The sequence below is a fragment of the Malaya genurostris genome, chromosome 3 (genome assembly GCF_030247185.1).
Source record: "Malaya genurostris strain Urasoe2022 chromosome 3, Malgen_1.1, whole genome shotgun sequence".
NCBI lineage: Eukaryota > Metazoa > Arthropoda > Insecta > Diptera > Culicidae > Malaya > Malaya genurostris.
The window spans coordinates 88586085-88730263 of record NC_080572.1 but is presented as its reverse complement, the minus strand read 5'-3'; the positions used below and the strand labels follow the sequence as shown (position 1 = coordinate 88730263).

Sequence of the window (144179 nt, the reverse complement as noted above, 5' to 3'; positions counted from 1 at the left end):
CAGTAGTGATAGCAGATCAAAAAAATTTGTGCTTCAAATATAATAGCGAAATTATAATTATTTTTCTCTTACTGATAGGAAAAGTAAATAAACTGTAATATACAGTACACAATTTCAAACCAATTAATATTTAACAATATTATTTCACATAAAAATTATCTTAGATATAATCAGATACAGTAAATACAAATGTTTGATATAAAATCTTGATATTTAACCAACTATCCATAGTGAATTCATATCAAATTCGGATGGATTTTGTGTCATTTATAAAATCAAAATTTGATACAATTTTGATAAACTCATCTGATCGAGTACCGTTTCGTTTTCGAGTCATTAGCAGTTCATATTGAGCTGCTAGTGTTGTTTAGTAGTTCAACGGGACTGCGACAAAATTTTCAAATGGTACTAAATGTCTTCAAACGAAAGTAAATTACAGCTACCGTACTGATGAGTTGAAGACAAAATGTGAACATGATAAATAAAATCTGTTTTAAACCACCTAGTGATGTGATGATGTCTTTCTTGTTGCGTAAATCAAGCAAGGCAATATATTTAAATTCATTGTATATGAATGTAATTTACATTTTGGCAGGACATTACCGCCGAATACCGAACCAATATGTATTTTTTAGTTCCTGAATGCATGCTTCATGCTTCTAACCGACTTTTCATACCATATGTACGGAGAGCTTGCCCTTGGTGAATCACAGTAATGATTTTTACGTGAGAAACGAAGAACGTGGCAGTGGCACCGAAAAAATTTGAAAACGCTGATTTGCAAGCATTGTTGGAGGAAGATGATGGCCTAACGCAACAATAGCTTGGAGGAAAATTAAATATAACCCAGCCAACTATATCCTTGCGTTAAAAAGTCATGGGAATGATTTTGTAGGTCGAAAGATGGGTGCCGCATGAATTGACTGATAGGCCGAAAGAAAACCGAAAACCCATGAGTGAAATCAGGCCCAACAGGAAGTCTTTTCGCATCGAATTGGTACTGTCGATGAAAAGAATGTCTATTTCGTGAATCTCAAGCGAAGTATTGTTTAGCAAGTGTATGTTATGGAATCCACGTGATGTCATCTGGTATGGCCTTCCAGAAATCTAAATATTGCAAAACAATTAACGAGTAACACTTTTCGCGTTTTCGATCATCTATTCGAAAAATAGACCGATTTTCGAAAAACTAAAAACACTCAAGTTTTCGGAATTAAATTTATCACAACTAAGTATTCTTAGAATTTTGAAATTTTGCTTTGCCGAGCCGTAATTGGTTTTTGAAATGTATAAACGGTTACTGTTCCGTTCCACGGTGATGGTTTTAGAACTGAAAAGTTGTGTTTGTAGCAGAATTTCACAAAGATTCTGAAAATGCAACTCAAAATTATATAACTTTAGCCAAAACAACCGAAATTTGAAAAAGTTAACATAAACTTTTCCGCATTTGTTTTATTGCTTGCGCGCTGCTGTTTCGTATTGACATGATGTGAGAAAAGCAAAGTGGGCACGGTGGCTTTTTATCGTAAGCGAAAATTATTACGATTACATAACTAGTGACACGACGAAGAATAACAATATAAACACTTTCTACTTATTCGAAGACAGAGATGCCAGGTAAAAATTTCAAATATCTGCAGACAGGGTCTGTAAATCTGAAAAAAAAATCTGCAGTCAGCAAGTATGTCTTGTTGGCAGTAATTTCTCTATAAAGTATGACACGTAAAACTGACTTGGCGATCAAAAAAAAAAAAGGTCGCGGAAATTTCAAAAGTCTGTAAATATAGACGAAAGTCTGCGAGAATTTCAAGTCTGTAAAAGTTTGCGAGAATTTCAAAAGTCTGCACAACAAAAAATGTCTGCAGCACTATACCCCAAATCTGCAGATTTACAGACAAATCTGCAGACCTGGCATCTCTGTTCGAAGATGACAATGAAAGTCAATTAGAATTGAATATATTGGCAGTAACTCCAGTCCAGTAATTTATTTTAACAGTGTTTTATTCGATAAAGAAATTCGACCGCGCTCTATCATGCGTGTCAAGTGAATACTTTTACACAACTTTCCTCTCAACGGCGTGAAGGGTTAGGTGTACTACTGTCAAAGATACCGAAAATACTTGAATATTTTCTTGTCTTCAATCGTTCTTTTGAAGGGAGAACCCATACTTGCTACTAAACTCAGACATATACATGGAAAGCAAGTTAGTTAATACATATGCATATAACCTCATGTTAGTCAATCATAATTACTCATGATTCATAGTTCTAATGTAATAGTAATGACTAACAATAACGATTGAATTAGGATATATTCAAAGTGTGAAAGATTCAAAAATTCATTACCAATCAATGAGTCATTTTCACAAGCCAACAAAACGAGTGATAAGCCCACTGCGCTCAATGACTGAAAATATTGCTGGTTCCTATGTGTAGGTTTTTCTTGTTATGCTTTGTGCGACGATTCGGTCAACTCAAGCGGTTAAAATTTTGCGCGCCTTTTTACAGACTACATTTCACCTTAATGATATGACACTAGGTGCCATATCCTATCTGACGTCTCGGACGAAAACGAGTGACGACCAACTACTGGCGTTTGCTTAGCGGTTCAAATTGAACTGTTGAGCGAAGATGGCGGTTCAATTTGAACCGCTTTAAGCACTGATGAGCCGAAAGCGAAACGCGAAGATATCGAAACTAAATATGTACTTTACGTACAAACCAAAAACCCCTAAATGTTCAAATTCTGCGGCGGCCAGTAGTCGGTTGTCACTCGTTTTCGTCCGAGACGTCAGATAGGATATGGCACCTAGTGTCACATAAATAGTGTGGACTTTGCGTCTGCTTAGCGGTTCAAATTGAAATTGTTGTATTTGTTTGTATACACTTTAGCGTTAAACTTAATCGAATTTCCCGACTCTAATTTCTTATCGGGTACGAATTGGGTTCAGATTTGGAGGAAAAATTATTTTCGGGTCCGGGTCGCGTAAAAGTTTTTGCCTTTCTCATATAGAAAGGATATACAATCACTGTGAAAACCGACTTTTGAACTGAGGCTTGTTTGAATGTAACATATACCATTCAACTCAGCTCGACGAACTAAGCAAATGGCTGTGTGTGCATGTGTGTTTATGTATGTATGTGTATATGTGACAAATAATGTCACTCGATTTTCTCCAAGATGGCTGAACCGATTTTCACAAACTCAGATTCAAACGAAAGATCTTATGATCCCATAGATCGCTATTAAATTTTATCTTTATCCGACATCCGGTTCCGGAATTACAAGGCAATATGTGTAAATCTTTAAGAAAATTAGCACTCACTTTTTTTTCGGAAAATTCTCTACCAATTTTTACAAACTAAGGTGCAAATGAAAGCTCTTGAAATTCTTTGAAAAGTCCCCGAAGTTGGTTTCGGTATTACAGCGCAATTTAATAAAATTTACTGGCAAATTCTAGTTGCCAGGCATTGTTAGTTAGGGGATATATAGGTCTACTTTAGGACTACTAGTCCCCGGTTTCCGCTTCCGAGCGCAACGATAATAGTGAAGAAAATCTTTAAAAACGGAACTCACTTCGATTTTTCAGCAACGGTTAAACCGATTTTCCTAAATAATGATTCAAATTAAAGCTCTCAGTGTCCTAAAAAATGCTGTGCAATTTGAACCAGATGCAAAATCGGTACGTGCTGGTACGGAAGAAAAAAAACGCCACCGCCTAGCACACAGCGTGCTTTGGTCAAATTTGTATAGTGTGCAGGGTTGCCACATTTAAATCTATATTACTGTGACATAACTGTTTACAAATTGAAAAGGTGATGGTAGTTTACACCAAAGAAAGTTTTTGATTTTATTAATGTAAAAAAAATCTGGCAGAATCTTTTAGTGATGTTTTTGAAAATATAAGTAATAAAAGTAATGTACCGTTATACCACTAGGTGGATGAAAGCCGGTTTTATTTTCGATCGGTTATGGGTTAAGTTCGAGTTGAAGAAATTGCCTACCCAACCATCTCTAGTGACTACGTACCTGCATACATACAAACTACTCAAATCAACCCAAATTAATTTTTTTTTTTGTGATTGAGCAATTCCAGGAATGAGTAAACGAAAAAGTGACAAAATTAGAATCTACCTTCTCTGATTTGGATGGAACTTTCCACATGGCTTCAGTATGGCAAACCATAAGTTTTGAACCGATTGAGAGGTCAATCCGACTCAAGACTGATTTTTAAAAAGGGCGTATGTATTTTTGCATTTCACAAAAATTGCCGTTTTCAAATCGTTGTAATTCGGAAACCATTAATTGTACAAAAATGGCGTTCATGTTCAAAGTTATGAGAAGAAGGGATGAGCTCAGATGAAATAGGGAGTCGTTACCCTATTTACAGATAAAATATATTTTGCTACTTTTAGTTGCCTTATTGTTGTCGTCTCATGAATAGAATTAAAACTGACGCTCACACCTCTAGACCACTTCTATAACTGCAAACTCGAAATGCGACAACTCTCCCAGATCGGCATCTTTACCCTATAACCAAAGACATCATATTAACAAGATATCCAGCTCTCACATTTCCCGAACAAATGATTGGCAACAGCCTTTTCGGTGAGCATGGCGCCCTCAGGCGAGTCGGCATCGAGTCTCGTACATAGAAGTAAGGGAGAGAAATGTCAAATTCGTGCGCGCCAAAATAGCAGCACTACGCTCCCATACAATTGACATGATATGTTAAAAGTGATACCGTGCGATGGCGTTGCTGAACTAAAGATTAATATCGCTTCAAACTGACAGTGTCTGCTATATCTTATTTCAACACATAGCTTCAAGAACTTATCTCGTACTGGAAATTCGTATTTCTGTAGCAATTCGGAATCGGCCATCAAGAGCGTTTTAAATAACACGATTTTGTTCTGAAAAGCTTAATTCATGCATCAGAATAATCGAAGTCATCATCCGGTAGATAAAAAATGAATCATTTACAGTTACTATAGAGTGTGAGAATGGCTCTGCGAATAACGAAATTACAAGACACCGGAACTAAAAATTAATAATATCCAAATATAAACACAATTTCTAGCTTATTCCTAATACAAAGTTACTACTCATCAATATGTGATTCATCTAATGGCCTCGTTTCACGGTAGGTCATCTGATAGTGCAGAAACTATCGATATTCCACAGGAACTGAAACGCTCACCCTACCAAAAGCCGACCACCGGACCGACCCAAGGAGAACTCCAACAAGAAAGTGCAAGTTTACTGATAGCTCGTTAGAGCTCGATTCATTGAGCGTCCATCTTTTTTGTTTACGCTCCGTGTTAAGGATAAACTTTGAAGGAAAATAAGGACCTTCATCGTATGACTTGCGGGATAATGGGTGTGTGACAAAGATTTATGAGTCAGGCAGGAAGTGAAAGAAGAACAAGAAGAAGATTAAGGAGCGGTTTGGGGTTAAGTTAGTTTTATTTTCCTATATCCGTCTTATCGGTGCCTCGATTGATACTTATTGAGGTCAGTTGTACGGTCGTTAAAGTCAAGTAAACTTTTATTATAGAAAACTTTATTCGTGCACTTCTCGGAAAGTTGCAAGTCTGGTTTAAGCTGTCTTTGTGTGCTTTATGTATTGCAAGAAACATTTCAATAGAACGATAGACTTCGAGGTGAAATCTAATGATTTCAAATTCACCGTATAGAAGCATGTCAATTTTATAGTAAATTAATTCCTTCAGTTGATAGTGCTTTTCGTTGAAAGCAAAGTGATTTAGACTTTACCCGAATCAACTTTGAACCTAATTAGGTTTTTTACCGTCACTGCTAACTTCAATCAAATGAACACATTTTGACAGTTCAGCTGTTAGGTTTTTTTCCGTCATTGCTAGCCTCAATCGGATGAACCGGCCCCTTGTCACGACGCCATCTTGAAGAGATCAAAATCGAAACTTCAAAATCAGCTGATTGCAACGTAAACAAACAAACAGTAATACATTTGTTATACGCGTTTACCTTGTTTAGTACACGAAAATTAGTGAATTTTTTGTCGACTCTCTCCCAATAACTTGTCGGTTTACCTAAAATACAGCAGACAGTGTTTGATGATAATGATGATGGTCCCACCTCATACCCCTACAAAGGTGTGAGCAGAACGAGTTATCTAAATGATAATTAATATTTTGCACATATCTTAACCAGTAAACAAAAGAAAACGATCTGATTAACCTAGCAGGTATTGATTCTTCTTCAAAAGAACGACTGACCACAAAATAACATTCAAATAATTCGGACTTACTATCCAGGGTTAATCAAGAAAATTTCCAACCCGGGAAGATCCTTGATCACATCAGGAATCGAACCCGATATCTTTACCAGTATCAGACAGTAATTCACCTGGCCCCTCCCGCCGGACCAGTTCATCGCTACACACATCAGCTACGATGGAGTAACGAGACTGCGGATGAGCAGAGCCAAGCCCAATTCCATCAACAACTGTCGATCCCAATTAATTGGGACATCAAGTGGAGATAATTTTTACAATTTGAGAGTCGCGATGAGTATCAAAACATCGCAGTGTTTGGGGCTCGAAACGCGAGGGGCTCAACGTAATCGGTATACTTTCAAATGCCGGTGTCAGATGGGTGGGATGAACACTTTTTGACAGTCCAGCAGTACTGTTTGTAAACAGAAATTTTTCAGTTTTTGCAATGACTGAGCGGAAATATATATTGGAGAAGCCAAGTGAAAGAAAAAGATGTAGACCATGTTCGATGTACGTTGCTACTATGTCTGGTTCGAGTTTTGGAGTGGCTAAAACAAGATCAGAGTGGCGAAATGGTAGCGCGTATGCACGGAATGCATAAGAACGCAGGTTCGAATCCTGTCTCTGAGCGTATCTTTTTCCAAAAATTCATCTTTTCTGTTAGTTTTTCTTTCACTTGGCTTCTCCAATATATATTTCCGCTCAGTCATTGCAAATACTGAACTTAGTCATGGCGGCTTTACGTCAAACTAAAAATTAATACATCGTCAGAAATTTTTGTTTGTTTGTTTATTGTTAAATTGGATCAGACCATTTACGGTCCGTATCGCCTAAATAAAGTTTTAAAACTTTTGTTCATGATTGAATACGGTTCGTTTTTGATATTTATTAAATAAAAGTGACTAGTTGATAAGTGTAAAGATGATTGTTTTAGATGTGCTCTTCGATTTTTGTGTAAGCTTGTTTGTAAACAGTACCGCTGAACTGTCAAGGATGAATACTTGTTCATTTGTGTCGTCACGATAAAAAACCTAGTACTGTTTGTAAATATAGATTTTTTTGTTTGTCTGTTGACAAATTGAATGAGACCATTTACGGTCCATATCGCCTAAATAGAGTTTTAATACATTTGTTCGCGATTGGATACGGTTTGTTTTTGAGATTTATTAAATGAAAGTCACAATAGTTGCAAAGTGTAAAGATGATTGATGATTGAGATGTGTTCTTCGATTTTTGTTCAAGCTTGCATGTAAACAGTACCGCTGAACTGTCAAGGATGAATTCTTCTTCATTTGTGACGTCACGATAAAAAATCTAATGATGTCTTTTTCACATTAAGTATTCCTACAATTCGGGCCAGACGCCTTTTCAATTAGATTTTCTATCGTGACGTCACAAATGAACAAGAATTCATCCTTGACAGTTCAGCGGTACTGTTTACAAACAAGTTTAAACATAATTGAGGAACACATCTCAAACAATCATCTTTACACTTCACAACTAGCCACCTTTTTATTAAATAAATCTCTGAAGCGAATCGTTACCAAATGTTTTCAACTCTATTTAGGTGATATGGACCGTGAACGTTCTCATCCATTTGTCAACAGACAAACAAACTAAAAAGCCTGTTTATTAGAGATGCCAGGTAAAAATTTCAAATATTTACAGACAGGGTCTGTAAATCTGAAAAAAAATCTGCAGTCAGCAAGTATGTCATGCTGGCAGCAATTTCTCTATAAAGTATGACACGCACAACTGACTTGGCGAGCAAAAAAAAAAGGTCGCGGAAATTTCTTCAAAAGTCTGTAAATATAGACGAAAGTCTGCAAAAGTCTGCGAGAATTTCAAAAGTCTGCAAAAGTCTGCACAACAAAAAATGTCTGCAGCACTATTCCCCAAATCTGCAGATTTACAGACAAATCTGCAGATCTGGCACCTCTGCTGTTTATGAACAGTCAGAGATGCCAGATATTTTCATAGAAAATCTGTATTCCTTTGTATAAAAAATCTGTATTTATCTGTATTCACTAATAAAATGAAATTCTTACAACAAAATGACGCTAAAAGAGGTTCCTCTAATAGATTGTGGTTGTACTATGGTGAATTCAATCAGTCATTCCCGCGCTCACAAGAATATTAAACGACGAAATTTCATAGTTTTTTTTTATTTTTTTATCCACAACAATTGAATTGTAATTCCATATATTTGTCTAGTTTGAAAATGTTGACTTCATTATTTGACATGAAATTTCACCGCCCAAAATGCAACGTCAAGTCACTTTATCTCGTCACTGGAATCAAATACTAAAAGATAGCTTAGACAGAAAAGTTTAATTTTTTCTTTCTTACTTTTTGTAAGATCTGTATAAATCTGTATTAAATTTAGGAAAACTGTATAAAATCTGTACTCTGTATTAAATCTGTATGAGCATGTAAAAATCTGTATAATACAGATAAATCTGTATAAATGGCATCTCAGCGAACAGTACCGCTGAATTAGGTTTTTTACCGTCACTACTAACCTCAATCGGATGAACACATTTGACAGTTCAGCAGTACTGTTTGTAAACAGACATTTTTTGTTCGTCTGTTGACAAATTGGATGAGAGCATTTACGGTCCATATCGCCTAAATAGAGTTCAAAAACATTTGTTCACGATTGGAAACGGTTTGTTTCTGAGATTTATTAAATAAAAGTGATTAGTTGCAAAGTATAAAGATGATTGTTCGAAATGTGTTCTTCGATTTTTGTTTAAGTTTGTTTGTAAACAGTACCGCTGAACTGTCATGGATGAATGCTTGTTCATTTGTGACGTCACGATAAAAAATCTAATTGTCAAAATGTGTTCATCCGATTGAGGTTAACAGTGACGGTAAAAAACCTAATAAAAAGCGCCAGGCCCGTACCCAGGATTTCGTTTCGGGAGAGGCCCAAAAATAAAAAAATAATGTTACTGAAGATTGTTTATGTAGCTAATTCTCGGTGTGCCTTTTACGAGTGTTTTAGCATACACTTTAAACTTTTCCACTGGAACTGTTATTGTATTCCTTTATTGTCTGAGACCTTCTGAATAATTATATATCTATTTTTGATTTCGGGAGGGGCCCGGGCCCCTTGGGCCCCCCCTCTGGATACGTGACTGAGAAGCGCGTAACATAAAATGCGTCTAATACTCAAAAATATGCTCGAAAAAGTGTTGTTTCTTATTTACAGCGTGCAGAATGCTTACCTAATATTAAAGGAAGGTGATTGTTTGATGGCTCTGTACACTCAAAAACGTGAAAACGTGTGTGATTTTTATCCATAGAACTTTTCTTGTAATAATTGTGTGAAGTATAGATAATAAACTTATGAACTCTTAGTACACATTTGTATCACGTAATATCTACGTGACCTGTTTCGTAGATTCTATAGAATAATTTCGTGAAATTTATACGAAGTTCATTTAAATTGTACTGAAAAATTAATTTCATCTGAACTTACTTTTGACCATAATTTTACTTAATAGTCACATTATTTTCATGTGATTGTTTTTAAGTTCTATATTAAATCTTGATAATGTATATTGGTACTAAAAACTAATAAATTACATAGTCTATTGGACATAACATTGCGATAAATTTTGTTCGCACGCAGATATTCTGAAAATTTTAATTTTAAATGATATAAAATTTCTTTCTGTTTCTGTTGAATCACTGGTGAAAAATAACCGAAAAACAGAATGCATTGCTCTAAATGTATGATCTGATCCTTTCACCGGAGCAGCTAAACTGAAGCAAGCATTGTTCCCTTTAAGGAATGCAATCAGCTGGAACTAGTAGTTCAAAATGTGATTTCGTTAATCCACTTTTAGAAGACTGATGTGCTGGAACATAATCTAGTGGTTTTGTCTTTTGAACTCCACTGTAAAAAAAACAAAATTGTGTTTAAGTTTCGTATTATTGGTGCACAGAATTGGAACCGAGATTTTCAAACTCATCGACATGTTTTGCCTATTCGAACGATTCACTCTCTTGCTCGTAAACTTTCAAACTGATTTTGGTTGTATTTTGCTTGGGTTATCACCAACAGTAACATGAAGGATGATATTTCTCACTGTGCGAGAAAAATACTATTCTACTTCACTCATCCAGAACAATCATGAGGGTCGTTCGATTATTCTGACTTTAGAGTATTCGAAATAATTTCCATCTAAAGATAATACTTGAGCTGTGAGAAGTTCATCGGGACAGCTATAGGTACAGAAATAAGAGGAACAAGTACATAAGGTAAGTTCAGGAAAAAATAAAGAAGATACAGGAATAAGTTCAGAAAGTACAAAACCAAGTACAGAAATGAGAGTAGCAAGTACAAGAAGTACTGGCACAAGTGCAGAGAGTGCAGAAAAGGGTACAGATTGTGCAGATGGTATAGATATAAGTACAGAAGTTACAGGACCAAATACAGAAAATACTGGAGCAGGTACAAAAAGTACAGGAACTAATTTTGAAACAAGCACAGAAATGACAGGAACAAACACACAAGTTACAGAAACAAGCGCACAAAGTACAAAATAAAGTACAGAAAATCGAGGAACAAGTATAGAAAACAGTTTAAAGTTCAAAAGGTAATCGCAAATGTTGTCGAGGCAGCAATTTTGAATGGAAATTAGAAGAAGAAAAAGTATTAATTTCCGTTTAACTTTTCCATTTCCGTCAGTAATCATTATGAGTATGAAGCGTGAATTTAAAGTTTTTTCATATGGAAAATTGTATGTTGCCTGTACACGTATGTTCGAGCCCCGACCTGGAAGGATTCTTAGTGTCAGTAGGATCCATAGTACTAGCCATGCAATGATTCTGTACGCTAAGAATCGGCTGCGAAATCTGTTGAAACAGAAAGGACAAATTCCACGAAAGGAATGTAATGCCAAGACTTTGTTGTACACGTTTCGGCAAACCATCGATTTTAAATATTTTGTCCTGTTGTTCGCGATATAAAAAGGTTGGAGCCAATATCATAGAGCTTTATAATGATTTTTTTTCAACAGTCATTGAAATTGAAAAGTAGTTTTGATTTTCTACATCTAATCTAATATTATTGCGCTACGAAGTGTGCAGGGGTCCGCTAGTTTGCTTATAAACTATACTTCTGTTTGGTACTGATATTAGATCTGAAAGTATAATAAAAATAAGCTGTCGATAAAATCAATGAGCAACTATTTACACTAAAATCTCTGTGATAAATACCGTAGAAGGGTCAAAAAGGATTTGGCCTATGTTGTTTGATCGAGGTTTTTCAATAGACGTCATATTGCGAGCACAACATGAACATGACAAAATGAATTCAAATAAGTATGTGACACATGAAATATATGTTACAACAGCAATATTTCTGACATATGGTTCATTTCATATTCAATCATGATCCGATGGTTTGTTAAGAAGATCACGTAAACTCCGATGACAAAACCATTTTTGGAATCTACGTGTTTTTTCATATAAGGTGACGTGTGGATTTTGTCGTGAATACGACTTACTTTACTATGGGGTGCCTTTTCAAAATTTACCCTCTGAGTGAGTGATAAGTTTTTGATCGTGAATATCGCATGTGGTATCTAACGAATCAACATAATTTTTGCTACAAGCCATCGGAAATATGATCACCATTTTATGATAAAATTTTCAGTTTTGTGACATAATCTCAAATAATTCAAAATTAAACTTTTCTGAAATGTTTGGTATAAACGAGTGTCAAAGAGGATAATTCACAAGGCGCGTTTGCCTTTCTCGTATTTTGAAAGCTCATAGCTCAGTGATCTGTGAAAGGATTTATATAATCTAACTACCAATAGAATCGAAATTTTTCAACTTAAACGTGTATAGCAAAAGCATTGAAGTATTTCAATAGTACACTATTGAAAAACCTGTTTCATTTGACCCATGTCAACATCAGCAAATCAGAACGCGTTCTGTGAAAAAGAACAAAATATCTGCTGCTGTACAACAAATCGTTTGAGGAAAATGTTCCGAACAGTGTTTAATATCGTAGTGAGTTCCACAATTTGGTCCTTCTGAAAGTCAGGAATGAATCCCGTACAGCACCCTGATAGTTTCTTTCAATGAAATGCAAATCCGAAATTAAATAATCGAATTTAAAATTCTATATGCGGCTATTTTTATAGCCGTTAGGACCGCCCAAACGCTACAAACGAAATCACATAAAAAGAAACCTCTTAACAAAAATTGAATCAGTTTGGATTCTATCGCCACTGCGAGCAGATGTGTTTTGTGTCGTTTGCACAGCTAGTTTCGCTTTCGACAAGAGCGATTACGTCACAGCTGCCAGTCATTAGCATTGGTGAAAAAACAACGGTGGAGAGCATTACACAAAATCAGCCGTTCTAATGGCTCTAAAAGTTTTCTAAAGAACTATTAGAATTCGTTGTTCGCCAATCGAAGGTAAATATCCTCAGTTTAGTGCGAATCTAGAACAGTTTGGTTAGATTTGTGCACTTTTCGCTGTGTGAAATTCACAGTAATCGAGATCAAGTGAAGCCTTCTTTGTTGCTTGCATAATTTACACAATTGTTCAACTAATTGATATTCGGAAATGTTAAGGACCATGTCAGTTGTTTTCGTATTCACGACATCCAGTTATGTCTCTGACATTACCCACCCGCCTTTTTGGAGTGTACGCTATGAATCGGCTGCGAAGTCAGTTGAAACAGAAGGCAGTCCCTGTCAGCTTGAAGCGAAATCAATCTTCAGTTCAGCAACACCATCGCACGGCATCAAATTCAACATATCATGTCAATTGTATGGGTGTGTAGTGTTGCTGTTTTGGCGCGCACGAATTTGACATTTCTCTCCCCTACACTCTTACCAGCCGCTACCTGATTTTGGGTCAAAACCTACCCAAAATCAACTAAAATGCATCTCCCCAATTTTGGGTAACCATCACTCGTTACCACAAAATTTAGGTAAATGTAAGTTTAGTACAAGTGTTATGCCATAAAAAAGCACGCTACCCATTTTTACCGATCAACTCAAAGTTTGAGTAGATAACGACCTAATTTTGGGTAGCTTATAGAAGAGCTCGACAATGAGTGATTTCTCCTCAAAAAATAGGTAGAAAGGATTTTCAGTGCATGAGGGCGCCATGCTCGCAAAAAAGGATGTTACCAATGATTCGTTCGAGAAATGTGAGAGCTGGATATCTTGTTACTATGATGTCGTCGACAGTATGAAAGAGTGCTAAATCAAAAGAGTGATCATAACTGCAACTGCTCTTTACTGGACAGAATTCTGACGTCTATAAACAACAACACAATTATACACTGAAAATCATTTCTTCCTAATTTTTGAGGAGAAATCAAGGACAAGACCTGACAACTGGCTTCTTATTCTTCCTTCCGAATCATCCTTCTCGTCATTTTCGCCCTGTGGAATAAATATAAACGTATCGGCTACAGTGTAGCCATATATACAGATTTTTTAATAACTTTATGCTAAGAAAAAACTATTTATAAAATTTGAATTTTTAGACTCGGTTTTTGATTTGAAATTAACATGAAAAATGTGTTGGTGAATACATTTTATTATTATATATTAATGCTTAAAAACAATTAATTGAGCTTTGATGACAAAACAAGAAATATCTCATGTTGAACGCAAAATCGAATCCATTGTTGACGTATAACCGGATCTTTTGGAAATCGGAAAAAGTCAAGTTTGGATAGAAATGCTTAGTGCGACCACAGTGTGGAACACAACAGTTCATTCTTCTCGTAAAACTAAACACACTTTCGAGTTTACACTAATTTTACAAATCTTTTTTGGTTATACTTTAATTCACTAAAAAGAAGAACGGCTTGATGCTGATTTTAATTACACAGTGCTGCCACTATAAACATTTATTACAAATGATATTGGAAAAAAGTGAAACATTCTCTGAAAATTTTCATTTTCATAAAGTTATACATTTTAATAAACTTGTTTTCTGATTTTTTTATACTTAGCATCACTGCTCGCGTACCCTGCGAAAGTTTTTTTCTTTTCACAATGTGCGGGTAGCAACATCAAAATCAGCCAATCAGAAACTGGTCCATTTTGGAACAAAAGCAGCCCCCCCAGATGTCAGGTCTTGTCTTAGGGAGAAATCACTGATTGTCGAGCGGCTGGTAAGAGTGCAAGTGCAAATGAGAGTATCGCTTTGTTTATTTTCTCTTTCGAGTATTACGGTTTTATCGGTAATCCCTCTCTCTAACTCTTTACCTAGAATAACGACTGAACTGTCATTTGCACTTGGGACCTTTTCTAATGTTCATCGAGAGTTGTCAAATTTGTAAGCAGGGCTACCAGTTATGTAGATATTCAAGAAAACTCCATAAGTAAATTTTTTTTTCTTTGATTTTCTCAACTTTTTTTTGCAACCATGTTTGTACAATAAAAAGGGCGGTTAAGAAACTGTGTCAAAAGTACAGCTTTGGAAGCAGTCTTCAATAATTTCTCATAGATATTTTAGTTGCCTTCGTCATTACATATATTTTCCTTGAAATAGTTTATGTCCTACAATCCACTATGTGATACAGTCTGTTGTTCGTTAAATTAGTTAACAGAATCCGTGTCATGGCAATAAACAACGAAGCCCGATTTGTTTCCGCACCATCCTCAAATGGTCTATTGTGTGACGTATGCACCTAAAGAATCGTACTCAATCAGGTTCTAAATTTAAAACCAAGAAAATGCATCATCCTACTGGGTACTATTTGGGCTAGCGAATCAATGCATCATTATTTATAATACTGCCATGCGCCGGCATCCGAAAGAGGAAAAGTTACGAAATTTTACACAACCACCTTCCTTTCCATCACCGCAGTCGAATTACTTGGTTGTGACTGGTGAAATTGTAAACCGCTACGGGAAAATCAAAATACTTTCCCGCTTGCCCGTGTGTCGATTTTTCGTGAGACGGCCAATGCCAACCATGTGTTTGAACTAATTTATTCATGTTGACTTTCTAAGGGTGGTACCCAAATTCGAATTATATTTCCTGGGATTTTAAACTACTTCAAAAAATATGTAGAAATTCAATTAGAAAAGTGTAAAATCCGTTATTTCGTGAACGGTATCGGGTAAGCTAAGACACTGCTGTGATTGGTCAATTCGAACGATTGTTCAATTTTCGTGACTGTCACCACCCTGACCGCGCACGGCGTGAATTCGCTTAAGCAGTCAAAAGTCGTGTACGGTTTCACCAGAAATCAAGCAAATCCATTTCGAATTCGGTTTTGGTTCGGGTTGATTTGCGTAATAACGTGCATCGCACATGTGTCATGTGTTTGCGTTTCGATTCCGCGGCATTGCTGGCGTCATGACGAAATTTTCTCACGTCGATTCGGAAGTTCATCCTCCATCGCCTCGCATCACGCATCACGCCCGCCAATGGAACGCGGCTAAGTGCGAAACAGTCTGAGAAACTTTTCCGACAGCAAAACTGCGGTGGGAGCGGGAGCGAAAAGGGAAAGATACGATAAAATATGATTTAATGTACTTTCTAGGTTTTCGGTGAAATGGTGAAATATTAAACATATACCACTTCCACTGGATAGTTTTCCACGGGCACGTGTGAAGACGAAACATCAGTAGTCTTCTGATTGGTTTGTATTCGATAACGTGTCCGGAAAATCCGTAGACAAATCATGTTCGTGTCAAGAAATAGCAATAACGTTAAGAGCGAGAAATCGCTGAGTGAATCATCGTCTTTCGAGCGAATATTCCATAAATAGTAAAAGAATGGTGGAGCTTTTGAACGTTTGTTAGCTAATGTTTCAGCGGACACGATCGGTTTTAATCTAAATTGAAGGTTGGTTTTGTCTTGTTTTGTTAGAAACAGATATATGTGAAAGAAAGGTAAATTATAAGTAATGCGTGTTTCGCGAAGGTTTGAAATCACACCAATAGCTTATATTCATAACAAGCTAAGAAATAGAAATAGGTTGAGAACGGATTAGGTTGTGTCTCCAATGTCGAAACAAGTTTTGCACTCTGCCTATGGCTTTTGATTGGATTATCTAATTTTTCTGTTCAAGATTTCTTGGGTGAGTTAACTTTGTCGCTAATCGATATTAGTATTCGTTTGAATCTAAAATATTCTACTAATTTTTCGAAGGTATCTTGTTTGTCAAGTTAGAAATAGATCGCTACTTTTAAAACACTATTATTAATCTACTGACAATTTCAAAACAACAACATTTATATAATATTTCTTCAATTGGTGTACAATTTAATCCTTTTCAATATTTACAGGAAATTTTAATTCCGAGAAGTCTTCAGATTACTCCCAAGACTTCATGGTTTTAATATTCTTGATTTGAATAATCTCTAATTATTCTATTCATTGTCCACACTGTAACTCTTCCACTCTAAGATTGTCTAAATCGGTTGAGCCATCATTGTGTCAGGTGCTTTGTCGGTAACACCACATATAGTCATTTAGGGGTTAGCCAAATTTTGTGCTAGGGCACATAACCGTTTTTTATTATTTTTACGTTTCGTCTTTGACTCATCAGTGCAGAGCAGTTCAAATTGAACTGCTTAGTGCTAAACTCGGCAGTTCAATTTGAACCGCTAAGCAGACGTAAAGTTTCTGCTACTTACAGAACACTTTTTGTTTTGCAACGGAGTGCAATGTCTATTCTGACGTGCCGAACGAAAACGTGTTTTCGACTATTTCTGGCCGATGCAGGTATGGTCATTTAGGGGTTAGCCAAATTTTGTGCTAGGGCACATAACCGTTTTGCCTTTCTCTATAGAAAGGTATTAGAATTGCTGGAAAAACCGACTTTCGAACGGAGCCTCGGAGACCCATAGTGTTATATACCATTCGACTCAGTTCGACGAGATCGGAAAATGTCTGTGTGTATGTGTGTGTGTGCACTTTTCGAAGATATTTGAACGCGCTCAATTTTCTCAGAGATGGCTGAACCGATTTGAACAAACTTGGGCTCGTTTGAAAGCTACTGTCGGGCCATTGATCAAGTTCGAAGATCAAATGGCTGTGACTTTTGGTTCCGGAGATATGATTGTATAAGTGACGTAACCGACAAAAGGCGTTGAATTTGAACGCGCTCAATTTTCTCAGAGATGGCTGAACCGATTTTAACAAACCTAGGCTCGTTTGAAAGGTACTATCGGGCCATTGATCAAGTTCGAAGATCAAATGGCTGTGACTTTTGGTTCCGGAGATATGATTGTATAAGTGACGTAACCGACAAAAAGCGTTGTATTTGAACACGCTCAATTTTCTCAGAGATAACTGAACCGATTTTAACAAACTTGAGCTCGTTTGAAAGCTACTGTCGTACCATTGATCAAGTTCGAAGATCAAATGGTTGTGACTTTTGGTTCCAGATATATGATGGTATAAGTAACGTAACCGACAAAACACATTGATTTTTACCGCTCTTATATATATATGGGTGCCAAAATTTTAGGATCACCTCTATTTTCGTTAAGTTCTAGTGCTCAAAAGTTTAAGCACCTCGAAAAAAGCCTTCATGCAAAATTTGACCTAAATCGGACATGCGTAAGGGGTGCTGCCCGGTGGTAAAGGTTTGACAATTTTCGACCTGGAAAAAGCACCATAGGGGGGAGTACATGAAATTTCCAAAATCGAAATTTTTTTTGATGCCGAAACTCTTAAAACTGCATGAAACATCGAAATTTAGTGTCATCTCAAAAAAAAATTTTTTTGAAAAAATCAACTTTCTGGGACTTAGAAAAATTTTCATATTTTTTCTAAGTCCCAAAAAGTCGACTTTTTCAAAAAAATTTTTTTTCGAGATGACACTAAATCTCGACGTTTCATGCAATTCTAAGCCTTTTGGCATCAAAAATTTTTTTTCGATTTCGAAAATTTCATGTACTCCCCCCCTATGGTGATTTTTCAAGATATATGAAAATTCCACTAAGTGGACTAAGAAGGGTTTTTTTAGATTAGCATAACTGATTACAAATAGGCAACGCAAATGTCAAGCACTAGTTTGGAAAAATGATGCTGACTGTGTGACATAAACACTGAAGCATGCTTTTATGAACTACTCGAATCAATCTGAATCAATAGGTGTCAAAATTAGCATCCGAAATTATTTAATAAAAGTATGAAATATATTTTCATGAGAATATTATGAAAGAAGAGAAAGGCATTATCACACCACTAGGTGGATTAAGAAGGGTTTTTTTATTATTTTTACGTTTCGTCTTTGACTCATCAGTGCAGAGCAATTCAAATTGAACTGCTTAGTGCTAAACTCGGCAGTTCAATTTGAACCGCTAAGCAGACGTAAAGTTTCTGCTACTTACAGAACACTTTTTGTTTTGCAACGGAGTGCAATGTCTATTCTGACGTGCCGAACGAAAACGTGTTTTCGACTATTTCTGGCCGATGCAGGTATGGTCATTTAGGGGTTAGCCAAATTTTGTGCTAGGGCACATAACCGTTTTTTATTATTTTTACGTTTCGTCATATTATATAGGATTATTTCTCCGGGAGAAACCATTTCAATGTGATGTGGGACCATATCATAGCTTTCAAACGAATCTAAGTTTGCCCAAATCGGTTCAGTCATGCCAGAAAAAGTAGTGCGATTGTAAGCTAACGGCTCCCTATTTCATCTCATTTGTAAGGACGTTACCTCAAAAACCTGATTTATACACTCCTTTTGCCTTTTTCTATTGAAAGGTATTAGAATTGCTGGAAAACCCGACTTCGGATCGGAAAATGTCTGTGTGTGTGAAGATATTTTTACCGCTCAATTTTCTCATACATGGCTGAACTCATTTTAACAAACTTAAGTTCGAAGATCAAATGGCTGTGACTTTTGGTTTCGGAGATATGATTATATAAGTGACGTAACCAACTCGAAAAAGTTCCCATGCAAAATTTAAGCTAAATCGGGCATGGTTAAAGGGTGCAAGTCTTAAAATTGCATGAAAGGTCAAGATTTAGTGTTATCTCGAAAAAAAAATGTTTTTTTGAATATCGACTTTCTGGGACTTAAGTCCCAGAAAGTCGATTTTTTCAAAAAATCAAAATTTTTTCGAGATGACACTTAATCTCGACGTTTTATGCAATTCTAAAACTTTTTGCATTAAAAGGTCAATTTTCGATTTCGAAAATCTCATGTACCACACCACCCCACCCCTCCTCCTATGGTACTTTTTCAAGATCTATGAAAATTCTACTAAGTGGGTTCAGAAGGTCTTACGGTGTCATAGATCGCTAATGAATTTTATTCCGATCCGACTTCCATTTCCGGATTTACAAGACAATATGTGAGAAAATGCGCAGTCAATCTCGGCAATTTCTAACCTGATTTTTACAACTTACTCTTACTCTATCAGTCGTAGACCACGCGGGTCTCTGCTGTATACAGGAGGCGTCTCCATTCAATTCGGTTCATGGCTGTTCGCCGCCAGCCTCGGTAGCTGCGAAGGATCCGCAGGTCGTCCTCAATTTGATCGATCCATCTTGCCCGCTGCGCGCCTCTTCTTCTTATACCGGTCGGATCATTATCGAGAATCATTTTAACCGGGTTGTTCTCCGACATTCTAACAACATGCCCGGCCCACCGTAACCGCCCGACCTTGGCCGTTTGGATGAGGGTTGGTCCTCCCAGCAACTGGTGCAGTTCATGGTTCATTCGCCTTCTCCACGTACCGTCTTCTATCCGCACTCCACCGAAGATGGTTCGCAACACCTTCCGTTCAAAAACAGCTAGTGCGCGGTGGTCCTCCGCAAGCATTGTCCAGGACTCATGCCCGTAGAGGATAACCGGTCTAATCAGCGTTTTGTAGATAGTTAACTTCGTACGACGGCGAATTTTGCTCGATCGAAGCGTCTTGCGCAGTCCAAAGTAAGCACGATTTCCTGACAATATGCGTCTCTGAATTTCTCTGCTGGTGTCATTATCGGCAGTCACCAGTGAGCCCAAGTACACGAACTCGTCGACCATTTCGATTTCATCACCGCCAATCAGAACTCGCAATGGGTGGCTGACGTTATCTTCTCTCGAGCCCCTGCATTTCATGTACTTTGTCTTTGACACATTGATGTCTAGTCCGATCCGCTTGGCCTCAGCTTTTAGTCCGATGTACGTATCTTCCATCTTCTCAAAGTTGCATGCTATAATATCAATATCATCAGCGAAACCAAGTAGCTGGACGGACTTTCTGAAAATCGTGCCACTCGTGTCTATCCTCGCTCTTCTTATCACACCCTCCAAAGCAATGTTGAATAGCTGACACGAAAGGCCATCACCTTGCCGTACCCCTTTGCGAGTTTAGAAGGGACTCGAGTTTATCCCCGATACTCGAACAACGCACATCACTCAATCCATCGTAGCCTTGACCAATCGTATCAGTTTGTCCGGGAATCCGTAGTCGTGCATGATTTTCCATAGCTGTTCTCGATCGATTGTGTCGTAGGCTGATTTGAAATCGATGAATAAGTGATGTGTGGGCACATTGTATTCGCGGCACTTTTGCAACACCTGGCGGATGGCGAACACTTGGTCCGTGGTAGCGCGTTCACCCATAAATCCTGCCTGATATTGTCCCACGAATTCGTTTGCAATCGGTGAAAGTCGACGGCATAAGATTTGGGAGAGTACCTTGTAGGCGGCGTTCAGCAGAGTTATCGCGCGGTAATTGCAGCAATCCAGCTTATCGCCCTTTTTGAAGATGGGACACACGATTCCTTCCATCCATTCCTCCGGTAAAATCTCGTCCTCCCAGATCTTGGTAACGACCCAGTGCAATGCTTTCACTAGTGCATTACCACCGTGTTTTAGTAGCTCACTTGGTAGTTGGTCAACGCCAGCGGCCTTATTATTTTTCAACCGGCTTACCATCTCCTGCACTTCTTGGAGGTCTGGGACCGGCAGTCTATCGTCCTCCGCACGCGTTCCCAAGTTCGTTACTGCGCCGCCACTTTCGTATTCCGCCACATCGCCATTGAGGTGCTCGTCGAAATACTGCCGCCACCTCTCGATCACCTCACAGTGGTTCGTGAGAAGATCCCCGTTGGTGTCCTTGCACATATCGGCCTGTGGCACATGGCTTCTGCGCGAACGGTTCACCTTCTCGTAGAACTTCCTTGTGTCATTAGCACGGAACAGCTGTTCCATCGCTTCGCGATCTCGTTCTTCCTGTTGGCGCTTTTTCTACGGGATACCGAGTTTAGTCTGTTCCGCGCCTGTCTGTATCTCTCCTCGTTTGCTCTCGTCCGGTGTTGCAGCTTACTCGCCCAAGCTGCATTCTTCTCAGTCACTAACTTTTCACATTCGTCGTCGAACCAGTCGTTCCTTACGTTCGGAGCCGCCGTACCTAGCGTTGCTGATGCAGTGCTACCTATGGCAGAACGGATGTCTCTCCAGCCATCTTCAAGAGTAGCTGCACCTAGCTGCTCTTCCGTTGGTAATGCCACTGCCAACTGCTGTGCGTAATCTTGGGCTACTCCAGCATCCCGGAGCCGCGCGATGTTAAACCGCGACGTTCGGTTTCGACGTTTGGTAGCCACCGTCGAAAGTTTTGAGCGCATGCATACAGCAACCAAGTAGTCGTCCGAATCTATATTCGCACTGCGGTAGGTGCGAACATTGTTGGTGTCCGAGAAAAATTTTCCGTCGATCAAAACGTGGTCGATTTGGTTTTCGGTCTGTTGGTCAGGTGATCTCCACGTAGCTTTGTGGATATCCTTGCGGGGAAAGAAGGTGCTTCTGACTACCATTCCTCGGGAGGCCGCAAAGTTGACACACCGTTGGCCGTTGTTATTCGATGCGGCATGCAGGCTGTTCGGCCCGATTACCGGTCGGTACATTGCCTCCCTTCCTACCTGGGCATTCATGTCACCGATGACCATTTTTACGTCTCTGCGTGGGCAGCCGTCATAGACTTGTTCCAGCTGCACGTAGAACGCTTCTTTCTCGTCATCGGGTCTCCCTTCATGTGGACAGTGCACGTTGATGATGCTGTAATTGAAAAAACGGCCTTTAATTCTCAACTTACACATCCTAGCGTTGATCGGCTGCCACCCAATCACTCGCTGACGCATCTTGCCCAGCACTATAAAGCCAGTTCCCAGCTCGTTCGTTGTGCCACAGCTTTGGTAGAAGGTAGCCGCTCGATGTCCGCTTTTCCACACCTTCTGTCCCATCCAACAAAGCTCCTGCAGCGCTACGACGTCGAAGCTGCGAGGATTTAGTTCGTCGTATATTATCCTGTCGCAGCCTGCGAAACCTAGCGACTTGCAGTTCCATGTTCCAAGTTTCCAATCGTAGTCCTTATTTCGTCGCGTGGGTCTATGCCGATTGTTCCGGGTCATATTCTCTCCTGTATTGTTTGTAATTAAAGTTTTATGGGCGGCTTATTAGGCCTACGCCAACCCCCTGTCTCACCGAAGGATCATCGTGCTTGCTCTGTTTAACGTCCCAACTAGCACTAGGACGATCCCGTTGGTGGGGTTGCCACCTTGGATTTAGCTGGACGGGATGCAGCATTTCATACTCAGCCGCTGGATACCAGAACAGACGCTGTTTGAAGCCGCTCCTAACATGGAGTACAGACGCTCCGACATCCTCTAAAGAGGACCCCCTTCCCTGTCAGCATACGACCAAGGTCCCACCGGGGTTGGTTACCCGATCTTTCCTATGGTTGCTCGTACCCCAGCCGGCACCACGGGGAGGTAGGGATAGGAGTTACTGGACAAGAGGCTAAGAACCACAATGGGGCCTGAATTGCGCATTGTCCAGTCGTTTACCAGCCAATTTTATGATTTTTACAAACTATGATTCAAGTGAAAGGACTGGTCCTCGATTAGTGAAAATTTTCAATTTTGTGTGTATTTTTTCTCAAGCGATGGCGAAACGAGGTGCACATTTTTATAAAATTTACTGGTAAATTAATCTAGTTGGCAGACCTTGTTAGTTGGTGGATATATAAAGCTAGCTTCATTTAGAATTAGAACAAACTTTTGCTCATATTGCGGCGCTCATGTTGTACGGATTTGGAAGTTCTTGGCGCCCACGTGTCGGGAATTTTGTCAGCTTCACGTATGATTTTTGACATTCCTCAAATCGACTGTACTTTGTAAACAATCAACATGGAAGCCTAAAGAAGGGAAAAAATTGTGCACAGTTATTTGGGAAATCCATTGTGGTCTGCATCTAGGCTAGCTAAACAGCTGAAGTTGCCCAGAAATACCGTATGACGCGTTATCAAACGGTATAAGGAAACATTGACGACGATTCGGAAGCCTCAAGCCAATCGTCGTAGTGGAACTGTCGACCGGAAACTGCGTGGTAAGATTTTGAAGACGACTAAGAGAAATCATAATCTGTCAGACCGTGATTTGGCCCAGAATTTCGGTGCTGCCCATAGTATCGTGAGGAGAACTCGACTCCTGGAAGGATTCAAGTCGTATCGAGCTAGCAAACAGCCAAATCGAACCATAAAACAGAATAGTGTGGTCAAAATTCGTGCTCGGAAACTATATGACCAGGTGTTGACCTAAGACAAGACCTGACAACTGGCTTCTTATTCTTCCTTCCAAATCATCCTTCTCGTCATTTTCGCCCTGTGAAATAAATACCAACGTATTGGCTACAGTTACCATATTTACAGATTTTTTAATATCTATATGCTGAGAAAAAATATTTATTAAATTTAAATTTTTATTTTTGATTTGAAATAAACATGAAAAATGTTTTGGTGAACGCATTTTTTTTATTATATATGAATGCTTAAAAACAATTAATTAAGCTTTGATGACAAAACAAGCAATATCTCATGTTGGACGCAAAATCGAATCCATTGTTGACGTATTACCGGATCTTTTGGAAACCGGAAAAAATCAAGTTTGGATAGAAATGCTTAGTGCAACACAACAGTTCATTCTTCTCGTAAAACTAAACACACTAATTTAAAAAATCTTTTTTGGTTACATTTTAATTCACTAAAAAGAAAAACGTCTTGATGCTGATTTTAATTACAAATTGGTGCCACTATAACCATTATTACAAAAGAGATTGAAAAAAGTGAAACATTCTTTGAAAATTTTCATTTTCATTGGTGAGTTAAATAATACCCTGTAAAAGTTGTTTCTTTTCACAATGTGCGGGTAGCAACATCAAAATCAGCCAATCGGAAACAGGACCATTTCGGAACAAAAGCAACCCCCCCAGTTGTCAGGTCTTGTCTTAGGTGCTGACCAAGTTCGATGGGTGTCTTCTGATGGACGATTAAACCTATGTCAAGGCTGACTTCTGGCAAATCCCAGGTCAAAAATTTTACTTGGCAACGGCTCGGGGGGATGTTCCAGCCAAATTAAAATTTGGTTTTGGCGACAAATTTTCAAGAAAATTTATGATTTGGCAGGGCATTTGCAGCTGTGGCAAAAAAACGAAAGTTTTCGTTACAAATAAGACAATGACATCGGAACTATACCAAAAAGAGTGTCTCCAAAAACGAATTTTGCCGTTCATTCGATCCCACGACCATCCCAGATTTGGCAGATTTGGCAAGCTGTCATTACAGCAAAGTCGTTCAAGAATGGTATGCAGTGAAAGGGGTCCAGTTTGTTCCGAAAACCCTTAACCCACCCAACTACCCCCAGTTCCGCATTTTAAGATACCGAAGCAGATCGACAACACGACATTTCACAGATTATTCAGTAATCCACATGCTCTTTTCCGAAATTCGTTCAAGTGCACCAACCTTTCTCGGAGATGGTTTAACCAATTTTCACAAATTTAGATTCAAATGAAAGCTCTTTAAGTTCCATACTAAATTCCGGACAGACCCTCCGGATCCGGAAATATAGGGTAAAGTGTGTTAAAAATTTTTTACCATCACTGAAAAGGCCAAAAAACGTAAAAGTTTTCTAAATCGACCTAAAATCTTCTCCAAATGATAGTTCTTGTCAGAAGACGGCCAAACAAACCGATTTCGGTTATTCTTTTAAGAATCGAAGAAAATTATTTTGAAGAATATCACAGTATTATATATGACAGTATGATTGATATGAGAAAGGCATCATTACACCACTAGGTGGATTAAAACAGGTTGTTTCTGTGTATCTGCTTGAAATGCTTACCTGGTAGCTTGAAAGAATGGTCAGTTTACTAAGTGTTGTAATGTCACTCACCTCGAGCTGAAAAGAAAAATAAGAAAATTTCGTATTAGGATTTTATGAAACAAAATAATAAAAAGTCAAATTTCAATAAAGACAACCAAGAAGGAAGAAATTGTGGTAGGGATACCACCTCGAGTACATTCCTCGTTCAGCAGCAATTTATTTTGGATGAAAAATGTTTTTACAATTTAAGAGAGATTTGTTTTTTTTTTCTCAACTTTCCTTGTTATGTCGCCAATGCGTTGCGATTTAATACTTGATTCTGGACACATACTTGGATATTGATTAGACTATATTATTCGTCCTTTGTTAGGGGAGTATATATTTATATATATCGAATTACCGCAAGATTATATATATCGAATTACCGCAAGATCAAAGATGCGCATGGTTTTGTCTAAGTAGTTTAGTTCGGGTCGTAGCTTTTTGGCCACGTAATTTTTACCGTTGATTTTTACCGCCCGGGATCACCTCTACTTTCGTAAAGTGCTAGTGCTCAAAAGTTTTAGCACCTCGAAATGCAAAATTTGAGCTAAATTGGACATGGATAAGGAGTGGCCCAGGGTAAAAGTTTTAAAATTTTCGATCTTGAAAAAGCACCGTCGAGATTTAGTGTTATCTAAAAAAATGAGCCCAAATTTGTGACACTAACATTTAAATATTCAACAAGAAGATGAAAAATGTTTTTATGAGACTGTTTTGAAGAAAAATAAAGGCATTATCACACCACTAGGTGGATTAGGAAGGGATTTTTCAATTCGATTGGTAATCTGTTAGTTGGAGAATGCATTGAAACTTTCCAATTGTCAGTTGTGTAATAGTAAAGCAACTTGAAGAACAGTTTTGGGTAATGTTAACAGGAACTCTGTTCATAGTAAATGATGTTATGTTGGATTCATCGGCCATGGAAAGTGTAAATATCTGCTCAATTAAATTGTCTGTTGAAAAGTGTAAAATTGGTGTAAGTCCTGTATAGAATTTGTGTAAGTCCTGCAGCCCGGCAGCTTCTTCTAGGCCTGACACTGCCTACTTCCCGGCCGCATGACCAGTAGGTTTTCAATTGCTGATGCCAATAATATTGTAATGTTGTTAGCACACATTAGTTCGGTCTGTTTTCAAAAGATGGCTCTGTATGTTATGAATATTGAACAGTAGCAGCTGATGTTGATAGCTTCAGACTGTCATTAAAATTCAGTTCATATTGATTCGAGTTGTTGAAAAAAGCCTTGTTTTTCACAGTGTTAATTATGAGAAATTCTGTGTCGACTAAGCAGCCTTCGCGGGAAGTTTTGTTTTCTATTTTAAATGGAGGAAAAGTGCAGCCTAAGCGCATCAGATTCTTGTAGATGTTTCTGGTGTTTATTCAGTGTTGAAGACAGATCTCGCTCTGGACAACCAAAAAAAATCGAAGATAAACAGTTGAAGACATTACTCGATGAAGATCTGAGTCAAACGCAAGAGGAGCTTGCAGAATCATTGGAAATGACACAACAAACAGTTTCTGTATGATTAAAATCCATGGAAATGATTCAAAACCAAGGCAGTTGGGCCCTCATGAACTGGAACTGAGAGACATTGAAAGGCAAATTTTCACTTGCGAGCAGCTGGTTCAAAGGCAATAAAAAAGGGTTTTTACATCGAATTGTTACTGGATATGCAAAATGGATATTCTTTGATTAGCCCCAGAAGAAAAAAATACTACGCTATGCCCGGTCAATTATTGCAATCAACATCAGCACTGAAGCCGAATATTCATGGTTCGAAGAAAACTTGGAGAATCCAAGTGAAAGAAAAACTAACAGAAAAGATGAATTTTTCGGAAAAAGATACGCTCAGAGACAGGACTCGAACCTGCGTTCTTATGCATTCGCAAGATCAGAGTGGCGAAATGGTAGCGCGTATGCACGGAATTCTGTAGTATTTGTTCTGTAACTTGAAAAGAAATCGAGTGCGGTCTACTGAAATAGTTTGATTTTATGTAGAAATTTCTGGAGAATCTGGCCGTACGAAACGTTTTGGTGGCTATTTTACTCCATTTCCTTCGTGATATCTTATTGTAAATCGTCCTTAAATCTCGGTAAAACTTATTGGAAGTTATCTAAATCTAGCTTATCTTATGTAAAAGAGTCTGTAAAATCGAATGCTAGAACTTATACTGGCCGCACGAAACGTTTTGGTGACTATTTTACCCCAATTCCTCCAATATGCGAACTTTTCATCTAAATCACCCTTAATTCTTAAGCGAACCACATTAAAAGTATACGAAAACTATCTTATATTATGTGAAAAGGTCTGGAGAATCGAATGGAAGAACCTACACTGGCCGCACGCGTTTTCATGACTATTTTACCCCATTTCCTTAATTTTATGGTATTTTATGGTAAATCGGTCTTAAACCATGGTAAAACTTATTGGAAGATTATTGAATCTAGCTTATCTAATAAAAAAAAGTCTGTACAACCGAATGGAAGAACCTACACTGGCCGTATGAAACGTTCTGGTGACTATTTTACCCCATTTCTCCATTTCATGGTATCTTATTGTAAATTGTCCTTAAATCTCGGTAAAATAGTCATCAAAACGTTTCGTGCGGCCAGTGTAGGTTTTTCTATTCGATTCTACAGATTTTTTTACATAATATAAGATAGTTTTCGTATGCTTTCAACGTGGTTCGCTTTAGACTTAAGGGTGATTTAGATGAAAATTTCACATATTGGAGGAGTTGGGGTAAAATAGCCACCAAAACGTTTCGTGCGGCCAGTATAAGTTCTGGCATTCGATTCTACAGACTTTTTTACATAAGATAAGCTAGATTTAGTGAACTTCCAATAAGTTTTACCATGATTTAAGACCGATTTACAATAAAATACCATAAAATGGAGGAAATGGGGTAAAATAGTCATCAAAACGTTTCGTACGGCCAGTGTAGGTTCTTCCATTCGATTCTCCAGACTTTTTTACATAAGATAAGCTAGATTTAGCAAAGTTGCAAGAAGTTTTACCAAGATTTAAGGACGATTTACAGTTAGGATCTCATGAAATGAAGGAATTGAGGTAAAATATCCACCAAAACGTTTCGTGCGGCCAGTGTGGGTTCTTCTAATCGATTCTCCAGACTTATTCACATGAAAGTAGGCTATTCTAGAATACCGCACTCGACCTCTTTTCAAGTTACAGAGCGAATGTTATAGGAAATTCCAAAACTGCTGCACATTTGCGGTAAAACGAGCAGGATTGCAATTCGTGCGGCCATTGTAAACCATTCCATTGAATTCCTTGGACATTTTTACATCAGAAACGCTTTAGTTTGTTGACCTATCTTTTCATGCGTTACAGAATTCTTTGCGGGTTTTCATAGATTTTTCCCCACTGTGCACCGGTACATGAATATGTAGATTTTTAAATTTCATTTTTGGTGATTGTTTTGAACCAATTTCTCCCTTAAACATGTTACGTATCGTTTTGTATCACACTACTGGTGGCTGTTTTTCAGCACCGAACCACCAGTTCAGGGTCGTTTACCTTGTTGGTCTCCTGGAGAATCTTCACTTCACTATATTTGGGCGGACTTTCTTCCCAACCTGTGGTCACTGAGTAAATCGTGTATTCGGCGGAAACAGAATTACACAAAAAAACTAAACAAAATGGACGACACAGCTTGTATAGAAAAAGACCGTACAATTTAAATTTTTAAATTCTATATATTTTTAGCGCACGACAAAAAAACATAAAGGCAAAATAGTTCACTTTTTACTTGCGCTTTTATTGTGTAGAAAAACTTAGCTTCGACGCTCCGTTGCGGCCGTGATGCTCGTTGGTCGACTTGGTGGTTATCTTGACGGTTGGCGGGACAGGCGTTGGCTTCGGGGGCGATGGAACTGCGACGATTGTCCAGATGAAGCAGCAACTCGGCCTGTGTGTAGCGTAGGCCTGCGTTTCACTACGAAGGACCCGGGGAGTGGTACCGTGCACGAATCACTATACGCGAGTGTCTAACTTTCTATCGAGTAGGGCTTATAACGTTTTCGGTCACTTCGGCAAATATCTTCCACCGGTTCAACACTGTGGCGTCCTTAACGCCCACAAAATGTCACACTATGCCGTTTACAGACCGAGATCGCACTCGCGTCGTGCTAGCACTGTTTAGTTCGTTATACCGGGGAATTTAGCATTTAACCGCACTGACCCTACTCGATTTCCGTTTATCGAATCAAACTTTCGTGCGGACCTTCGATACGGATTATCACAGAGATCCCTTTGGATCTTTTGAAAAACTTAAAAAAAACGATTGAAACGCAATCACTTTGGGCGGGTGATACGCTGCTGCTGTCTTCACTCCTCCGGATCAGAAAACTATTAGTTCCCCGCAAAGGTTTTCCCGCGGATTTTATCTGCTTGGGGTCCGTTTTCCATCTCATACCCACCGCCACCCCCAAAGCATGCCACCCCGCATATTATGTTGCGATGATGACGATGATGACGACGATGACAGTGTGCAGACAGATGACGGTTACAATATTTTATCGTTTTATTATGGTTGGTGTCATGAACTGTGTATTTGAATTTTAGTACTTTTATAAGTGTATTTGCTATTTTGTTTCCTTTTGCCGAAATAATCATAATTTATTAAATAAATTTGTATATGAACTTACGAATGTAAATAAATGAATAATATAAATAAATAAATAAATAAATAGTGTAAATAAATGATTGTAAATATATAAATAAACAATAAATAAATGTAAATAAATAAATAATAAATAGAATAAATAAATAATAAATAGGATACATAACTAATAAATAAATAAATGGAAATAAATAAATAAATCAACAAAACCCTACTTTTAACACCAACCTAGGCTATTAAGCAGAACTTAAACGTGACTCAAACGTGTAAACACGGAGTAGAAACACGATTGACATTTAAATTCTACTTAGACATTTACTGATAATTGATATAAACAAAAATATTACAAAATTTGACATATATATACAAGCTGGACTCAGTGACCAAAGGAACAACATTGTGACCAAAGAATAACAGGTCACAAACATCAACAGAGTTCTCTGTTTGATTTGAATCAAAATTTTGGTCTAGTCAAATGAATAAAATATTTGTTCCGGCTGGTTCTATTGTTCAAATAAGTTGTTGTAGTTTCAAGCAGCAATATTTGCAATATCAAAGCGTATTTTCTTTGTCACTATTTAAAAAAAACTTGTTGTGAGAGACCCAAATTATGTTATTTTAACAATATTTTTCTCTGTGTGAATTAAATTCGTGTTTAACATGTACTGGTGGTTTGTTTACATTTCCAAGAACACGTATCATTGGAATGGAACATGTAAACAAACCACCGTTGGTTATCAAATGATGTTTGTTCCGCAAAATTTGTGAGGTTATGGCATGTTCGTGTAAAATCGGATTGTCGACAAATGTCGGATGAGTGAAGTTTAGAAAAACTTGGCCTGATTTTTTTATTTGGAATACAAAAACCGAATAAAAATATTGCGTGCGAGAACCGCACTTGGATGCAATGCACAAGTCGTTTAAAAACATTTTTTGTCTAAAATTAACAAAAATACTATGAACGCATAAACCGAATGAAAACTTCGCTTCGCTTCCTTATCCAGTTTTTGCGAATTTATGTTTTGTTACGAGCATGCTGTTCCATGCTTAATGCAGTCACGTACCCAGAGGGGGGGCCCAAGGGGCCCTGGCCCCTCCCGAAATCAAAAACATATAATTATTTAGAATGTCTCAGACATGTGTTACAAAAATAACAGGACAGTAAACGTAATGAAATGTAATACAATATCAGTTCCAGTGGAAAAATTAAAAGTGTATGTTAAAACAGCCGTAAAAGGCACACCGAGAATTAGATACATGAGCAATCTTCAGTAATGGGCCCCTCCCGAAATGAAATCCTGGGTACGGGCCTGGCTTAATGCGTTAGCGTTAGTCAACCCAAAAACTTTAAATGTGAAACACCAAATAAAAACATTTGTCCCCGATGATCCGGCTAAGGTTTTCGAAGGGTTTTTGAATTCGAAGTGTTTTTATTCAGTTTTTGCAATAAAAATTGTTCTAAACGACCTGAAATCTTCGGCCGGTTTTAGTATTCAATTTTTTTATCCGCTTTGTGCATTCAAATCTACTTATCCTACTTATACTAAATTGCTCCTATCGGACTTTTGCATCCAGCCGTTCAAATATTCGAAGAGTAAAATTTATCAAGGTTCAAAGTCGAATCGCTAAAGAACCCACCTTCAAAGCGATGACATTAACCGACCTTGAACATATATTTTCAAAGCGAGTTTCAATAAATTTTGTGTTCAAACCCATAAATTATTCCAGTGTCAAAATAAACCCGCGTTTGTTTGTGCATTCGAAGTTAATTACATGAGCTCCCTTTGAACTTGGATTGCCGGATAAACAAATGGTGTCGGCTTGGAACGTTTACGTGTTTCTTGTTAAGCCTCCGCCTTTCCCACTTAGAAAAAAACGTTCAACGGTGGTCCTTCATTGGTCCAATACGTTGGATCATTGGTCCAATGAGAGTCCAATCAATCGTTCAACGGGAGTCCAACACGGGACCTTCGTTTGCCGATTTTGAAACAGACCGTTGAACCGAATGCCATTTTTTTTGGTTCAACAAACCCGGCAGACAGAGGTCCATTGTTGAGCCATTTTTAACATGAGGAGTTGGAGCCCCGTTGGACTAGTTTTACTTCAGAATTTCTGAAGTTTTTTCCACTTATTTGTTTAAACTAACAATACATACCTGCACAATACTTCTACTTCACGTAGAATAACAACAAATTTTCTTTCTATGGAACGGTAACACTTAATTTTCACACTATTTTTGCAAGAGAAAAAACAACAACAAACCGTTCCAGCAAATTGAACGAATATTTCGTGCAATATATCGTTCAACAAGCGCTCAAAAATCAACAAAATTGAACGGCCTGCTGATAGGGTTGCTTCTGCAAAAGACTGATGCGTAACGCTCCCCATAGAGCAAATATTGAGTCGAAATGTTTGGCTACTTGATATGTTCGAAACGTTCATCGAAGATTTGACAAGCATAACGTCCATTGACCGCCATTTCAAGCTACGTTACCTCATTTGTGAGTCACATGGGACAAGGCGTTTATTGACAAACTGCCAATGCGTTGTGTGATTTTCACAATTCATTACCATTTCACTACAATCCTAGTATGGTAACAATAATCCCACTGTAAATGACTAATCGAAGCACTGAATGTCGAATGTTTGCACACTGACCGCAATTTATGCGGTCATGACCGCAAGGGAAAATCACCCATCCAGACCAGACGGCAGACTTACTCCGGTTACCGCCATTATAAAAATGATTTATTCTGAGCTGTTTTTGTTTTCAGTCACTCTAGATTCAAAACCTCGTTCGTGGGTGCGTGTAGACGATCACGAGTACGAACGACGGAGAACCGACCATCCTGAATCTGCCAAACCCTGCCAGCGTATCGACCAACGTCGAACGAACCATCAGGGCTTAGTCATGACATGTTGCCTGTTGGAATTCAAACACGTTACATTGTAAAAATGATGAATGTCAAACGAAACAAAAAACAGCCCTTTAGGAATGTTCCGCTCAACAATAATAAAAAAAAATTAACCATAAAACATAATTTATACCGACACACGAATCGGCGGTTTTGCCCTGCGGACAAATCAGACCTTTGAAACAAAAGAATTCCAAATTTTGTATGCAAAACATGTGTTTTGAGTTGTTTCAGTTTTTCTTTCAATTTTGCGACGTCTAATGTGTGGTAGGCGTTCATCCGCTGTGTTTTCACGAGAAACAAAAAATAAAAAGTTGCTGACAAGAAATACCAACATGGCTGAAATGTCAAATATCGCAGCTTTGGTGTGCGGCAGGAGACATTGTTTGCTCGAATAAAAAACGTATGTTCATCGACCGGGCATGTTTTTGTTTTTCGCCACTTATTTGACACTTGCCAAAAACGACCGAAATGTCCAACGTCTGACATAGAAAATCAACATAAACCAACAAACTTATCCAAAATTTTAAGTGTTTGATCTGGCCCTGTGCAGAGATTTGGCTCAGAAACAAACCATATCCCATCAATCATGTTTACCTGAATCGATCAAAGAAGGCTATTCAAACAGTGAACACAATAATTGTTTTAACAAGCTGCCAGCCTAAAGAAAGATAGATAATACAGGGTGTGCCTAATTCGATACCAAATTTTCATGTTCAATAGGCGATTATTCTATTAACAGTTATGAATTGGTCGGAACCAAATTTGACTTCAACTAACGGTTGCCAACGCAGGCAATTACCAGTGCGTGTTAGACACTGGCGTAGGTTAGGTCACTTCGCAATTTGGGCGCCCGGATGACGTCAACATCCTCTATTTGTTTTCGGACGCACAAACGGCACCTTGTCTCAGTGTGTGTGTGTGTTCCAATGTTGTGCAATTTTGGTATGCCGCAGCAGTCGTTTTTTATGAGCGAAAGTGTCAAAATTCAGCGCCGGTTTCCTTATTTATAGAAAATTCGATAATAATAATTTTAACGACCGCTCAGCATGACCGGGGCGGCCTGTAGGCGCTTCTGGTCGATAGTATCTATGTCATGTGGTCATGTGTAGACACCGAAAAAAAACGATTAACATTCGATGTTCGATTCGGACCAGAAATAAAATTTCATTTTACCGTTGTTTGATGTGTTTTGGGTTGATGGAAAACGAGTATTCACTGGAAATGTGTTGTCTGTCTGATAGTTATCAGATTCTCAGAGAGCGCCACGTTTCGATAACTATCGGTTGATATTATAAATGGCCGTATTAGCAAGTGTCGGCTCTTGTTTATTTACTTTCTGTTTCGATTATTGCGACACGATTATAAAGATTTTGATGAATTCTGTAGTACTGATCGGAAGTCGAACTGAAACATTTGTATAAATCAGGCGTCCATTGTTATATATCGACGAAAAAAATCGGTTTTATTTCGATATAACAGCTCCAAACACTGCTCAGAATCATCAATTCGTTGTTGTTTTTGATCGATTGTGAGCTCACGCGGCACCCATTTTGCACAAAGCTTTCTCATATCCAAATATTCGTGAATAATATGTCCAACACGTTCCTTTGATATCTTTAGGGTGTGAGCTATCTCGATCAACTTCACTTTACGGTCATTGAAAATCATTTTGTGGATTTTTCTCACGTTTTCATCGGTAACAGCCCCTTTTGAACGTCCACTGCGTTCATCGTCTTCGGTGCTCATATGACCAGTACGAAATTTTGCAAACCACTTACGAATTGTTGCTTCGCCCGGTGCAGAGTCTGGATAACACTCATCAAGCCATTTTTTGGTATCGGCGGCACTTTTTTTCATTAAAAAGTAGTGTTTCATCAATACACGAAATTCCTTTTTTTCCATTTTTTCACAATAACAAAAGTAGCTACACTCAAAATGCAATATCTCACAAACTAATAATCAAACAGCTGTCAAATTTATACACGTATCTTTTGAAGGTTGGTACTAACTGAAAATGGTATGGATTTAATTCTAGTGGCGCCCTCTCATAGAACCGATACGAACTTTTCAGCCGATCTGTTATATGTGGGTACTTTATTTTAACTGTGTATACTCTTTTGAATGTGATCAAACCAATTTCTAAAGCACTCACTCCGATGCGTTTTGCATGGATTAATCGCTTCTCCGAGGGTCGAAAAACGTTGACCGTGCAATTTGTTTTCGATGTGTAGGGGTGAAAACAAGTCTCGGTTAATTTTTCAAAAGAGCGTGTTCTCATTGTTTACTTTCTCTTCTATTAATTAACAAGCGGTTTCCACGTTTATCACTCAACTCTTTGCATGAAATGATACCCGAAACTTTAGACTTTCAAACAGAATAGTGATATCAAAGAAAATCTTTTTAATCACATCACATAATCGAAAGAGAGAGAGAGAGTGATTAAAGAGAAACTGTCACTTGCTTATACGCCCTAATGAAAAATCAACCGAGAAGTTACCAAAATATTAAGAATCGATTCGATGTTTTGAATTTTCTAAAGATTCAACATGAGGTGTAAGAGCTTGCATTGTTTTGATCTGTATTTTGCAATTTGTTTGTCTCATTCTAACGAAAACGTCAATCAATCAAATAGTTATACACTATTTTCTTTTGAAGCAAAGCGATTAAATTTTCCTAACGTACTCGTTGACTGAAAGACCCCGCAGCTCACAAAATTACTATATTGCAATTGTTATTTCACGTCCTGGTTGCTAAAAGGTTGTTGATTTAATATATCTGTTGGTTTTGTCATAACCATTCAGGTAAACAAAATTTCTGCATTAAAATGCTGTCACTTGGCGGAGAATGAGACAGCAAAACTCAGAAATGTTTCATATTGAAAATTTTTAATAGCAAATGAATGTCATTTATGTCAGTTACGTAGTGGCCGCTTCATGAAAGTGAAAGTATGCAGAAGAATATAAGTGTTAATTGTAAAACAAACTTCCACATCTGCGACTAACTTATTCTCGGATAGTTCATGTCAATGTAACTAAAACGCTTAACGCCTAAGTATTAGCTGCTAAAGTGAAATGGTACTATTTGTATTATCTTGAAAGTGCATCTTTAGCATGAGGCCATTTTTATTTAAAAGATATTTTTTATTCAGGCCTATTTGCGTACAAGCTTTATGTGGCCGATTCAGCCGATTTTTTAAATAAATTTTATTTTGAGTTGGATCTCGTTGTCACCCTTTTTCTAGGGGGAGAGGAGCTTCCATTTCCCTCCTGCGAGGATTGAGGGGCAGTTTGTTCGTGGTTCCTCTCGTCATCCATTGCCGCATCGATGGTATTGTTGTCGATTTACGTCTTCTTTTCGTTGCTAGTTGCTGTAGATGCACCTTGTTGTATATTGGTTACAATTGCTGGTTGGTTGGAGGGTAAGTTGTTAACTGCAGCCGGTGTACTTTGTTCTATAGAGGATACTGATGGTTTCGTTGAAGGGGATGCTTCATTGTTGTTGGCGGCTGTCACAGGTGTACTGGGGTTGCTTGGGGTTGATGTGAAGGAAGCACCGTTGTCCTTTGGTATAGTTGTCTCCTTGTTCGGTTTATCACATGGCTTACCGTAGTGAACAGCTTTTTGGCAATATTGACATGTGGCCATCTGATTGTCATAGGTAACAAGTGATTTGCACGGTATTCTTGCATTCTCACCGAATGTCACATAAGAAGGTATAGGCCTCCTCAAGCGCATGCGTTACAAACGTACGCCATTTAGAATACCGGGGAAAAAATTCTTCCACTTTAATTTTTCGATAAAGAGAATCTCTCCGTATTGGGACATAGTTTTGCGAATATAAGAATCGGTGACGCTTGAAGGAAGATCATGCACACGCACTTCTATAGCACTATCTTCCATATATACTGGAATGTTGTACTTAATACTCTCGTGCTCCACATAGTGCACATCGTCATTGTCTTTTGCGAATTAAATAGCATCCAACTCTTTATAAAACTGGATGTAAACAACATTATTCATCTTATTGCATTGAAGTAAATGCACACGTTTAATGTCAAGATGCATTTGCTCCTTAAGCAAACCTTCAAGTTCTCGTATCGAAGGTCGAATTTTGCACTGCCTGAGATCAACAATAATTGTATTGTTCGTTTGGTTCACTCATTTCAAGGTCGTTCTATTGTTCACTACACAATACTGTACTTGGTTTCTTCTGTCTCGAACGTAAGCGGTTTTGTTTTATAGACTGACTTGGATGAGATGTAAAACCGAACTGATGGATGAGGCCATTTCGTATTCAGTATGAGCATTGAAATACACAATTAGACTGTAATGTCAAAAGATTCCCAGACGCTCGTTTAATTTTCCTCTCAAGTGAGCAATTCACCATCCCGATGGCAATTAATTAGATCTCTGTCGTTTTCAGACATTTTGTTCCCACATCCCCTTTTTACCCCGTTTCCACAATATTTATATTTTTTCATTCTCTTTTGTAACATCATCATCATCGCTTACGGAAGACCGCTCCAGTCGAAAACCAGCATACGGGCCACCCACCGGGCCTTCGTAGCCTGGGGGTGTTTCCCGCGAACCCACACGGACCGAAGGATGCGGCCAGCATAGATATTTACGAACGCCATCTGGAAGACTCATGCGATTCAATTCATCGATCACCGCCGATTGCCAGCTGAAAGCTGGATTCTCGAGAACCCGAGATGACATAGTCTAATGATACTATTCTAGTTTTAAGTTAGTCGTTAATTCGGATTAGAAAAAACCCTTGGCATCTTAGAGCTTAAGCAGTGTGCCTTAAATTATATTACATTATTGAAAGTGAGCAATTTGTACTCACTTTTGCTTATTTAGTTCTAATGTCAAAAAGTGAGTAATATTGATCTAGGAAAATGAGTAAATTCCAATCTGTTTATAAATTGACAACATATTTTACTTACATTGTGTGAGAGAATTTTGGAAAAATTAATTGTAGAAGCAACTACAGGTTTTCGACGACTATTTGAATTGGGCAAAAAGTATCGAACGGATTTCTTGCCAATGTTGGACTGGTTCCCGATATTCTCACCGTAGTGGTGAGGGCAAAATTCTGTTCCATCTAATGTAAGCTAAAAGTTTTTTATCGCTATTTCCGAAGACTGGGGTAAATATAGCCGAGGTGAGTTTGCATGGCTAACTAAATCATTTTGTAAAACGGATTGTAATTTTGTAAGACGCATTGAAATTTTAACACTCATCACCATATACATCCGGAACCGGTTGTCGGATTCACACAAAATCAACGGTATATATATTTAGATGACGGTTCAAAATTTTAGATACTCATCCTGTAATTCCGAAACCGGATATTGTAGCTGCACAATATACTATGAGACCATAACACCTTTAATTGTGTAAAAATCGCTGAGAAGTCGAAGTGAGTTCTAGTTCCCCGGTATATTCTCATTTTTAAAACGTCACTTGTGCATCACGCTCGCTCATGGAATAGAAATCGGCATAATGAAATGCCGGGATTTCCGTAGATCTTACATCGTTGGTTGGGCAATAATTGATAGTTACCAAATTCAAGATTGCCGAAATTCTCAACAATTATACACTGTGCGAAATTTTATTTTCCACATTATATGATATTCTTATGATTTTGCACTATTCGCAATTCCATTGATACCTACAAGGTGTATTCAACATCATGTCAAATATATAAGATAATCTTATAAAATATAAAACTCTTCTTAACGTTATTTTTACTGGATTTTCATATAACGAATGAAATTTTCAGCCTAAGTCAAATTTATTGGCGCGCTTTGTAACCATTACTAGATATCCACACAACATACATAGGGACACTTCATGAAGCGCATATTATATTAACTTTAAATTTATATAGATAGGTTCATTTAAACCATATGACTATTTTTTTTAAATTAATATTGACTTTTGATGGAGATTATCCCAGTTCTATGTAGCAGTTATAAATAGAACATATAATTTGAATGAACATGTGATACGTATAAGATTCAAATTAAAAATACTGGGATTATGATATTTGCGAAATCAAAAAATCACAATAAAAATAATTATTAAAAACTCATTGTCATATTATTCGAATATAAAACGTTTCTTAATAAAATTTCATTTTAATATTTAAACTAAATTTCATCAGATATTGATCGTTACCAGACGAATCAGATGCACTACGAATAGCAGATAATCGCAAACTACTACTTTTTCGAGGATTCACGCTATGCTATAGTCAGTTCCGTAAGGGAGCACCTCCTGATGTTAGTGGAGGAGAAATGGGATCCAGAAACTAAAAATAAAAAATTCAAACTAGACGGACAGAGTAATGAAACGTACCGGATATTTATTTCATGGTCCGTTAAAGCATATCCTTGAACGAAGTTGAATGAGCTGTCTTGTCATCAGTTTTAAATAACATTGACAACTTCCTAAAAAAAACTGTCTGATGAAGTTATATGATGTGATGAATATCGAGGACACAACTCTTTCTTCAGCTTCAAGCAGTACGATTCACGACTATTCTTTCGTGAAAACAAACTCGATTGTATGTTTAAGTTTAAATATTATCCCAATAAAACTTGCTATTTTCTTCAGCTAAAGAAAACAGTGTCTCTTTTTCTTCCTTGTTGCAGATTTTATATACGCTTCCAATAAAGGTTATAAGTTTTCGTATGACTTTTATTAAATATAATCAGCATGCAATCCATATAAAAATGTAATGAATATTAAAATTATATTGGCTTAAGTTTTGTCGACTTTTCGCATAACTGGAATACACTATAATTTAGTGAACATCATTTAGATTTTATGTAGAGTTCCATAAGTTGTGATATGTCTTTTAGAATATCATCTGCGTACAATTTATATTACACATCTAATGAATATAAATAATGTAACGTGTGAGGTTTCATCGGATTTTCATATAAATTATAATAGATATTCTTATAATTTTCATTGTTACCACATTAGATTAGATTTAACGTAAACTTTAAATAACGATAATTGCCATATAACTTCTATTAATTATATTCTGCACTCTTCACTGAAAATAATTTGCACGATAGCATCATGTGCCTAGCATTTGAACTATCACTACTTTTAGGACACATGAAATTCATGAAACCATACACTTAACTCATAAAATGAGTGTAAAACCTGTTGATATTTAGTGGAAATCATGCTACGTTTATTTGAAATGCACATAAAAACGATAAGATATATCGTTACCTCTAGATTCTATATGCATTTCATGTGAATGTCACATTGTTTTCCACATAGATGTCAATTGAAACAGATTTGACCGATTCAAGTGTTTTGCACATACATTTGTGCTGTACTCATTCCCACTAGAAAATGAAGTGTTTAACACATGTAGTTCGATTCAATAGCAAAGCACATCACATCCAAAGGAAAAACACATGAAAGTTAAGTTAAAAATAATCCAATCTCGCATCTTAGTGAATTTGCAAATAAAATCTTGGAACAAATCGCTTTGATTATGTATTGAAATGAAAATGCACATTAAATTGAAGTGGTGTTTACATATGAATCGATCGTGCAAATTTTTATCAGTGTAATTACGACTATTAGCTACAGTGATGCTAGTTGTATTGGCGAATGATCCATTGTTTGGATCCCTACTCGGATTTCGTTTGATATCGTCTTCTACGAACGTCGGATTGTTGTGTGATATTCGAATTTTGCGATATAGCCCATGGGCTGGTTTTTAGAGCATATAGGGTGATCATTAGACGATTTTTGTTGTAAAATGCCCCATATTAAATCCCATACAAATTTCGAATCGCGGGTAGTAGAATACAGTTTCAACGTCACCCGTCGGACGACCATAATTAAGTAAAATTCGGGTCTAAATAAACGATATAAACAAAACAGTTTCAAACGAAAAGTTCACCCTAGTGTACATGCACATGACTTTTTTAACTTTTGTATAAATTGAAAAATAAAATTAAAATAAATTATCCGTTGGATTAATTTTCCGTTCGCCCTCAGTAATAAACGTTTGTTTAGTGGAGTTAAAAACCGCAATTCTTCATTTCAAATTCAAATTTGTTTAGACGTGAAACGATAACTCATAATCCAGGAATTCACTGCGACCGCTAGGCAACTAAAAGACAACATCCATATAGTTGAGATTTCATCCAAAGTAAATGACTTTATGACCGTTTCCTTCAAGTTGTTGCTCTAAACGCAAAAAAAATCGTGTAAATCCAATACGTTTCCGCCACAGCAACATCCGTTTGATCAATGATTCCGACTTGGGGTGGTCGAGCTCTATGAGCTCATTTTGACAGTAATAATTGATTTGTATTTACCAAACAACGGCCATCCTCCAGCATTACCGGCACTCTCGCCAACTGCCAAATTTCGCACAGTTTTGGTGTAATTTCCATATTTCACCTCCAATAACCGACGCGACATTAGCTCATCATTCGTGTGCTCGCTTATGATTCACGTTTCCCCGTGTGACTCGTGACATCATGTTGATCCTGCAAATTATGTTGAATCATAGGACGAAGAGACGGTGCAACCTTCACCGCGTGATGAATTCATAGCAGCAATCTCATTAATCAATCGCTGTCGGTGGACTCCCCGTTGGTTTGCAGTAGAATCCGATGACTTTCACTGTCGGTCACACACATATTTTATATTTTTCCGGTGAAACATAGTTGCTAGCGATAGCGATACAGAAATGCAATCGAGTTACCCGTAGCCAGAACTCTCAAGTGCGATCGTTTGTTGGCTACCGTTGCTACTGAGGGCAACTGGCCACCGAATGCCCTCCTGGTGGGATGGGAAAGGGTGTGTCACCCGGTAGTTTTTCCCCTTTCAACCATCGAGGACCGGTTAACCATAACCGTACAAAGAGCGAGCGCCAGTTACGCATGACCGCATCTTGCGATCAATGACCACGTGACCCATTGAAGTATGTGTAATTTTGTTTTGTTTTTGAATGGTATGGAATCAGGGATGCCATTTTAATCAATGTGATTTTTAAAACTATAAATTATAGGTCACTTTAGACCGATCCAATAAATTACCGGCATCTGAGCTGAATGTAAATTTCTTGATACTCTGGCCATGAATTCAAAATGTTAATATAATTGATAATCAAAATCAGGACAAAATTTACGAAAATTCATGGTTTTATTCGGATTTTCTAATATTGCTTTCAGAGTGAAAGCGTCACGCGATGCGTCTAGGCGCGCGTGCGAGCTAGTTGCATTTGATCAAAGCAAACCTGTCAGAATGAATGCGATGCAATAACAGTACATTGGATTGAATCGCTGCGCTTCGCATCGCGTTCCGCGCTCACTCTGACATCATCCTAAGACTTGCTTTGATCAAGTTTCTTTCGCATTGATCGCACTCACATAGATCTAATTATGGCGTTTTGTTTTTGCCAATTGCACTACACTAGTGTTACACCTTTTCTGCACCAATACCAATGGTGCAACACTCATCCAACGATTGTTGTAGTCCTGTGCAGTGGAATCGTTTATTGTTGTCAAGGATTACTGTTCATGGTTTTATCAATTCAATTCGTGGCGCAGCGAATTTTAAAAATCAAGCCGCCATTAAATTAAAAAATATTATAATGATTTAGTCATGGGCTGCTAACCTACAGAACACCGATTCGGTTTGGCTCTTAGTTTATGTAGTTATGGCACAAATGATCAAACATTTCCAATTTGCCGAACACACTTCGAAAACAAACTTCGCGAATCAAAATTGCTAGGAGTAATTGGAAAAAATTTGTCCCCTTCAATCAAATTCTTCTTCGATTTTGCATTCGAAACACCTACACTCGATTCTGTACTTGCTAGGTTCAATAAATAATAAATGGATGAGTTAAATGAATATTAAATGAGTGCTCGAAAAAATGAATGAATAATTGCAAGTTGAAAAAAATATTAGTCTATAAATACAAAACCTGTTACGCATTCTTTTTTCAGTCTGCACTGCTACAATCTTCATCACTTTAGGTTATTTTAGGTACTCCTTTACAATGCCCTAGTATTTGTCTATTGGATTCAGTTCCGGAGAGTTTTGGGGATTCAGATCATTCGGTCCGAAATCGACAAAGTGGTATGATACCAAATCCAGCAATAATCTTCGTCGTACCATCGTGAGCCTTCAGGAAAATAACGAAAGGTGTACTTTGCTTTCCGCAAGTACAAAACACTTGTCGAATTAAGAACTTCTTGGCAAACTTCTCGGGAACATAACACTTATCCTTGGTAGTCACATATAGATTTCCTGAAATCCGGTTGAACTAAAAAGTCTAAGACCTTTAAAGTTCTGGAGCCAAAAAGTTCAACAATACAAAAGAAAAGAGTTTAGAAAGTTTAGGAGTTCGAAACTTTTAGATCGCAAATGCACAAAGCATTCAAGAGATCACGATTTTAAAAACTCACATTTTCAATAGTTCAGGAGTTTTCGAGCTCAAAAACTCGTAAGTTCGAGGGTTAGAAATTTTGAAAATTCAAGTGTAACTGAGCTAGAATGATCACAAGTTCAATAGTTCAATAGTTCAAGAGCTCAAGAGTTCAAAAGTTCAAAAATCCACAGTTCCAGAGTTCCCGAGTTCCAAAAGCTCCAAGAGTTCCAAGAATTCCAAGAGTTCCAAGAGTACCAAGAGTTCCAAGAGTTCCAAGAGTTCCAAGAGTTCCAAGAGTTCCAAGAGTTCCAAGAGTTCCAAGAGTTCCAAGAGTTCCAAGAGTTCCAAGAGTTCCAAGAGTTCCAAGAGTTCCAAGAGTTCCAAGAGTTCCAAGAGTTCCAAGAGTTCCAAGAGTTCCAAGAGTTCCAAGAGTTCCAAGAGTTCCAAGAGTTCCAAGAGTTCCAAGAGTTCCAAGAGTTCCAAGAGTTCCAAGAGTTCCAAGAGTTCCAAGAGTTCCAAGAGTTCCAAGAGTTCCAAGAGTTCCAAGAGTTCCAAGAGTTCCAAGAGTTCCAAGAGTTCCAAGAGTTCCAAGAGTTCCAAGAGTTCCAAGAGTTCCAAGAGTTCCAAGAGTTCCAAGAGTTCCAAGAGTTCCAAGAGTTCCAAGAGTTCCAAGAGTTCCAAGAGTTCCAAGAGTTCCAAGAGTTCCAAGAGTTCCAAGAGTTCCAAGAGTTCCAAGAGTTCCAAGAGTTCCAAGAGTTCCAAGAGTTCCAAGAGTTCCAAGAGTTCCAAGAGTTCCAAGAGTTCCAAGAGTTCCAAGAGTTCCAAGAGTTCCAAGAGTTCCAAGAGTTCCAAGAGTTCCAAGAGTTCCAAGAGTTCCAAGAGTTCCAAGAGTTCCAAGAGTTCCAAGAGTTCCAAGAGTTCCAAGAGTTCCAAGAGTTCCAAGAGTTCCAAGAGTTCCAAGAGTTCCAAGAGTTCCAAGAGTTCCAAGAGTTCCAAGAGTTCCAAGAGTTCCAAGAGTTCCAAGAGTTCCAAGAGTTCCAAGAGTTCCAAGAGTTCCAAGAGTTCCAAGAGTTCCAAGAGTTCCAATAGTTCCAATAGTTCCAAGAGTTCCAATAGTCAATAGAAATTTTTCTTGGTGAATTTCATAAAAGTATGCACTCGCAAGTGACAAGTGACAGTAAACAAAGACGAACTGTTACCGTATTATACGTTTTCTTTAAATTCCGAACAATGCATTTGAATATACTTACTGTCAACAAACTCTAAAATATGTGGTACTAAATCTGTTCCAATCTGCTCCACGAAGATTCATGCCACCATTTTGTTCAAAACTTTTTATATATTTAACACTGACACTTTATATAGAGACTGTCCCAGAAAGTATGGACGCACTTTGATTTCGCTGTAAATAATTCAAAAGTGTTAGATATTCAAATTGTATTCGATATACTGATAATATTAGACTACAACAACAGAATATTATTCTCAACATTTGCTACTTAGCCATTGCAGACTAGCTAGCGCACCTTCTTGCGAACGTTCCTCATTAAATTCCGTACAGACTTCTTGGCGGCAAGTTTTGACACTTTTTCCAATCTATTTTCGAACTGTTAAATGGTTTCGGCTGCAGAGACATGTTTCCTAAGATGTGTCTCCGTCAATGCCCAAAATTCCTCAATTGGTCGTGGTTGGTTGTGGCAATTTTGTGGATTTATGTCTTTTGGGACGAAAGTGACATTTTTGGTAGTATACCATTCTACCGTTGATTTCGAGTAGTGGCAAGAAGCAAGATTTGGCCAGAACACAACAGGATCTTTGTGGCTTCGAATCATGGGTAGAAGTCGTTTTTGTAAACATTCTTTGATGTATATTTCGCTGTTCATTGAAGCAGTGGTGATGAAGGGTTTCGAAATCTTACCGCAGCTACAAATTGCTTGCCAGACCATTGCTTTCTTACCAAATTTTTCGACTTCAATCGATGTCTCGGACTGGTTTAACACTTGCCCTTCTCGCACCGTATAATATTGTGGTCCCGGCAAGGATTTGTAATCGAGTTTCACGTAGGTTTCGTCGTCCATGATTATGCAGTTCAAATTTCCAGCAAGAATCGTTTGTACAGCTTTCGAACCCTCGGCCTGATCGATGGTTGTTGTTTCGGACTACATTTTGGTTGTTTCTGCTTCTTATCGGTTCGAAGATTAAAACGTTCTTTAGCACGAAGAACATTTGACTTCGAAGTTCCCACTTTTTGTGTCACATCCCGAACTGAAACCTTCTTCTTTTTTTTCTCGAACGCCTTCAGCATACGTTTATCCAACTGAGGGTTAGCAGGACCTTTTTTCGACCCGTTTTCGGTTTATCCTCAAAGATGTTATTCTCGTCGAACTTCCTGATTGCATTTCGCACGGCTTTTTCACTTACTCCTTCCGTTTTTGCTATCTTCCTCAGTGACAGCCCGCGTTCTACCATTTGTACACAATTTTTCGATGTTGTTCTGCTGAAAGTCCACACATTTCGAAACAAACTAATGAAAACGAATAAACAACTGCACAAGTGGTGTAAACAACAGAACACAGATATAAAAATTGACAGATTCTGAACCATTGCGAAATGGCAGCGGTTTTTGGTTGCGTCCATACTTTCTGGGACAGTCTTTAACATAACATTTTTTATCTGAAAATCGCTTGCGATAAATTTCAGTCGCGGATCTCGAAATTTTGCTTTTTTCCCAACACTGATAATTAATTATCAAGGTAACAATAATTTCATGAAAGCCGTTTATAAATTCGGTCAAAACAATGATTCAAATAGGGTTGCCACTGACCAAAAGCATATAAATAAATTTCAAAATATCCTTACCTATTTAGTGACAGAGAAAAATGATCGACAATCGTGTACATAGTTAAGAATGTGACTATATCTTCACCGAAAGTACAAAACGCACACGTGCAGTGTTCTGTAGCACCTGGAATGTGATATTTTCACATTTCCATCAGAATTGACAACACAGTTCCACGGGTGGTTGAAGAGGATTTACACACCCGAGTTATGTTCCTGAGTGATTTATAATCATCACGAAACAAGTGCAATAGGTCACAATTTCTAACTGTAAATTGAATAACTTACTTGAAAGTAAGCAAAGTTTGGACATTTCATTCCTTTTGTATAATTTTGCCTTTCTGTTTTAATAGACTTCGTAGCCGAGTCATATAGCGTGCAGAATCATTGCATGACTGGTGATACGATCCTACTGACACTACGAATCCTTCCAGGTCGGGGCTCGAACATACGACAACTGGCTTGTGAGTCCAGCGCCATATGCGTTGAACCGCTAACCCGAACTAAAATTTACTCTAAAATCAGTTTGAAAATATGGTTGAAGTTTGACAGACAGCATTAAGGTAAGGTATACATTTTCCGGATCTCGAAATGATCACACATCCCATTTAATGAATAAGTAAACAAATCAACAGCCTGATTCAACACACTCATAAGAATCATAAGCAATTAAAATCAGAAAACTAAAGTTTTCTATTTTCGTTCTACAATGAAACAGAACTGACGAATACTAGTTGTAACAGTCATAAAACAGTTATGATCAACCAATTCAGCAACATTGTTTCTGGCAACATTTACCCTAAACACCGCCGCACATATCTCAATCGGTACTCTTCTCATCGTCAATTATCGATCATTCTTCTTTCGTGAGCTTTCATCAGTAACACAGCACACGGCACAGCTCATATTCGAAGAGGCAGCATAAAACTAATTGAATATCAACTCATTCATGTCTTTTGAATTGATGGTCCTACAATTCAAGGCTGTGCGCAGCTCACTTCCCCGTTCCAAATGAAAGCATCGGCCGAGCTTCAACATACATCGTACACTGTCTACATGCTTACAATCGTACACAGGCGCATATGTCTGATGACGGATGGATTTTTGAAGGTTGGATCGCGTTGCGTGTATCTTTTCCGGCATTGCTTCATCTCCCATCATGAGAACAACGAGCGCGATGTTTTGATTAAAGTATAAATATTTAAAAACCGACTGTTGAATGTGCCACGAAATTCAGGGAAGGAAGCTGTGATTGTTATCTCGGATTCGGAATCCATGCCCGGATAAATAGCAGACTGCCAAGCATCCCAGAACTCAATGTAAGAGTGCAGCTTCAGCAAAGACAGATGCAACGATGCGGATGTGAAACTGCACTGAGGAAAGAAACAACGCTCCAGCAGTGCGATCGTTCCCAGTTCGGAATGAATGAGGGCGTTTGTTTGGGTATGGCTTAGTGCCAAAGGTTCGTTGTTGGTGGAACCTCGTAACCGGAAGTCGGTTGGTTTTAAACCCAATGCGACCTCCAGGGCAGGTTGCTTGAAATACAGCTCCAAAGAAGTTTTAAGTTTACATGAATGAGCGCTCCAAACAGGCTTCGACACGAAGGTTGATTCGAACCGCGAGAGCAAGTAACGTCATTAACGTTTTAATAGCTCCAACCTTCAGATATGAGAGCACTTATGATCAGCATGCAAAAATCTTGAATGAATTTAAATTGTTATTTGAATACTGGTCGCTTCTGACCACCACGAAGATCAAAGACGCGAGGAACGAATGAAACTGTGTTGGCACAGATGTGAACTGTAACGAACTTTTAGATTAGGTTTGACTAAGACAATAATCTAACTTAGCTATTTTATACACCAACCAGAAAAAGAAAACAGTAATAGAAAAATTTCGTGTTATCAAATAAACTGTCGATTGGCTCTGCACGACTCTTCCCTCGTAGTATGTTTCTTTCGCACCTGCTTCTTTTTTCCCCTTGTCGCAAAACTGGCAACTCGCACCTACCTTCCAACGGAAGGTGGGACGAAAAAATTAAAAACAACTGCCGGACAACATAAACAAACTCACCGTGTCACTTCTACGAGAAGTGGGCTCCGGTAGGGCTTTCACCTCGCGACTGAAATTTACCTCCCTTCAACCGAATCAGCCGAAGTGTAATTAAGGCGAACCGCCAGCAAACGCTAGTAAATTGTAAAACCGCGGCGAAACAATTTGAGTGTCCCGAGCAGCTCAGGATGTCAGAATGTAATTCAATTTCATCTTTATGCGACTTCCTACTCCGGAATTACAAGGTAATATGTGCAAATCTATGAGAAAATGTGCACTCGATTTTATCGAAAATTTTTCAACCGATTTTCAAAAACTAAGATGCAAATAAAAGATCTTGAAATTCTTTAAAAAGTTCCCACAATAATGATCCGACTTCCGGTTTCGGTGATACAGCGCGATAAGTGAAAAAATTTCACTTTCATGAGTATTTTTGCACAAGTGATTGCGAAACGAGGTGCAAATTTTAATTAAACTTACTGGTAAATCAATCATCTAGTAGACAGATCTTGCTAGTTAATGGATATATAAACATACTTTGCGACTACTAGTGCCCGTTTTGCGCTTTTGGAAGCACCGATATCAGCTAAGAAAAGCTCCAAAAATGGAATTCACATCGATTTATCAGCAACGTTTAAACCGATTTTCACTATTCATGATTCAAATTAAAGCTCTTATTTTCACCGTCCTATAAAATAGCTCTTCCACACCGTCATACAAAATGACGATGCAAAACCGGTACGCATCGGTTCGTGCTGGTACAGAAGAATAAAATACCACCGCCTTTCGAACGAAGCACACAGCGTGATTTGTTTCATTGAGCTGAGCAATATCTGTGTGTATGTATGTATGTATATATGTATGTTTGTAAGTATGTGTTAAATAATGTCACTCATTTTTCTCGGAGATGGCTGGACCGATTTTCACAAACTTAGGCTCAAATAAAAAAATCTCATAGTTCCATAGGTTGCTACTGAATTGCATCATACTTTTTTTGGGTAAAGTGTGTTTAGTAATCAAGTTTCTAATTTTATTTTAGTTTGAATAAAACATTTCTTGACAGAATCTTTTTTTGAAAATATACATAATATGAGAAAGGCATCATTGCATCACTAAAACAAGGTTTTTTATTATAAAGTTAGGGTTATTGTACTAATAATCATCTCATTAGTAGAGTCACTTCGTTTTTTCCGGATTACTCATATTCCAAAGAAACGAACCTTCATTAAATTGGATAGCTGATCTCACTCTGACTAATGGTTTCAGTATAAGAGATGAACGACACCCTACTTGTGTGAACTTTAAATTTTGCATTGGAAGACGAAATCTAAATTTGCTTTCGAGTCGATGCCATTCTGTCATTAGAATTAGTTTTTCGAGAGCGCAGAATGTATGTGTGTATGTATTAAATATCTGCGCGTTATATTCTTGGAGATGGCAGGACCGATATTCACATAGGTCGTCATATAGAAGGTACTACCGGTTTCGGAATTGCAGGGTGACATGTGCAAAAAAAAATGTAAAAATGTGCACTTGAGATTCTCAGAGATGGCTGATTCCAATTTCACTAAGATTCAAATGAACACACTTAAAACCATTTCTTGACCTCGGCATAATGAAATGCCGAAACTGATCGGCAACACCTAACTTTGCTGATTACTCAGTAATCAATACGCATGTTTCTGAACTTCGTTAAATGCATTCACTGATACTTCAGTAAAATGCTTCATTTTTCCGAAATTTGGCATAATTGCTTGCTGAATTTATCAGTAAACAACAGATATGTCGACATCAGCAGTTACGTTTGCCGAGATTTCGGAATATGCGCTAGCTTTTGCCGAAATTCAGCACGCCAGCTGTCATTTCTTTCCGCGTTACATTTTCGCTTCGCATTGCGCGGTTATTTTCTGGTGAAATTTTCTAGTGAAAAAATGGATATTTTAGAAACTATTAGTAAGGAAGACATAAGAATCTACGATCTATTCAGTAAGTACGATTGCAACGCATTCTTTTTTATATAGAAAGCAAATTCTATAGCTTATTTCTATTGTCGTGAAGTTATCATGGAATTTTTGAAAGTTAACTCAATATATAAAAACCATATAAAAAAATTTTCATATTTCCAGCTCGACTCAAAGTGACCGCATCTGGAAGCGTCGCTATTAGTAGTGATGTTTGAGTAATTTGGCGAAGGAGACTGCTCTCTAATTTGGAAAGATGTAATTCCCGCGGGACCGGGAATACTGTCAACATTTAATGATCTTTGCATGGCTTATACAGTATTCGGTATTGAATGCGAGCCTTCCGACAATTTTTTTAAATATTTTATGCCACTTGTTTTCAGGTAGAGGCCTTTTAGCACTACCGGCAACAAATTTGTAAGTCTCCTTTAAGTGTAAATAAACTGAATTTTTGATCCCAAACGGCTTGTTTATAATGTTGACAAATCACGAACTAAATTAATCGGTTAACTTTTTAGTTACTGATGATTCAGTAATTTATTTTTTCGTTTTTCTTTTTTTTTTCATTGCGTTACTGAATACTCAGTGAAAGTTTAACTGAACAAACAATAAATCTTCTGCTGACGATTTCGGCAATATTTGGCGTTTGTCCAATTTGAGGGTGCCGAAAAGTTCAGTAATTTTAATTTTTGCCGAGATTACTGATTCCTCAGCTGTGCGAATCTCGCCATTTTTTTGCCGAGACTCAGCTAAAAAATTTAAGTGTGAAAGATCTTGCAAATCTCAAGAACGCTATCCAAATACGCTTATGGTTCCGGAATCACATGGCGATCAGCGAAAAATTTTAAATTTCGTGAGCAAACTCTTCGGAATAGCCATCTAATTCTATTGTTGTGCATATCTTGTTAGTTGCCGGCCACAGGAACAGATTTCGGCTAAACCGATACCCTGTTCCGGTTCCGCATGTGCCGAAGATAGCGATCAAAAATCTGAAACGGAACTAACTTAATTTTCTCGAAAATGGCAAATCTGATTTTCACAAACTTAGTCTGAAATGAAGGGTCTACTAGTTCCGTAGAAGACGTAAACTGTCATTTAGAGCAACGTTGCAAAGAAAGGTAAAAAATGATTTAAATTTTGCTCGAAACTGTTTCATTTATGAATAACACTAGTCTTGTTTTTATTTAAGATTCAATGAAAAGTGTTTTGAAGAATACTACAGTAAAATATATGACAGTAAAATGAGAAAGGAATCATAGCACCATTAGGTGGTTGAAAACAGGTTTCTATGAAATCACTGTGAAAACCGATTTTTGAACCGAGGCCCGGAGTGCCGATTGTCGCATACCATTCGACTCTGTTCGTCGAGTACGCAAAATGACTGTAAAGCTTACTTCAAATAGAATTGGAACAAAGACAATTACCTGTATTTCAGTTATTTATTATTGAATTCAAGATCATTTTTTATACAAATGTAGCATTTTCTTCATACTTTTAAGAAAAAATACGGATAAAATTATTCGTCACGGTTTCAAGGAATTCTCGATTTTTTCCTGTAACACGGTTCATTTGGCGGCGCACACGTTCTTCGTCCACCAATTTAGCTATCTTATTCCACCAGGTCGTCATCTGATTGATGTCTTTGACAACCTTTCCCTTTACCTTGAGTCTCCTCTTCATGATTGCTCAGTATTCAATAGGGCAGAACCAGGGGCAGTTGGGTGGGTTAAGGTTTTTCGGACAAACTGGACCCCTTACTCTGCATACCATTCTTGAACGACATGCCAAATCGGGCCAAAACATTACGGGATGATCGTGGGATCGAATGAACGGCAAAAATCGTTTTTAGAGATACTCTTTTTGGTATAGTTCCGATGTCATTGTCTTATTTGTAACGAAAACTTTCGTTTTTTTGCCACAACTGCAAATGTCCTACCAAATCATAAATTTTCTTGCGAATTTGTCGGCAAAAACAAATTTAACTTTGGCTGGAACATCCCCCCGAGCCGTTGCCTAGTAAAATTTTTGACCTGGGATTTGCCCGAAGTCAACCTTGACATAGGTTTCATCGTCCATCAGAAGACCCGTCGAACTTGATCAGCACCTGGTCATATAGTATCCGAGCACGATTTTTGCCCACACTATTCTGTTTTATGGTCCGATTTGGCTGTTTGCTAGCTCGATACGACTTGATTCCTTCCCGGAGTCGAGTTCTCCTCGCGGTACTATGGGCAGCACCGAATTTTCTGCCCAAATCACGGGCCGACAGATTAGGATTGCTCTTAATCGTCTTCAAAATCTTACCATGCAGTTTCCGATCGACAGTTCCACAAAATATTCTTCCAATTCTAAATGAAGCAAGCTTGGTGTATATGTAACAAAAATGTCCACTCGATTTTCTCGAAGATCGATTTTCACAAAATTAGATTCGAATGAAAAGTTTCTTGATCCCATCCAGGTCCTATTGAATTTGACCTGGATCGGGATTAACGGGGTAAAATGTGCAAAAAAATTAAGAAAAAGTGCATTCGATTTTCTCAGTGGCCGCCTCACCGATTTTAATCAACTTAGAATCAAATAAATGGCCTTATAATCTCATATGTTGGTATTGAGTTTCATCAGAATCCGTGCAAAAAGAACCAAAAAAGTGCAATCTTTTTTCTCAGAGACCGCTCATCTAATTTTCACAAACACAAAATTCAAATGAAAGATCGTACAACCCCATTGTATAACCCTACCGAATTTCATCTGGATATGACTTTTGGTTCTGGAATTACAGACTGGTATATATAAAAAATTCATTTTCAGGAGCGTATGCATGACATGTTGCAATTAAGTTAAGAATAACACACCTGATTATTTCTACGTCTTCTTCAGTCACATTTTAAGTGATGCCCAGCAAGGATGGAATTTATCGTATCGAAGAACGCTCATTTGCAACTCTTCACACGATTCAATTAGTGCCATCAAAGAGAAACGGATATCATCGCAACAACAACAAAAAACCCGCATGGCCCATTTAACATAGAATAGACACCAGTGCGAGAGCGAATTTCTCTCGATGACATTTCTGAGAATCAAAGGTTAGCACGCTGCTGTGGGGATCTTCTCTGAAGCAACAAACGGTCGCTTATTCTCGTTTCGCGATCCGATTCTATACAGGCAGTTGATAATTGCGATAGAATCATTTTACTATTGCCGCTTATTCTAACTATGTGCGTATAACCTTTGTAGAAGTTGTGTCTATGAAAACGTCTGTGAATGCTCCACACAAGGGTTTTGAAATATTGCAACCTAGTATGAGAATCATCAAGTTGAATCATCGATTCGATTTTCTGCCATAATTGTCAACTTGCGATTCTCTCTTGGGAAATTCCGCACAGCACCGATCATTATCAGACTGTCAATTTTTTTAAGGGCCGTGAACTACTCAGAGTATGAAGTGGAGCGAAGAAATGTAGAAGAAATCTCGCGGTTCATGCATTGAGAGACGAGTTCTTGAAGCATCTTTTACCGGATTGAAAATGTTGTATACAATATAGATAAAAATCGAGCAGCTTCTGTTAAATTTTCGGCAATCACCAACACTGATGCCCAGGACTGTTCGGTCTCTAGTAGCAAAAAGTGTTGAACTAAAATTCCTTCTCTTCCTACAGTGACCTGCATGTGCGGGGCCGTCTACATTATTGAACATTTCAAAATCGAAGTTTAAGCATGCATACCAAAAAATTGAATTTCACTGGTTACCTCATCCCACATATGATGCAGCTCGTTAAGATCTAATTTGTCAAATGACGGAAAATTCCATTTGTAATGGCTAAATGTTGGATGAGACTAAATTTTACTGGTTCCGAACATAATTCAACTGAGCAAGTGTGTGGACGTACTTCGTGATCAAATGGTTCTCGGTTCAAGTCGCCGCTCTCACTATCGTTTGTTATATTTTTTATTTCAATGAATTGCATGTACATGTTCTTGAACATAAATTTACGTGAACTGCTTGAACATAAATTTACGTGACGCTTCATTTATGTGCATCTTATGGGACAAATGACAAGATTTGAAGCGTGTGATGTACTATTTCCAAATATCATGCACAGAATTAATAACGTCAATCTCACGTGCGGTCAACTAAGGTAAGCTAAGTTTGCACCTTCAAACAACAAGACACAATGACTAGCCCAATCGCGTACAGTTTGATGTTGAGTTGTTTGAAAGGATTATCAGAGTCAGTCGCTGTTCTAGTTACTACACTCATTAATGATCTCGAGTTGGCACTGAGAATCTTTTTTTGTAGAGAATTGACTGTCATTGACCTCATTTAGAATTCCAATCTTGTTCTTGCAAAGACACTCTTTCCAATACGGGTCACAATGAGCTAGCCAAACGGTGATAAGCACTGTGTAAGAAAAAAAATGTCATTAACCAAACCACCACCGTCAGCAGTAGCAGCAACCGGTTCGGTGAGGTATATGGAATCAAAGGGGGCGACGTATAGCATGTAAAATCCATTCCAGTAACCAACGAACTGACCGTAACTCATACAAGAACACTATCCAAAATGAACTCTTCACCCTTGTTGTGTTTCATTGGTTCATTCATAGCAGCACATACTCCACGTGCACCAACAATTAAACAACATAACCCAGCACCAGTCTAACTTCTTTTCCGGAGTGTGCGGGACAGGGGCAGTGGATAAGTTTCTGTAATGGGAACAATTTCGTTCCAGCGAAGAAAAAAAAATCTCGTTTCAGCACTCCTACCATTAGCATTCATAAACGAAAAGCGAAAACACAACAAGACCGCCTATAATGAGCATAAGTTCATTCGTTTTGCTCTGTTTATAAAGTTACGATTTTTATGGTGTGTTTTTGTTTTCTTTTTCGCGTTTATTTCCTTCGTATAGATTATGATTCCGCTACCGATGCTCTCGGCTCGACGAAGCATTAACAATAAGTCAACTGTGCATGGCATTATGCTGCCGATGTTTGGTGTTGGCTGGCGTTGTTGATATTGATGATTCCAATTTCATCCACTAATGGACTGTTGACTTTTCCCAAATGCGTCAAAGTCGTGACTTTTCCGCGTCATATTTTGAGAGGCTTGGGTGATATATGTGCGACTGCCGCCACACCAAAAACTTGTCGTATTGGCTCGTGCGACATGTCGAGATGAAAGTGACCTCTCGACATATCTACAAAATGTGGTTTTTAAAGTCATCTAACTGTAAGTAATCTCAATGAACAAAATCTATTTAAATTGAATCCAGTTCATATTGGGCCGCACGCAGTCAGATTTATCTCGATTTATTATTTTTTGGTTGGTTTGACGTGAAGTCGCCATAACTAAGTTCAGTGTTGTTCGCCCAATTAGTTTACTTTCTTCTATCAGTAAACTTTTTGAAAAAATTATCTTGTTAAGAATGATGACTCATATAAATGAGAATTCAATTTTTTTACCAGAGCAGTTTGGATTTCGTCATGAACATTCAACTACTCATCAACTTGTCAGAGTAACGAACATGATAAAATCAAATAAATCTTCTGGGTTATCCACTGGAGTTGCTTTTCTAGACATAGAAAAAGCATTCGACAGTGTTTGGCACAAAGGTTTAATAGCAAAAATGTCTGATTTCCAGTTTCCTATTTATTTGATCAAAATGATTCAAAATTATTTAACTGATCGTACTCTTCAGGTTAGCTATCAGAATTGTAAATCTGAATTGCTACCCGTACGAGCCGGTGTTCCGCAGGGTTCGAGTGTAGCTCCAATCTTGTATAATATTTTCACTTCTGATCTTCCAAATCTACCCGTTGGTTGTCAGAAATCGCTATTCTGTGACGACACAAGTCTGTTAGCCACAGGTAGAAATCTAAGAGTGATCTGCAGTCGCCTACAAAGAAGTTTAAATATTTTCAGTGATTATCTGTCAAAATGTAAAATTAAACCAAATGCAGCAAAAACGCAATTAATTATCTTTCCTCACAAGCCAAGAGCTTCTTTTCTAAAACCAAACAATAATCACATTCTCAAATTGAATGGCTTGGAATTGACATGGTCTGATCAAGCTAAATACTTAGGTTTAACGTATGACAAAAAACTCACTTTCAAGGATCACATTGAAGGAATCCAGGCAAAGTGTAATAAATATATTAAATGTTTATATCCTCTTATAAACAGAAATTCTAAGCTCTGTCTAAAAAACAAATTGTTAATTTATAAACAAATTTTCAGACCAGCCATGCTTTATGCGGTACCAATTTGGTCAAGCTGTTGTTCCACCAGGAAGAAAACGCTTCAAAGGATTCAGAATAAAATTCTGAAAATGATTCTGAAGCGTCCTCCCTGGTTTAGTACAAATGAGTTACACAGACTCACAAATATAGAACCATTAGATGTAATGTCACATAATATTATAAGCAAATTCCGACAAAAATCGATGCAATCTTCAATTGAATCGATTCGCTCTCTGTATTAGTTAGTAAGTTAGTATATAAGTTCCTTTTCCCCATTACACAATACAAGTAGGTTTAGAATTTTCCCTACACAAAAATCTCAGAATTGCGGAAGCAAATAATGTCTTCATGGTAATAACCAAATCATATATATATAACAGGGCTGAAAAGTCACCACTTGTGGCTGAACACCCAATTTAAATCTTAATAATTCAATTTTAACTCATATTCCAATAAATAGTTATTAAAAAAAAAAAAAAAAAAAAAAAAAAAAAAAGTTCAGTGTTGTTGTTGACTGAGTGGAAACATATATTGGAGAATCCAAATGAATGAAAAACTTACAGAAAATATGATTTTTGAAAAAAGATACGCTCAACCACCGGACTCGAACCTGCGTTCTTATGCATTCCGTGCATACGCGCAACCATTTCGCCACCCTAAGCCTTGTGATAAACACAGCTCTAAAACACGACCAGAATGCAGACAGTTCCATCATGTGTAATTGGTTTTAGGTATAGAATTCCCTCAAACATTAGAAAAATTTTCCGAGGTGTCATATACCAATCGATTCAGCTCGACGAACTGACCTGATGTCCGTGTGTGTGGGTCTGTATGTGTGTTGTCAACAAAGAGGTCGAGATCTCAGAGATGACTGGACCGGTTTTGATCAAACTAGTCGCAAATAAAAGATCTCCTCGTCACCCTGAACGCTATTGAAAGGTTTTGAGATCGGATGTTTACTTTTTGAGTTATACGAAGTTTTATGTAAAAATTTTCAGTTTTTTGACAGTATCTGTTACACTTGACCTTGAAAACAGAATATGTTTTTAGACTTAGATTTCGCACGGTAATACCTGTCCAACCAGCCATATATTTTGAAATCCGTTCATTTTTAACGGACATGTCGTTATTTTTGCGTAAGCAACTTTTCCCTCTATTCTAGCAGTAGGAGTTTTGAGCATTGTATGACAAAACAATGCTTGGGATCAACGTGAAACACGTTTTTGTATACTTTATACGATTGTTTACAAGTACCAAAATGACTGTGTACAGCATCCTTTTTCATGACATTTTGCTCGGACCGATTTTAGCATGGTTCCTTTTTGGCAACATAATCGTTTGAATATGACATATCTAAACCAGATGGTGACAAAGATGGCAGAATTATATTGATGATTATATTGATTCAAGTTACTTAAAGCAATAAATGTTGGAAAAACATAGCACCCATATACCATTCGAATCAGTTCGTCGAAATCAGCAAATGCATGTGTGACAAATAATTTCACTCAATTTTCTCGGAGATGACTTAACCGTTTTCTAAAAACTCACATTCATATGAAAAGTCGGATGCTCCCGAACAAGGTTCCTGAATTATATTTAGATCCGACTTCTGGTTTCAGAACTACAGGAAGATATGTAAAACGAAATTAGAATTGTGTAACTCATTTTTCTCGTAGATGGCTGAACCGATTTAAGATTCAAATGAAATCTAAGTTTGAGATCTTATAAAACATCTTGATTTTTAGTCAGATCCAGCTTTCGGTTTAGGAGATGCAGGGAAATTAGTATAAAAATGTCTATTTCAATAAATTAATCAGGTTTATCGGCTTTGCGGATTTCGATAGTCTATTACCAAATAAACTTATCTACTTATCTACACTGACTTTCAAACATTTTGAAACAAATGTGTACTATACATCTACTCAGGTGAATTTATCTGACTTCGGATTTTCGAACTCCGGTTCCAGTATCGAATCGTTTCTTAAAGCTCAATCGTTTTCTCAAAAAAAAGCCAAATCGAATTTCGAAAACAAAACTTCAAATTAAAATAAATTTATGGTCCCATACAAATGAATATTATCCAATTCTGACTTCCGATTCTAGAATTACAGGATGATGAATTTTTAAAATTCAAACCGATATAGAAGATGACAATCCCAAACAACTTTAAAGTTGGACTCAAAACTATTGCAATTTATTCGTCATATTAATTTATGGTCATACGAATCGGTTTTGGTTATGCTGGTTCCTGAATACCGCCTCTGGAAGTACCGTCAGTAATGACGAAAAACTCTAAAGTGGAATGTACTTCGACATCTCATGGAATGTTCATTCGATTGTCACATGTTTAGATTCAAATTCGATCCGATTTACAAGTTTCGACACTACAGGGTAATGAGTGATTAAAATATCAAATTGCCGCCTAAAACGACGGTCATTAAAATAATATCGTGAGAACTAAAACACCGAAGAATATTCATGCAAAAAACACATGCTGATTGAAAAAAAAGAATGATCATCTCACTGCTAGGTGGATTAGGCACGTTTTTGGAATATATAAACGGTTTCCCTTCCATTCCACGGTGAAGATTTTAGAACTGAAAATAATATTTGAAGCAAACTTTCACGAAGAATCTTCGAAATTATTGAATTTTAGTCAAAATAATCATAATTTGGAAAAGTTTCAAGTGAATTTCATAAACATTTCGTCATTTTCTATATTGCTTGCGTACTGCTGTTTCGTATGGAGGTGATGTGAGACATGCACAGTGGGTCCGATGGCATTATATCGTGAGCAAATATTTCATATAAAAAAATGACATGAAATGCATAGGGTTATGTGTTGAATTTACAACGAATACAATACAATAAAATGGGTATTAGAAAAAATCGTTCATTTTCTATGGTAACTAAGGTAACGTTCACAATGCTAGTAATGTTCAATGTTGTAGTTGTTAGCTCAATACATTGATGTTGCTTTGTTGTGTGATATCATATAATAGCTATTATTATTATTAATTATTGTAGCAACACTAACAATTCTACCTAGACAGGCTACCGAATGAAATGAATACAAGGCAAGTATCATCGTTCATTTAGAACATTGAAACATACACCATTCCTATAACCTGGTGCCAGAATCACAATTCAAAAATATATACGTTTACGCAAAATATATTTCTTTGATACATTTTCGCTGTCTAATGAATGCCCAGTAATTTCTTATTTGAACAGTTTTTTAATCGATAATGAAAATCGTCCTCGCACTCTCATTCGGCGAATTACTGCTTGGTAATGGTATAGATACTGAAAACATTTGACTGTTTTCTTGTTTTCAATCGTTCTTTAGAAGGAAAATCTATGCTTATTAGAAAATTCAGACATATACAATGTTAGCAAGTTAGTCAATACAAATACATATAACCTCATGTTAGTCAATTATAAATACTAGTGGTTCATAGTTCTAGTGTAATACAACTCAAAACAATAACGATTGAATTATGACATAATCAAATTGTGAAATATTCACAAATCCATTACGAATCAATAAGAGCCCACTGCGCTCAAACACTGAAAATATTCCTGGTTTCTATGTGCCAGGTTTGCCTGTTATGCTTTGTGCGATGATTCGTTCAACTTATTAAAAAGAAATGGTAAAAATTTTTTGCTCATTTTTGGGATTACACACTAAACTCCTTCGGTATTTTTTTCATTTTTTGACGAGCTTAGAACAGTCGAACTACCGAACATTTTCATTCTACTGATATATCAGCACAAATAAACATTTGTTGTTGGCAGTACCTTAAGGTACCGCTGTGATGAAATGTTATTTTTACTGAAAAATTCAGCTACCGAGGCTGGAACAGCTGAGATCGGTAATCCAATGCACATTTCACCTTAAATTTGTGACCTACTTTGCACTCCGTGTTTTTATAAAGTTTTAACGTTCAAGAATACTTACACGGCTTTCCCGAACTAAGTTTCATTTATCCGAATTTTTCATTCAACAACTCAATTCAACATGCTTATCATATTCATATTCCTCTGAATTCTTCTACACGCCTTGAAATTCAATGCGTGAATGTGTTAGTAATGAAAAAGAACGCAATCCGATTCGATGAGAACAGTGTCCGATTTGATTGGCCTGTTATCAGTTAAGCGTCCAATTATTCACGCGTGCTTAATATAGAAATGAGCAAACCTGCCCCGACACATAAGTAAATAATTGAAGATGCGTTTACTTCTTTGTTTTTTGCCTTTCTCATATAGAAAGGCTATGCAATCACTGTGAAAACCAATTTTTAACCGTGGCCCAGAAAGCTAAATGTCATATACCATTCCACTCAGTTCGACGAACTGAGTATCAGGAATCAGAACAAATTGGCTCAAATGGCACGTTCCCCTTGATATTTGGAGATTTGTGCCTTGCCATCAATTTGTTTTTAGCATCATTTTCCCGATATATAAGAGGGAAGGATTGAAAGGAAATGGTAAGGGTTGGACTAGGAGGATGGGAAAAATTGACGACACAAAAACACATAAAAGTAGAAGTAAATTCTGCACCCCTAAGGGATGCTGAACAATCTGCTGAGGATCACATTTAGTGGAAGCAGAAGGAAATTCTGAACCTCTACGAGGTCCCGAACAGTCTGCTGTTAATAAAACCTCCAACCCCCGAGAGGATTTAGAGATCTTACAAAAGCGACACCATTCTGCACTCTCGGAAGAATGCAGAACGACTCGCAGTATGTACGAGCAGAAGTAAATTCGGTACCCCCCAAAGGATGCCAAACAATCTGCTAAACCCTATTTAAGGTGAATACAGAAGGGATTCATTCACTCCAGGAAGAACGATGAACCCTTCTGACTATAGCTCCTTACCACATTGGGTGAGAAACGAGAGAATATCCTTCAATTTTAGCTCCGCATACACAGACTCAACCATGTATGGAGTTACATATCAGATGATATGAAGTACCATAATCGCATTTACACAAATCACACGAATAATACTCAGCACGTTGAATAGTAGCCATGTGATAATTTAGTTTGCAATGTCCAGTCAGAGCTCCGACCAGAATACTTCAATGATACTTGGAGAAATGCAGTAGACACTTTGACATTTTCAGATTTAAATCTGGTAGAAATGCTTTTGTCTGAGCGCAAGTTTGCAAGCTGCGCCAGTAGCTGGCATGTTTGGATGCAGCCCAAGAACGTATCTTGTGCTTTATCCAACTAGTTGAAAGTGGTAAAGCTGGTTCAGGACCAACGAAATCATTCGTTGCACCAGCTCTAGCCAACTCATCAGCCCATTCATTTCCAGTAATACCAGAATGGCCGGGTACCCATAAGAAGTAAACAGCATTTGAAATGCTGAGGTCTTCAATTTGAGTTCGACATGCGATCACTAGATTCGACCGTGAGTCATTCGAACTGAGTGCTTTTAAGGCTGCCTGACTGTCGGAACAAAAATAAATACGTTTACCACAGATCCTCTGCTGAAGTGCCGATTGTACTTCACACAGAATTGCGTAGATTTCTGCTTGGAACACAGTACAGTATCTACCAAGTGAATGAGACTGCTCCAGCCTCATTTCACGACAGTAGACACCAGCACCAGCACGACCATTCAACAGAGAACCGTCCGTAAAACAAACTATGTGTTCATCAAGTTGTCGTTCCAGACAACCAGACAACCATTCCTAACGAAGAGGATAGCTCACATTGAATGTTTTAAAAGGAAAACTGCATGTGAGAGTTAGGTCACTAGGAGCGAGTAAATACTCATCCCACGTAACCATTTGAGACCACAAGCGAGTGTGCTGGTAGCATAATCAAATGGGTTACTGTTCCAAAGCCCTGTTACCCTAAGACGGTATGCACAAGATAATGCTTCTTGTTTTAGGAACACATGTAGTGGTTTAATACACAGTAGCGCCTCTAGAGCAGCATTAGGAGTTGTCGTGAATGCTCCTGTCATCGCCATTAGGACCATCCTTTGGAGATGATTTAGCTTTGACTGAACTGTCGCGACTTCTCCTTTCTGCCACCATACAAGACATCCATATGCTAAAATTGGTCTAACAATAGTTGTGTAGATCCAATGAATATATCTGGGTTTGAGTCCCCATGATTTTCCAAAAGCTCGTCTGCATTGGCCGAAAGCCATGCAAGCTCTTTCAATCCTGAAGTCAATGTGAGCAGACCAATTCAGTTTTGAGTCAAGAATAACCCCGACGTATTTAACTTGATCGACCACAGTGACCTCTGAACCAAAGAACTGCAACGGACGAGCTCCTGTAATTATCCTACGATGAGTGAAAAGCACCATTTGATGTTTTGCCCGGATTTACAGATAATCCAACCTGACAACACCATTGTTCAACAGATCGCAGGGCTTGCTGCATTAAATCAAAGAGAGTGTTAATGCTTATACCGGTCATCAATATATGATAATCGTCGGCAAAACCATAAGTCGGAAATCCAAGGTTATTAAGTTTCCTTAACAAACCATCAGCGACTAGGTTCCATAAAAGTGGGGATAGTACACCACCTTGAGGAAAAACCCAAGATATTCCGTCCACGACTGCAATGTTTAACCTCCTGCAGCCATTCAGCCATCGGCACGGAAATACACCTTGACTTAGGAGTTCCTATTTTTGTGGCCTTTTACGACATGGAACAGGAAACCAGTGGATCAATTCTTGGTAAAAAATAATTCCGCCGGATACCACACGGCTTACCTGTTTGGTGGACTTATACCACCGGTACAGGTGGACCGTAGCGTTATTCTTAGCCAGTTGGGAAACCGCTACCGACACTACACGGCTATCTAGGCTGCTCAGAGAGGGAAGTTAACATTGATGGTCAACTTCCATGGATGGCCGAGCAGCCGGACCACCATATACCATTCCACTCAGTTCGACGAACTGAGTAAAAGTCTGTGTGTGTGTATGTGTGTATATATGTAACAAAAATATGCACTCACTTTTCTCAGAGACGACTGAACCGATTTTCACAAACTCAGATTCAAATGAAAGGTCTCATGGTCCTATAGCCTTCCATTGAATTTCAACCCGAACCGACTTCCGGTTCCAGAGATATAGGAAGATATGCACCAAAACAAAATGGAAAAAATATGCACTCACTTTTTTTAGCGATGGCTTAACCGATTTTCACAAACTAAGATTCAAATAAAAGGTCTCATGGTCTCATAGCCTGCTATTGAATTTTATTTGGATCTGAATTCCGGTTCCGGAGTTGCATGGTAATATGTGAAAATTAGGGAAAAAGAGTGCACTCAATTTTCTTTGAACTGCTCAACCGATTTTCACAACCTAAGATTTAAATGAAAGGTCTTATAGTTTTCTAATTGTTAGAATCGTTTATCCGGATCCGACTTCCGGTTCTAATGAATTCTTCCAGTTTGCAGATATTGTTGGTTTGTGGGCATGAAAACTGAATTCGGCACTACTGATCCCCCTTTTCCTTTTCCGGAAGCACCGAAAGTGGTGAAGAAAAACATGGTATTGAAAAATTGGAAAAACGTTGGAACCATTGTATCACCCTAAAAGGTGATTATGTTGATGAATAAAAAAAAATTTTGCAAAAAAAAATGTTGTTTCCATTGTTAGTCTCGGGACTTATTGATCCATGTGTTATACAATATCGGTACTTGGTGGTACGGTGGAAGAAGAAGACACAAAACGAACGATACGTGCTTTGTTCTATTTCGAACACGATATAAAGAAAACGAAACGGTTACGGATGTCTGCTACTAGTATGTAATATTGGTTAAATTGTTGTGGATACTACTTCCGGTTCCAAAACTGCAGGGTAAACAGGATTTGTAGAGTTCGTTAGATTAAGTCCGACCAAACTTTCCTATTTCTATTCAATGAACAGTTGTTTTTTTTTTGCGAATTCCACAGTCATATTTATGATGTTATAAGTTATATGAGAAAGACATCATTACACAACTAGGTGGATTAAAACAGGTTTTGTTTTGCTTCGATTGATTGCAGCGATAATCGTAGAATGCTTCTAGTTAAAATGATTACCAGGCGCTAGAATTCTGCGGGTTCCAACAGATTTAATTAAAATACGAACAATAACCAACCGGCATCATCAGCTCGCAGGAATTTAAATTCGTCCCGCAACTAATAACAACTCCAACGATCGCCTGGTCGTGCTGCCATTGATAGCAATGTTCAATTCAATTTAAATTGTTGACGGATGTAATAAATTGTTTGAACGCTTGGCAATTTTTCTGCCCCTCAGTCTCAGTTCAGATTCACTAACGCAGCGGCACCGCATAGCGATGCACTGAGATGCATCACTGAGCTATTAGTTATAAAATATAATTTGATGAACAATCATTATGTGTGGAGGCTGTTGCTGAAACCGACCGGGTCGCACGTGCAAACGTGAGTAAATTTCGATTCTTTCAATCGAAACCGGCAGTAAGTTTCACAACGCTGGAGACGTGCTCCAACGGTTACGACATTCCATTGCGTAAACATGAGTCAACTTTTTGCTATTGATTACCGAAGATTTCCTGCATCCCTCAAGAACATTTTCACAGATGATAACACCGTTTTGAGGGAACTTGATATCCCAAAATAGAGCGAACTATTTCTTGAGAAAAGGGTATCCGACATCCAGCATCTCAGTCGCGCATGGATGAGTCAGTGAACTCAGCCGTGAGCAACATGTGAAACAGATATGTAATCACGATAAAAATTAGCATCAGAACTCACAAACGGTAATGAACCGTGAACCGACTAAGCACAACTTTTCGGCTCGTGGAAGCGTGTTCACGTTCCCCACCACTCGGCAAGGGAAACTATTAAATCATCTCATAATCGTTATTAGCCTGCTAGTTATCTCTACCGGTCATCATATTACTTGGATGGATGCGAACAGATCTCCCGTCAGTCAACGCCCCCTCCCGATCCTCGGCAGATGTGCCCATCATCATCAGCCCCATGTCATCCGGCACATTTTCACACTAGGATGTAAATTAACTGTGCAAACAACGGTCATTGGAGGGCGGAATAGAACTGCTCGTAGCATCTCTGTGTTATACGAAGAAAAAAATAACAGCAGCAGAATTGTTTGTAGATCGTTAGCGTCATCCTCGCAATGAATTTGCTGAATGAGGACAGTCGTTCGACGGCACTACAGCAGTTCATATGTTGATGAGAATCAGATTTGAAACTGATAGTAAACTTTATCAGGAAGCGCCACAAGACTACGCGTCCTGTACTAAGAAAGCCCAGGGTTATGGATGATCGATGAAACTGAACAAAGCTCAAATCAATCTCAAACGTGTGTGTGTATGTAAACAGCCAAGTCATTGCTGTAAAATATGGGATTAACTACAATGTAGCTTTGCGTGAACTAGTCAATCAATTTATTCTTGTCGATTTTTGTACGCTGGCAAACATTCTTGGACACTCCAGAAAAATAATCGAATCCGGAATTTTCAATCCATTCTTTCTCGAATTCTTAAAATTCCATCGTTCTACTTAACCTGTTATAACCCGGAGGTTTTAAAATTTGAATCAAATGAATTGATATCCATCCCTATTCTGTACGTCGATCGATTCGAAATATTCCGATCGAATGTGCAATTTCCATTCGGCATTCCGTTCGAGTTGGGTATGAACTCGAATATCATTCGTTCGAGTTGTTAAATTTTCGAACATTGCTCGACCGACTTGCGTGCGTATTACTTATGGTCGGCTTAGAATCGTTCTAATTTGTTTATACAAGTGTTGGGGTTTCGTTTACTAAGAAATTAATAATATAAATAATATGGAACGTGTAAGTAGTGTTGACAGCGTTGATGGTTAGTGTTCGAAATTTCAAGTGTTCCCGAACGAGAGTTGATCGAATCATTCAAGTCGAACGGAATAAAAAATGCAAAATTCGAACTCGAACGAAAGTGTAGATTCGTTCATATAACAAATCCGCCGGATTGCGGAATCGGGGTGATCATCAGTACCATCATATTATGTGTTGAAGATTAGAGGAAACCCAAAACTACTGTTAGAAATCTTTTCTATACGAAATTATTCCACCGTATGATATATCATACACACAAATGTTGACATCAAATTTTACATTATTTTACACATTATTTGGGATTTTTTCAAAGATGTAACCTTTTTAGAGCCTCTGTTAATGCTTTCTCACAAGATATAAGTATTAGCGCATAATTTGCCTAAAAAATAGAAAGCAATATATTACTTACTTTTGCACTGCCATTTCTAGTCGTTAGTAGGTCAAAAGTCAAGGATCAAAATACAATTAAATTTTGAAAAACAAACAGCAGATTTAACACAGAAAGAAACTGTGTAATATAGTTTATCTGTTTTTGTTATCGTGATGCTGTTGGGTAGTGCAGTTCCACAGTAAACATTTTTTGAAAAATAGATATTTCTGCGTATGAAATATCATACGCTAGGACATAATGGGAAACAGGCTTCACGTTCAGTAATTGCTTCTTCATTTGAGTTAAATTTCTTACCAACAAGGTTGTTGTGAGGTCAGCGAATAACACGTAGTCACTGGGAGCCAGATCTGGACTATACGGAGGATGAGAAAGCAATTCGAAGTTTAATTCGTTCATTTTAACCATCGCTACCATCGACTTATGAATTGGTGCATTGTCTTGGTGAAACAGTGGTTTCGGTATTAGAAATGCCCTACTCTTGACATGCGTTTGATTCCTCTAACACGGTCGATGATTTTGACCGTTGCTTCACACCTCCCATTTCATTTAGTAGCAATTCTTTGATGGGTATAGGGATTTTTTTGCGTTACATATGAAAAAATACCACTAAAAATCGGCACATTTTTAAAATGTGTTTTCCAAAATACATTTCAAGTTTTTAGTTTTTTCATTTTTCTTCAAAAATTTACCGCGTAAATGTAAAGTGTGTCGTCAAATGCTCAATCATATGTCATCAAATTTTTATTCTAAGAGTGGGCATGTTGATATCGAATGCTATGAACATAAGACTAAAGTGTGTAATTCTAAGTCATAGATCAATGTCATGACATGTCAGATTGAAATGCCGCTGTATTGATGTATATGTTTTCTAAAAATATTTATATTTCCTGACAATTGCGGCAATACTAAAGACTATCCCAGAAAGTATGGACGCAACCAAAAACCGCTGCCATTTCGCAATGGTTCAGAATCTGTCAATTTTTATGGCTGCGTCCTGTTGTTTACACTTTTCTCTAACCACTTGTGCAGTTGTTTATTCGTTTTCATTAGGTCGTTTCGAAATGCGTGGACTTTCAGCAGAACAACGTCGAAAAATTGTGTACAAATGGTGCACAAAACGCGGTCTGTCACTGAGAAATATAGCAGAAAGGGAAGGAGTGAGTGAAAGAGCCGTGCGAAATGCAATCAGGAAGTGCGGTGAGGATAAACCGAAAACGGGTCGAAAAAAAGGTTCTGCTAACCCTTAGTTGGATAAACGTATACTGAAGGCGTTCGAGCAATAGAAGGACGTTTCAGTTCGGGATGTGGCCAAAAAAGTGGACACTTCGAAGTCAAATGTTCTTCGTACTAAAGAACGTTTGAATCTTCGAACCTATAAGAAGCAGAAACAACCAAAACGTAGTCCGAAACAAGATGCATCGATCAGGCCGAGGGTTCAAAAGCTGTTCAATACCATTCTTGCTGGAAATTTGAACTACATAATCATGAACGATAAAACCTATGTGAAACTCGATTACAAATCCTTGCCGGGACCACAATATTATACGGTGCGAGAAGGGCAAGTGTTAAGCCAGTCCGAGACATCGAAAAATTTAGTAAGAAAGCTATGGTCTGGCAAGCAATTTGTAGCTGCGGTAAGATTTTGTTATTCCTATTGCGTAGTTAAGTTATAAGTGTCAAATTTGACCACCACAGTGGGATTTCAGTATTGGAATCGGATGAAAAACACGATTAAACGGCGACTTTATTTTACTACTTATTTACTGTTCCCAACAGCCACTCGCCTTGAAAAAAGAATCGATTATTTACAAGGCATATGCATGAAAATTTCAGAATTTAATAAAGATCTTTGTCCAATACATGTAAAAAACAAAAGTTATTGCATTTGAATCATATTATAGAAAGAAAAAAAAATACAAACTTAGTTGATAATAATAACTATATCACAACAATTTTATGATATTTGCGGAATTGCAAAGAAAGTTGAGAAAGCTCTTCGGTCTGCAGTCGCAGAATCTTTTTCCTCTACAACTCTATAGCTCTACATTTCAAAGGGTTCTAGGTTTACTATCATACACTAAACCTAATTAAAACTGCATAACAAATCGAAATCGATTTGTTTACTTGCTGCTCGTCAGTTCAATCATAAATATTCAAATTCTATAAAAATATTAATTTGATCAGAAAACCTGAACGAACATAAACTTTACAAGCTACGTATTTGTAAACCGTGTTGTAGCTTCCGATGCAAACAACTCCATAGCGGTCAAAAACAGAACGCATCATACTGCTGATTGCTTAACACATCACGTCAGTCACATCCGATACTGTAGCATATATTAGCAGCACAAGCATAAATCTATACTCTATGCGCTCACTCGATTCTAAATGTCCAATCCATCTCGCCCCGTACAGATCGGACCACGGTGCAGTGTTTCAAACTCAGATGCATGAATAAGCCCTATTTTTAGATTAACGTGCTATTGAAATTTCAAACTAGTCAAAGCCGTTGCTAATGTCCAACATAACACACAGACTTGGTCCAAGCCACCCGCTCTAGACAGCACGTACATGTTGAAGACCCCCCGCTCCCCTTCATTTGCCGTCACCCTTCCTCCTTGAACAACGAAAACCCTATCCGCCAGATAAAAGCTTAGAAACTGACAGCAGCAGCAGCAGCAGTGATCAACACTTGAAACAAATTGCAATCACCATTCCATCGCTTACTTCTTGAAACGGGTTAAGACCTCTGCTTCAGAACGTTGAAGTGATAAATTAAATGACGTAGCGCATGCAGCACCTCGCGGTACCCCGCTCCCGTTGTTGCAAACCATCGCATTAACGAAGGTGTCGAACTGCTTAGCCTGGGGAACAAAGTCGATCCAATCGAGCGGCTTACAGGTATTTCTGGGTCTGGGGGAATGCTGCTTACACCTAGCAATAAGTATAACTCGCACCAGCTCTTGACCACCTGCGTCAGCCATTCTGGTGGATTAAAACGAGCATATGTTTAGTGTATGCACGGCACGAACCGGTATTTCAGCGAAAGAATTCCATCACATATTCAAATTTGGCTAAAAGAATTGACAGAATTCTCAGACTAATTGAACAATGAGTGTGCATCGGAATTGAAAATTGGAAAGGGCTAAGATTTCAGCTACAGACAGTTGTGTACTGGAAATTAAGTACCATAAACAAGAGCATTTATTGGTAAACATGATCCTTATCTCGAATATGCTTGAGAATTTATTTCGATAATTCGATAAGTGAGCACAAATTGATTCGAAAGTTTTAAAGTGCTGTATTGTTGGTATTGATTGCTGAATCCCAATTCTCGATTGATTTTTCATTAGGGCGTATAAGCAAGTGACAGTTTCTCTTTAATCACTCTCTCTTTCGATTATTGTGATGTGATTAAAAAGATTTTCTTTGATATCACTATTCTGTTTGAAAGTCGAAAGTTTCGGGTATCATTTCATGCAAAGAGTTGAGTGATAAACGTGGAAACCGCTTGGTAATTAACAGAAGAGAAAGTAAACAAAGAGAGACTGTCACTTGCTTATACGCCCTTTTGAAAAATTAACCTAGAATTATCATTCATCCGACAGTGGATATACCCAAGCACTAACTATATGAGCTATGGTAACGGCTCGCTATTTCATCTGAGATCCTATTTCCATCTCATTATCTCATATCATAACTTTGAACATGAATCATATCTTTCAACGTACTTGAACCAAACTGTGAAATGTTTTTTTCTATTTTCACACTTTCCCACTAAAAAAATGGTTTTCAATACTACAGTGATCATTTTCATTAAAAAATAAATTCACTTTCCAATTTAGGAAACTTTTCTATCTCAAGTTCTACCGTTCGTCATGTTTCTGAATATTTACTTAATGATTCGTCTCCAAACATGATCACTATTTCGCATAATTACACCACTATTTAATATTGGATGACTTCATGATTAGATAAACAATTGAAAACTTTAGAACTATCCACTAAGCAATAAAAATCTTCAAAAATATGAGATAAAAATTTACAATTAATTCCCTTGATTGCGCTTTGTTATAATCTCATTTCGTATCACAAGGTTACTAAGTTTTCTCATAATGTAAAATTTGTTTCTCTTCTTTAAATTACCATCAATAAGTATATTTTTAGTATCTGTGACATTAGTTTAATCATATTATTGATATTTATATTTCAATAAAACTGTTGCGGTTTCGAATATTACCAAAAAAGTACTGGATCCATTCCAATATATGTCACCGCTGTTAACTGTGCGTGTGTGTTTCATCGGCTGTGCACAGATATTTTCTTATTTTTAAAATAGCCAATCCAGATTAAAATTTTAAATGTCAGTTCGCTTTCACATTTCATCTAAGTCAGTCGATAAAACAAAATCGCTTATGTTCGGGACGAAGAAACCAAGTACAGTATTGTGTAGTGAACAATAGAACGACCTCGAAAATGAGTGAACCAAACGAACAAAAGCTACCGCCGACACGAAAGAATACAATTGTTGTTGACTTCAGGCAGTGCAAAATTCGACCTTCGATACGAGAACTTGAAGGTTTGCTTAAGGAGCAAATGCATCTTGACATTAAACGTGTGCATTTACTTCAATGCAATAAGACAAATAATGTTGTTTACATCCAGTTAAAAAAAAAAAAAAAAAAAAAAAGTTTTACAGTAGAATGCAATTCAATTCGCTAAAGACAATAATAATGTGCACTATGTGGAGCACGAAAACATTAAGTACAACATTCCAGTATATATAGAAGATAATGCTATAGAAGTGCGTGTGCATGATCTTCCCACAAGCGTCATCGATCCTTATATTCGTAAAACTATGTCCCAATACGGAGAGATTCTCTCTATCGAAAAAGAAAAGTGGAAGAACTTTTTCCCCGGCATTCTAAATGGCGTACGTTTATTACGCATGCGCTTGAATAGGCCTATACATTCTTTTGTAACGGTCAGGATACAAGAATCCCGTGCAAATCACTTGTTAACTATGACAATCAGATGGCCACATGTCAATATTGCCAAAAAGCTGTTCACTACGGTAAGCCATGTGATAAACTGGACAAGGAGACAACCACACCAAAGGACAACGGTGCTTCCTTCACACCAACCCCAAGCGCCCCCAGTACACCTGTGACAGTCACCAACAACAGTGAAGTAACCATCCAACGTATTCTTTAAAGAACAAAGTACACCAGCTGCAGTTAACAACTTACCATCCAACCAACCAGCAACTGCAAACAATGTACAACAAGGCGCATCTACAGCAACTAGCAACGAAATCAACAACAATACCGCGGCAATTGATGACGAGACGAACCACGAACAAACTGCCCCTCAATCCTCGCAGTAGGGAAATGGAAGCTCCTCTCCCCCTAGAAAAAGGGTGACAACGAGATCCAATACAAAAAAATTTAACTAAAAACTCAGCTCAATCGGCCACGTAAAGCTTGTACGCAAATAGGCCTGAATAAAAAATATCTTTTATAAAAAAAAAATTTTAAATGTAAATCGAAAGGAAACGAAAACGACCCAAACATTTTTAAAAGTCGAATTGATTCCAAACTGGTTCTAAAAATATTGTGTATTTCTCATAGTTGGCATTAGGCCCTTTTTATTCTGACATTTCGAACCTGATAGTGTAATAGCCAAATATTTGATTGCAATTACAATCGCTTAATAAAAGAATGAATACAGGACCAACGATAGGATGAATAAAAATCCATTGAGATGAAAATAGGAACATATCAGAAATGTTTTTAGCAGTTTTTTGAATATTAATTTAATTTCCATGTGAATCAGGTCCCAACGTGAAGCAAGGCCAATTAGGCAGAAATATAAAAAAGTATAGTTATTTTAATGCCTAAACCAGGTTTTTCATTGTGGAACTTATCACTGTTAAATTTCACAATAGTTCCAAACACTCATTGTAAAGCAATTTTGAAAACATCTAAAATAATTGTTCAGCAAATGACCAGCTTCAGCATGTTGCACTAGCAGTTAGAGAAGTTAAGCAAAAATAACCAGAACAATTGTACAACTTGTAAAAAACCTTCTTATGTTTCAGTTGCAGTGTAACAAGTCCCAATTGTAACAGACACAATTTAAAATGAAATGGATTCAGATCTTTTGTGTAACAAAATAAGTGGAATGATGCTCTTCATAAGAGAAAAAAACCCTTCTTAATCCACCTAGTGGTGTGATAATACCTCACTGTCTCATGATTTTTTTAATCTTTTTATAAAACAATTTCTGATACTAATTTGGGCTCTTTTTTGACACCAATTAATTCAGATTGATTCGAGTTGTTCACAAAAGCATGTTACATGCTCGGCATCATTTCTCAAATCAAGCGCATAATATTTGCGTTGCCCATTTGTATGAGAAAAGTGATGCTAATCTAAAATCGATTGGTATATAACATTATGGGTATCCGAGGCTCCGTTCGAGGGGGTTACATGAAATTTTTTTTGGTGCCAAAAGTCTTAAAATTGCATGAAACATCGAGATTTAGTGTCATCTCGAAAAAAGAATTTCGAATGGTATATGGATACTATGGGTCTCCGAGGCTCCGTTCGAAAGTCGGTTTTTTCAACAATGCTAATACCTTTCTATAGAGAAAGGCAAAAAGTGAAAATCCTGACTGGGAATCTTGTTTTGTGCTCAGTCAGCATAATTTTGGCTGCTTTATCAGTTTTTGTAACAGTGTGTAATTTTTTTTTCATTTTTAGGAAAAAAGAAACCTTCCTAATTCACCTAGTGGTGTGCTAATGCCTTTCAAATGTCTTTCAAAGAGTATCATTAAAGCATTTGTAAGATTCTAGTTTTGGCTATTAGTGTTGTGAGCATATCAAATAACTTAATAGTAGATTTCAAACGAGTCTAGGTCATTTGGAATCGATTCCTTCATCTCCGGAAAATTGTGTTCCATTGAAAAAAAAACACTGGAATTTGTCGCTTAAGGGACGGGTAGAGTCTAACACTTTTGAAAAAAAATGTTCATCATTCTCTTTGTATTTTTTTATAGTAAAACATTTCAAGAACATTCTGTGAGATTTTCAAGCCTATCGGAACAAAGTTCAGCAAATGATGGGTCTTTATCTTTGCTTATCTCATACTGCGAAGAAGTAAGAGCTTGGCGAACAGGCCCAAGATTTCTGCTTGGAATAACTTAAAAACTTGACAAAACATTCTTAAAATGTATCATTATAAAAAAATTATAAAAGAAACGATATGATTTTTTGACCCTACGGACTCCCTAGAGTATTAAAATGTTTCCATTGATTTTATAGACAAGTAAAACTTCATCATTGCCGTTTCAACCTTCCGAGTGAACGGACGTGCTTTGTGTTTACTGCGAAAGCGTTGAAAACCAGTGCCGTGTGTGATAAAGTGACCGGACGATCAAAACTAGATCGCTATTGTGTAATAGACAATAGTGCTTTTTCCTGTGAGAGGTTTTATGCACATTATATACTGAAGCAGTGTATTGTTGTGAGCGGACGATCGAAACAGTACCGTTAGCCGGTGATTGTTCGATCGATCAAAACAGGCCCAGCGGTGTACGTTATATCACTGTGCGGATTACAAAAGAGTGTGCTTTTTCCTCTCGGAGGTTTTTTGCACACCATCGCAGCGGCGATACGCCGATCGACGAGGGCTAGGCCTTGGTGGCCCCCGTTGGATTTAAGTTAAGTAATATTATTTAGTTTTTTTCCTTCCTGCATTCGATTGTTCTATTTCTCCCCGATTCATTTATTTCTGCGCGGAAGTAGTTCCGCTATGCCTAATTTAAATGCTGACCCCCCCGTTCCCGATGATCAAATGGAGACTTCCCTTGATTGTAAAAAGTCTCGCATAAAGAGCTATCCGGATGGGCTCGCACTACCGGCCGGTCCTTATGCGGTCTATTTCCGGACCAAATCGAAAGAAAAAAAATTAAATATTTTAAAAATATCGCGGGACCTGTCCTCGCGATACAATACTATAAAAAGTTTTGATAAGATACGTCCAGACAAGCTCAGGGTCCTGTTTACCAGTTCAAAACAGGCTAATGAGCTCGTTCAAAATGATCCTTTTACGCGGGAGTACCGCGTCTACGTGCCAGCTCGCGAAGTAGAAATCGACGGTGTGGTCACCGATTCGAGTTTGACTTGCGAGGACGTTCTTAAGTACGGGGCGGGTTGTTTTAAAGACCCCTCACTTAAGAATGTCAAGATACTGGATTGCAAGCGATTGCATTCAGTATCGATCGCCGGAGTCCTATCCCCAATCAGACTCTTATCGTGTGACCTTCGCCGGTTCTGCTTTGCCCAACTACATCCTCTTGGACCGGGTTCGTTTGCCTGTTCGCCTATTCGTACCCCGAGTAATGAACTGTACTAATTGCAAACAACTGGGGCATACAGCTACCCATTGCAGCAATAAGCCACGTTGTGCTAACTGTGGGGAAGCTCATGCGGACGGCTCTTGCGGTAAGGATGCTGAAAAGTGTCTCTACTGTAAGGAGGGTCCGCATGACCTCTCTGATTGTCCCGCTTACAAACTGCGAGGTGATCGAATGAAGCGTTCCCTAAAGGAGCACTCCAAGCGTTCTTTCGCAGAGATGCTTAAAAGTGCCACCCCTCCTAAACAGACAACGAACCCATATGCCTGCTTGTCAACTGACGAGAGCGATTCTGACGACCCTTTGGAAGGTCCATCTTCGGCGGTCCCTCATAGCAATAGGAAAAGAATAAATAAATCCTCTCATAAGCTACCTAGTAAGGGTTCGAAAGTGTCTTCCGAAGGGCTTCGAAAAGTTACAGCTAACGGGAATCGGGACACAACACCGAAGCAAAAAGCTCCTGGTCTCGGAAAACTCAATTCCGAGATGGAATTCCCACGACTTCCCGGGACTACAAAATCCCCAAGCGTCCCAGAAAATCTACCAGAGAACCAACTAGGTGCTGGACTTATCAAGTTCTCTGATGTTGTGGACTGGATTTTTACAACTTTCAATATTTCAGACCCTCTTAGAAGCATTTTAATTGCTTTCATGCCAACAGTAAAAACATATTTGAAGCAGTTGACTGCAAATTGGCCCCTTCTCTCAGCGATTGTATCCTTCGATGGCTAAATCATCCACCGAGGTCACGGATCTAATCACTGTTTTACAGTGGAATTGCAGAAGTATCATCCCAAAAATAGATTCTTTTAAATTTCTAGTGAATAATCTGAAATGTGACGCATTTGCATTGTGCGAAACTTGGCTAACTTCTGAAATATCCTTAAACTTCCACGATTTTAACATTATTCGCCTGGATCGAGATGATCCCTATGGAGGAGTACTTTTAGGGATCAAAAAGTGCTATTCTTTTTATCGAATTAACCTCCCCTCGATACCAGGTATTGAAGTTGTCGCATGTCATGTTACAATCAAAGGTAAGGACCTTTGTATTGCTTCCATCTACATTCCCCCTAGAGCCTTGGTTGGGCATCGGCGGCTCAGTAATATCATAGAGCTCCTTCCCGCACCGACGTTGGTTTTAGGAGACTTTAACTCACACGGTACGGGATGGGGCTGTCTTCACGACGATAACAGATCAGCTATGATCCATGATATTTGCGACAACTTCAATATGACAATCTTGAATACGGGAGAAATGACACGGATTCCTGCACCACCAGCAAGACCAAGTGCGCTGGATTTATCCCTTTGCTCGACATCGCTACGGTTGGATTGCACGTGGGAGGTAATTCCTGATCCCCACGGTAGTGATCATCTACCGATCGTAATATCAATCACCAGCGGCTTAAAACCATCGAAGACAATCAATGTTTCGTATGACCTCACACGAAATATTGATTGGAATAGCTATGCGACCTCGATATCTGAGAAACTTGAAAGAACTCAACAACTTCCTCCGGAGGAAGAGTACACGTTTTTGGCTGGCTTGATTCTCGATACTGCGATTCAAGCTCAGACGAAACGTGTACCCGGCGCAAAAACTAACATCCGTCCTCCCAACCCGTGGTGGGACAAAGAGTGCACAAATTTAAACGCGGAGAGAGCCTCCGCGTATAAAAAATTCAGAAAAAATGGAACACCTGATAATTACCGGAATTACGCGGCGTTAGACGTTAAAACTAAGAACTTGATTAGAGCCAAGAAACGCGGTTACTGGCGTCGGTTTATAGACGGCTTAACGAAAGAAACATCTATGAGCACTCTTTGGAACACAGCCCGACGAATGCGCAATCATAACACCACGAATGAAAGCGAGGAATACTCCAACCGCTGGATATTCGATTTCGCTAAAAAAGTATGCCCAGACTCTGTTCCGGAACAGAAGATCACCCGCGCCGCGACACCAAATACAAACGAATCACCGTTTTCGATGGTAGAGCTCTCACTTGCACTTTTGTCATGTAACAATAAAGCCCCGGGATTAGACAGAATAAAATTCAACTTGTTGAAAAATCTGCCTGACCCCGCCAAAAGGCGCTTGCTGAATTTATTCAACAAGTTCCTCACGGGTAATATTGTCCCACACGACTGGAGACAAGTCAGAGTTATCGCCATTCAAAAACCAGGGAAACCAGCCTCCGATCACAATTCGTATCGGCCGATTGCTATGCTTTCCTGTATCCGGAAATTGTTCGAAAAAATGATTCTGTTTCGTCTAGACAATTGGGTCGAAACTAATGGTTTACTTTCAGATACACAATTTGGTTTCCGCAGGGGCAAAGGAACGAACGATTGTCTTGCGTTGCTCTCAACAGAAATTCAAATGGCATTTGCTCGTAAAGAACAAATGGCGTCAGTTTTCCTAGACATTAAGGGGGCTTTTGACTCAGTTTCTATAAATATCCTATCTGAGAAGTTGCATCAGCATGGTCTTTCGCCAGTTTTGAACAACTTTTTACATAATCTATTGTCTGAGAAACACATGTACTTTGCGCATGGTGATTTGTCGACAATACGATTCAGCTACATGGGTCTTCCTCAGGGCTTATGCTTAAGCCCCCTTTTATACAATTTTTACGTAAGTAATATCGATGAATGTATCAACACATCTTGCACGCTAAGACAACTTGCCGACGACAGCGTTGGGTCTATTATAGGACCCAAAGCTGCCGATCTCCAAGGACCATTACAAGATACTCTCGACAACTTATCATCATGGGCTCTTCAAATGGGTATCGAGTTCTCTACGGAGAAAACTGAGCTGGTTGTATTTTCGAGGAAGCGAGAACCAGCACAATTACAGCTTCAACTAGGGGGTGAAACCATAGCTCAGGCCTTCACATTTAAATATCTCGGGGTCTGGTTCGACTCCAAAGGCACCTGGGGATGTCACATTAGGTATCTGAAACAAAAATGCCAGCAGAGAATCAACTTTCTTCGTACAATAACCGGATCATGGTGGGGTGCCCACCCAGGAGACCTGATCAGGTTGTATCAAACAACGATATTGTCCGTGATGGAATACGGATGCTTCTGCTTCCGATCAGTGGCGAACACTCATTTCATCAAGCTGGAAAGAATTCAGTATCGTTGTTTGCGTATTTCCTTGGGTTGCATGCAATCGACTCATACGATGAGCCTCGAAGTGCTGGCGGGCGTTCTTCCACTGAAAAACCGGTTCTGGGATCTCTCATATCGTTTGCTCATTCGATGCGACATTCTGAATCCTCTGGTGATTGAAAACTTCGAAAGGTTAGTTGAGCTTAACTCTCAAACCCGTTTTATGTCCTTGTATTTTGATTACATGGCTCAGAATATTAATCCTTCTTCGTTTGTTTCCAACCGTGCTCATTTCTTGGATACTTCTGATTCTACTGTGTTTTTCGACACATCCATGAGAGAAGAAATTCGTGGAATTCCGGATCACGTGCGCCCTCAAGTGGCCCCAAATATTTTTTATAATAAATTTAGAACAGTCAACTGTGAAAAGGTGTTTTACACTGACGGATCAAACATCAACGAGTCCACAGGCTTCGGCATCTTCAATCAAAACATCACCGCTTCTTACAAACTCAGTGATCCGGCTTCAGTTTACGTCGCAGAATTAGCTGCTATTCAGTACACCCTCGAGATCATTGAAACCATGCCCAAAGACCATTACTTCATTGTCACGGACAGTCTAAGTTCAATAGAAGCTCTCCGGGCAATGAAGCCAGGAAAGTATCCCCCATATTTCCTGGGGAAAATACGGGAACATTTGAGAACTTTATCTGAACGGTCTTATTTAATATCGTTAGTCTGGGTCCCTTCGCATTGTTCCATTCCGGGCAATGAAAAGGCAGACTTATTGGCTAAAGTGGGCGCACTGGAAGGTGATATTTATGAAAGACCAATCTGCTTCAATGAATTTTTCAGTATTTCTCGTCAGAAAACTCTCGAAAGTTGGCAAACTTCATGGACGAATGACGAACTGGGACGATGGCTACACTCCATTATCCCTAAGGTATCGACGAAACCTTGGTTCAAGGGGATGAACATGAGTCGTGATTTCATTCGCGTTATGTCACGGCTCATGTCAAATCACTATACATTCAACGCACATCTCCGGCGTATCGGGATCGTGGAGAACGGGCTCTGCACCTGTGGCGACGGTTATCAGGACATCGAGCATGTCGTGTGGTCGTGCGTAGAGTATCGTGACGCCAGGTCGAAGCTACTGGAATCCCTCAGGGCCCGAGGTAGACCGCCTGAGGTGCCGGTTCGGGATGTGTTGGCGAGTCGGGATAGTTCATATATGCTTCTCATATACCAGTACCTTAAACACATTGATATACAAGTGTAATGTGTTATTCCTCGCTCAGAAAGTATAATCTCCACCTACAGGTTCGACACTAACATCCGCCCGATTCTCTCGATCCCCGTCCCTGTCCACCATCTTCATTGGAACTAACAAGATCTTTTTTTTGTCACTAACTTTTTCGTTCCCCATTCCCTGTTTTTTCACCATCTCGATGGCAACTAATTAGATCTCTGTCGTTTTCAAACATTTTGTTCCCACACCCCTTTTTTACCCCGTTTCCCACAATATTTACTTCTTTTTTTTTTCATTCTCTTCCGTAACATCACCATCACCGGAAGACCGCTCCAGTCAATGACCAGCATGCGGGCCACCCGCCGGGCCTTCGTAGCCTGGGGGTGTTTCCCGCGGACCCACACGGACCGAAGGATGCGGCCAACATGAATATTCGCCATTTGGAAGACCCTCACCCAATATTCAATTCACCTCGCCTGCTGAAAGCTGAATTGTCGAGAATCCGCTACCCCGATACTACATTACATAATGATACTATTCTAGTTTTAAATTAGTCGTAATTAAGATTAGTAAATACCCTTGGCATCTTAGAGCTTAAGCAGTGTGCCTTAATATTATAATATATTATTGAATAAAAAAAAAAAGTAAAACTTCAAACGCGTTTTTCTCGAAAGCAGGTTTTGAAATTCCGTGTCCATCGTCATTCAAAAACTGCTGCACCATTTTTTTTTTTTCAAATTTTACACACACTTTTTACATATAAAAACCAAACCCCAACGTTTTTCTTTTCGTTGTTTGTTACTTTGGGGAGGTTTTAATGCTACAAAATGGCGGATTTTTTCGTGCCAAATCGTATTTTTCACTTTAAACACCACCAAAAAATAAAAAAAAATGGAAAAAAACTTCTACTCTAACTATGCTACTTTGACTTGTTCACTTCTGATTAGTCTGCGCTGAGATACAGTGAACACAGCAAATTATGATTTTTAAGAAGCGTTCTCAAAAATACCTCTTCACCGACTTATTTTTCAACATTTTTCCACGAGAAAATTAAAAAATGTTATTCGAATAATGCTTTTCACGCAAAACATTTCAATTTATTCGGTTGCACGATAATTCTGAAAAAAAAAATCCCAAAAATAATTATTCTTTTCATCATTTAGACCCTAACCCCTTATATATGTTATCTCGAATCGGAAATGATTTGATTAACATTGTAAGATTTCAAATACGCCTAAGTTTATCGAAACTCGTTGAGACTTTCTATCCTAATTTTTCAGAAATCTACATTTAGGGTTTATTTGACTTTGAAAAATCTTCTCATTAAAGACTGTCCCAGAAAGTATGGACGCAACCAAAAACCGCTGCCATTGCGTAATTGTTCAGAATCTGTCAATTTTTATGGCTGCGTCCTGTTGTTTACACTCTTCTCCAACCACGTGTGCAGTTGTTTATTCGTTTTCATTAGTTTGTTTCGAAATGCGTGGACTTTCAGCAGAACAACGTCGAAAAATTGTGTACAAATGGTGTACAGAACGTGGACTGTCACTGAGAAAGATAGCAAAAATGGAAGGAGTAAGTGAAAAAGCCGTGCGAAATGCAATCAGGAAGTTCGGTGAGGATAACACCTTTGAGGATAAACCGAAAACGGGTCGAAAAAAAGGTCCTGCTAACCCTCAGTTGGATAAACGTATACTGAAGGCGTTCGAGCAAAAGAAGGAGGTTTCAGTTCGGGTTGTGGCCAAAAAAGTGGGCACTTCGAAGTCAAATGCTAAAGAACGTTTGAATCTTCGAAACTATAAGAAGCAGAAACAACGAAAACATAGTCCGAAACAAGAAGCATCGATCAGGCCGAGGGTTCAAAAGCTGTACAATACGATTCTTGATGGAAATTTGAACTGCATAATCATGGACGACGAAACCTACGTGAAACTCGATTACAAATCCTTGCCGGGACCACAATATTATACGGTGCGAGAAGGCAAGTGTTAAACCAGTCCGAGACATCGATTGAAGTCGGAAAATTTGGTCAGAAAGCTATGGTCTGGCAAGCAATTTGTTTGTAAATCTGTATACCGCATGTTAAAATCTGTAAAATAATAAATATAAATCTCTGCCTATATCTCATACCATGGTAGGCTGTGTGTAAAAGAAAACGAGTTACTTAAGCTGTGAACTATTTCGCGAATGATTTTAACTTATGGTAAAAATTTGACATCTGGATAGTTATTCATTTATCGAGTAGTTAAAATCAACTAAAACAACCCAATTCAAAGTTTGATAAATGAGAAGCTAGTAGGGTTTATTTTGTACACTAATTTCAATACAGATACCGTTAGAAGAAAGTCGAAAAAACATTTTTTATTGGGACATTTTCTTTTTCTGAAAGTATAAAAAGAAATTACACAGAAGTAAATTTTACCAAAGTTCTGAAAATAGAATTCTTCTGCACGATTTTTCTTTAGTGCCGGGAGATAATTGTCGAATTGTCAAAAATAGGATTATTTTTTTATAACGACGATATAACTGCTCGACTGTCAAATTTTAACTACACGGAGAACCGATCGATCATAAAATTGCGTTATCACAGTTTTTGATTTTTGCGATAGTTGATTTAACTAATTTCTTTTTGATTCAACCAATATGGTTTCTGATTTGCATATATTCAAGTAGTTGAAAAATGTGTTGTTTGTTTGAATGCTGTCGAAGCAAAACAATAATCGCAATGCAAAATCAACAACTTTTTTAGTTAAAATCTGTTCGCGTCGCTTCAAAATATCAATGAAAACAACATCGATGGTTAAAGCGTTTGGTGAAATTGTGTTCATACGATTTGAGAAATTTATGATAACAAGTGTTTATTTAACAGTGGAGTTGTGATAAAGTTAACCTTGTTTAAGATGAAAAAGATTTGGTGACAAATTAGAAAATGTTAATGAATGATCACCTCGTAATCTTTTAGGTAAGCGCAAAAATTTTATGCATCAGATTCGATCATTGGTTTACTTCCAGCAGACTGTTTTACTTCCAGCTGTTTGATACCCATGATGATGTTCATGCATTAGCAATAAAACGCTTTTTGACATGAATTTAATTTATAAAAGTAACAGGAGCAAAGGGTTTTAACACACACAGAACGCGCTGCGATTGAATGGCGCGTTTGAATTGCCGTCGCAAAATTCCAATTCCCTGCGGTTGATGCACCCAAGCTCACATAAATTGACTAAAATAATCAGTGCATAACTTTAGTTCAATCGTTTGAAGGCATCATCTTTCAATACTCATTTTAGGTAAATTTAATAATTTCGCTAATTTATTCGCCCCTCCGGGCGCTTTTGCTGATTAAAAACGTGTTTCTACATCAATCATTTCCGATCGAATCAGAAGTATTTTTTTAGAATTTAGATCTTTACTGATCTCGACTTGACATGATCATGATCATACAAAAATCAAAATCACTTAGAGATCAGATCAGTTCTGATTTCGTAATGATAATTTATTCCTTGGTTAAGATCACTTGAAATCAGCAGTGATCGGTGGTTTTCCCAGCCCTAATGATATTACATGTCAATATAAAATACCGTTTATATTTTAACAACGATATTTATTTCATGAATCTCAACATACCGAACTTATTTCAAATAGATCATGACGTGTATCAGTAAGTATATTTTGATTATTTTCGCAAATCAATAACATTGTTCGAGTTGATTCAACTATTTGCAATGTCTAAAACAAATAAAACCGATTTATTTTTCAACTAACAGAATTTGGTTTCAATAACAACACCAGTTATTTCAACTAAAATATTTGTTGAAATTGAAAGGTAATTGACAGCATTTTTTTTCAAACAGTTAAATTTGTTGTTTCAACTATCGTTTCTGCTAATCGAAAAACAAAAATGAAAGTTTAGTTAAAACAACAATCGATTAGTTGTACCAAATTTTAACCAATCGAATTCAGAGAATCAACTAATATTCGGGTTGAAATGGGATCGCGGGTGGTTCCGTGTAGAAGATGAAATAGTTTGCGAGATGGTCCACAGCCTCAGTTTGACAGTTGCACCATATTCAATCACCGTGGAAGTACCCCGGTGGACTACGACATCCGGTCTTAAACCGAGAAAAAGTCGTCCGAGGTCAGCTCGGGTTATCGAAGCCATCTAAGAAATGATTCGATCGGCTCCAGTACGTTCAATGAGGAAAATGGCGAATGAAAAAGGAATCAACGACTGAAAGCCGTAATTCAACCAGATCGTAAATGACATTTCCGATGAGCATAAAAATGTGTGTTTGACCAATCGTGATGCTTGCATTATGGTGTTTAGATTCGTGGATCCGATGACGAAAAGGGAACCATTTGTTCATTTCAGCAAACATTGTCGCTCATAGGTAAATAGGCTCTTCTCCATATCAGTTGGGTAAACCTCTATGGCGACGAATTTTGTGGCAACTGACTCGTAAATCTATTTACTGTAATCTTTACTGAAATTAGCAAAGTGTCTCGAGACCATTTATAAATTTAAAACTAATGTCAAAGTAAAACCTTATTCCTATGATCGGTATACTTTTTAGATTACTTTATCCACTGATTTTGAGAAATACATGCTTGAATTCTACAGTTCTCACTCATCTCAGATTAAAGGTGTGTTACTACCAACCGGAATCGAGTTAAGAATGGCGCAGCAAATGATAAATAAACTATAATAATTTCAATAAACAATAAACTCTGCATGCGAAATTTTCCTACACTGGACTGTTTCCTTCCGATCGCTACTATATTTGTTTTTTAACGAAGCTATCATGCATTCATTTCGTGCTGTTTATTTTCTATTTCCCGCGGTGTGGAAGCAAAAATAAACGGAACACTGCTGAGTAGAGAAAATTTTTCCTATAAAATATTAGAAGTGACTTCAGTGCCATTCAATAGCAATTTTCAACAAATATCATAAACCTAACACAAGAAAATGAAATTAAGCTTCGCTATTTAAAACATGACGTTTATAAATTTAGCATGATTATGCGACGTGTGGCACGATGATAGATGAAACAAAGTTAGCAACTGACCGAGAAGCTGTTGAACATATGGATTCGGTCAAATTTTATCCGATCGAGGCAGTGTAAAAAAAAACAGTTGTTGTCTTTTCCGAAACGGATCAAATTAATCATTTCGCCATCGGCCATCACACAAGCCGCAACCAGAAACCGAGTAAGTTGTTTACGATAGTCGGCTTTTACATAATAATAACCGTTAAATGTTTAGATTAGCAGATTTTAACGATTGTTCGTTCAATCATATTCCTTTTCTTTCGTTCTGGAATCCGGTAGAAAAATTGCAAAATCATTTTCGTTGGTTCCTCTGAATACCTTGTCAAGCCAGTTTCTTGAGAAGATTCCACCAGATTATGTTCAAAATCAAACCGGTCTTTCCACCATCTGCTTATCGACCCTAATTCATGGGATTTTTCCTGTTAACCCGATTCAGTACAAATCATCAACAATATTTCTGAATTCTTTTCGAAACGTTTGCTTGATAGGATGTTTGCATCATCCGATATCCAAGACGACTTGATAGTAACATCAGTATCGTAAACTAATCAGTCTGCATACCATTATCACTTCTTGTCATAGCCGTTTGGAAAGTGCGACAATTGGCTTACGTCAGCGCAACCGGTCACGGTCAGCCGACACCCCCCGCAAAACTGTAATACCGGCGCGCATTTCATAAAGCGCCGACATCGCAGCATATCTTACTGCCGTTTATAGGCTAGAACAAAAACAACCGCTTCAGTTTACAACCACTTCCAAATGGGTCCACTACATGGGAGAAAAAACATAAATTATTCTCACCACATATAGCAAAGCGCTTCGACGCCATTTTTGTTTCTACTTTTGTTCCCGCTCGTGTACAGCTCATATTTGGGAGAGGTGCCAAGTTTCATATGCTTTGGCGTTTACCAGGCAAATAAAATGTGCTTATCACTTGATTATCTTAGTTTTCGTTCCCGCGAACATGGCTCACGGGGAATCGTCGCGTGTTTCTTCGTATCTTGTTTTGTGCACGGTAAAAAATAAGTCTCTACTTTGTAGACTAAGTCTTGGTCGGTAAACATGACGACTGGTATTTGCTAAAACGGATTAAAGTAAGAGAATAACAAAAGGAAGGGTATTTTCATGTTCACGATCTTTATTAACATAGTTAATATTTGATGATTAAAATTACTTAAACAATAGTTGCAGACGAAAAAAATATTTACCATTTGCCCGTTGAAGCTTCATCTAATAAAAACACTGATTACGCCAAAACTGAGAAGCAAAGATAACTCGATTTGTTTAAGCATTCCTTATTATATTTTTTTGATATTATAATTCTTTTGCTCATCTTAATTTCGATTTTCAACATTGAGGACGATTTTCAACATTGCGGACATTCAATAGAAGGCTAAATGAAAATCGAGTGCATATTATTATTTTTTGCTCATTTTTCCCCGTTACTCCCGAACCGGATGTCCGATTCGAATAAACTTCAAGGGATTAAGAGACCTCAAATCTAAATTTGTGAAAATCGGTCTCGTCATTTCCGAGAAAATCGAGCACAGCTTTGGTTACATACACACATAGACATTTTGTGATCTCGATGATCTGAGGCAAATGGTATACTGCACTTGGTTTGCATAGCCTTTCAATATGCGAAAGGCAAAAAGTGGTGTAGGCATTCAAACTACAACTAATACTTCTGGTAAGCAAAAATAAGCTTCCATGAATGCACACACAACACTCGTATACGTTCAACACAAATGTCCAAGATAATAACAGCTGACATCGGTAATCCAATTTGAGTGTGTACGGTTTGTCTATCCACTGAGGTTGTGAACCATTTCGCAGTTAATTTTAACTTTTGGTTGAAATCTGACACTCTGAGCCGTTATTTTGTGTCGAGTAGTTAAATTTAACTAAAACTGTGGCCCATTTCAAAGTTTGACGGACGGAAATTTTTTTTTTCCACTGGAAATAATTTCAACTATAGAATTAATATTAGAATTTTCATTGCAAGATTTTTTTTCAGTGTCGGAAAATAACCATCGATCTGTCAAAAATAACCATGCTCTCGAGCAGGGTTTTTTTTGACAACATCAAAATGACTGCTCGAGTGTCAGATTTAAGTTAAAATTAACCGTGAAATGGTTCACAGCCTTAGAAAGCGGTTACACTGAAAATAATTTGCACGCTAGCATCATGTGCCAAGCATGTGAACTTTTACACTGAAATGAAAATCTTACTTATATTCATTAGATTTGTCATATGAATCGTATGCAGAATATAATTTATAGAGGTTATATGAAAACTTATAATCTTTATTTAAAGTGTACGATAAATCTAAATAGACGTTACCATAATGGAAGTTATAAGTATATCCCATATAATGTATATGGAAATCCGATGAAACCTAACTCGTTACATAATTTATATGGATATGTCTTAGGAATCGTACGTAGATGGTATTTCACAAAAGACATATGACAACTTATGACCTTTAATGGAACTCTACATAAAATCTAAATGATGTTCAATAAATTTTATATCTTCACAATCTTTATGATATTGATAAAAAATACCATATACAAGTTATGCGAAGAGTCGATAAAACTTAAACCAATATAATTTTAATATTCATTACATCGCATGCTGATTATGATTATGTTTAAAGTCATGCGAAAACTTATAATTTTCATTGGAAGCGTACATCAAATCTGCAAAAAGGAAGAGAACGAGACAGCCGAAGTAAATAACAAGAAATAATATTTTAACTTGTTTAACTGGAGTTTGTTTTTAGGAAAGAATAGTTGTGAATCGTACTGCTTGAAGCTGAAGAAAAAGTTGTGTCCTCGATATTCCTCGACTGCTCCAGACAGTTTTTTTAGGAAGTTCTGCTATTTGAAATCGCTGTCAAGACAGCTCATTCAACTTCGCTCAAGGATATGCCCTAACGAACCATGAAATAAATATCCGTTTCATTACTCTGTCTGTCTAGTATGAGGATTTAAATTTTTCATTTATAGTTTCTGGATCCCATCCTCCGCAAATATCGGGTGGTGCTCCCTTACGGAACTGATGACTAGTATAGCTTGAATCCTCGAAAAAAGAACTAGTTTCCGATTATCAGCTTTTCGGAGAGCATCTCTATAATCCCAGTTTTTTTTAATTTGAATCTTATTTGTATCACTTATTCAATCAAATAGCAATCATTTGATCTATATATATAACTGCTATATAGAACTATGATGACCTTCATTAAAAGTTATATATAAATTTTATAAAACTAGTCATATGGTATAGATAAACCTATCTATATTAATTCGAAGTGAATATAATATGCGCTTCATAATTTTTTTCAATGTATGTTGTGTGGATATCTAGTAATGGTAATAGGGTGTGCCAATAAATTTTACTCAGACTGGAAATTTCATTCGGTATATGAAAATCTTGTTAAAATAACGATACGAAAAGTTTTATGTTTCATAAGATTATCTTATATTTTTGACATGATGTACTTTGTAGCTATCATTGGAATTGCTAATAGTGAAAAATCATTAGAATATCATATAATGTGAAAATGAAAATTAAGCTCAGTGTACTACTTGTAGAACACATGAAATTCATGAAAGTATTCACTTAACTCATAAAATGAGTGTAACAACTGTTGATATTTAGTGGAAATCATGCTACGTTTATATGAAATGCACATCAAAACTATAAGATATATCGTTACCTCTAGATTCTACATGCATTTCATATGGATGTCGCATTGTTTTCCACATAGATTTCAATTGAAATAGTGTTGACCGATTCAAGTGTTTTGCACATAGATTTGTGCTGTACTGATTTTCACTAGAAAATGAAGTGTTTAACACATGTAGTTCGATTCAATAGCAGAACACATCACATCACATCCAAAGGAAAAACACATCAAAGCTGAAGCTGAGCACACATGAATTTGCACATGAAAGCTTGAAACAAATCGCTTTGGTTATGTATTGAAATGAAAAGTATATTAAATTGCAGTGGTGTTTACATATGAATCGATCGTGCAATTTTTTATCAGTGTAGATTTAGTTGAGCGTTTGTTGAATACTGGCATACTGGACGAAATACTCGTTCAGTTTGTTGGAATGGTTTGTGGTTGTTTTCTTCTACAAAAATATTATGAAAATTGGTTGTTATCTTCACATGTTATTCTACCCGTCGTGGAAATATTTTACAGCAATGTCGATTTTTGAAAAATAGATCGTAACTTCCAATATTCTCCAGTAAAACTAGTCCAATGAACTTCCAACTCCTCACATTGAAAATGGTTCAGCAGTCTGCCAAGTTTGTTGCACGAAAAGATGGCGCGTGGTTCAATGTTTCGAGATCAGCAAACGAAAGTTCCAAATCGGCTGCCCGTTGGACGATTTATTAGACATATATTGAACCTACGGTCCAACCTACAGGGTATTTCGACATTGGTAACCTTAATGTCACTTCTGATTTGACACAAACTTAGTTTTATCCTTCCGCTGAACGAAAATGGTTGTGTATACGCTTGAGGAGCGCTCCGACTGGGCTTGCAATCAGCTTGAAGAAGACGCCGATTTTTGCCAAATAATCATCTTCTCGGATGAGGCACATTTTCATCTCGGTGGGTATGTTAATAAGCAAAATTGTCGCATCTGGGGGGACAGAAAACCCACACGTTATCATGGAGAAGCCGATGCATCCTCAGAGAGTGACGGTTTGGTGCGGATTCTGGTCTGGCGGCAACATTGGGCCATTTTTCTTCGAAAATGATGCATCCACCTCAGAGAATTTATTAGCTAATGCTCTAGCACTTTGGTGCGATTCAGTGGAAGAGGTAAAAGGAAATAAACAAACGCACTCATGATGCGTGCACACTTACACAACAGTGGTGTATAAATGTGAAAGAGAAGAGCTCTCGTTGAAGTTGTCAGTGCGAGGGGAGAAATTTTGCTTGCTCTTCGTCACACAGAGGAGATAGACATCTCTGGTTCTGGGCAACGTGTGACTTTTCTGCTGCGGTACTAACGATACCTTGCATTGACATTTTCTACAGTTCAACTGTTGAAAACTCGTCAACAGATGTAATGATTATTGAGCGAAATTAAGTGTGTACACTATCTTTTCGATGACAAAAACTCTCTGTATTGTTAACTTAAGATTTTGAGCATATTTCTCGGTTCAACTCGGAGAAAAGTCAAGTAACAACAACACAATTTAAGTCAACACTTAAATTGGACTACCGATCTCAGCTGCTCAAATCTCGGTAGGTGATTTTTTCACTAAAAATAATGTTTCATTACTGCGGTACCTTCAGGTACTTCTGTCAACAAACAAACAATGAGCTTGGTTTAGTAAAATACCAAGTCAGATCGGCATCACACAGTTTCACTGAGTGATCTGCAATTGCCTACAAAGAAGCTTAAATATTTTCAGTAATTTTCTGTCAAAATGGAAAATTAAACCAAATGCAGCAAAAGCGCAATTAATTATCTTATTTGCTAGAACGCTTTCAGTATACGTTTATCCAACTGAGTGTTAGCAGGACCTTTTTTTCGACCCGTTTTCGGTTTATCCTCAAAGGTGTTATCCTCACCGAACTTCCTGACTGCATTTCGCACGGCTTTTTCACTTATTTTTTCCATTTTTGATATCTTTCTCAGTGACAGTCCGCGTTCTGTGCACCATGTGTACACAATTTTTCGACATTGTTCTGCTGAAAGTCCACGCATTTCGTAACAAACTAATGAAAACGAATAAACAACTGCACAAGTGGTTAGAGAAGCGGTTTTTGGTTGCGTCCATACTTTCTGGGACAGTCTTTAATAGGGCTGAAAAGTCACACCTTGTGGCTGAACACCCATTTTAAATCTTAATAATTTAATTTTAACTCATATATTGAAATATGGAATAGTTATTACAAAAAACAGTTTGGCTGATTGCTCAGTAATCAATATTATGTTTCCCGAGATTCGTTTAATAGATTCACTGATTTTTCGGCTTTTTGCCGAGATTTGACTGAACTAATCAGTTACTAACAATTTCGGTGTTTACCGAAATTTAGAAATATATGTTAGCTTCTGGCGAAATTCGGTTAGACAGCTGTCACAAACGTTTTACCTTTTCGCTTGGCACTACGCAGTTACTTTCTGATGAAATATTCCACTTGCCTCTCAATCCACCTTATTTGCTCGATTTGGCTCTCTCGTACTAGTATCTGTTTCCAAATCTAAAACGATGCACAGTGGGAAAAAACAGGAAACCCGCAAAGAACCATGGAAAAAGGCAACAAACAAGAGTGTTTCTTATGTAAAAAGAAAACAAGAAAATCAATGGAATGGTTTTTAATGGCCGCACGAATCGCCATCCTGCTCGTTTTATCCCAAATGCCCAGCAGTTTTAGGGTTTTCTGTAGTATTTGTTCTGTAACTTGAAAAGAAATCGAGTGCGGTCTACTGAAATAGCTTGATTTTATGTAAAAAATGTCTGTAAAATCGAATGAAAGAGTGTACACTGGCCGCACGAAACGTTTTGGTAGCTATTTTACCCCATTTCCTTAATTTCATGATATCTCATTGTAAATCGTCCTTAAATCTCGGTAAAACTTATTGAAAGCTTACTAAATCTAGCTTATCTTATGTGAAAAAAGTCTGTGGAATCGAATGCCAGAACTTATACTGGCCGTACGAAGCGTTTTGGTGGCTATTTTACCCCAATTCCTCCAATATGTGAAATTATGTAAAAATGTCTGGAGAATCGAATGGAAAGGTGTACACTGGCCGCACGAAACGTTTTGATGACTATTTTACCCCAATTCCTCCATTTCATGATATCTTATTGTAAATCGTCCTTAAATCTCGGTAAAACTTATAGGAAGTTCACTTAATCTAGCTTATCTTATGTAAAAAAAAATCTGTAGAATCAAATACCAGAGCTTTTACTGGCCGCACGAAACGTTTTGGTGGCTATTTTACCCCAATTCCTCCAATATGTGAAATTTTCATCTAAATCACCCTTACGTCTTAAGCGAACCACGTTGAAAGCATACGAGAACTACCTTATATTATGTAAAAATGTCTGGAGAATCGAATGGAAGAATCTACACTGGCCGCACGAAACGTTTTGATGACTATTTCACTCCATTTCTCCATTTCATGATATCTTATTGTAAATCGTCCTTAAATCTCGGTAAAATAACTCATCAGAACGTTTCGTGCGGCCAGTGTAGATTCTTCCATTCGATCCTTCAGATTTTTTTACATAATATAAGATAGTTTTTGTATGCTTTCAACGTGGTTCGCTTAAGACTTAAGGGTGACTTAGATTAAAATTTCACATATTGAAGGAATTGGGGTAAAATAGCCACCAAAACGTTTCGTGCGGCCAGTATAAGTTCTGGCATTCGATTCTACAATTTTTTTTTACATAAGATAAGCTAGATTTAGTAAACTTCTAATAAGTTTTACCATGATTTAAGGATGATAATTTACAATAAGATGGAGGAAATGGAATAAAATAGTCATCAAAACGTTTCGTGCGGCCAGTGTAGGTTCTTCCATTCGATTTTCCAGACTTTTTTACATAAGATAAGCTAGATTTAGCAAACTTGCAAGAAGTTTTACCAAGATTTAAGGACGATTTACCGTAAGGATCTCATGAAATGGAGGAATTGGGGTAAAATAGGCACCAAAACGCTTTGTGAGGCCAGTGTGGGTTCTTCTAATCGATTTTCCAGACTTTTTTACATGAAAGTAGGCTATTCCAGAATACCGTACTCGACTTCTTTTCAAGTTACAGAGCGAATGTTATAGGAAAACCCAAAACTGCTGTACATTTGAAGTAAAACGAGCAGGATTGCGATTCGTGCGGTCATTGTAAACCATTCCATTGAATTCCTTGGACATTTTTACATAAGAAACGCTTTAGTTTGTTGACCTATCTCAATTAGTTCATGAGTTACAGAATTCTTTGTGGGTTTTCATAGATTTTTTCCCACTGTGCGATGGCTCATCAATAAAAAAAAGATCAACTCGCAGGTGGGAGATCTTCGACACCGTGGAGGAATATATGGCAGAATTTGTGGAAATCACCACTTTTCGGGTGGGATCATGAAGATAGAAAAACTTTGAAATAAAGGTTTACCCGCACCCGAGCTCTCCGGCACTGACTTTTTATCTGCCGCGGCGATTTTCATCTCAATCGGAAAAATTAGTTAGACAAATGTAGTGGAAAAAAGCATTTGATCCATAAGTATGAAAATAAACGAAACAATTGTTTAAATCTTTTTCCTGCTGTTTTCAACATCTATTCTTCATACTTTTCTGTTACTTATAATCTTCCTTTATATAACCACTTAAGATCAAACTACCAAAATATTCACTTGCGTTGAGGGTGTTCCTCTGTCAGTTTATTGACATTTACAACATGGGACCTATTGTCGGTTCACGGAGGAATTGTTGGCTTTGAACCTGAATGAACAGTAAACAAGTTGGCAACAAAACTACTTTTTCATCGGTGTACGTACATAATTAACATAAGCTTCGTACTACGTATGTAGCAATATATAAAAAAATGTAAACCGACCAGAACCGACCGGATTAGGGTAGGCGGGTGTATAACGTGCGCAGTTTGAGTAATGAACACTCAGTGGACTGCTGCTGGTCATTTTTTTTCATAGCCTCGCAAGGTGCGAAAAAAAAGCTTGTCGATAGGTTGAGAGACATGTTTTTTAAGCTTAGTTTTTCTCCGCCAGTCAATATGTCACACTTTGCTAATTTTCATTTGTTTATTACCTATGGCTGATTGGAAATAATCCCATGAAGGCTGTGGGCATATTTTCGGTTGAACAACATCTGGTATTTAAGTTCGGTTCGGTGCGATATAAGCAAATAAGCCAATGTTCTCAGCCTCTATAGATGATGATACGACGTGGATGAATTGAAAACTGTTATTCTGATTCATTCGATCGTGTACTTTAAAGCGCTCAATAACCGGTTTGAATTCCTTTTCTTCGTAATCAAAGTGGATGTTAAAAAGTTCCGGATAAAATCCAATCAATCGGAATCGACGGTGTACTTACTAATTCGAACGATGATTTGCAGCTAACATAACACCGGCTTAACTCATTTTTATTTATTCTTCCTATCTGGCTTTTGCTAGATGATTTCCAGCAAAGTACAACAGTTCAATCGAGTTTATGCTACATTGCAAACTAACGTTTCAATTAGGGTTCCACAGTAGAAAAACTGCAGTTCATTCAATATCTCACTCAGGTGTTGTATATCAAATTAGGTATGAACTCAGCACTTACCTAGAAAGAAAGAAAAAAAAAACAAAAATCAGCACCTTGATCGACTAAACCTAGTACGGTTATTATTGCGGAAGTGATTCTTCAAATTTCGTACAGTCTAGTATACCGTTGGTTCAAGTTCTTTATTTATTCTAGCACATATGTTGTTAAAATTCATTTTATCACTATACCGTCGAAGTGCTACAAACCATTGCCTGGTAGGGTGCAAAATTGCTTGATAGATCTAGGTTCTGTCAGTTGATGAAAATACCCTCGTCGGAGAAACAGTTCTCAAAAATTCCCACCTCAGCGACCTATGTCACACAGAAAAAAAAGTCTACTGCTAGGCGAAAGAACCAACGTAAACGGGGGCGTCGGTCAAATCTATTTTCAAACAAACATGAAAACAATTCGTCAACCACGCGATCATGCGTCAGCAGGGGCCACTTGAACTCCCGACAGGGCGCAAACTATAAACGCAAATACAAATTTATGCTAATGCCGTACCATACATATTCAGCAGCTTAACAGAAAAAAAGCATCATTGCCGGCCGCTGTCATGTGTTAAACCATTACCAACAAGCACAAGTTGGGGGTCAGTTACCTAATTTTCATAATAGGTATCGAAATAAGAATTAACGCGCGAGTCACGGTTAGCCAGGAGGGCACAGTTGCCGGCGATATTAACATGATTGATCCTCGCAGGCGGTGCTGACGGCACCACGATCGAAAACCGAAAGGCACCAGATCGCGCCCTTCGAGCGAGTGGTTTTACAACCTGGCAATACTGGTTCGGTCTAGATCGAAACAGAAAATTATCGTAGTATTTGTGATATTTAGAAAAATTGAAATAATCATCATATTGTCACCCGCCAATTGAGTAATACCCTGTAGCAATCGAATAATCGTTTGTTTACATTCATGTTCAGCTTAGGCGTAATCATATTTAGATTGGGGCAGTCAAAGTGATAATCATCGTTATAATGACATACTTTGAGAGGTTGAGTCAAGTGGTTTAATTATAGGGACGATGACTGTTTAGTCGCGCTTATGGCAACTCTCGAACCGAGACACCCATTCCCGGGTGTTTTGACTCATGTCTGCCTTCAGCGATCCAAAGTTGTGTTTTCCCGTGTATGTGTGTATGTTTGATGATCGCACAAGCCATCGATGGTCACAAGTTGATTGCGAACAACTTACGTGACATCTTTCAAAGGAGATGAACGAAAATTAACCAAGGCAGCGCCAGATGTTTTGAAGAGTAAAGTTCGCCGTTATTTGTACATTATTTTGAGATTTACGCCATCATCTAACAAATAATAAACCTAGATTAGATGTAAAAGTTCATCTCTATCAAGTGGAAAGGTCTAGTCTATTGAAAATTTGCTAAAAATGTACTGGATTTTTAGAAATTTTCCATGAGTGTAAAATACACCAGTAATTGGTGTTTTAATAGTAGAAGCAAAAAAAAAAAAGTGCTACATATAGAAAGTAGTCAAATAAAAGTACTTGACAATACCGAATGTAACTTAGAGATTTTTTTTGGATCAGGAAGATATATACGTAAACATTTTACTTACTTACTTATGTGTCCTGCGCACCGGCAGTAGTGCAAAGGGCCAACGAGAAAGATTTCCACCCTGGGCGATTGTTTGCCTTCGCCTTGACCTGGGTACAGGTCAAATTCTGATCGACTCGCTTAAATTCCTTGTTCAGGCTCAGCCGCCATGAGCCCAATCCAGCGTTTGCTTGCAGATTTCGCTTCCGCCCTTTCGAAGTGAGTGTCCCGAATACGTTCCCGAATTTCAGTCAATATCGGCTTCTGATGACAACAGCGATGGAGCTCGGCATTCGAAATCCAATTGTCAGGCCACCCGTCGGAGAGTCACATCGATCTTCTCCTGTATCCGGTTGAGGATAACCTTACACAGAACTTTGAGAACAATACACAGTAACACGATACCTCTCCAATTGTCGCATACAGTTGAGTCCCTCTTCCTCGGGACCTTCACTAAGACGCCCTGCAGCCAGTCGACCGGGAATGTCGCGGTGTCGCAGATATTCTGAAATAATTGATGCAACATTTGAGCATCTCCGCTGATATGCGATCGACCCCAGGAGCCTTGTTGGATTTCATGCTTTGGATGGCGGATTCGATCTCCGGTAAAGATGGCGCCTCGGAGCTGATACGAGAGATGCGTCGCACTCTTGGCGGCTCATGCCGAGATGTTGATGGCTGGTTGACCGTCGAAACTTGAAGAAGTTGTTCGAAGTGTTCAAACCAACGTTTTAACTGGTCAGTGGGGTCGGTTAGCAGCTGACCAGCCGCGTCCTTCACTGGCACCCTTGTATTAATCCTTGCTCCACTAAGGCGTCGTGAGATATCATAGAGAAGACGGATATCGCCGGTTGTTGCGGCTTCCTCATCTTCATCGGCCAGGGAGTCCACCCACGCTCGCTTATCCCACCTACACGAGCGCCTTACTTCCTTTGAGAGGGCCGAATACTTTTGGCGGGCTTGGCGCTTCGCTTTTCTGGTTCTCGCTCGCTCTATCGCGGCTTTTGCGTCTCTCCGTTCCTCGATTTTCCGCCAGGTATCATCCGTGATCCACTCCTTCCACCGGGCGCGCAGTTCACCCAGGTTGTTTTAGCAGGTAAAGGCATTCTTTTTTTTTTGTTTCAATTATAGAGGCTTTAACATCTTAGGTCATTCGCCTCTTCGGACCAGAAAATCTTTCTGACCCTATGTGCGGGTGCTGCAAACAGCTCACCGTTGTTGCTCATATCTCCAAGACCATGGCGCCTCATGACACGCTCATAGCCTACGTTGTCGGAGCCGATCTTCGCCGATCTTGATATCACCCTTTGGAATTTTATCCACGACGGCATCTAGTTCACTGTAAAAATTCTCCTTATCTTGTAGCTCGGCAGCATAACATTGGATTATGGTTAGGTTGCGGACCCGCGTTCTAAATCTGGCAACGATTATTCTCTCATTGATAGGTTCCCACTTGATGCGCGCCGCATTCGCTTGGGCGCTAAGTAGGAAACCAACTCCACGGTGACGGGGAGCATTTTCACCTCGTATACCAGAATACAGTAGTACCTGTCCCGACGGTAGCTTGTGTTCTCCAAAGTTTGGCCAACGGACTTCACTTAGTCCCAGGATTTCGAGCTTCATGCGTTGAGCCTCACTGGCAAGTTGTGCCAATTTACCCTGTTGGGCTAACGTTAGTACATTCCATGTTCCAATTCTTGTCCGTTGTTTTGTGCTAAATGTCGTTGCCGTTGAATCAGTTCGTAATATTTCTCTATTGGTTTCTGTAACAGTTCTTGATTTTCGGAGACAGTAGGTGGTTAGCCTAAGGTCCCCTATCCTTGGGATGGGGCTGCCATCTTAGATAAAGATTCCGAGGAATAGCATTTCTTATTCAGCCGCTGGATACCAGGCAGACGCTGTTTGAGCCGTCCCTAACATGGGAAACAGACGCTCGCATTGCAAGGGAGTTTTAATCGGCTGACGCTTTTAAGGCTTGTGACATTTCGGAACGCTTCTACAGTTGCCAGCTGCATGAAACCACATACTATCCCTCCCCCGCTGCTTGTCCAGGGTGGCTATCGCAGCTAGCCTCCATATCTGGAAGCCGTTCCACTATCCGCAACCTGTGGACTCGCTTGGTTGCTTGCAGCTTAGCATCCTGGCCACCCCTGCAAATTGTCATCAACTGACTAAAGCCGCGATTATTTATTCTGAGAAACAAAACCTGTTTTAATCCACCTAGTGGTGTTCAGATGCATTTCTCATATAACTCATGCTTTCATTAATATAAGTAAGGGATTCTTCAAAAATCATTCCTTTTCATCACTTCCGGAACCGGGAGCTAGGAACCGGTTTAGCTGAAATCGCTTTTACGTTTTTTGCATTATTCCTGTATTTCCGGAACCGGAGGCCAGATCTGGATAAAACTCTTCATCAACTTATAGAAACATGATTCATTTATTTCAAATCTGAGTTAGCGAAGAAACGTTTGGTCGTTTCTGGGAAATTGGACTGATATCCGATTTGGAGCACACAAGCACACACCACGAACGGTGATCCGGTAATATGTATGAAGCCTCGCTCCTGAAAATAAAACTTTTATATTTATCAGCCTGTAACTCCGGAACCAGAGATCATATCCGGATGAAATTCAGTAAGGTTATATGGAGTTGTAAGACCTTTCCTTTGAACCAAAGTTCGTGAGAATTGGATGAACGGGTGTACTTTTTTTAGTTCATTTTGCACATTTTACCCCGTAACTCCGGAACCGGAAGTCCAATCCGGGTAAATTTGAATAGGGACCTATGGGACCAAGAGACCTTTCATTTGAATCTAAGTATTTTTGTTACATACCCACACAGACATTTTGCGTGCTCGACGTACTGAGTCGAATGGTATATGACACTCGGACCTCTGGGCCTGGATTCAAAAGTCGGGTTACACAGTGCCTTTCTATATGAGAAGAACAAAAAACAAGTCACGGCCCAAAATTACAAAGCATGCCAGACTTATTTTTTAATAGCTATTAAAAAGCATCTTGGAAACAGAATGTTTCTAATGGATTTTTCTTAGGGATGACTTCATTATTCGATGGAAACCTCTTTTCATCAAGCTTCTTTTTCAAATCTGAGAACATAAAAGAGATGCCAGTTGGATCGCTGCACTGGTCATGCAATGAATCTGTAGGCTAAGAGTATGTTGGAAGAGAAAGACCGAACTTCACAAAAGGAATGTAATGCCAATACTTTGCTTTTTGCATCTTTTGATTTCGCGTCCCTTAATAACTTAAATAATATTCTTAACTTAATTTCAAATGGATATTTAAAGTCGTCTGTAGAACGATTGTAAGGAAACATGTACCCACCAGGTGACGCCAATTTAGCTCACTCAAATTTGCACTGAACAAACTGTTTCAATTATTTGTTTTGTGTTTATAAAGGGTGTTTTTTAAGAGCATGCTGATTTGAAATCTAAATAAAACACATACCAAATTATGAAATGGTCAAATTTCTTTTTTATTTGGTAGATCATTTCTCGGCATTTAACATTTAAATGTGATTTTGAGCATATGGCCACCACGACTATTTTGCACAAAGGTCATTCTGGAGTTCCAATTTTTGACCACTTCACAGAGCATTTGAGGGCTTCATCAGAAATGACACTTTGATTATTGGTTTCCATAGCATCAATCGTTGCTGGTTTAACCACATGCACCAATGACTTCACGTATCCCTTCAAAAATAACCAAGTGGCGTCAAATCACATGAACGCGAAGGCCATTTCACCGGTCCATTTCTCGAAATAATATTGTCATTGAAATACTCCGTTTATAATACTCCGGGCCTGTAATTACAGGCTGTCTCTCGAAAAATTTCGGTTTTAAAAATGCAGTAATAAGAAAACGATTGAGAAGATTTCAATAATTATACAACTATTTGAAACATTGATTAATGAAATTTATTTATGATAAATGTTCGGTTTCAACAGGACGACGCTACGTGTCATACAGCAAACGAAACAATCGATATTCTTCGAACAATCTTTGAAAATCGAATAATCTGCAGAATTGGCCTCCGAGAAGCTGCGATTTGACGCCGCTGGATTATTTTATTTGGGAAGCAGTTAAAAATGAATGTTATGATATTCAAGTTGCTATTGATGACATCAGGCCAGAAACAATTGAAAATGTACTCAAAAATTGGATAGATCGGATCGGCTACTGCCAAGCCAGCTGTGTGGGTCATTTGAAAGAAATTGTTTTTCGTAAAAAAATCATGAACCAACTTTTCAAATAAATGTATAATCATTGATATCCATCAAACCGTTTTTGCCTTTTTCATATAAAAAGGTTATGCAATCACTGTGAAAACCGACTTTTTAACTGAGGCCCGGAGGCCTCAGTTCGTCGAGTACGCAAAATGTATGTGTGTGTGTATGTGTGTATGTGTGTAACATTTTTTGCACTAAATTTTCTCGGAGATGGCTGAACCGATTTTCACAAACTTAGGTTCAAATGAAAGGTCCTGTGGTCCTATACATAATTCCTGAATTTCATTCGGATCTGACTTCCGGATCCGGAAATATAGGGTAAAGTGTGTTGAAAATTTTATACCATCGCTAAAAAGGGCGAAAAATCTTAAAAAAATTTTTAAATCGACCTCAAATCTTCTCCAATTGATAGTTTTTATCAGTAGACGGTCAAACAAACCGATTTCGGTTATTCTTTTAAGAATCAAAGAAAATTATTTTATAAAATGGATGTAAATTTGTATATTTGTAACGCCATAACTCTGGAACTACTGAACGGATTGCCACCGAACTTGGCACAAGCACTTCTTGCATTAACCCTCCTGTTCATGACATTTGCTAGGCTTCCTCCTCTATAAAAATATCCCTATGAACATCTCTGAAATGCAAGAAGTTTTCCCTGACCCCCCCGGTCATATAAAATTCCTATAACTTTGAAGACCATAGAAACATTTTGCATACCTTAGATATGACTATACGAAGAGTGGATGTTGCAAGTGCCTTAAAAAAGGAAGGTGTAATGTTTAAAACGGCATAACTCCAAAACTACTGAACAAACTGCCACCAAACTTGGCACAGACACTTCTTACTCTTCAGAGATAGCCATAAGGGTATTTTAATAGGGGAGCGAGCGTAGTAAGTGTCCTTAACAGGGGGAGTTATGAAAAAAATTGTCTAATTTTACGAAAATCGATACGTTTTTAATACCATAGAAACATTTTGCATATATTAGATATGATTATATGGAGGGTGGATGTAGCAAGTGCCTTTAAATAGGGGGGGTCTAATGTTTGTAATGGTATAGCTCCGAAAGTACTGAATGGATTGCTATCGAACTTAACATATGTATTTCTAGCTGTTCAGAGATTTAAGCGTATATTTTTAGTATATGGAGCGTAGCAAGTGTCATCAACAAGGAGGGGGGGGGGGTTTGTTAACGAAAAAAATTCATATAATTGGATGAAAATGAATATTTTTTCAATACCTTAGAAACATTTTGCATACCTTAGATATGATTATATGGGGAATGAATGTAGCAAATGCCTATTAAAAGGGGGGTGTAATGATTGTAATGGCATAACTAACCGAAACTACTCAATGGATTGTTAGCACATGTACTTCTTGCTCTTCAGAGATGGTTATAAGAATATTTGTATAGGTTTGTATAGGGGGAAGGAGCGTAGCAAATGTCATTAACAAGGAGGAGTGCATAAAAAAATTCATATAGTTTGACCAAAATCGATGTTTTTCGAAGACCTTAGAAACATTTTGCATACCTTAGATATGATTATCATTAGCAACGAGTTTATCTTCATCACAGCAACAGTGTGCGACGTTTCGGAACGTTTTCGCGTCAGCAAGATTGAATTAAAGAACCAAACTTGGAACTCGGAAATTACACAGGGGTCAATGACGAAATTTATAAAATTATTTATATATTGAAGAGAATCGGCATTTAGATAGATTAGAATTTGAAAATAGATGAAATAGATTTGAAAATACATTTTTATCTCCCATTTTTTTGTAAAACAAAAGAGTGACAAGAATTTCAAGGTCGTAGTAGATAATATTACTGTTGTTAATTTGAATGTAACGCAATGTTCTTTAAATAATTTCAAAAGATCTGGTTCCATTTTGCCGGGGAATTCAAAGAACTAAGGGAAAATAATCTTTATCTGCCTATGAACGCAAGTGTATTTAAGTCTCAGCATAACTACGAAACAACTAAACGAATCGCCACCAAGTTTGGCACATGTACCAAAGGTAGTAATCGGTATTTTTTAAAAAGCACAGATATCTTCTACCCTACTCAGGATAATCATGGAGGAGATATGTAGTAAGTTCACTAAGGTTATAAGGTTATTTTGAGGGTGATGGAGTGTAGCAAGTGCCCCGAACATGGAAAATTTATCGGGTATTACGAAAAATTGGTACTTCTTTTCGAGTACATCATATTTCCAGCAACTAAGTGAGGTTCACAGAAATATTCACAAGAGGGCGGGGGAAAAAGTATTCTCAACATTGATCTGAATTGACGAAATCATACAATCAAGGTGCATTTTTTTATGTAAATTGAAAAAACTGTCGATTCAAGGTGATGGAAATAAGTTTACAACAACATTTGTATTAACTGGATCGTTATTCTATAGATTTTCCTCCCCAGTGAACGACCAAAATGGCTAAAGCCGAGGTAAAATAAATGATATAAGAGGAGGTAGTAGCAAGTGTTTATAGACATGGAAGCCAAATGTATTATAGATCGAATGTGACGAGGAAGTACGAAAGTACGTTACAAGCACATGTACATAATAATTCAAGTACGTTACAAGCACATATACATATGAAACTCGGAGGTTTCTAAGAAGGAATTTATAGAGACAAAGGTGTTTTAAATGTTTCTTAGAAAAGGTTTCAAATATGAAACTGACCCAATTTTTCGAGAATACCATAAAAATTATGATTTTCGTGAGATCTGAGATGGGATACTGATCATTCGCATTCTGAACATGAACGGAATATTGTTCAATCGGGTTGTCGTCTAAGTTGTGTTTCATTACAATCGGAGTTTTAATGGGCAGGACAATTGCTAGAATTTTTTTCGGCCTTGCCTTCACGAAACATTTCCTAGCAACGCCGGGTAAATCCGCTAGTATAATTATAAAAATATTGGAATCGACAGGAAGACGGAGCTGTTGATTAAATATGGAATCCACATGCTACAAGAACAATGTACAAACGAAATTCGATATCATTTGAATATTTGAATAGCAAGTATGTAACCAGTATTTCACAACAAAGCTTCAATTACAAAAATGGTTGAAGTAAAGTAGAATGGTTAAAGTAGTAGTTCATAGTTGGTATGATCAAGACAACTGACAAGTTAAATTACTTCGAATACAGATATCAGTAAAAAAACAACAACATTCACGCAATAATAACACTGCTTATTTACGATTCTGCGAGACTGCTATGTTGCTGAAGTTGATACATTCAGCACCCTTTTTTTTGGTACCCTCATAAATATGTCTCGTAGCATAGGGCATAAAGTATAACATTACGATTTGAATTCAATTAAATGCGATGATGGTTATTGATTATTTCTCTATGGTGCGGCCCTTCCTTCATTCCACGATATGAGGGAATGCAATTGAACAGACTGTCTTAACTGTCTGGGCCATAGGACGGTTCACGGAAAAAAAGTTTGTTCGATTTTAAGGAACGATTGAATAACAAATTTCCGATATAAGTTCTTGAAAATTCTCATAAAAATCATGGCACTGCTAACGATCCATTTACGTGTGTCTCGACAAAAACGTGAATTCCAGCGTTTATGATGCAAAACTTGTCAAAATAGTGCTATCCCACATGAATCGGTCTACCGCAGCAAATTCTATAGACGTTGAAATATGGTTTATTTTCCTCATCGGCGATCACTTTCTTCGCTCTTCTCGCTTTCCCTTCTGTTCGTCTTTCCTTTGCTTTTGCTCCAGTGCTTCCGAATGAATGAATGAATGAATGAATGAAATGCAATTCCACTACGATGTTTATCTGGCGAGATCGAGAAAGAGATTCATTGTACAGCAAATTATATGGACTCGCGTGCATCGCCTCTCCGACCGCCTCGACGATCGAAGATGGAAAGTGCATTTCTTATGATGAAGATTGGATACAAAAAAAAAAACGAAGAACTACAAAGGGGACAAAACGGAACGCTGATATAAACCGCTTAAGGGTGTTGAAGAGGCTAAAGAGGCAATCGAACAAATTGAATTGAACGAGGACGGGCAAAAAAAAGAACATTCGGTTTGACTGACTGAGATCAGATCTTCGCAGCGATATGCTGTGCTTTAGCTGCAAGAAACAAGCATCAATAAAATGATGGGTGAGCTACAACAACAGAGAAACTGCATTCGGGCACCAGTAGAACTTCGTGACCTACATACACGGACGTGTTGAATGGATTCTAACAATACCACCGAGAACCCAGTCTGCTTGCCGTGCCGTTTGCCTAGGATGGGAACCGATTAAGATTCCAATTACTCCAAGTGACAAAGACAGCGAAAATGGCAAATCTTCTCACAGCATCCTCATTCCAGAACGCCTCAGCCTTAGCAGCGATTACCGAGTTTGCAGTTTTTCATGTCTGCTGGATGCGTGAGATTGTCCGTCTCTTTCGTCTTTTTGGAGTTGGTTTTACAACGCGGGTGGTGAATGGTGATCTTGGAAGGAAGTATGTAATGTTTTGCATAATCTGAGGCTATTTATCGCCGGCACGATTTGGCCTAATTGTTACGAGCTCGCTAGTCTTCAGTTACGTAGGAGAATGGACGAACATGCTTCACATCCCCACAAGACAGTATGACGATGACGATAATGTGCAATTGTTTCCTTTTTCTGCATCATGCTTGAGAAAGCGTGAAATGGAAAATTATACATATCTTCATGGCTAAGTTGTTGGAGGAAGTTTTATTTACTAAGTCAAACCGAAGAAAGATATGACATTCAAATGATATTTAATTCATGATACAAGTTTCATGCGTTCTAAAAACAACTGTTCATTAAACAGAAACAGGAAAGTTTGTTCGAACTTAAACTAGCAAATTCTACAAATCAAAACACCCTACACGTCCGAAATCGAAAGTATCATCCACAATGAATCCATGGTAAGACCTTATGCTTGGAATCTATAAGATTGTGAAAATCGACTTGGCCATCTTGAAACAAAATGAGTGAGATCCGTTTTGCGATTTTTGACCACTATTTCCAGTACTTCCGAATAGAGCCGTAGTGAGCGATTCGGGCGCCCGAGGCGTATTCAAAAATATTCGCCCCACAACATTTTTTTTTAAAGCACGACCACATGCCATTTTATTTTTCAGTAAGGTTAACCCAAGTAACATTTTGAATTTTAATAAATACTTGTAGAAATCTTCAGTGTTACATCTTAAATCTTGTATTGAAACTACAAAATCCGCCAGTGTATAATTTTTCGTTTCGTTCATAAAGCAGGAATCTGCATGAATCTATTCCGAAATGATTCAAAATTCAAGAAAGTTTTAAAACCTGCTTCACGATCCACATTTGGTTTATTCGGAGGAATTGCATAGTAGAATCTATTTACGACTTTGAGGCTTTCTTTGATGAATGCGCTTTCATTTTTATCGTGAATATATGGATAAAAAACCTGTTTTCAATCCACCTAGTGGTGTAATGATGCCTTTCTCATGTACATATAATATTGTGGTATTCTATTCAAAAATTTTCTCTTCGATTTTTGAAAGAAACCAAGAGATTGTTTATGCATAACATACAGAATAAAACAGTGCTTTGATTGCGTAAGTCATCTTTAGGAAAACGAAATGGGTTCACTATTATATGCACTTTCGGCACCGGAACCCGAGAACCGGTATAATCAAAGTCAGCTCGTACGGCCACCAACTAACATGCCACACAAACTCTTCTAATAAGCACCCTAAATTACGATTTAAATGTTTGTTGCATCCGAAAATATTTTAAGTGACGGTGTACAATATTGAACACACTTTACCCTATAATTCCGGAACCGGAAGTCATTCCGTATGGGACCGTAATTCCGTATGGGACCGGAAGACCTATCATTTGAATCTAAGTTTGTGTCAAACCATCGCTGAGAAAAGTGAGTGAGATCCATTTTGGTATATATGACCACTATTCCCGGTACTTCCGGAACCGGATACCAGGAACCAGGATAGCCGGAATCGGTTTGTTTAGTTGCCTACTGATAATGACTATCGATTTGTGTAGTTTTGAGACCAGTTTAAATTTTTTTTTTACGTTTTTTGTTTCGCCGGTTTAAGTGACGGTGTACAATATTGAACACACTTTACTCTATAATTCCGGAACCGGAAGTCGGACCCGGATGAAATTCAGGAATTCCGTATGGGATCGCGTCATTTGAATCTAAGTTTGTGGAAATCGGTCAAACCATGGCTGAGAAAAGTGAGTGAGATCCATTTTGGTATATATGACAACTATTTCCGGTACTTCCGGAACCGGATACCGGGAACCAGGATAGCCGGAATCGGTTTGTTTAGTTGCCTACTGATAATGACTATCGATTTGTGTAGTTTTGAGACCAGTTTAGAAAATGTTTTACGTTTTTTGTTTCGCCGGTTTAAGTGACGGTGTACAATATTGAACACACTTTACTCTATAATTCCGGAACCGGAAGTCGGATCCGGATGAAATTCAGGAATTTCGTATGAGACCGGAAGACCTTTCAATTGAATCTAAGTTTGTGGAAATCGGTCAAACCATCACTGAGAAAAGTGAGTGAGATCCATTTTGGTATACATGACCACTATTTCCGGTACTTCCGGAACCGGATACCGGGAACCAGGATAGCCGGAATCGGTTTGTTTAGTTGCCTACTGCTAATGACTATCGATTTGTGTAGTTTTGAGACCAGTTTAGAAAATGTTTTACGTTTTTTGTTTCGCCGGTTTAAGTGACGGTGTACAATATTGAACACACTTTACTCTATAATTCCGGAACCGGAAGTCGGACCCGGATGAAATTCAGGAATTCCGTATGGGACCACGAGACCTTTCATTTGAATATAAGTGTGTCAAAATCGGTTCAGCCATCTTCGAGAAAACTTAGTGAGATTATTTGACACATACACACACAGACATTGCTCAACTCGATGAACTGAGTCGAATTTCACTAGTCGTTTTTTCAAGTGATTGCATAACCTTTCTATATGAGAAAGGCAAAAAATTATAACTGTTTGCCTTAAAATAAATGCGCTTTTTGCAAGAGATTGCATGATTTACAATCATATTTTTTGTGATTCATCGTCATTTTGGTCGTCAAAACTTGTATGTTCTGGAAATGAAACATGAATTCCTCCTATTTGTATTTTGGAGGTTAAGTTTATTTGATGCCAATAAATGCTAGAGTAGAACATCAAAATGGCGGATATGAAATTTTGGACTGCGTGAAAGGCATCGACTAATCCATCACGCTATATCCGGCCCCTGATTCTAGTTATTCTATTTTTGGTGAGTTGCAATACAATCAAATACCAATGGTAAGGCGAAAATTTTGCTAAGTTATTAGTCCGCGCAAAAGGTTTTATAAAAGCTTTTGAAACGACCTAAAAACTTGTATATTTCCTGTCAAACGACGAATTGATTATAGCTTCCATGAAACAGATAATCATTGTTGAATTAATTACATAACCCTTATACATTACAATTAAAACTTAAAGACATTCGAATTGATACTTGGGTATATGTTATATGTGCATAGTATGAAACACTACAACGGTCCTTTGGATTTGTTCGAACTGTTGACGTAGGACTACACAATTATTGTGTAGTCGCTATTAATTTCTGTTTTGAACATTCAGGGAGCGGTTATCTTTTGTGTTCCTCATATCCTTATTTGTACCACGGTTAAATATACTCATTCAGATTTCCTATAACGTACCGTTAATTTGTTTATGTTGATTTTGATAGGTGTGTAAGGCGAACGGCGCATAAAAATCCACAGAAGGCCCATTTGCTGATAAGCACAGAATCCTTTACCAAGGCGTTAACGAGCCGCACAGAGTGTAAGTCAATTTAATACCTATCGTCATCACTGTTAAGGGAAGCTATGAGAGCGGCTTGGTAAACACAGAATATTTCACATAGTTCGTTATTAATTGAAGTTTCCACCATCAATTATCTTGAATATATTTATCTACTCCAAACGATGTGGCCTGACCTCTTTTTAAATTGCGGTTTTAAATTGCGTGTTTTGAAAGCGCACTCCTATATAGTTAACTAAGACATAATCCTATGTCAAAATGTGCTACACAAGTGCAGTGAATAATAGTACAGAAATCTACGCACATGTACATTTTATTGAATTTGAATCTCTCAATAGCAAATTTTTGGAAATAGGAATTTTTGGAAACCTTCTCAATGAGAAAATCAATCTAAAAAAAGTCATAAGTTTTTGAATGAGCACTGTAACATACATACAAAATCAGGTGAATACAACTTACTTTACTATGAGGTGCTTTTTCAAAATTTATCTTCTTGGAGAGTGATAAGTTTTTTATCGTGAGAATATCTTGTTGTATCGAACGTCTTCGGAGATATGATCAGTAATTTGTGGTAAAATTTTCGCTAATAAGTTGAAATTTAAATTTTATAAAATGTTTCATATGTATGGAAAGTATTGGTATATGACACTCAGCCCTCCGAAAATTTTTCGAAAAATATGACACTCGGCCCTCGGAAAATTTTTCTAAAGTTCGAGTGAATTCTATACCTATTTTTTATATATACAAAAAAAGATAAGAAGCCACTTTTCAAAACGAGAACCGTCTCACAGTCTGTGGGTTTCGTAAATGGCGTTGAGAATGTTGATGTACCATTAGTATGCGCCGTTCACCTCGTACAAAAGACATTCGAATCATCGAAATTCCGCTGTTTCTTTGCACTGTAGGAAAACGCTAGATGAGTCCGCACATAGAGTACAGGGTGATTGTAATCAACACCTTTTATTATCGACAACATCGACAAACAAAACGGTTCTTTTCAGGGCAATCAAAATTCTTAGAGATATTTTCGAAAAAAAAATTTACACATGCACACATATAAGTTTATATGGCATACAAAAAATGCTGCACAAATATTCAAAACAAAATTTAAGCAGTATTTTTTCAATAGTTGTGTAGTCCTACGTCAACTGTTCGAACATTCCAATTGGGCTGTCCCTTGAAGTTTCTAGACAAGTTTCATGTGTACAATAAAATATGAACTCACGAAAATACGCACATTCTCAGCGACAATATTTGCTGACGATTATAACGCGGATAAAATGAGTTCTCCACCATAACAACAAAAGATACACGATAAACGATTCATGTTTCGATCCTTAAGCAAAACAGAACAAGAAATAAACCGAACATGCATCAGGCAGAAAACATTCGGAGGGCAGAGCCTTCCGGATCGCATTGCAAACCTTTTTTAGCTTGCTTTTTATACATGAATAGTCTGGTAGTCTAGACAACGACTTCTGAAACACCTTAGACTGAGGAAATAAAATAGGTTATCTGTACATGTAAATTTACACGTGTATGCTTTATGCAATTGAATGGTTGGACACTCTTCTGTGAGTTATTTCAAACAAACGTGTTGTGCTCTAAGGCCGTCGACCATCTTGCGAATTCTTCAAGATTTTTACAGTGTTGGAAAATAACCATCGAAATAAGTGTGTCAAATTTTAACTAGATGTTAAACTAAGTTCAAAATTTCAACTAAAAGTTGAACCAATTTTAACTTTTAGTTACAATTTGACAGTCGAGCCGTTATTTTTGCCCAGTAGTTAAATTTACCTGAAACTGCGGCCCATTTCAAACATTGACGAATGGAATGTTATTTCAATTTAATTTACACTGAAAATAAAATTATACCCAGTAGTACAATACTTTCCATACAGAGAACGTAAGAAGAAACTTACGTTGTTTTACAATGTATTGAATCTTTTATTGGGGTAGTTTCTTTGACTGAAAATATGAAAAGGAACAACAAAGAAATTTTTGCTAAAGACCTGAAATTAGAATTTTTCTGCAAGATTTTTTTCAGTGTCGAAAAATAACTGTCGGACCGTCAAAAATGACCACTCTTCCGAGCAGGATTATTTCAAAGACATCATATTAACAAGATATCCAGCTCTCACATTTCCCGAACAAATCATTGGCAACATCCTTTTATTGCGAGCATGGCGCCCTCAGGCGAGTCCACATCGAATCTCGTACATAGAAGTAAGGGAGAGAAATGTCAAATTCGTGCGCGCCAAAATAGCAGCACTGCGCACCCACACAATTGACATGATATGTTGAATGTGATGCCGTGCGATGGCATTGCTGAACTGAAGATTGATTTCGCTCCAAGCTGACAGGGTCTGATTATTTCTAACATTGACAAAATAACTGCTCGACTGTCAAATTTCAACTAAAAGTTAAAATAACTCGCGAGATGGACCACAGCCTAAAAGTGTCATAAATATCCAGTTGCTTGGTTTTGTTAAATATAATTTGTGTTGAATCCAATCAACAATCGTTTGAAAGCCAATTAAATATGTACTTGTTGTTTACAAACACAAGTTATTGATGATTTTTATTATCTCTAATTTTTATGTCGGATCCTTGAAACAAGTCTCAAGATCAGCACGGTTTGATAATCAGACATGGTTTGCCCTCGCCATGTTTTTCCAGCAACCCACTTCCTCCCCAAATTATGTATGTTTTTCTCATACAAACAAGAGAAAACAGCTGAACGTAATAGTCAGTCGGAGACCAGTGAATTTGTGTCGCTGCTCATTCTGAACTGCTAGTGCCAACAACACAGTGGCAACAGTGGGTTTGGAAACAACAAAGCGGCACAAGCGGTTGGCAGTGGAAGCAGTTGACTTTCAGTAAAAGTGGAACGGGGGAGTCGGGAAGACATCCTTGCGGCGCCAGCATTATTCAATTGGCGCTCTCTTCTCTCCCCTTCCTGCTTGATTCTGTCTACTCTCTGTTGGCTGCTGACTGTTCGGGTATTTGTCGATTCATCCTTTGTCCTCTTGCAAGCAGTAAGCCCAGCAACAACCAGGACGACAACGATTCGAGTGAAAACGAGACAATTTGTGGGCTAGTAGGTTTAATGGTTGGCCGAGTCCGGCATTCCGGCAGCAAATAGAATAGGAAACCAAACGAAAGGATTCTGTTTTCACAGAAACCGAGTGTACGACTAGTGTTTTTTCCCGGTTGTGGTTTTCCGGTTTTGAAACACGAGATTCCTTGGGGCGATGGCTTTCAAACGGAATAAATTTGTTCTAAAAATGTGTCGTTTCTTGTTCGTTCTTGTCTATGCAAAGTATCCAGAACAGCTTGTCAATTGAAAAAAAAAATCATGCCGACCGAACATGGAAGTGCTTGTATATCCGGAACCGTTTTAAAAAGTCAGTAACAAGCATACTTACTTTACTTTAGCGGTTCACATCCCGTTTCCGAAATAGAACCGAACAAGTGGAAGATTTTCAGTTCACTTAATCATGGGTTATTGGTCTTCTGTCTGACAGAGTACTGCTCATGCACCAATCAAACACTTAAGCCCCATGAATGGCACACGGAACACATTCGTGTCCATTCTGAGGCACAACAAGTAGTGTCCTGAGGCCTATTTGTATTCGTTCTGATGCACATAATCTGCGTCAATGGTACAATCCACAACACCGAGATTTATTCACAAATTGATAAGAGTTTGGTAGGTAGTTTGCAATAATGCATACTTTCAGATCGTTTAAAAAGTAAATGTGTCATATAATCTATATTGATATAAATCTTTCACGATTTTTTTATGGAACTACTAGAGCGTCTCCAAATATTTTTCACGACTTTTGCAACATGAGACCAAGCGTTGTCATACAGGAGAATAACTTTATCATGTCTTTGCATGTATTCCGGCTGTTCATCTCGTAAAGCACGGCTCATTCGCATCAACTGCAGCCTATATCGTTCGCCCGTTATAGTATCGCCAGATTGTAGCAGCTCAAAGCATACAACACCCACCAGATGCACAACATGACCCTCGAACCATGATTCATATTCTTTCTTTTGTTTTTCTTCGTAAACGAATTATTAATTTTTTAGTTGATTTGATGTAAAACCGCCATAACTAAGATCAGTTTGCAATGACTGAGTGGAAACATATATTGAAGAAGCCAAATGAATGAGAAACTCACAGAAAATATGTTTTTTTTTAGAAAAAGATACGCTCAGAGGCAGGACTCGAACCTGCGTTCTTATGCAATCCGTGCATGCGCGTTTACCATTCCCGCCACTCTGAGCTGTGGTAGACACAGTTCTACAACAGCATCGAGTTGGTAAGCGTACAACGAACAATGATCTAAATCCTAACCGGCTCACGACCGGTACCATATATCCATATAAATCATCTTTTCTTTTGGCTTTTTCAATATATGTTCTCACTCAGTCATTGCCAAACTGAACATTTGAATCAGCTGCTCGCAAGTAAAATTCGCCTTTCAATGTCTCTCGGTTTCAGTTCATAAGGCACCCAACTGCCTTGCTTTTGAATCATCTCTATGGATTTTAAACGTACAAAAACTGCTTGTTGAATCACTTCCAACGATTCTACAAGCTCCTCTTATGTTTGACTCCGATCTTCATCGAGTAATGCCTTCAACTGGTTTCCTTGTTTTTTTTTTTTGTTGTCCAGAGCGAGGCCTGTCTTTGATGCTGAAATCTCCATTCTGGATACGTTGAAACCATTCCCTACATGATTTATCAGTTGGAGCAATATCACTATACTTTTCTTCCAATTAAAACAAAAAAAAACATCCTGCCAATGCTGCTTAGTTAACACAACCTCTTGAAACGATCGACATCAGCTGTAACTGCTCAATATTCAAAACGGCCAGAGCCATCTTTTGAAAACGAATCGAACTAATTTGTGCTCCCAATATTTACATTGTTAAATCAAGTGACAATATTTATCACACACACAGAAATCTACAACCCGTTCAGTCAGTTTCCAGTCTACGAATGTTAACACTTTTAAAGTTAAATAAATGTAGTCAAAAGTCATCCGGATTTTGATAATGTGTAGGGGAGACCGGGGCTAGTTGGCCTAGTTTTCGTTTCGGAATTTCTGTACTCATTCTGATTTGACGTTTCGATAAACAGTTTAAGCTGTCTTGAAGATATATCTTTTGAGCACATTTGGGTATTTTTTTTCATAACTTTGTAAAATCAGGGAAAAACTTACTAACAATCAAATGCGGAGAAAAAAGTACGGGTGTAATGTCAGACATAACCGGATGTCGTGAATACGAATACAACTGACACGATTTCTTTACACTTTCGAATTCGAATTGATAGTTGATCGATTGTGTGAATTGCGAAACATTCCCTCTTTTCACTACTAAAATTTTCAACGATTTTTGACGTAGATTATCTCATTTCGGATTTGCATATTTCATTGAAAGAAACTATCAAGATGCTGTACAGGATTCATTTCTGCCCTTTAGAAGGACCAAATTATGGAATTCTCTACGATATTAAGCACAGTTCGGAACATTTATCTCGAACGATTTTCGCACAGCGAAAAGTGCATGAACCAAATCAAATTATTTTGGATTTTCACTAAACTAATGATTTCTACCTTCGAATTTCAAAGTAGTAATCTTAATAGTTCTTTAGATAACACATAACTTTCTCTCCAATGCAAAGCACCAGCAACAGATGCAATCGTTCTTGCTTGAATTGAAACTAGCTTTGCGTACAAACTGAGAACTACGACCTGAGCGTTTAAGGTTTTTAACCACGCAGAAGGTGCGCTCTCCGATGCCGCTGTTTGAATGTGTTTTCTCGCCCGGACGTCTGCTTTCATCCAACGCACAAGAAGAAATGATCGATTTTCGACCACGGTTCCCCTTTTATAACGTTCAGTTGAAGATATGTGTCTGACTACCACAAAATCGTCGTCCCTGCGCGAAAAACTCAAGCAAAAGTAAAGAGTTTTGCGTGTTGATTTAAAATTTAAAAAAAACCTAATTTTTGATTTGTTTGTGGTTATCTCACACTGTTCAAAATATTATCCTAAATTCCTGATCATATTTTTGATGAAATAGTGAAAGAATTATGTTGCTGCCATTAATACAAGTCGAGATATTCACGATTAAGTTCTGCCCATTCTTCCATATGGCTAATTTTGAAAAGGCGCCCATAGCAAAGTAAGTCGTATTCACGACAAAAATCGGCCAACTAACGGGCCGGGGTAGGTTGGCTGAGTATGATGGAATATGTGAAATACATCAAATGCATCAATGGAAAACGTTTATTAGTGGAAACAACTCAGATCAATTGGAATCATGAGAGGAGAGAAAAAAAGCGAGAGAGAATCGAGCAGATATAACTCCTCATAAGAAAACTGTGGTAACTCGTAGTAAGTAATATGTATAGGGGAACAATAATACCGAGCGAATAGTAATATGTACATGCATATTAATGAACTATGAATACAACACTTATAATCATCAATATTAGCGTAAATTTACTCAAAAGTACCGAAAGAAGAATAAACGGGTTCCTGCACAAACGAGGACACAAAAACAGCTGTTGAAAAATGAAAAGAGACTACCAATCAAATTTATCATTAAAAATTTCGAATTGCCATAGGAATTTTGTCTTTGTTTTCATTAAAAGGGTGCAAATTCAGTATAGAGGAAGTGAAACCGTACAAATAGTGTTTGGGATTTGAACATGTACAGCTCAACCAATTTGGCAGTGTAACACAGATCTCATAACATCTACTACACACAAACCTTCAATAACGAAATCTTAAGTTTTCACGAAATATTCGAATTACGAATTACGAAGTAAATTCCAAATGATATAAACCTTTTTTTACGAAAAAAAAACATCGTAAAATGATGTTTTTCGGAAAACATGAAAATACCTGCGTGCTATGGCAATATTCTAATGCTGTATTTTTGAAACTAATATGACGAATATGGATGTTTTCGGAACCGATTTGATAAATAGATGCCGAAAAATGGAATTTGAAGTGATTTTGAAATCTAAGATGGTGGGTCCCGGTTTGTTGATATCCCTTAAATATTACTAAAATATGTGTATTTTCAAAACGGATTTGAGGAGAAGATGCCAGAAAATAATGTTTGAGATGGTTCTAAAATTCAAGATGTCTGATACTTTATAGTATAATTTGTCCCATAACGAGTCCTGTTTAGCTCCGCGGTCCCAGAAATATTGAATTTTGGTTGCGCGACTTTGTATGAAAATTAATGCATAATTTTCCAAATCACAAATTGGGAATTGTAGCTGAAGATTACAATCTACAAAACGGTAGAGATAATTTGGGTAAAATCCTAGTGGTGATGGATGCTTTTTTCAAATTCCTAAAAGTCTCCGATTTAGCCACCAGATTCCATGAAAATTCTTTTCTTTAGATATTTAACGCGGCGATGGTGTACTTATCGCTGTCTCCAACCGGCTTTCGTCCTAACGTAAATCTGTTCTGAATCATGCTCTTGAACAGCTGATTCTGTCGATAACGTTGAAGTTATTCAAAATCATATTGATTCCGCACTTGACATCGCTCAATCTATAAATCCTAGCACAGTGCATTTACTGTTTGGGGACTATAACCAACCAGGTCTAGTTCGGATGGAAACTTATTCCGGTTTTGCTATCCCTGACCCATCTGGATCAACATGGACAAGGCCGAACGTTTCCTTGTTGGAAAGAATGTCGCTACTGAACATGGTGCAAAAAAATACTGTTACTAACATGCGCAACCGTACGCTAGACCTGCTTTTTGTAAACGAAGAAATTTCAAGGAATTGCATCACTGCTGAAGCATTTGAGCCTTTAGTTGCCGTTGACGCAGATCATCCTCCGTTTTCTGTCACTTTGACTTATCCTCGGCTTGTGCGTTTTGACGATGTGTCTGAAGATTCGCTGTTCAACTTTTCGAAGCCTGACTTTTCCAGACTCAATAACGCACTGTGTGTTATCGACTGGGATTCTCTACTGGATAATGCTGCTGACGTGGATACAGCTGTAGACAAATTTTCCTGTGTTTTGCAAGACCTTTTCTTAGTACATGTTCCCGCACCCGCCCTCGTCCAAAGCCGCCATGGGGCAATAGAAACCTACGTGAACTTGAAAGCTTACGAGCAGCTGCACTTCGGCACTATTCCAATCGACGAAACCCAATAACAAGGAGGGATTTTTCTCAAGCTAGTAACAATTATCGGTCTTACAACCGCTATCTCTACTCTAAGCATGTACAAAAAACTCAATCCAATCTAAAACGAAATCCGAAGATATTTTGGTCTTTTGTTAATGGCAAACGCAAAGAAAACGAACTTCCTTCCAGCATGTTCCTTGAAAATGAAACATCGAACACTCTAAGAGGTACCTGCAACTTACTCGCACAACACTTCTCGAGAGTGTTCAATACAGACTCGGATGATTTGGCAAGCTGTCATTACAGCAAAGTCGTTCAAGAATGGTATGCAGAGAAAGGGGTCCAGTTTGTTCCGAAAAACCTTAACCCACACAACTGTCCCCAGTTACGCCCTATTGAGAAATACTGGGCAATCGTAAAGAGGAGACTCAAGGCAAAGGGAAAGGACATCAATCAGATGACGACCTGCTGGAATAAGATAGCTAAAACGATGGACGAAGAAGGTGTGCGCCGCCTAATGAGCCGTGTTACAGGAAAAATTCGAGAATTCCTTCGAAACCATGACGAACAATTTTATCCGTATTTCTTCTTAAAAAAACGCTACATTTGCATAAAAAAAAATTGAATTCAATAATAAACAACTGAAATACAGGCAATTGTCTTTGTTCCAATTCTATCTGAAGCAAGCTTTATGGATGTTTTCGGAACCGATTGAAATGATTTTGAAATCCAAGATGATGGGTCCCGGTTTATTGATATCCCTTAAATATTATTAAAATATGTGTATTTTCAAAACGGATTTGAGGAGTAGATGCCAGAAAATAATGTTTGAGATGGTTCTGATATTCAAGACTGCTGATACTTTATAGTATAATTTGTTCCATAACGAGTCCGGTTTAATTCCGAGATTCCAGAAATATTGGATTTTGGCTGGGATTGGGAATTGTAACTGAAGGTTAAAATCTACAAAACGGTTAATTATTTGGGATAAAAACCTAGTTGTGACAGATGCTTTTTTCAAGTTCCAAAAAGTCTCCGATTTAGCCACGAGAGTCCCTTAATTATGAAAACTCTTTTCTTTAGATTTTTAAGTAGATTATAAAATGGATAATTTCCAAAGCACGACTTTATAACCAAACATCGTGAATCGATAATACCGTAAAGAAAATTGCAACGCACATCCGCAACTTAACCGTTTATGGATTTGGCATTGTGCTTCGTCCGCTTCGTACGAGGGACAAAATTGATAAGGAATTATTTACTACAAAATTCGAACACAAATACATTTCCAGGAAACACGAAAACGTGATTGCCTAAATATTCAGAAGAAATGTTGACAGTGATTTTGTTAAGAATTGTGTAGTCCTACGTCAACAGTTTAAACAACCGCACACAGAAAATAATTTGCACGCTAGCATCATGTGCAAAGCATTTGAACTATCACTACTTGAAAACACATGAAATTAATGAAAATATACACTTAACTCATAAAATGAGTGTAAAAACTATTGATATTTAGAGGAAATCATACTACATTTATCTGAAATGCACATCAAAACCATAAGATATATCGTTACCTCTAGATTCTGTATGAATTTCATATGAATGTTACATTGTTTTCCACATAGATTTCAATTGAAAAACAGTTGACCGAATCAAGTATTTTGCACATACATTTGTGCTGTATTCATTTCCACTAGAAAACGAAGAAATGTGTTTAACACATTTAGTTCGATTCAATAGCAAAACAACCACATTCAAAGGAAAAACACATCAAAGCTAAGTGAAAACCAGTTTCAATCCACCTAGTGGTGTAATGATGCCTTTCTCATATCAATCATACTATCGTATATAATACTGTGGTACTCTTCAAGATAATTTTCTTCGATTCTTAAAAGAATAATCGAAATCAGTTTGTTTGACCGTCTACTGATAAAAACTATCAATTGGAGAAGATTTGAGATCGATTTAGAAAACTTTCTACGGTTTTTCACTCCTTTCAGTGATGGTAAAAAAATTTTAATACAGTTTACCCTATTTTTCCGGATCCGGAAGTTTTATCCGGATGAAATTTAGAAATTACGCATGGGATCACAGGACCTTTCATTTGATCCTAAGTTTGCGAAAATCGGTCGCGCCATCTATGAGAAAAGTTAGAACACATATTTTTCGGTTCAAATGAACCGTAACAGTTTTATTTCTAATAAACAAGAGCATTTTTTCCCGCGAGAATAATTCAGGGCATTTTCGTATCTCCCGCGGATAAAGTTTTTTACAAGTTTTATAAGTAACGTTTATCTGCTTCTTTAATTTCCTACGGGATTTTCAATAATTCAAGCGTATGTATCGATAATTGGGAATATTTTACAAATTGCACAACATTACGTAACACATTTTCTTCGCAAAAAATATTTCATGCAGGATCTCTTTTTTGACTGATGGAGCACCGAATCGTTGGATGCTATAGAAATTAAAAAAACAGGGCTTGATTATAGTATGTAAATAATTCGATCGTCTAGCAACAAAACGGCTAAGTCTTGAAAAAATGCAAAATTTGAAATAATTGTATATTAGTAAATTGAAAACAAATAAAAGTAGTACCAAAAATTACTTTGTAAATTAGTTTGAAAGAAATCATTTTATTCCTAAAATCAAACAAAAATGTATGGTTTCAACAATCAAAAGCGTTGGTTGAAATAACTAATTTCAAGGAAATTTATTTCAACTAAAAGGTTTTGTGAATCTAAAGCGTTACAATTATTGACTTTAACTGGAGTTCGTTTCATTTAAAACTATTTTTTCATAATTGAATTCATTGTGAAACTGTTTGTCACGAAATTAACAGGAACGCACAAGAAAAACATTTGTTATTTTTATCAAACTATTGATTGAAACAAACTTATCCCCCGAGAAAAATAAACTATCATGTTTTGTAGTTTCAAGTAGCAATATTTGTAATATCAAACCTGATTTTCTTTTGTCACTATTTCAATAAAAATATTCGTTGGGTGAAACTAAAATTTTATTATTTTTAGAATTTTTTTCTCTGCGTGTAGTAGAACGTTTCATCTGTTACATCTTCAACCCAGTAGTGTAGTGGCAGTTTATGTATAACTGCTAGCGCGGCACAGCAGTTCAACTTAACCCGCTAACGTACTGATGAGACGAAAGCAACAGGTAGAAATAAGTAATATTCGTTATTTGAAATTAGCGAATATTTTGGGTTCCCTAAATGATTTATCTTATGGCTGAACTCTGTTTTTTTTTCTTTTTTTACGTTATTGGAATCGTATAGAGACAAACCAAGAAAGCCATTGAGCTACCATTACTTGATGCAAGCAAAGTATGCTCGCTTTGTCAAGGTTACATCATTATAAAAATTACGTTATCAGTTTCAATCGTTCTTATCAGCGCTTTTATTTTTCCTCCCTACGAGGAAATATTTTCGCTCGTAAGCATAATGTTGATCGTGCGTGCGATGATTTATTGCAAAACATTCGTTAAAATGTCCAGTAATCTGATTGCAATGGCACGTGTGATCTATTCTAAGACATTAAGCAACAACGAGACTCGCATAAAATGAAAAAAAAAATCAGAGCAAAACCAATTTGAATTCATTTAATGTCGTGTGCAAATTCGGATCCAGGTCCAAGTTCAGCTATGCGTTCACATGTAGTTGGTGAACTGTCGTTTGGTCACGCTTCCACGGTTCTTTGAGTATCCGGAAAACATTCTCCCGTTTCCTAGTTTCCAAAGTACTGATATAATGTATACGTTTCCTATGTGCGCGTATGTATCGCACTCATTCACACAGCACAGTAGAGCTCCATAGACATGTGCGATTAATAATTCCGAATGGGTAATTGAGTCTTAATTTCTTTTTATTAGTGAAATACATTAAATAAATTAATATATCTGAGTCTGAGGTTCGGCACTCCCCACCCATCCCATCAATAGACTACTGTTAGGCTACTACTGATGAGTTCGACGCCTAGCATGTGCTCGGTTTCATGCTTGTGTTGGCTATGGATAGTCCATGCGTATTACATTTATTTGGACGGGGACGACACGGACACCCTTTCACCCCGATTTTTTTTCTAGTTTGCTGCTCGTTTCGAGTTTTCTCCTGGGGTTCCGCTTCCAGCGGCTCGTTCTCGAACCAATGATGCAATGTTCCCTTGTCCGTATATTTATACATAATCTGGTATACGAAAAACAAAACAAATCGAATGCTAGTGAGCATAGTGAAAGAATCCTTTCGAAAACCGATGATTTCCAAGTGATTTCTTTATCATGCATTGATGGGTGGGAACTGAAGGCATTTGCAATCAAAAACAAAATTTCTATAGTTTTTCGGTTTTTTTTTGAAGTTACGCGGTTTTGGTATCCAAGTTTGTGAAACGCTGGAATAAGTTTTGCAGAATAAAAAATTAATCAAAAATACTAATATAAAGAGTTCTGTATTTTAAGAGTTTCATGCCTAAATATCTCGAGATAGCCTATCGCTACGAGAAGATCTATTCCCTTTATCAGTATCAAACGAGATAAACAGATAGAAGAATTCCTACCAAATGCAACTTGGCAAATAAACTGTTAAAAAGTTGCCGCAGAGACGGAACTAGAACCCGTAGCTTTAGGAGAACACAAGAAAAACGCTATTTTGATCCTTTCTCATATTACCTATAACATCATAAATATTACTGCGGAATTCGTAAAAAAACAACTGTTTATTCGATAGAAATAGGAAAGTTTGTTCGGACCTAATCTAACAAAATCTACAAATCCTGTTTACCCTGTAGTTTCAGAGCCGGAAGTAGTATCTACAACAAATTTAGGAATTCCGTATGAAACTGTAAGACTTTCTTCCTTTGCACCTATAAGTTTGTGAAAATCGATATGACCTACAAATTAGAATAGTTTTGGACTTAGTTAAACCTAGTCTTACTATCTCTTACTGCTTTCGATGAAATCAATAAAACGAAATCTAAAAAACAAAGCGAACCTGCATATCTGTTAGTTTTGCATGTGTAAGTCAAGCTAAACAGCATGAGTCAGCAGCATAAAACATGTAGAAAAGTAATTATTATTATTGTTATAATTGACATCACGGTATTACTGCACTACCGGCTGTGAAAATTGCATTTACATCACGAAGCTTGAAATTCCGATGTATGTTTATTTTGTCGTGAATACGACTTACTTTACTATGGGGCGCCTTTTCAAAATTTACTCTGTACAAGAATGGGCAGAACTTTATCGCGAATATCTCTTGATATACTCAACTCAATAACATAATTTTTTCTACAAGCTATCGGAAATATAATCAGTAAGATGTGATTGAATTTTCAACCATAAATAACTGAAAAACAAAATTTTCTAAAACTTTTGGAAACAATGAGAAAAATTGATCATCATTACTTGGCTTTTTTGCACCCGGACGACGGTGTTGAGGTAGTCAGGCACATATCATTTCTGATTATCTACCTGCTGCTGGTCGTTTGCATGGGAGCAAAATACAACGAAAAACGGACAAAGGGGAACGTTATGTAAAATCAGCCCTATATCTTATGGCTACAAATGTTATCTAAAGAACAATAAAGATTGCTTCTTTGCATACCGAAAATTAAAACCATCAGTGTAGTGCAAATCTAGCATAATTTGATTGGCTTTGTGCAATATTTGCAACAGTGTTTAATATCGTTTATATCCAAGCTGCAGTTCATGCTCGCATCTCATCAGGCACAGTCGCAAATCGTTTACGGTCGAAACAACAGAAACAAAGACAATACAATGTAGTGAACAATAAAGTGTACGAAATGGGCAAATACGATTAAACAAAGCCTGAAACTTGGCCTACAAGACCAAATTCAATTTGTATTGATTTCAAGCGCTGCAAAGTTAGACCAGCAGCAAATGAAATTGAAATCTTACTTGAAGAACGAATGCATCTATACACTAATAATGTAAGTAAAATTCAATTCAACAAGGCGTCTAACTGTGTGTACATTATGTTCAAACGTGAAAGAGATGCAATTGCATTTGCTTCGGTTAATAACGGGGTGCACAGTATTGATCATGACAATGTTAAATATAAAATCCCTGTGTACATGGTGGACAATGCCATAGAAGTACGCGTGCATGACCTTCCCCCTCAGAACAGCGATGGGTTCGTTCGGGAAAACATGTCGCAGTACGGTGAAGTTCTTTCCATCGAAAGGGAAGTATGGCGGAATTTTTCCCCGGTATTCGGAATGGCGTGCGAGTGGCACGTATGCAACTACGTAAAGCAATACCATCTTACATCGTTTGTGGTCAAGATGGAATACATCCGTGTAAAACGCTGATTACGTATGAAAATCAGCTGGTTACATGTCAGTTTTGTGAACAACCGGCACACTACGGCAAACCTTGCACTGAAACTGCGTAAACAAACAAAAACAAGGACAACTGCTCAACAACGGAAACTAGTGAATGCAGTGCTCCTGTTTCAAAAACACCTTCACCATCTAACCAAACAGCAACTGCAACCAATGTACAACAAGGCGCTTCTACAGTAACTAGCAACGAGATCAAGACTGCGAATAACAAGAAAAACGAAAAGAAAACGGAAATCAACAATACCACCGATGCGTCAATGGACGACGAGACGAGCCACGAACAAAGTGCCCCTCAATCATCGCAGGAGGGAAATGGAAGCTCCTCTGCCCCTAGAAAAAGGGTGACAACGAGATCGAATACAACAATTTTTTATTTGAAAAATCAGCTCAATCGGTCACGTAAAGCTTGTACGCAAATAGGCCTGAATAAAAATGTTTTTTTTAATATATCCAAACAGCATTTGATATCGCAGAATTGGACAATTTGGCCCTTCTGTATGCCAGAAATTTATCTCGTACAGTATATTGACAGTTTCTTTCACTGAAATATTCAAATTTAATATTAAATAATCGACATCAAAATTCTGTATATTGCTATTTAGAACCATAATTGTTTACCTAAAGAATTAGGCGAAATTTTCCTTCACTATACTGTATATGGTCTATTTTTTAACCAGTCGTAGTTTGTAGTAAACTTTCTGCTGATTTGCTATATAAAATACATAGCACCGACTCAGAAGCCATTCATTTCGAATTTGGCTGTCGTTGTCAACTTGTTGATTATGGTGCGACCGAGGCATCTCCAAGCAAAACATAAGCAGAAGAAGCAGGAGACTCCAGCATCAGTATCGGTATCAGTATCGCACCCACGGTATAACAGGTCAGCCTGGAAATTGTAGATGACGGAATTCAGCGATATCCATCGAGAATCAACGGTATCTATCGGAATTCGAACTAAACTCGTCACTCTCTATCACGAACGCTTTTCACTTTCTTTTCAGAATTGACATTCTTTTATTCTTTCGGATGCACTTATCATAAAATAGCTAAAATTGTTATTAACCGCAGCACCGTCTTTTACCAATATCACACACCAGTAGCAGACATCCGTAACCGTTTCGTTTTCTTTATAGCGTGTACGAAATAGAACAAAGCCCTCATCTTTCGTGTTGTGTTTCCTTCGTTCACGTTGCACGTGTTGTGCATATTCGGTGTATCGGTGTTGTGCATATTGTCATTCTAAATAGTGGTTTGAAAACTTTGACAATCGCTCAGTAACTGCGAAACCGGAAGTCGACTCCGGATGGAAGCAGCTTTCGCGACAATGTGAGCTTTAATTTAAACTAAGATTTGTAAAAATCGGTTCAAGCATCGTTGAGAAGTGAGTTCTATTTTTGGAATTTTTTTTCACTACATTCGGTGCTTCCGGAACAGTCCACAAACTAACAAGTTCAGCAAACTATAAGTATTTACCAGTTACAGTTTTATGGGATTTGTACCTGTTTGTGACCATCGTTAGTGAAAAAATACTCATGAAATTGGTAATTTTCCACTCATTACGCTTTAGCACACTTTTTCTCTAATTTTCACATATTACCCTGCAACTCCGGAACCAAATGTCGAATCCAAATGAAATTCAATAACTGGCTATGGGACCATAAGACCTTTTATTTGAATTTTAGTTTGTGAGAATCGATTCAGCCGCCTCTGAGAAAAGTAACTACACTTAATTTTAATTTTTTTTACACGTATCAGCCTGCAACTCCGGAACCGGAAGTTCCGAAAAAAGTGAGTGCAAAAAATGAACACACACATACAGCCAGTTTGCGTACTCGACGAACTGATTCGAATGGTGTATGAAACTCGGACCTCTGGGCCTTGGTTCAAAATTCGGTGATTGTATAGTCTTTCTACATAAGAAAGGCTAAATATGCTTAATCCACCTAGCAGTGAGATGATACTTTTTTTTTATCAATCAGCATGTGTGTTTTGCATGTCGTTTTAAATGACAGTTTGAAGTTTCAATCACTCATTATCGTGTAGTTTCGGAACTGGAAATCGGATCGAAAAAAAAAATTGTATGGAACCATAAATTTATTCTTTTGAAACTAAACGTGTGTCAATCGATTAAGTATTCCATGAGATGTCGAAGTGAGTTCCATTTCAGAGTTTTTGGTTATTATTTACGGTACTTCCAGAGCCGGTATTCAGGGACAAGAATAATAGTTTTGAGTCCAACTTTGACGATTATTTGGTACCGCAATATTCTATGACGGTTTGAATTTTAAAAACTCATCACCTTGTAATTCCAGAATCGGTCGGGATCGGATAAAATTTATTAACTTTGTATGGGACCATAAGACTTTTAATTTAAATTTTTGTTTATGAAATTCGTTTTGGTCTTTCTTGAGAAAACGATCGAGCTTCTTTATTTCCGATAATTTCGGAACCGGGATTCCTTCGGTTAAATACACCAAAGGGATTGTAAACCATTCAATTTGATTCGAAATTGTTGAAAATCAGTGTAGCCATCTTTTAAAAATCGTAGTGCGTTCCAAATTAAAGAAGTGTTCATGGGATCTTATGACCTTCCATTTGAATCTTATATGGAGGAAATCGGTACAGTCATCTACAAGAAAAATCAGTGACACTATTTTAATTTCATTACACATATCATCCTGTAGTTCCAGCAGTCGGAGCCAAATGACATTCAGGAACCTCGCATGGGAGCATAGGACTTCTCATATGAATCTAAGCTTTCAGAAATCGGTTAATTACTTGTCACGCACACATTCGCTGAGCTCGACGAACTGATTCTAATGGTATATGTGTGTGAGAAGTTATGTTCTTCCAGTAACCGTTTAAATCAATATACGAGGTCTGTTCAAAAAGTTCCCGGAATTTCGAATCGCTGAGCTAAAAAAACACGTCTACACCAGCCGCTACAAGACAGAATGTAAACAATGAATACAGCTGAAAATTTCACCATACATTAGGGACATATGTACCAACACAATAAAAAAAAATTTTGACCACCGGACTCTCCAGACGCGCGCAATTAAAAAATTTCGGGAACTTTTTGAACAGACCTCGTAAACATGAAATTGTTTTGAATTAGCAAACACTGCCATCTTTCCAATACATATCTCATATTCGAACGATTATGTTGCCAAAAACGAACCGTGCTAAAATTGAAACGAGACGAAATTTGGTGCTTAGGAACAATTGCATTAAAGTATTAAAAATAGTGTTTCACGTTGCTCCCAAGCATCGCTTTATCATACAGCGCTCAATACTACTGCTGTAATAGCTGAAAAAGTCGCCAGCACCAAAAAATCGATATCTTTGTTAGAAATGGACAGATTTTAACAATCTATGGTTCGTTGATAGCTATTGCCGTGTCAAACCTAAGTCTTAAAGCATATTTTGTTTACAAGGTCAACAACCGCAGGTCGCTGCACCGTCTTCTACCAATATCACACACCATTAGCAGACATCCGTAACAGTTTCGATTCCTTCATAGCGTGTACGAAATTGAACAAAGCACGTATCGTTCGTTTTGTGTTTTCTTCTTCTTTCGGTGTTGTACATATTGCCAATCTATATGGCGATTTGAAAACTTTGACACTCATCACCCTGTAACTGCGGAACCGGAAGTTGGATACGGATGAAATTTCACAGTATTTTTAAAGATAATATGAGTTTCAATTCAAATTTTGATTTGTGAAAATCGTTTCAAGCATCGCAGAGAAATCAAAGTGAGTTCTATTTTTGGAGTTTCTCTTCAACACTTTCGGTGCTTCCGGAAAAGGGGAGGCCAGTAGTGCCGAAATAAGTTTTTATGCCTATAAACTAACAAGCTATGCAAACTAGAAGAATTTATCAGACAGTTCTATGGGATTGACCCTGTTTTTGACCATCGTTTGTGAAAAACTACTAATGAAATTGGTAATTTTCCACTTAGCACGCTTTAGTTCCGGAACCGGAAGTCAGATCCGGATGAAATGTTCTATAAATTTTTAGGAAACTATAAGACCTTTCATTTGAATCTTAGGTTGTAAAAATCGGTTGAGCCGTTTCAGAGCAAAATGGACGCACACTTTTTCTCTAATTTTCACATATTCCCATGTAACTTCGGAACCGGAAGTCGGATCCAAATAAAATTCAATAGAAGGCTATGGGACTGTTAGTCCTTTTATTTGAATCTAAGTTTGTGAAAATCGGTTTAGCCATCTCTGAAAAAAGTGAGTGCATATTTTTATCATTTTTTCGGTACATATCATCCTATATCTCCGGAACTGGAAGTCGGATCTGGATGAAATTCAGTGCGTATTTTTGTTACATACATACACACACAGGTTTTCGCAGTGATTGCATAGCCTTACTATATGAGAAAGGCAAAAACAATAAATTTTGACATAAAACCTACGTATAACTCGAAAAGTAAACATCTGATCTCAGAAACATTCAGTAGGCTTCAAGCCGACGAGGATACTTTTCTTTTGCGACTATTTTGGTCAAAATCGGTCCGTTCATATCGTAATGGCAACCCACCGCCAGCAATTATTCCATGTCGTTTTCGCTTGAGGCCAAATCTAACTCAGTTTCTACCCTAACTGTTTAATTGAATCCTGTTCAGAACCTAGTTTTATTGAACTGAAATTCGAACCTGACTACAATATCGGTATTGCTCACACCCCCGTTGCCAAGTGCGAACCCAACACCAAGTGTTTGTTTGATGATACTACCCGGGGTCAGTTCTCTGAAGCGAAAACGACATAATTCACTTGCTGCTGGAGAGTTTTCGTTTATCTCTGCTTCACTGCCTTTCGCTGCTTCTGGGCATGTTATTATCTACGTGATGATCTCAGCTTTTGTTTTTTATATCATTTATTTTAGACAGGCTTTAACCATTTTGGTCGTTCACCGGGGGATCATGATCTCAACTGATGTGTGGTCACCCGTCACAGTAGAAACTATTGTGATCTTGAACACAATATTGAAGGACAAATCTAACCCTTATTGTCTTTTGCCCCATTTTAGAAATATTTAAACAAAACAAAATAAATTCAAAATATCTTTACATGACCAATGATTCAAACGAAACAAAAAGTCAGTCACTAAGATAGCTTTCAAATGTTTGTGTTTTTTAGAAACAGAAAATCAGTTACTCCACTTTCTAATGTATTGAAAAAAAACACTAACTTTTCTCATGGCGCCAAACGTTTCTTAGTACAACATAAAAACTATTCAAGCTACTATTCAGTGGTCATAAAAACTAGAACAATAACAAACCCAACCCGACTCTTAATTAGTAGAGGTTCACTTCTAATCTCGCACCCTAAAATGATATCAGCTCTAAAAGGTTCAGCATCAACAACAGAAACGCATACCGCCACGATCACCATCGAAAAAAAACTGTTCGGATCATACGGCTGGCTTCGTACCGTGTCATACACAAACATACCACCATGTTCGCTTATGGCATAGCAGAACGGTTAGTGCTTCGCTCAGCACCGAGTCATCTCGTTTTGAACGTGGATCGTGTTCTTGTTGTTGCTGTTGCTGTTACTGTTGGGATTGACGACAAAACCGAAGGAAGCAACGACAGCAGCAGATGATGATGCTGATGATGCTCGGATGCTTTCGAGCATCATCGTTCTCGGGGATATCGCGAACTCGTGGGTGTTGTGTATTATGAAATAGTATCATATTTTTATCTCAATTGCTGGGATGCGAGATGCGGACATTGGTGGGGCCAATCTGTTTTCGTTTATTTTTTATTTTTTCGTTCGATCATTTGTAGACAGAGAACTTCGATGCCTCGGGAGAAATACCGATCGATGTATGTTTCGGGTTGGGACGTCTGGTTTTGTAACTCTTGACGAATGGTTTTTTCTCGTAGGGAAAGCAAATTTTTTGTCTGTTCCGATCAGTGCAGTCGGCAATTAGTCGATTTTGTCTTTCCGGTTGACCGACAGACAGTCATTTGTTCCCTCCTGGCTTGAAAAAGTTTCTTGATGGTTTTTTTTTTCAATGATGGAAACGTTGTAAGGTTAAATTTACAACTGGTTTATGCGAAACAAGAAATGGTTTATGTGAAATAAGGAAAGTTCACATGAATTCAAACACAATAGTTACTTTTGATGTGGAACACATCTTTATATTCTATATAGGGTTGCAAATCAGAAACTCAAGGAAAACTACACGTAGAAATGTGGTCAGGTTTTAAATACTTACAGCTCAGTCTTTTTTGTATCAATTATTAATATTATTTCATCATTTGATTGGAAATATTTATAAGTTTCGATTTGAATATATCAAGCCACGTATTTTCAAGGGAGTGGGTCACTTCGCCGAAAGCCATTTCGCCGAAAGTCGTTTCGTCAAACGCCATTTCGCCGAAAGTCGTTTTGCCGAGTAGGTCATTTCGCCGAAAGTCATTTCTCCGAAAGGGTTATTTCGCCGAAAGGTACATTTCGCCGAAAGGGTAATTTCGAATACATTATATTATTATTTTTTGTGTTATTATGCCTCTTGTATAACTGATGTGGTGCAACCACATAACCGAAGCCAAGATGTCTCGGCGGCATAAAGCCGCCGAGGCAACGCCGGCTGAGTTGGTCGCCGACCCGCCGTCGGAAGCGGCGGCCTCTTGCTTACAAACCTGTAACTGCCACGATTGCCCGGTCTACTCAAAGCTAGGTTTCTTTGCTTTAGTTAAGTCCGAACGAGTGGTAGCGAGGTCGGACAGCACACGAATCAAATCGATGTGACGAAGCCGCATTAGATATTTTTTCACTTAGTAAACGGAAAATACCACATACATTCGCTTGGTAGATACACCTATACAATTGCTTTGATGCTTAGTGGCTAATAGTCAACAAGTTTTCTTGGGAACTCCGCTCTGAAGTTCATGAATCAATCTTTATTAGAGAGTACAAGAATCAATATTTATTCAAGAAGTACAATTGTAGGTCAACAAAACGAGCGTACATTCATTTGTTTTTATTTTAAATCAATTTAATTATAATATTAAGACAATTGCAGGAATCGGCGAAATGACCCTTTCAGCGAAATGGCTTTCGGCGAAATGGCTTTCGGCGAAATGACCCATTCGGCGAAATTATCCATTCGGCGAAATGACCCTGATCCTATTTTCAATTATATATGATTGAAATTTTGATTAGTAGCGATTTGTCTGCTAAAACTCTCCGGCATACCGGATTTCCCTGCCATAGAAGACGGTTTTGAAGGAGTAAGCGATATAACAAAGGGAAAGCAGATACAGATACGCGTATTTCGGAATGTTATTTACATCCTTCTTCGGTGTATCGGTTTTATAATTAATTGGGCAAAACAAACTTATAAAACCGATACACTGAAGAAGGATGGAAATAACATTCCGAAATACGCGTATCTGTATTGTAACGTTTGTTATGCTTCATCAAAGTATAGTGACTCTGTGGAAGTGTAATAACTTGACAGTGAATTAGTGGAATTAAATGGTACATAAATAGTGCAACTATTGATTAAATATGGAAAAACTTCAGAAATGTGTGAAATTGGGTAAGGTTAGGTTTTTTCGGATCAACATTTTTTAAACAGAAATCAGTGTAATGTTGATTTCTCGAGTACTAGAATGTATAGCGATCGAGTACTATTTATTGTAGATACTTTATTTGTTATTTCCAGCCATTTGAAAAATGGTATCAAACCAAGTTTAATGCTCTATTCTGAATAAACGGTAGATTTCCCACAATGAACTAAGATCAACATTACTACCTCAGAGTAAAAACCTTTTTTCAACTCCTACTATGATTTTTCAAATGAATTTGCACGTTTTCATAAGCAATCGTTGAAAAGATGGAGTAATCAGAAATTTTCCTACCGATTTGACAGCTCTTGCTGAAAGTATCATCTCTAAACAAGCAGCGCCTCTACATTTCAGTTTTGCGCCAATATGCCAATATGTTGCCTTGTTCCACATCAATGGCTCGAACAACCACATGTGGCTGATTCTTGTAGATTTTTGTCGTGAATACGACTTACTTTACTATGGGGTGCCTTTTCAAAATTTACCCTCTGAGAGAGTGATAAGTTTTTGATCGTGAATATCTCTTGTTGTATCTAACGAATCAACATAATTTTTGCTACATGCCATCGGAAATATGATCACAATTTTATGATAAAATTTTCAGTTGTGTGGCATAATCTCAAATAGTTCAAAATTCAACTTTTTTGAAATGTTTGGTATAAACGAGTATCAAAGAGGATAATTCATAAGGCGCGTTTGCCTTTCTCGTATTTTGAAAGCTCATATCTCAGTGATCTATGAAAGAGTTTATATAATCTAACTACCAATAGAATCGAAATTTTTCAACTTATACGTGTATAGCAAAAGCATTGAAGTATTTCAATAGTACACTATTGAAAAACCTATCTCATTTGACCCATGCCAACACCAGCCAATCAGAACGCGTTCTGAGGAAGAGAATAAAATATCTGCTGCTGTACAACAAATCGTTCAAGAAAAATGTTCCAAAAAGTGGTGAATATCGTAGTGAGTTCCTCAATTTGGTCCTTCTGAATGCTAGAAACGAATCCCTACATCATATTGATAGTTTCTTTCAATAAATTATGCAAATCCGAAATGAAATAATCGACATTAAAATTCTGTATGCGGATATTTTTATAGCCGTTAGGACCGCCCATTAGTGGAAAAGCTACAAACGAAATCACATAAAAGGAAATCTCTTAACAAAAATTGAATCAGTTTGGATTCTATCGCCACTGCGAGCAGATGTGTTTTGTGTCGTCTGCACGCTTTCGACAAGAGCGATTACGTCACAGCTGCCAGTCATTAGCATTGGAAAAAAAAGCATTACACAATATCAGCCGTTCTAATGGCTCTAGAAGTTTTTTAAAGAACTATTTGGATTTGTTGTTCGCAAATCGAAGGTAATTATTCTCAGTTTAGTGCAAATCAAGAACAGTTTGGTTAGATTTGTGCACTTTTCGCTGTGTGAAATTCACAGTAATCGAGATCAAGGGAAGAAGCCTTCTTTGTTTTTGCGAAAAATGTGAAAAAGGGGAATGCTTGCATAATTCATACAATTGATATTCGGAAGTGTTAAGGAACATGTCAGTTGTTTTCGTATTCACGACATCCAGTTATGTCGCTGACATTACCCACCCGCCTTTTTAAACAGAAATCAGTGTAATGTTTATATCTAGAGTACAAGTATGTTCAGTGAACGAGTACCGTTTATTTTGAATACTTTACTTGCTATTTCCGGGCATTTGAAAAATGGTATTAAACCAAATATAATGCTCCATTCTAAATAAACCTCAGCTCTCGCACAATAAATTAAGATCAACATTAACACCTCTGATTGAAAACTTTTTCTTACACTTTTTTCAAATGAATTTGTCCGTTTTTTCAGAAATCGTTAAAAAAATGAACCCATTTAAAATTTTCCTACCGATTTGACAGCCCTTACTGAAAGTATCATCTCTTACCAAGCAGCGCCTCTGCATTTCATTTCAACGTCATTGATACATTCAATCAGATTATTGTGTTGACTTATAGATATTCCTGTTTTGAACTTTATGAAGTATTTATTGATTTCAACCTATATGCGCCATTGGTCTTAGCATAATTTAAACTATTTTTTGTCGTGAATTCGACTGACTTTACTATGGGGCGGCTCTTCAAAATTTACCCTCTAACAGATTGATAAGTTTTTGATCGTGAATATCTTTTGCTGTGTCTAACATATCAGCATAATTTTTGCTACATGCCATCGAAAATATGATCATCAAAAAGAGGAAAATACACCGAAAAGTGGACAACTATGGGGAACATTATGCAAAAACAGCCTTTCTAGTGGCTATAAATGTTATCTAAAGAACTATAAAGATTGCTTCTTTGTAAATCGGAGATAAAAATCATCAAGTTAGTGCAAATCTAGAACAATTTGTTCATCTTTTTCGCAGTGTGAAATTCGCACCAAACGAGTGCATATGAAGCAAGTATTGGTCAACTTCGCGTTTGAGAAATATGCTACACGCAGAGAAAGAAGCAGGTTTAAACTAATAAAACTATTAGTAGATTTTTAAATTATATTTATGATGATTTCTAACTAGAATATGATTGTTTTGAACGAATTTTTCCCTTCAACATCAACAATATTCTCAGTTTGATTTGAGTCCAAATTTTTGTCTAGTCAAACAAAAAAAAATTTGTTTTGCTGATTCCATTGTTGAAATAAACTATCTATTTATTACATGTCAACCAAAGTTGAGTTGATGTTATCGGTAATGTCTATGTTAATTCAATCCTGTTATACATTTATATCACGAAAAAAATTTATCTATGATCTTATTTGCAGCAATTTTGCTCTCAAGGATAAAGTTTGTGCGCATTTTGATAAACTTCTTTCATTCCATAGAGGGTTATAAACAATCCAAGCATATGTATTGATAATTTATAATATTCTTGAAAAATGCATAGCATTAAATAACATATATTTTTTTTCGAAAAATAATTGTTTGATGCAGATATCTTGACCGGACTGATGAAGCACCAAAACATTGGATACTAATCAAAATACCCGGGCTTCAATATGAATAATTTTTAAGAATTTTATTACGAGCATAAATCGAAATAAAGTAACATCAAAAAATACCTTGCAAATTAATTTAAAAGAAATCATTTAATTTTTAAAAAACCAAAATATGTGATTATAACAAACAAAAGTGTTAGTAGAAATAGCTAAATTTAAATTGTTTTACTTCAGCTAAAAAGTTTGGAAAATTAAAACGCTAAAAATCCGCTTTAACTTAAACTAGAGTTCGTTTATTTAAAATTAATTTTTCGAATTGACAAGAAATTGACCGGAACGCACAAGTAGAATATTAGTTATTTCTATCAAAATATTGATTGAAACAAACTAATCCACTGAAAGTAGTTTCAAGTAGCAACATTTGCAATATCAACCCAGATCTTCTTGTGTCACTATTTCAATAAAAAAATTTGTTGCATAAAATCCAAATTTAGTTATTCTTACAATATTTTTCTCTGCGTGTACGATCAATGTTTAATATCGTGGAGAACTCCACAATTTGGCCTTTCCAAATGCCAGAAATTAATCCCGTACAGCAGTTTGATAGTTTCTTTCACTGAAATACAAACCGGAATCAAATAATCGACATCAAAATTCTGTATGTTGTTATTTTTGTGACCGCTGGGACCGCCCATTTGTGAAAAAGCTACAAACGAAATCACGTAAAAAGAAAACCCTGTTGAAATATGCAAATCGGAAGTGCATATAATCAGTTTAGTGATGATATCATTTTTAATTGGGTTTGGATTGGTTTCAATGCGTTTGTTGACTTCAGAGTTTGCAAGTGGTGTCAAATATTTTATTGTTCATTACATTTGCATTAAATTAGAGGGAATTTTTCGATTGATATTGACGTATATCTTCCTTTTTTATTATAAAGAACTATACAAATTATTATTGTATATAAGAATGTTAGATGTAACTAATCCGTACTTCAGTGTAGGTAGGTGCATCGTCAACTTACAACCTTAGGAAAACAGTCACTATTAAAAAACACGTTATCGCTATATAGCTTCGTGGAAAACATCATTTTATTGCGGCAAATAAACCAAATAAGTTGATATTTCTTTTTTGGAGTTCCACTTAATGACATCGGAGTAAACTGTTTTTGCATTTTTCAACAATGGCTGATTTCCGCAGATTACCCTTTAAAGCTGACTAAGCTTTATGTAATTTGGTTTCAGAAATAAAAAATTCTACTACAATTCGAGCAACGTGGAGTCTGATCAGTGTGGTAAAGAAGGGCACAACATGGACAAACAATAAATAACATCCAACGGGTCAAGCAGAATGAATAACAAGGAAATACTCGAATACCAGCGTTGAGAACGAAGAAAATAAAAACAACATTTCACGCGACTGACTGATCGAAGAAAATGATGATCGCGCCTCGGTTTTGCGATGAAAGCAGAAGAGGCGAACAAAAAAGAAAATCCCGCACATGTAGCAGCTGTTGAAATAAGATCCACTGCTTAAAAGGGGTCCTTAGTTTGCTGATTTGTGCAATTGTGGAACCTCATCGGTTATGATGGGTGTGCAATAATGCGTCGTTTTTTCAATTCAAATGAATACAATTTCCCCTGCGTTTATGGCCAGTGTAGACTCCCGCCATCCGTTGACCGAAGCGCTGTTGTGACAGTCGGAATGGGATAAATATCGTCGGCAAACAGATGGGAAGCTGGCAAGCTGAAACGAATGAATCTATTTTAAATTTGAAAGAAATTCGTCATCCATGGTGGTAGCGGTTGGCAGTAGCGCAGGCGATGGGAAGAACACTCAGGAATTCACCTCGAAACCTTGAGCAACCTGTCGGGTCTAGCTGCGTTACCTAAATTGTGTCACAAGACATACAGACGACGCCTATTAACGCGACGCTCGGATGGTTGGTACAGACACTGCTCACAAGCATCCAAACGAAAAAGCGTATATTTTTATCATTCCGTATGTATGTATTAATGTATTGTCCCGTAATTTACTCGTTTTCATCTCATCTCACCGATGAATTCGTACGTCTCGGCAAACAGTGCACGGAGCTGCATCGTTCGGATTGTCTGTTTGTATACGACGGAGTTGCCTAAACCTAGCAGAAGTAACACTTGTCGGGTTGCATAATTTCAGTATGAGCACATGGACAGATAAGATAAAGAAAAGGTACTCCGAAGGGTTCATTTGAAACTGCGTTCCGAATATGTGCGTTATCATTTTGTGAAGCTAGTAATAGTTGTTACCGGAGAGCATAAAACTAAATTTATTATTGCATCACTTGTGTTGAGTGAACTAATAACTTAAAGTATTTGGAAATCTAAACCAGCTAGTGCGGATACGAAATCTTTTCCGAATAGGACTAATCGAAAGAGGTTCTTCTCCATTTGCTCATGGTTAAGTTTCCCATTAGAATCACTGTACTCGTCATTATGAGTCACTGCGATGATGGTGTTTTGATAGCTAATTGTTTGGGAAGCACCCATCTTTCAATGGTAAAACTTTCAATACCAATGTAATCCTTCGAATTCCGCTGCCATTTCGCAATGGTTCAGAATCTGTCAATTTGTCGTCCTGTTGTTTACACTCTTCTCTAACCACTTGTGCAATTGTTTATTCGTTTTCATTAGTTTGTTTCGAAATACGTGGACTTTCAGCAGAACAACGTCGAGAAATTGTGTACAAATGGTGCACAGGACGCGGATTGTCACTGAGAAAGATAGCAAAAATGAAAGGAGTAAGTGAAAAAGCCGTGCGAAATGCAATCAGGAAGTTCGGTGAGGATAACACCTTTGAGGATAAACCGAAAACGTGACAAAAAAAAAGGTCCTGCTAACCCTCAGTTGAATAAACGTATACTGAAGGCATTCGAGCAAAAGAAGGAGGTTTCAGTTCGGGATGTGGCAAAAAAGTGGGCACTTCGAAGTCAAATGTTCTTCGTGCTAAAGAACGTTTGAATCTTAGAACCTATAAGAAGCAGAAACAACCAAAACGTAGTCCGAAACAAGAAGCATCAATCAGGCCGAGGATTCGAAAACTGTACAATACGATTCTTGCTGGAAATTTGAACTGCATAATGCATGGACGACGAAACCTACGTGAAACTCGATTACAAATCCTTGCCGGGACCCCAATATTATACGGTGCGAGAAGGGCAAGTGTTCAACCAGTCCAAGACATCGATTGTAGTCAAAAAATTTGGTAAGAAAGCTACGGTCTGGCAAGCAATTTGTAGCTGCGGTAAGATTTCGAAACCCTTCATCACCACTGCTTCAATGAACAGCGAAATATACATCAAGGAATGTTTACAAAAACGACTTCTACCCATAATTCGAAGCTACAAGGATCCTGTTATCTTCTGGCCAGATCTTGCTTCTTGCCACTACTCGAAATCAACGGTAGAATGGTATACTACTAAAAATATCACCTTCATCTTAAAAGACATGAATCCACCAAATTGCCCACAACTTCGACCAATTGAGGAATTTTGGGCATTAACGAAGGCACATCTTAGGAAACATGTCTCGGCAGCCGAAACCATTCAATAGTTCGAAAAAGATTGGAAAAAAGTGTCAAAACTTGTCGTCAAGAAGTCTGCACGGAATTTAATGAGAAACGTTCGCAAGAAAGCGCGCCAGCTAGTCTACAATGGCTAAGTAGCAAATGTTGAGAATAATATTCTGTTGTTGTAGTCTAATATTATCAGTATATCGAATAAACTTTGAATATCTAACACTTGTGAATTATTTACAGCGAAATCAAAGTGCGTCCATAGTTTCTGGGACAGTGTTTATTTATAGATAATAACTCTGAAACTTTGCATAAAAAACCGCAGACGGGAAACCGCATAACTCTGAAAATTCGCATAAAAAAAACCGCATAACTTTGAAAATTCGCATAAAAAAGTCGCATAAAAAACCGCATAAAAAAAGACCTTTGTGTACATGGCTATGAACAATCAAATCGATACGTAGATATATTTCCAATCAATTGGTGAAATAATGTTACTGATTGAAACTAAACTGACTGAGCTGTAAGTGTTCAAAACCTGACCACATTTCTACTTGTATTTACCCTTAAATTTCTGATTTGCACCCCTATATAGAAAACAAAGATGTGTTCCACATAAAAAAGGAGACTACCGTAGACTTTGCACAAACCTGTAAAATAGATTTTGCAGTGTATTACTACAACTACGAAATGCCAAATCAGATGGAAAATGGAAGAAAATCCTCTAAATATTATTGTAATCATGAATTGAATTTAACTCCCCTACTTTATCTTGTGGAATGTTACAATAGTAAAACATCAATGGCAACCCTGCATGCATGAAAATAAAAAAATATTGAAATCGAGTCGAGCCATGCATATCCAAGAAAATTGAGCGCAATGTGTTAAGTCGTTTACGTCACTTGTACCATTTTATCTTCGGAACCGGATGTGACAGCCATTTGATCTTCGATCTTGATTAATGACCTAGTAGTGACTTTCAATCGAGCCTAAGATTGCTGAAATCGGTTCAGCCATCTCCGAGAAAATTAGGCGAAGAGATAAAATGTGCGTTTCGTCGGTTGCGTCACTTATACCATTATATCTTCGGAACCGGAAGTGATAACGAGTTCATCTTTGAACTTGATCAATGACCCAGTAGTAGTCCAACCTTATGAAAATCGGTTTATCCATCTCCGAGAAAATTGACCGGAGAGAAAAGTATTCGAAAGCTGCACACCTAAACATTGTCCGATCTGGTCGAGCTGAGTAGAGTGGTATACAACACTATGGGTCTCCAGAACTCCGAACAAAAGTCAAATTTTGGTCCAGAATTCAGGTTTAGAATACAAATCCAGAACACAAGGCACATAATTCAGGTTCACATTCCGAATTTAGAGTCCAAATTCAGAACTCAGGGCCTGAAATCAGTTCTAATCCAGTTCCAGTTTTTTGTTTTGACTATAGAGGTTTTAATCTTAAGGTCATCAAATTTTTCTGCCCCTACGGTGGGTGAAAATTTCACGTAGATTACCTAAAAGAGTACTGGGAATCGGATTTTTTTGAAGCAGTCACGAGCAATTAAATTTCAATTGTATGGAGTGTATATTTCGTTCGAAACATAAGAAATAAATTAGCTGGTAGTAGTACTATAAGTTTAATTTGATGTGCTATACCGTCAAGAGTCAAAGATGAAGCGTGGAGCGAAGAAAATCGTTATTTCAAACCAGAACACTGAATGAACAGCTGACTACCTTTTTGGTGAAAATAACACCCTTTAAATATTTAAGTTCATTCTAGGTCAGGACCAGACAACTGACTTCTTTTTTCAAGCAGAAATTCGTCTTCTTATTTTCGTGAATCTCTGTTGGTAATTTAAAAAGCTTCTCGGCCAGCGTTGCCGAAACAGAAAGAAAAGATGATAAATATCCAATATAATTTCAATTCATATAAAAGTTATAATATCTAGAACTTGAGCTCTAGATTCTTCGAACTGTTTCAGTTGAAAAACAATTCTTTGAACTTCATATTTACTTCATGAACAGGCTATAGGAAACAGTAAATAACTCAAAAAAAACATTTAGCTTCTCCCACACTAAGATCAAGAGAAAACGTTACCGATAATCCTGACAACACTTTTATCTCACCCTGCAGCAAGAATAATTTCTAAGTCGAATATTTTCATATGCCAATTTCAACCGAACTTGAGCTGGTCCAAAACTGGCTCTGAAAACGGATACATAGTTGTCTAGTCCTGTACTAGAGTTCATTTAAGAAATAATGCGGAATGGGTCACTGGATCAGGAAATAAAACGCTGGTTTCATTGTTGGGTTACCATATAATCGAATCACGACCCAACAAAATTCTTTGATTTCAGCGGACTCATAATCTAACTACTACCAAGACTCATATTGTATCAGCCATGTTTTGGATGTTAAATTCAACATCTCAAATCGTACTTTCGAAATAAATCATTATTAATCATTGAACCTTATTAAAAATCTCTATTTACGAATTGAAGACATTATAGCTCTACGAAACAGAAACAACTCAGTCTTCCAACATTATATCTAAAAATATATGAATGTACAAGTTCGAATCCATCAAAAACCCCTGAATCCAGCTAGTGAATGATTCATGTCACAATAAAATGAGTGGTTCTGTTTCACCCGATATGGCCATCCGCACCACCCATCTGGAACCGCGAGCACACAGGAAAAAGCAGACAATAGTCCGGGGGGGAAATTATGGGAGGATGATCAACTTACATTCCTGCAGCAGCAAGCCGGCGATAAAGCCAAATATCAGCAGCTTAATTACTCGATCTTGACACATGTTTGCCTGTTTTTTATGCTTTTTCTTTTTCCTTTTTGTTAACTTGTTCCCTCGTTGAAATTTATAGTGAATTTCACTCACGAAATTCACTCACCAGCGAACTGCGAATTCCTCTGCTTTGCACTGTTACACACGTTGAGAACGAAACGGAAACGATTCTACCTCTTTCAGTTGTCGCTGTCTTATGTTGTGCAATTTATTTTGATCATAAATTATTTAAATAGAACTAAAAATAACAATACATGAAAATAAAAAATAGACATAAAATAACGCGAGTCGAGAAAGGATAAAAGCATTCGATTCTTTAATACAATCTTTGATCATTCCAACTTAGCGGCCAATTTCGAGAAGCTACGGAATATTTCGCGTCAACAACACTCACGTGCACACACATCCACAAATAAGTCACTGAAAACTAGTATTTCACGAGATAGTGAAATTGCAATTATCACGGAGAGATGATTCGATCTTGGCATTCAAGCCACTCACTAGTAAAATTTTCTAATAATAAAACGTCGAACAAATACCCCACTTGAAAATGTCAAAAAAACCGCACAACACACCACTTCTGAAACGTATGCTCTAGAGCCCGGTGCACACGTCACAAGCCCGAAGCACCCACCCTCCGAAAGTGGTTTGGAATAGTTGAATTTGCATAAAACGTGCCACCCCCCCTTCACCAACTGCTAGAAAGAATTCTTCCTGCACCAGACACCAATTCACCACACTATCAAATTCAAACTCATAAAAATGGCCCTCCTTTTTACGTCTTCTTGCTCCTCTCCATCAATTAAACGTAGTCGTCTCAGTCGATGAAGGAGCGCCACTGAACTGTTATTATCCCCACAACAATCCTCGCACGGTAATTGATTAATTCCGACCGGGTTAGGTTTCGGGTGTGAATGAATCCGCGCAAAACGACCGGTCAATTCCCGTCTGTGGAATTAATACCGTAGAACAGTACAATAAAGACTCTGAAAACCCTCCAAAAGGTCGTGCCACAGTGTTGAACTACCTACCGGACCAAGTTGGAAGTAATCACGCAATCAACCAATCCGCGCGAGAGGGAAATTCGTACTAAACGATGCCGACCTATCGTACGGTAGCCGCGCGAATCCACGCGACTCGGTCGTACTCAGCACCGCGCGCGATCATCCATGCTTGGCTGTCAGCAAATTCATTCGCTGTTCTCTCTCTCGTACACACAATGTTATGCTCGCACGGGTGGTCACCACTCTCCGGTTCACGCGAGAGTAAGCTGGTGTCACTCTTCCGTTCATGCATGCAGGGTTGCCAATGATGTTTTACTACTGTAACATTCCACAAGATAAAGTAGCGGAGTCAAATTCAATTCATGATTACAATAATATTTGGAGGATTTTCTTACATTTTCCATTTGATATGGCATTTCGTAGTTGTAGTAATACACTGCAAAATCAGTTTTAATACACCTACTGGTGTAATGATGTCTTTAACTCTCTCATATCACTCATATTCCCATATAAATAAATTTCTTTGACCGGAATTCGGCAGACGATATGATCGAAGCTGTTCGTATGGCCAACATTGTTGAACCAACATGATCTACAAATTCTATGAGTTTTTAGTAAAATTTAGAAGGTTTTTGTCTTTCTCATATAGAAAGGCTATGCAATCACTGTGAAAACCGACTTTTTACCGAGGTCATATACATACTTAAAAGAGATTCTTGAGCTCGGCATAATGAAATACTGAATTAGATCGGCAACACGACATTTTACTGATTGTTCAGTAATCCATAAGCTATTTTCCAGAATGTAATATTCTGATATCTCGGTAAAGCGCGTTCTTTTGCCGAAGTTTGGAAAAATATTGAGCTGAGCTTGTCAGTGAACAACAAATATACCGAAATCAACAAATCCATTTGACGAGATTTCCAATAGTGTTTGTTACCCCCTTTAGTTTACTCAGTGGGTGGAACGGTATGTTGTAGGCTTGCTATCATAGACACCCGTCTAGAGCTTGGCCGGTACTCACCACGGAACTCACTGTGTCCGGGAACTATTGGAAACGAACCATCCATCCCTGCTGAAAACCAAGGTGGAACATACCAAAGGTCGATATATTTCAGTTTTTCTACTCTGAGAAACACACATAGAAAAATCCTTCCAAATCTCCTACCGAAGACGAGGGCTGGCGACTCCTTTCGAGTCCGTAAACCGAATCAATAACCGAAAGAAAGGATGAATGTGCTGACAGTGTCTATCTTCTACAGCTTTTCATTTTAACAAACATTTACTTTTTATTCTAGGCCTAACAACTAGCATAACTTATGTAAAGTGACGTCACCATATCTTATATCTATTACTTGCGCTTTTCGTTGGGGTTTCTGTATCCGGATATTCCTGAGCAATACGTTCTGTACGGGCTCGTATCCAGCTATTCTCTGGGACTGATCTCCGATCGATCGCTATTGAATACGGGATGGCGAAGATACTCCGCAACTATTTCGGTTGCCAGGGTGGTTAAAGTGCTTCAAAATGGCGGACGGAACTGTCGGCTTCGTATAATGAATTCCCATCTGCTGTAGCCGAGCCGAACGATAATACGTTGACGTAGTCACACTGGTGTCAAACTGCTACTCGATACTGTCGGAGCAATTCTCTTCGATCTGTGGAATAATGCTTCAGACGAAGTCTGAAGCCCGAAACAAAAAGGTCCACTGGGGACCTGCCCACACGGAGAACCCTTCGATCATAAAATTTTAATTTTTGCGATAGTTGATTTAACCAATTTCTTTTTGATTCAACCAATATGGGTTTTGATTTGCATAACAGTTCGGCTGAAAAGTTCGTATCGTTTAATAGAAACACACATTTTTTTGCCAAAATTCGTTTTTATTATTCAACATAATTGCCATCAGAGGCGATACAGCGATTATAGCGATCTTCTAACTTTTTGTTGTACGATTTGTCCTTTGCCTCAAAATAGGCCTCAGTTTCAGCGATTACCTCTTCATTGCTTCTAAATTTTTTACCAGCGAGCATTCTCTTGAAGTCTGAGAACAGGAAAAAGTCACTGGGGCCAAATCTGGAGAATACGGTGGATGAGGGAGCAATTCGAAGCCCAATTCGTTCAATTTCAGCATGGTTTTTATCGACTTGTGACAGGATGCATTGTCTTGATGAAACAAAACTTTTTTCTTTTTCAAATGAGGCCGTTTTTTTTTAAATTTCGTCCTTCAAACGCTCTAATAACGCTATACAATAGTCACTGTTGATGGTTTTTCCCTTTTCAAGGTAGTCGATGAAAATTATACCATGCGAATACCAAAATACAGACGCCATAACCTTACCGGCCGATTGTTGAGTCTTTCCACGCTTTGGGTTCGGTTCATCGCGTGCAGTCCACTCAGCTGACTGTCGATTGGACTCCGGAGTGAAGTGATGGAGCCATGTTTCGTCCATTGTTATATATCGACGAAAAAAATCGGTTTTATTTCGATATAACAGCTCCAAACACTGCTCAGAATCATCAATTCGTTGTTGTTTTTGATCGATTGTGAGCTCACGCGGCACCCATTTTGCACAAAGCTTTCTCTTATCCAAATATTCGTGAACGTGTCCAACACGTTCCTTTGATATCTTTAGGGTGTCAGTTATCTCGATCAACTTCACTTTACGGTCATTGAAAATCATTTTGTGGATTTTTTTCACGTTTTCATCGGTAACAGCCTCTTTTGGACGTCCACTGCGTTCATCGTCTTCGGTGCTCATACCAGTACGAAATATTGCAAACCACTTACGAATTGTTGCTTCGCCCGGTACAGAGTCTGGATAACACTCATCAAGCCATTTTTTGGTATCGGCTGCACTTTTTTTCATCAAAAAGTAGTGTTTCATCAACACACGAAATTCCTTTTTTTCCATTTTTTTCACAATAACAAAAGTAGCTTCACTCAAAATGCAATATCTCACAAACTAATAATCAGACAGCTGTCAAATTTATACACGTATCTTTTGAAGGTTGGTACTAACTGAAAATGGTATGGATTTAATTCTAGTGGCGCCCTCTCATAGGAACGATACGAACTTTTCAGCCGATCTGTTATATTCAAGTCGTTGAAAAATATGTTGTTTAGAATGCTGTCAAATGCCGGAGACAGTTGAAAGCAAAACAATAATCGCAATGCAAAATCAACAACTCTTTTAGTTGAAATCTGTTCGCGTCGCTTCAAAATGTCAATGAAAACAACATCGATGGTTAAAGCATTTGGTGAAATTGTGTTCATTCGATTTGAGAAATTTATGATAACAAGTGTTTATCTAACAGCGGTGTTGTGATAAAGTTAATCTTGTTTAAGATGAAAAAAATTTGGTGACAAATTAGAAAATGTTAATGAATCATCGTAATCTTTCGGGTATGCGCAAAAATTTTATGCTTAAAATTCGATCATTGATTTACTTCCAGCAGACTATTTTACTTCCAGCTGTTTGATAGCGACTATGATGTTCATGCATTAGCACGCTTTTTGGCATGAATTTAATCTATAAAAGTAACAGGAGCGAAGGCTTTCAAACACACATAACGCGCTGCGATTGAATGGCGCGTTTGAATTGCCGTCGCGAAATTCCAATTCCCAGCGGTTGATGCACCCAAGCTCATATAAATTGACTAAAATTATCAGTGCATAACTTTAGTTCAATCGTTTGAAGGCATAATCTTTCAATACTCATTGTAGGTAAATTTAATAATTTCGCTAATTTACTCGCCCCTTCGGGCACTTTTGCTGATTAAAAACATTTTTCTACATCAATCATTTCCGATCGAATCAGAAGTATTTTTTTAGAATTTAGATCTTTACTGATCTCGACTTGACATGATCATGATCATACAAAAATCAAAATCACCTAGAGATCAGATCAGTTCTGATTTCGTAATGATAATTTATTCCTTGGTTAAGATCACTTGAAATCAGCAGTGATCGGTGGTTTTCCCAGCCCTAATTATATTACATGTCAATATAAAATACTGTTTATATTTTAACAACGATATTTATTTCATGAATTTCAACATACCGAACTTATTTCAAATAGATCATGACGTGTATCAGTAAGTATATTTTGATTATTTTCTCAAATCAATAACATTGTTCGAGTTGATTCAACCATTTGCAATGTCTAAAATAAATA

General features: G+C 37.8%; 1 long non-coding RNA gene across 1 annotated transcript; it reads right to left on the bottom strand.

The window, feature by feature from the left end:
- Positions 1–25329: 25329 nt before the first annotated feature.
- On the bottom strand, positions 25330–140111 carry LOC131435197 (uncharacterized). The gene is made up of 3 exons (XR_009230466.1): positions 140028–140111; positions 138942–139234; positions 25330–25449 (listed from the first exon to the last, which is right to left on the bottom strand). It is a non-coding gene; the product is annotated as an uncharacterized LOC131435197 (long non-coding RNA).
- Between the last annotated feature and the right edge of the window lie 4068 nt (positions 140112–144179).